The sequence below is a fragment of the Choloepus didactylus genome, chromosome 3 (genome assembly GCF_015220235.1).
Source record: "Choloepus didactylus isolate mChoDid1 chromosome 3, mChoDid1.pri, whole genome shotgun sequence".
Taxonomy (NCBI): Eukaryota; Metazoa; Chordata; class Mammalia; order Pilosa; family Megalonychidae; genus Choloepus; species Choloepus didactylus.
The window spans coordinates 214,193,360-214,337,538 of record NC_051309.1 but is presented as its reverse complement, the minus strand read 5'-3'; the positions used below and the strand labels follow the sequence as shown (position 1 = coordinate 214,337,538).

General features: G+C 39.3%; 3 protein-coding genes and 2 pseudogenes across 3 annotated transcripts; 2 read left to right on the top strand and 3 right to left on the bottom strand.

Moving 5' to 3' along the window:
* Window positions 1-16,728: 16,728 nt before the first annotated feature.
* Window positions 16,729-17,128, bottom strand: LOC119528985 (annotated as a pseudogene).
* Window positions 17,129-26,958: 9,830 nt separating this feature from the next.
* On the bottom strand, window positions 26,959-90,606 carry DCTN6 (dynactin subunit 6). The gene is made up of 7 exons (XM_037831287.1): window positions 90,518-90,606; window positions 67,973-68,037; window positions 49,703-49,808; window positions 47,549-47,637; window positions 42,551-42,598; window positions 41,354-41,496; window positions 26,959-27,155 (listed from the first exon to the last, which is right to left on the bottom strand). Exons 1-7 carry the CDS (start codon window positions 90,538-90,540, stop codon window positions 27,057-27,059), a joined length of 573 nt encoding a protein of 190 aa, XP_037687215.1. The 5' UTR covers window positions 90,541-90,606; the 3' UTR covers window positions 26,959-27,056.
* Window positions 90,607-93,953: 3,347 nt separating this feature from the next.
* On the top strand, window positions 93,954-100,671 carry MBOAT4 (membrane bound O-acyltransferase domain containing 4). Its single transcript, XM_037829132.1, has 3 exons — window positions 93,954-94,167; window positions 97,086-97,310; window positions 99,708-100,671. The coding sequence occupies exons 1-3, from the start codon at window positions 94,046-94,048 to the stop codon at window positions 100,669-100,671; spliced, it is 1,311 nt and encodes a 436-aa protein (XP_037685060.1). The 5' UTR covers window positions 93,954-94,045.
* A 16,087-nt stretch (window positions 100,672-116,758) lies between these two features.
* LOC119528982 lies at window positions 116,759-119,420 on the top strand (annotated as a pseudogene).
* Window positions 119,421-128,221: 8,801 nt separating this feature from the next.
* On the bottom strand, window positions 128,222-139,194 carry LEPROTL1 (leptin receptor overlapping transcript like 1). The gene is made up of 4 exons (XM_037831286.1): window positions 139,060-139,194; window positions 133,343-133,418; window positions 131,445-131,631; window positions 128,222-130,547 (listed from the first exon to the last, which is right to left on the bottom strand). The coding sequence occupies exons 1-4, from the start codon at window positions 139,073-139,075 to the stop codon at window positions 130,431-130,433; spliced, it is 396 nt and encodes a 131-aa protein (XP_037687214.1). The 5' UTR covers window positions 139,076-139,194; the 3' UTR covers window positions 128,222-130,430.
* Window positions 139,195-144,179: the final 4,985 nt, after the last annotated feature.

The window sequence follows — 144,179 nt, the reverse complement described above, 5'->3', positions numbered from 1 at the left end:
TTGCCCACCATCCTTGGCGTTCCTTGGCTTACAGATGCAATCTCCATCCCTGTTTTCATGGGGTGTTCTGTGTCTTCACACAGCCTTCTTATGGGGACAACTGTCATTGGATTTAGGCCCCACCCTAATCCAGGATGACTTCACCTTAACTAATCACACTTGCAAAGACCCTATTTCCAAACAAGGTCGTGTTCTGAGGTTCCAGGTGAATTTATTTGGGGGTGGGGGGCACACTGTTCAACCCAGACAAGGAAAGAGGTGAAGAAAAGAAAGACTGTAAACTTGGGCTCTGCTGAACTACATGTGACTAAACAAGTTCTCTGGGGGCCCCAGATGAGGACTTTGGGAGGAGGATTTTGTAACTGAGAAGTTAGCATTTAAAGGATGGTCATGATTACTGATTTATTATATAGATGTTCCTTTTTTACTTTCTGGTGTATTAAACAGAGGGAAATACCTGAAATCTCTGAACTGTAATCCAGCTGCCTTAATCTCTGATAATGATTGTATAGCCTTTATCTTGTGTAAAAACCTGGTGACTGACTGTGCTGGTTTGGATGTATTATGTCCCCCAAAATACCATTATCTTTGATGCAGTCTTGTGTGGGTAGGAAACCTATTGGTGTTTTTTGGGTTGGAGACTTTTGATTGGATGTTTCCATGGAGATGTGATCACTCAGCTGTGGGCCAGATCTTTCATTGGATAATTTCCATGGAGGTGTGGCCCTGCCCACACAGCATGGGCCTTGATTAGTTTACTGGAGCACTGTATAGGCTCAGACAAAGGGAGCAAGCTTGCTACAGCCAAGAGGGACACTTTGAAGAATGCACAGAAGCTGAGAAAGGAGCTGAAGCTTACAGAGACATTTTGGAGACAGCCTTTGAAAGCAGACTTTTGCTCCGGAGAAGCTAAGAGAGGACAAACACCCCAAGAGCAACTGAGAGTGACATTTTGGAGAGAAGTTGAAGCCTAGAGAGGAATGTCCTGGGAGAAAGCCATTTTGAAACCAGAACTCTGGAGCAGATGCCAGCCACGTGCCTTCCCAGATAACGGGTTTTACAGACGCCATTGGCCATCCTTCAGTGAAGGTACCCCCTTACCTTGGACACTTTATGGGCTTAAGACTATAACTTTGTAACCAAATAAACCCCCTTTATAAAAGCTAATCCATCTCTGGCATTTTGCATTCCAGCAGCATTAGCAAACTAGAACACTGACCCTCACTAATTCCCCTTTATCTGGTTTTTCAACTTTAGGGTCTTATAATCACTAAAGACAGACCCTAAAAAGTCAGTCCCTAATGTTTATTAATGAAGGGTCTTGAGTCAGCCCAAAACTAACCCACTCTACATCCAAAGTTATCTTGATAACTGAAGCTGAATCTAACCAAAATGGGCCCAACTGACATGTGCAGTTGCTTAGACTTTAACCTACAAAAGTCACCTATACCTCACTATAATACTAAAAATCATGCCCGTCATCATATTAAGGCTGCCATTTTCTTACATACATTCTGTGACTAAGCATGCAATCAATCTGTGCATGCTCAATAATTAGATCACCTCTAATTACATCACCTGAGGCCATTGTACTCATTATCACAAAACCTGCCCCTCTTTTTATACTAAACAACTGTCAGAATTGCTGCAGTTCAGGGAGACAGATTTTTAGGCCAATAGACTGTCTGATTTCCTGCTTTGCACCTAGCAATAAACTCTTTTTCTCTTTGAAACCCCAGTGTCTCGGGAATTGTTCATTTTAGTGCATCAGGCAGAGAACCCACTGCTTTTGATTGATATCAATTTTGCTGCCTTCTGGGTTCCTTGGAGAAAGCAGAGGAGCAGTTCTCTGCACGAGGAACCATTGTAAGACATGGTAAATAAAAGCAAACCTTTTGGAAACAGAAGACCTAGATCACAGCTAACTTAGGCAAGAAAGTTGTGCGATGAATATTGCACTACCTATAAAATTGCCTTTAAGAAGAGTTCTTAAGGACTTGGGAAAATGCTCATGCTACCATGTTAAAAAAGCCAGCATTCAAAATTTTATTTGCAGTGTGAGCTCAACTATGCAATAAAGAAAAACATTCCCAGAAAATAAGGCTGGCGCCAACTGTGAGATAAGAAGGTGGAAGGAGAGGGCTATTGCCTTTTATTTTATACACTTCCATATTGTTTGAATTTTTTCCTCCGTGACTGTTTATTGCTATTTTAAAATAAGCTTTTGATTTGAGCATAATTTTAGATTTACAGAAAAGTTGCAAAGAGAGTTCTCATACATCCAGTACTCAGTTGCCCTTCTTGTCAAGATCTTACATTAACATGATACATTTATCACAGCTCATGAACTGATTCAGACACATTTTCACTAGTGTCTGTACTTTTGCCAGATTTTTAAAGGTTTTACCTAATGTCCTTTTTCTGTTTCAGGATCCCACATTACAGTTAGTCATCACGACACCTTAGATTCCTCTGGTCTGTGACAGTTTTCTGAGACTTTCCTTGTTTTTGATGACATTGTCAGTTTTGAGGAGGGCTGGTCAGGTATTTTGTAGACAGTGTCTCAATTTGGGTCTGTCTTGTGTTTTTCTCATGATTAGACTGGGGTTATGGGTTTTTGGGAAAAAGACCACAGAGGCTACGTGCCATTCTCGTGACATATCAAGGAACATATTATTTTTGTCATGAAAAACATAGTGATGTAATTAATTAAATTTGTTTCATGATCAGATTCTTTTTAAATACATATTTTCTATTAGAGAAGTTGTAGGTTTACAGAAAAATCATGCAGAAAATACTGAGTTCTCATATACCCCCCTTATTATCAACACATTGCATTACTGTGGTAACTTTGTTACAGCTGATGAAAGAACATTTTAATTGTACTATTAACTATAGTCCATAGTTTACATTAGGGTTCACTTTTCTTTACAGGCCTGTGGTTTTTTCTTGTAATTTTTTATTCTAGTTATTTATATACGACCTAAAATTTCCCCCTTTCAACCACATTCAAATATATAATTCAGCGCCTTTAAATACATTTGCAGTGTTTCGCAAATCGGTCACCACCATCCATTTCCAAAACTTTACAATCTGCCTAAAGAGAAAATCTGTACCAATTAGGCATTAATTCCCCCTTCTCTATCCCCACCCCGATCCCTGGGAACCTGTATTCTACTTGCTGACTCTATGAATTTGCTTATTTTAAGTAAAGAAATAAATTCTTAAATTAGGATTCTGCCAGAAAACTAACAGTATTTGACTCTGGATGGTGGATTATGGGACTTTTCTTAACATTTTTCGTTGTAGTTTTCTACGAAAAGTACAAATTAGGAGAAGAGTTAAATTTTTAAAATCTTACTGTAAATACCCAGGAAGGGCTGTAGCGTGGCTGTGGGGGAGGAGCGGGGGAGGGGCCTGGGGGGGTCTCTGGCGTGGGAACAGCCAGTGTCAGCGTGATGGGCAACACACCAGGCCCGGCTGCACAGAAACTAACAGCAACAAAGGCAGAGTGCAGGCCGGCCTGGGAAGACAGCTCTAATGAGAACACCGAGATGCATTCCAGTCAAAAGGGTAACCCAAAAATGTAAGCAAGCCTGGAGCTGAGATTACTTCTAGCCAAATAAGTCGTGCGGGATTTGGAGGGTGCACGCAGCTGGACACTTCTTTGCCTTTGGATCTTGCAACATAAAGCTGTGTATAAATAATGACTTTTTTAAGGAAGACAGAGAGGAGCCGCTCTCCTTTTCCCCTGGAGGGATTAGGACACGTTTACTGATTTTTAAACTGATGGTTTCTAATCAGGGCTTATTTTAGATCTAATAAGTCTGTTATTTTTTCCAAGTGGGTACAGAGAAGGGAATTAAACATCAGCGTCTGGGTAAAACCATTTTTAATTGCTTTGGAGGATGTTACATTGAAACCAAGATAGTAAGTCACACGCAAGTCCCAGTGCGCTGTCTCCTGGTAGGATGTTCTACTAGAGAAAGGCCGGCCTTGCCTGTGTATCTCCCGGTTCTTGGTCCAGCATAAGACGGCTGGGTAGGTGGGCTGATGTCTTTATAGCAGGCTGTTCCGGTTTGCTAATGCTGCCATTAAGCAAAACACCAGAAATGGATTGGCTTTTGTAAAGGGGGTTTATTTGGTTACAAAGTTACAGTCTTAAGGCCATAAAGTGTCCAAGGTAAGTCATTAACAATTGGGTACCTTCACTGGAGGATGGCCAGTGGTGTCCGGAAAACCTCTGTTAGCTGGGAAGACACATGGCTGGCATCTGCTCCAGAGTTCTGGTTTCAAAATGGCTTTCTCCCAGGACATTCCTCTCCAGGCTGCAGTTCCTCAAAAATGTCACTCTTAGTTGCTCTTGGGGTGCTTTTCCTCTCTTAGCTTCTCCGGAGCAAAAGTCTGCTTTCAATGGCGGTCTTCAAACTGTCTCTCATCTGCAGCAACTCTCTTCCCAGCTCTTGTGCCTTCTTCAAAGTGTCCCTCTTGGCTGTAGCAAGCTCGCTCCTTCTGTCTGAGCTTATACAGTGCTCTAGTAAACTAATCAAGGCCCATGCTGAATGGGTGGGGCCACACCTCCATGGAAATTATCCAATCAGAGTTATCGCCCACAGTTGAGTGGGTTGCATCTCCATGGAAACAATCAAAGAATTACAACCTAATCAACACTAATACATTTGCCCACACAAGATTACATCAAAGATAATGGTGTTTTGGGGTACATAATACATTCAAACTAGCACACAGGGTAAGTGACTATGACATCCTTTGAGACCCAAATCAGGTGTTCTATGATGTCTTCTCTAAATCTCTCATTGTGGTGGCTCCACCCTCTGCTTCCACTATGGAATTTTGTGGTTATTATAATTATTACATTTATCACATTGCACTACAATTTTTAGTTTATATGTTTCTGCTTCCTCAATAGATTGTGTGTCCGAGAAGGCAGGGACGATAACTTATTCTCATTTTCTATTCCTTTCTTCTCCATAGTAGCCACGTTACTGGACAACAGCGGGCACTCAAATAAAAATAAAAATTCCCTAGATAATAGACTGCCTATTACTTCTGTAGCTCTGGGTTCTCTAGATCATCTTTAAATGTTCATATAGTCAATGCTTGATTTACTGATTTTATCAGGGTTATTTTTTGAGCACTTCCCATGGACTGAATTCTGTGCCAGGCTACATAACATTTATGGAAAACTATATGACAATGCTTCTGTGTAGCTTTAACAGGATTCAAGAGAGGAAAATTTACACAATTGGAGAACAATATGAGAGTACTTCTAACTCCAATTCCCCAGTGCGTGTTAAATGTGACACCTGATATGGGCTGAGGAAGGAGAAGGAGCTCTGGGGCTGCAGTTGCCTGGAAGAGTTTTCTGGAGAAGTAGGACTTCCGCGGAGACATGAAGATGCCCGGGTTGACCAGATGGAAAGAACGAAAGCGCATGCGCATGGTGAAAGGCTCAGCCTTGAACTTTCGAATTAAGAGTTCAGGGTCCGTGGGGAAGTCACGTCCCAGGCTGCTCCTGACTGACAAGAGGCCAAGAGCTGAGTGGGCAGAGCTGACATGAGGAGCTGGAACGCACCCAGTCAAATTAGAGTGAGGATGTGGCATCGGAGGGGCAGGTCGTGGGAGGTCTCTGAGGCCGGAGCTGGATAATCGCAGAGGGTGGGTCCCAGGTACCCCGGGGATCGGGCAGGACCCAGCTGCGCAGGCGCCAGAGCCCCACTGTTGATCGCCGTGTTCCTGCTCCAGCTGGCTCGTATTCGTGCACAGGGACCCGAGCCATGCTTCAAGATTAAGAAGAGGTTACAGGAAAGCAAAGGAAGAGTCGAGGAGAGGCCTAGAAGGGAAAGCTAATCTCGAATGGAGAGAATCAAGGCAGCAGCGTGGCTCCTTGGACACGGCTTGAACGAGTGTTGTGAAGTTGCTAGCTGCTAGCACCGTGCCCTTTGGCAAGTTGCCTAGTCTCGCTGAAACTTTATCTCATCTTTATCACTTCCGTATCACGCAGTTGTTGTTAGGACATAAATCATATGAGGCTTTTGGGGTTGCAAGAAATTCAGATTCACAGGGATTACCTTTGCAAACCTTTCTAAGGCAATAGAAAGACAGGACTCTCGGTATGGCCCTTCCCAGCCCCACGGCGACAAAAAGGCAGACACCCAGCTGGGCTCTCTCAAGAGCAGGATGAAGCGCAGACCCGGAAGTGAGCTGGGGCGCAGGAGCAGGCGCTCACCAGCTGCCTCCGGCATTTATTCACCAAATCCTTCTTAAGTGCCTGCTGTGTGCTGGGTCCTGTATGGGTGCCGGGGTGCAGCATGACGCAGCGCCTGTTCTCCATCGTTGGTCTCTGCATTTCCTTGTGTGCCTCCCAGCACTTGCTGCTCAGCTATTTATGCATTAGCTAGTATTCTTTGTTTGCTGGCGACTGAAACCCAACTCAAAGCAGCTTAAGGAACCTGAGTCATTAATGGCTCCTATTGTAAACAAACCCTGGGAAGGAGGGGTGGGAGGGATGTTGGGGGAGAAGGAGGCTGGCCTCAGGGTTGGCTGGATTAGCTCCCCAAGAAGGTAGGCTGGGGTTTAAAAATAACTGCAGCTATCCTCCAAATAGATACAGTTCACCCTGTAGAAGTGGAAAGAACATTAGGCAGAAACCAGGATTCCTTTGTCAGTTCCCACATCTGCCACTTATTAACTTTGTGAAGCATTTTTAACATTGCTAAGGCTTGATCGGTTCAATCCGCAGAAAAATCATCAGCCTTTCTACCTCCCAGGGTTAGTTAGGAACAAGTGGCCAGTGTTTTGGAGATGTAAAAGGGCCATTTATAATGTCCAGTGATGTTGTTATATAATCTGCAAGTTAACTGTATATGCCTAGCTGTATATGCTGCATGTAGCAGTGCCTGTGGCTACACAAAGACTATTCTGGAAGAAAAGAAGTTGACCAACATCAACACTTGATCGTTCACCATATTTGAATTCAGCAGGATCTGTGGCTTCACTCCATATTCCGGTATCTTTCTCCACCAACCCCTGGTAGCAGAGACGCTGACTTCACTGATCCACCCCACCCCACCACCCCCCAACCTTGGAGTCCTGAGCCAGCACTCAGGCAGGAAGTCAACAGTTGAAGCCCTCCTGCCTATGGGGCTTGGGGATCCTGGGCCCACGGCTGGAATCCTGGGTTCCCACCTTGCACCCAGCTGTGCTTTGACACCAGTTCCAGGAGCGCTGGGAGTGGTGGTGTCCAGAGCTTCACCACAACGGGACTGGGCTTCTGTGTGGTCCTCATTACTCATCTTGTCCTTGCTGAGCTCTCTGCCCAGGAGTTGGAAGTCTGGACGGATCACTGAAGAGCCAGATTCAGGTTGCCTGTTGTCTGGATTTCCTGGTCTGGTTCCCTGTTTCCAGGTGGCAGTTTGCTGCCACGTGGAACTAAAATTAGGCTTGAACTTGCCTTCCTTTGGAGATCAGGCTTCAGCCACCCAGCTGACCCCGTTCGTGGCCACACACGCCTTCCACCTCCTGCTCCAGAAGCATCTTACTTATGCTCTGGTCTCGAGTTTCAGTGAGTTGCTTTAATAATTTGCTTTTTGTCTAGACTTACATTCAGATGTGATTTCTCACTTTATACCTCTCCAAATTCCCAAACTCACCAAGATTTTAACAGTGTTCTGCTCTAATTTAGAACCTCCGCTCTCATTTCAAATTTACTGAGAACCCAGATGACAATAATCACAATAGCAGTAATAAATAGCATTCATTTATAGACCACATCCTCTGTGCCCAGCACCATGGTGAGTGCTTGACAACTCCCCTATAAAGTCAATATTATTTTCCTCTTTTACAGACGAGGATACTGGGACTCAGCTAACCCCAGGGGCACACAATTAGTGCACGCCAAAATTGTGATCTGACCAGAGCGGTCTGGTCCCAAAGCCTGTGCTCATAACGTCCGTGGACTTTCAACTGCTATGGAACAAATAGAAACATGGCCGAGTTCCCACAATTCACGTGGCTGGTTTTGTGTACTCTTGAAGGTTTTATTACATCTACAAGTTACATGTTTCTTTTTCCTTTGGGAAGTCCACGGGACCCAGTCCCATCCTGTCCCAGCTTCTTCTCCAATGTTTTTGCCACTCATACTGAAAGCATTCTGCCAGGAGCTGTGGGAAATCTGAAGAATAATCAGACACCACTCCTATCTACAAAGAGTTTTAATCTAGGAGATAAATGGGGCACAAAATGAGAGCTAAGTGAAGCTCTAAGCAAATTTGTTTGCTGTTTCCTTTTAGCTGCTTACAAGTGGAATAAAGTCAGTTTATTCTGCTGAATATGTCAGATTGGAAAAAGGCCTAAGTTTTAAGCAGTACAATTTGTTTTCATAGACTGTATTTGCGTAAGACTTGAAGGGTCAGATGAAGGAAGCTGTTACTGTCAATTTTATATTCTATATTTATTTATATTTATATATATATATAAATTTATATTATGGTCACAGAAATATGCACTTGTCCAGAGATTTGGTGAAAAGAATAAATTTTAGAATTGTTCACTGTGGTAGTTTGAAGCTCTTTATACCTCAAGAAAACATGTTTTTAAATCTAACCTAACCCATTCCCGTGGTGTAAACCCATTGTAAGTAGGATCTTTTGATGAGGCTACTTCAGTTAAGGTGTGACCCACCTTATTCAAGATGGGACTTAATCCTATTACTGGAATCCTTTATAAATGGAATGAATACAGAGAGAGAAAGAAAACCATGGAAGCAAGAAGCTGAAATCAATGAAATCCAGAAGAGAAGGGAGAGAGCAACAGATGCTGCCATTTTGCCTTGCCATGAGACAAAGGAGTCAAGGGTCACCGGCAGCCAGTCTTTGGCAAGAAAACATCACCTTGATGAAAGCTTGATTTGGAAATTTTCTTGACCTCAAACTGTAAGCTAATGTATTCCCATTGTTTAAGCCAACCCATTTCACGGTATCTGCTTCAAGCAGCCTAGGAAACTGAAACAGTCACCGTGGAAGCCATTCCTTTCCCCAGTCCCTCTCCCTGCCTTGTAATTACTGTGTTGGTTCAGGTCAACAAGTCTTCACTGATGGTCCATCAAGAACTAGACAGTGTGTGAGTCAGGAAGGGATGTTTAAAGTTACAAAGGACAGGGTCACTGAGATGGAAGGATTTATCATCTAGACAAGGGGGACAGATTTATAAATCAACAATGTCAAAAAAAAGTGACCAGTGCTGGTGGTGATGGTAGCACAACATTGTGAATGCAATTAGTAGCACTGAAATACATGTCAGAATGTGGTTTAAAGGGGAAATATTAGATTGTATATTTGGTAACAGAATAAAAATTAAAAAAAAAAATCCATGGAACTACAGTACATGAACAGTGAACCCTAAGTTAAACCATGGACTCTAGTTAATCGTACAATTATAAAAATGTGCTCTCATCAATTGTAACAAATATTCCAATGCAAGGTATTAATAATGGATTGGTATCTGGGAATCCTGTGCTTTATGCATGATTGCTCTGTAAACCCACAACTTCTCTAATAAAATAAAAAAAAGTCACCAGTGAAGTGACAGAGCTTTGGATAAGGTGCTGTGGGAGCCCAGAGAAGGGGCTTCAGGCCAGTCTTGGAGCTGGGTGTGCTGTGTGTGTGTGTGTGTGTGTGTCTGTGTGTGACTGTGTGTGTGTGTCTACATGTGTATGTTTGTATCTGCTGTGTGTCTGAGTCTGTCTGTCTATGTGTCCAGGTGTGTATCTTCCTTGACGATAACATGCCTGATGTAAATCTTGAAAGGAGAGTCCAAGCAAGGAGAAGAGCATGAACAAATAAATGCACCGAGGCAACAAACGACATGCAAAGACCCATGGACTGGGATGTGAGGTTGGGAGGTCAGGAGATAAGACAAAGAAGCAGGCAGCGATTAGGACAGGGAGGCCTGTGAAGGCCTAACTGAAAAACTTGGGTTTATCCTGTAACGGAAGGGGACCTGGGAAAACAGGGGAGAAGCATTGTTAGAGCGGCTTGTTGGAGACCTTGCGCTGGCTGAGGCCTGGGGCCTGACTCACGGTTTGCAGGGATGGTGGTGGTATGTGCTGTCATTCGTCATCAGGGAAAGCAATCAACAAGAGAGGCCAGCAGGGCCTGAATTACAGCAGGAGAGAAAGCGATGGTGAGGAGAAATTTCCACAAGCTCCTGCTATCCCAAATCCCATCTCTGACATTTCCATCTCCAACTCGGCCTTCTCTCCCCTCCACTTTTGTTTTATCCTCCTTTCCAGACTGTCTGCTAGCAGCTTTCCAGCCTTCCAGAAAATTGCAACTTCTGAAAGTTCTCCTTAAACAAGTGGGAATGGAAGTCAAGGAAAGGTGAAGAGGCCACACCAGAGAGCTTGACAGAAGCAGAGCCTGCAGCTCTAGGTCTCCTCAGCATTCCAGGCATCCTTATCTGATCACGAGGTGGTTTCCTTTGCTTTTTGCAGCTTATTATACCCAGTTATTTCTCTATCAGCCTAATTGAATTGTACAGTTAGACATGTATAAGGGAGTGAAGTTACACTGTCAGGAGATGGGGGATTTGTTTTAACCCTGCAAGTTTTACAGTGCTGTTTCTTTTTGCTTTTCTTTTTAAATAGATTCAAATATGACCCTCCTTCCTCCTAACCCCTGACCCTACCACGCTCCAGGTTTTCCAAGTGACGACCCTGGGAAGACTCAAGAGGACATTGCTATCACAGATATAAAATAATTAAAATAAGCAAATCATAAAATCTGAAACTAGAATACAGGTTACCAGGGGCTGGGATGTGTGTAGGGAGTTAATGCTTAAGCAGTACAGAGTTTTGGGGTTATGGAAAAGTTTTTGCAATGAATGGTAGCGATGATGGCACAACATTGCACATGTAATTAACTCCACTGTGTTATATTTTTCAATGTGGTCTAAGGGGGGGAATTTTAGGTTGTATATATGCTACTAGAATAAAATTTTAAAATACATAGGACTGTACATCACAGTGAACTCTCATGTAAACTACAGACTATAGTTAATAGTATAATTATAATATTGTTTATCAATTGTAACAAAGTTTTACGCAACATGTTAATAATAAGGAAAACTGCATGTGTGGGGGGGGTTGGGGAGGTATATGGGAATTCTATTTTCTGCATGATTTTTCTGTAAACTTACAAATTATCCAATAAAATAGTGCACTGAAAAAGAAAAAAAAAAAAAAGAGGACATTGCTGTTACTTCAGGCACAGGATTCCACTGTGAGAATTTCCTCCCAGAAATCACTTCAGTAAATATCTTTCAGATTAGACTCTCAGTTAAATAGTATCAATTGCGGGGAGAGGAGATAATTAAAATTTAATGAAACTGTTAGAAAAGGATCTGCCTTTTCAGTTTTCTTATTCTGGTGAAATTAAAGCCTACAGGCATTTTTGAGCACCTGCTCTGTGCAATGCATTATATAGGGACTGCAGTTGTTATGTAGATGATTAAGATAATAACCCAGACACTGCCTTCCAGGAGGTAGGTCTGCCAGCCAAGTTCTTAAATGGTGAGTGGGTATCTGACAGGCAAAGACAAGGGCATTCCAAGTTGCGGAGACTGCATGACCAGCGGCTTGGTGACCTGGGAGGGGAGCTGTGCTTGGCCAGGGGGAGAAGTTAGGTCTGGCCTGAGGCCTGGGAGCTTGGGGAGGAGACGCTGGAAAAGAAGCTGGTGAAGGAGTCTGGGGGCCCACTGTGAAGGCACTGGTATACCAGGCACTGGAGTTTGGGTTTTACCTGCAAGCAGTTGGAAGTTATGAAATGTGTGTAGGCACGATGCACTTTGCGTTTTAGAAAGATACCTAAAGAAAGAAACGCGAGTGATAGAAATCAGTTTGGAAGCTGTTAAAGGAAACAAGACAATGCCTACCTAAGATGATGGTGGGGATGGAGAAAAAGGGAGAGCTTCATGTGTTTTTTAGGATGTAGCGTTGAGCTGAGGAGGTACAGGGAGGAGTAAAGTATGATAGAAAGTTTGCCAATTGGGGAAAAAGGGTGACTGGTGATGACATTAACTTAGGAAAAAGGACAAAAACTTTTTTTGGAGGAAGCGGAAGATAGTTTCTGTTTTACCCACTTTGAATGATATGCCAAGAGGACATCAGGTTGGAAAGCTCTAGAAGGTAGCTGGAGAGGCAGACTTGGATGTCTGAAGACAGCAGGGTTGGAAATCCCTGCTGTAAATAATTGGCAGACTGGAGACAGCTGAAGCCATGGGTGTTGGTGAAATAACCAAGGGGTACCCAGGGCAGAAACCCAAGAAAGGAGCTACATTTAGGGGGCAGCCAAGGAGGGGTGGGGGTGAGACTGAGATGCGAAGAGAACAGGAGAGAGCAGAGGCTGGGAAACTGCCGGATGATCAGCCGGGCTGGTTAAGATTGGAAGTGAAGCTGGGTGAAGCTTCCACGAATGGAGAGCAGGCACAGTGGGAGCAAAGGGAATTGTGCAGGACACTAGCGGGCAGGAGGCGGTCTCCCAGCTGCAGAGATGTTGGGGCTGCAACCCTGCAAGCGAGTCAGGTTGCCATCTGGGGCTGTTTTGCCCCTCTGTGCTAACTTTCCTCAACCCAGGTCCAGCTTAGTTGGCAGTTGGCCCGCAGTCCACAGCTCTAAGGGAGGCCACAATTGTGACCTCTTGGGGCTCAGGCCTCTGGGATCAGAAAGTAAGGGAAGGAGGCTCTTAAGACCTCCCTTCAGTCACTCTGAGATAAGAGCTTCTGGACCACTGGACCAAGGCCACACTTTCTGTGCTGAGAAAAATACCAGTGTAGCTACCAGGCAGAGAGTTTTCTGAGAAAAACAAGAGAAAAGCTTCTCAGGAATCTGCTGCTCTTTGGCTGAGAGATTGGGTATTGGGCTGATTTAATGAAGGCTATGACTTGAGGCAGTTAGAGAAAAGAGCACTCCCCTCATTTTCTGGAGAACTGCATGGCATGTTCTAACACTGGCAAGTGCCTCTAAAAACTACCACAGTCAGTTGGAAATTTTACGTAACCAAAGAAATAAGCAACAACACATAATAGCTCTAAAAAGGGTTTGTGTACATTCATTTGCATTATTTGTGGCACCATGTCTATTAGATTTCTAGTCTATGGGCAAACAAATTGACTTTTTAATACATGTAAAAAGTTTTGTAATCACCTCTGAAGATTTTTACTGTGGAGATGTGATGGGGCGGTTGGAACAGGAGAATTTGACAATGATATAAGGGCTCTAAAAGTCTAATCATTTTCTCACTTTTTCTACTTTCAATAATGCTTTCTTGGTATTAATGCTATTTCTTGGTTAAATAAAACTCAGTGGACACATGGTAGATTTTAGAGGTTCTTAACCATGAGTGAGGCAACATGGAGTAGTTATTAGCCTCAGATGAATCCAAGAAAATTACAGTCATTTTATGAGTTGGGACCAAATACAGATTTTTCAAGGACTGTAAAGAGACATTTAACCTATACGTTTCTTTAAAAAGTAGTGTTTTCTATTTGATTAATGGTAGAAACTGATCATGTCTGCATTTCCTCCTTTCTCTTTTTATTATTTCACAAAAATAATATAGTGCATTTGCTTTTCGTCCCCTCACCCTAAATCTTCTTATTCTCATTAAGACAGAGTTGCTAATTAATAATAATTGATGGTAATTGCCAATAAAGTGAGGGGAACTGGATAATCACAGAGATAGAGGGTACATCCAACAGGCACAACTGTAGGATGAGGCTGCCCATCTGGTGAAAATCATGGGGACTCACTTTGACAATATGAGCTTGACAACTCAGCATCTTAAAAAAAAACACCTTTTCTGGATTGAACTTTTGCATTAGGGTCGTTTTTGTGCAGAAGGCTTTTCGGTTCTCATTTGTTGATTTATTGAGTACCTGCCATGCACTGTTGTCATGGCCCAAGTGGTCCTTTGCTGCCAAGAGGCCAAAGATGATGCCGGGCATGTTCAGAGGCATGAACTTTTATTCAGGGCTTACTTACAAGGAAATGGAAATCGTTCCCATTGCCTGGATTCAGAGCTGCTCTGAAAGGTGGCAGGTTCAGAGCTCAATGTGAAGACAGTCCGCAAAAGCAGTGAGTGCCAGGGAGTGGTTTATAAGGGTTAGGACAAAGACATTCCAGTGGGTATGAGAGCATAAGAGCAGAGCAGGGGTCTTGTGGACATAGGGAGGGATTGATTGTAGTCAGCAGGGAACAGGGGAGGATTATAGGTTATCTTGTAGATAACAGTATCTCAAGGAGTTTCAGGGAGGAGGTAAACTATAGATTACATTTAGTGCCGGGAGGCCTGATCCTACAAGGAGAGTAGGTCAAACCTTAACTGACCTAGGTCACCCAAGCTGCTGTGTGCACAGTCTTCACGGTCCATAGAGAAGGCCCTGGGCCTGGGGCTTCCACAGCTGGGCAAGGATATCTAAGGAGAGGTAACACTTGTAAACTGCCTTGTAGGATCACCTTAGGTGAATCAAGGAGTGAACCCACCTAAGGACTTGGCAGAAGGCAAAAGAGAAGATCTCACAGGGTGCATGGAGAGACTTGGCCTTTGGGGTCAGATGGAGTCCTGCTAGACTTTTCTAGGGTCTGTACTGTTGATGACAACCACCGTCTGCTGAATTAAGGGAGGTTCTCACTCCTGAACCCCACACATGGTATTTCTGGGACCCTCTAGGCCTGCCCTGGGGCCTTAGGGCTATACAAGTTGGTTCTTGAAATCAGGGATGTTGGATGCAGATGTGGGATGAGGACAATCCTGTTTGGATAGATTCTCTTGTCTTCCTGGCCCACATTAGATATATATTGTAAGAGTCTTCTAGCAGAAACCTTCCATTATATGTGACAAGAACAATGTAACTTACTTTCTTTTCTTATTTGTCAAGACCATCAAGAATCATAGAGACATTTCTCAAAGACTAATATATCCAAGTTTTCCAGTCAGAGATGAAAGAGCTAAGCATGTAGCAAAAGCATATTTGAAGTTTAATCATTCTTTTTTTTTCCTCTTGGAATACTAGGCCCAAAGGATCTTAAAGTACTGGGTTAGAATAAAATGAGCTCACACATAGCTTCTTAGAGCTCTGTACTGATTGTATCAGAGGATTCAGATCCAGTGATGTCTTATTCCAAAATCATTTGAAAGCCTTAAAAATGGATGTACTACAGCTTCATGGGTGTAATAACATGGATATTTAGAATAAAATGTCATATTGGTTATGAATTCTAATATTATAATATTTAGCCACACCTACCATGTTCTGGGTTTTGTACTAAAGACTTTGTATAGCTGCTCTCTCAAAGCCAGATCTGATGATCCATCGCAGTAGTCAGATAATCCTTGGAGTTAGCACATCTGCTGCTTCTCATTTTCCTGGTTGTTATTTTGTATTTTATTCATCTTAATGCATATGCATTCTTTAGTTTAATCCACTTCAAATTACTTGTGGAAAGAGGCAGGATACAGGGTAACGAAATACATTTTTGGATTTGTTTTTGAAGAGTGATCAATTGTGAAAGTTTTCTTTTGTCTTAAATTCCAAAGAATCAAAGGTTCATTCGTACATTTTACCTGGAAGGAAGACAATAACCATTTTAGTTAAATTATTCTGCTAATGTTTACTTTGTAAAACAGTGGTATTTTATCCAAACACAATGGAAAAACCTTGATTTGGGGTCTGTTGTGGGCAACAGCCATTCCTCTATTACTAATTATTGTCTTGTAGTGTTTCGGGAGGAAAGCTATGCCATGGATCATAAGGGATATGCAGGATACGTCATCTTCTAAAATGAAGGTCAACTCACTCTTTTTCAACATAAACAATATGTAGCTATCAACACATAATCTTTACACTGGTATTTATGAACAAGTTATATGTGTGCATATAAAAATAGTAGGTATGTGAACATTTCCTTAAACTGTTTCATCTCTCCCTGAATAGCCTTCCCTAATTAAGCAACAAATTACACACAATATTACACCTAATTGAAATGCTTAAAGAGGACTTAGATTCCCGGAGAGGAGGGCTCCCGCCTGGGCAAGCTACTTATTAGTGGACTGTCAGAAATCTGTGTGAAAGGGACAACTCACACCTTCGCTCCAAAGGCAGGGAAAGCCACCTGCAGCTGGCAGCTCACTCCGATTGCTCAGGTGTTGTTATGTTAGGGACCGATGATCGATCACTGTGACGCTGGGATCCCATCCTTGAATCATCCCAGTAACACCGACTTTGGGAGGGTCTGGAGGAAGGCCTGGGTGGGATGTCAAGTCAGGCTCTTCCTGAAAAATCAGTGTTGTTGACTCAAAGATCCTCTCAAAAATTTCCAGGTGACTTCCAAGCCCTAAGCAAAGGAAGTATACAACAAAGCAGGTGGGTCCTTAGGCTCTGAAGAGGAAGGCCCTATGTTACTAAATGGAAGTTTTATTATTGAAAAGAGCCCTTATCTGGTAAGGAGCTGAGGTAAACATAATTAAACCCTGACTCTGTTTTTCTTTTAATGTGCTTTGGTGAGTCCTTATTTTAACCTGATGGGGTGTGCCGGTTTGGATGTATTGGGTCCCCCAAAACGCCATGTTCTTTTTTTTTCCCCAAGTTTTTATAGTTTTATTAATCCTCTGGTAAAATCTGCACAATCACGATCAAGTCATTGAAGAATCTTTACTCCTTCTTTTTGCCAGCACCAACATTGGCCTTTGCAGTCCCCCTGACTTTTCTTCATTCTGTTCTTGCGTTCCATTCGCTGTTTTCTGGAGGTCTTTTGCTTCTCATACAGACCATGTCTTGCAAGTCTGTGTTTGGGTTCATTTTTCTTTGCATAATCCAAGGAGTCATAAATCATGCCAAAGCCAGTTGTCTTGCCACCACCAAAATGGGTTCTGAATCCAAATACAAAGATGACATCTGGTGTTGTCTTGTACATTTTGGCTAGTTTTTCCCGAATTTCTGTCTTAAGTACTGTTGCCTTTCCAGAGTGAAGAACATCGACGACCATTTGTTTCTGCTGAAGTAGTTGGTTGGTCATGAATTCCCTGGTCTGGATGGTTACCGTGTCATTCATGATGGCGGGTGATCCTCAAGCAGCCAGAGAGGAAATGCCATGTTCTTTTAATGCAATCTTGGACCCCACTCATTCAGGGTGGGTCTTGATTTAATCACTGGAGTCCTATAAAAGAGCTCACAAACAGAAGGACCTGAGAGCAGCTGAAGTGACATTTTGGAGAGCAGCCAAGAGAGACATTTTGGGAACAGCTACTGAAAGCAGACTTTTGCTGAGACTTTGGAGATGATAGTCCAGTGTTTGTTCCAGAGAAGCTAAGAGAGGACAAAATGCCCCAAAAGCCACATTTTGAAGAACGCACAGGAGCTGAGAGAGGAGTTGGAACACAACCTGGGATCAGAAGATGCCAGTTACATGCCTTTCCAGCTAACAGAAGTTTTCTGAATGCCATTGGCCTTCCTTCAGTGAAGGTATACTTGTGTTGATGCCTTAATTAGGACATTTTCATGACCTTCAGACTGTAAATTTGTGACCAAGTAAACCACCTTTATAAAAGCCAATCCATTTCTGGTGTTTTGCATAGCGGCAGCATTAGCAAACGAATATGGGGGTAAAGGTGAGTGGGAGGGAGGGAGGGAGCCAATGTAAGGATTTTTACATATTTTCTTATAATCACACTGCTTGCCTTGCCTGGAAAATGCTTCTGTAAGTGTCAAGTAGTATAAAAAGTTTTTAAATGTGTACTTACACTAAGGCCTTAACTGTGTAAAATAATGGATCAGGAAAACAGTAGAAAATATAATAAAATGGCATCAGGTTGTCTCTTTGTCTGGGGTTGTGAATGCATTTCCTCTTTTCTTCAGATTTTATGTACTGAATGTGACATATTTATAATGAAACTAAAATCTGAAGAAAAAAAAATTCTAACCTGGCTTTGTAATGTATCCCACACATTTTGTCTGGAAATTCCATCCAATGTAATAGTTCTCAGCCTTGGGGTTGTGTATCAACTGGGAAGCTTTAAAAGCTTTCAGAGACTGTGATCCACAACTGAGGCCGAGGACCAGTGAGCCGAATGTTTCCACAGAATTTCTCATTGAATTGGGTGTAGCTGTTCTGCAGGGTCCTGGTGGAACAGGACTTGAGACCAGAATTATTGAAGCCAGAGTGTCCACAGCTCCTCACTGAGGCCCAAGGGACTGTGGATAGCTGAGTCTGGGTGTCCTAGATGCAGCTGTTGCTGGATTTGAGTTCCTAGGTTAGAACTTAAATCCAGCAACATCCATTTGAGCAGAATTACCCACAGAGGATTTTGGTATCACTTCTTAGCTTACTGAGTACTGGGAAATATGCAAATAAGACAATTAATTGAGAATTGATGCAATATTCATTTTAATTCACTTTTAAAAAAGAAGCACAGATCTCACAGGACTCTTAGTAGTGGGACAGGGTTTGTGAAATAAAGTAGGTATGAGATAGTAGAGGTTGGGATTCATCCCTTCAGATGATTGGTAGCTGTTATCAACAGACCAATGATGACAACTTTTAAGCTAAACATTCAAGGAGGGATCTGTTCTTTCAGCTACTGTGTGTGTGTGGGGTTGGGGAGGTTGGTGGTGGTGTCCTCGTTGTGATCTGAAACTATAATATGAGAAATGAAGAAATGACACAAATCCCTCAAGATTTGGTTTGCAATAGAGATAAAAGACCTGGATCAACATAATGACAATTTTGACCTAAAAGTAAGATCCTTGTTTAAGTAGTCTTCTCCCTTAATTACCATCTCCACAGGAAATGAGAGTTTATTACTTATAGAGCCATGAAATCCAGGCATACTTAGGCAAGCAGGTTCACTTTCAAATGAGTGGAGCAGTAGTAACTGATGTTGTGTCTTTCGGTCCCTGCTTCAACCCGGGGCAGCAGTCAGGCTTGCAGGACAGGATCTTGCTTTCCTGGCTACAGTTGACATGACTAATGGTGGATGCCTGACACAGATTCTTGATCCTGAGACTTTTGAATTGGGACTGCAAGATGCTATTTAGTCATTCCTGCAGGTCAATGAACAGAGGCCCTGTAAACCAGAGAGCTGAGGGCAACTGTGTTGGGCCATGTGCATGCATGCGTAGTGGCTGCTGGTTTGCTGAGGGACCAGTGCAGGAGCCTGCAGAGGGAGTGTGCCAGCAAGGGAAGCTGGCCACTGCTGGCCTCCTGGTCCAGTCCCCTGGGGGGCCCAGCTGTCCGTGAGGACTTGGATTCCATTAGCTCCCCCTGGAGCCTTCCAGTAAAGGCCCTTGTGCTTAAGCAAGTCTGAAGTGGGGTCTACTTCATGACCCAAAAAGCTTTTAGAAAAAAATGCTGAAGCAAAAAGCGTAACAGCCAATTACTATTGAGAAGGAAATGTAAATGAAAGCAAACATTAAGAATATATTCATCGTTTTTCCTTGTTGAACATTTTAGAGCAGTGTTTCTTAACCTGTGGTGGGGTGGCAGGGATTAGGAAATCTTTAAGAAGCTGATGGAAGTTCTGGATTCTCTCCTCAGAAAAAAGCATATAAACACATTTTGCATATAATCCCTGGACCACAGGATAAGGACTTAGGTAGTATTTTGATTTGAGCTTTAATAATATATCCTTTGTATATGCCTGTTATTCTCATTATATCTCCCATTTAGAGTATACGTTTCTTTTCAAAGGATAAGAACATTTTTTTGTGTGTGTAAAGCTCCTTTAAAAGTTCCTTTATCTGATGGATCACTTAGTATTATTCAATGGAATTATGATCTGGTAAATTATAGAATATAGTTATATAAAATGTAATTATAGAATTATAGTATTTGTCATCACGATATAGCATCATGTAGTTAATTGAAATTAATAGTTGAATTAATTAATTCACCACAATAAGTGAATTTAACCATATGAACATCATTAAAAATAGTTTTTGAATGTAAATCATATTCGCTGTTCCAAATTTTATAAATGCCCTGTTAAGGTGGATTGAGGATATTTCACATTGAAATTAAATCATTTCTTCTGTAGGCTAACTTTCTTTTGACCTCAACTGAAATCAGAATTTATCAACATAGGGCCCAAGTTAATATAAAAGTCAGATGGTTTGATTCCAGGCTCTACTATTCACCCTATAACTTTGGGCAAGTTATTTAATCCCCTAAAACTAAATTTCCTCACTTTACAAAATGGGGTCAAGAATGGGCACCTGATCATTAGGTTTTCATGAATTTTAAATGATAGAATCCATTTAAAGCACTTAATAAAGTGCCTAGCCCAGTAGGTAGCCAAAAAATGCTAATTTATTATCTATATGAATTGACATAGAAAACTAGTCAAAATACATTAAATTACTTCTGTTGAAAGGGCCTACCTTCTCCCTCACTTGTCCTGGTATACTTACATTCCTAGGGGAAGGGCCAGCATTGAGTCAGGGTCAAAGCTTTCGTCCTCCATGAGTGGCTTCTTCCAACTTCCCTGGGCATTCCTCCACACTGGGTTGGAACAGACTGTTTAATTGGGTTCTTCTTCTAGAATGTAAGGATTCTGAAGACTGGGACTATATCATTCTTCTCTGCCTTGCATAATGGAGTTTATTGAATGAATACATTAATAAAGAAAAGCAAGGCCAGTGCTGAGAGAAGATTCCTGCTGTGCCGGTTTGAATGTATTGTGTCCCCCAAATGCCATTATCTTTGTGGTCTTGTGTGGGGTAGACGTTTTGGTGCTGGTTAGATTTGCTTGGAATGTGCCCCACCCAGCTGTGGGAGATGATTCTGATGAGATGTTCCCATGGAGGCGTGGCCCCGCCCATTCAGGGTGGGCCTTGATCAGTGGAGCTATATAAATGAGCTGACTCAAAGAGAGGGAAGTGAGTGCAGCTGGGAGTGATGTTTTGAAGAGGAGCAAGCTTGCTAGAGAGGAGTGTCCTGGGAGAAAGCCGTTTTGAGGCCGGAGCTTTGGAGCAGACGCCGGCTGCCTTCCCAGCTAACAGAGGTTTTCCGGACGCCATTGGCCATCCTCTGGTGAAGATGCCAGGTTGCTGATGTGCTGCCTTGGACACTTTGTGGCCTTAAGACTGTAACTGTGTAGCAAAATAAACCCCCATTTTATAAAAGCCTATCCATCTCTGGTGTTTAGCATTCTGCAGCATTAGCAAACTAGGACACCTGCCTATTCCTGTTTGCTGAAGCTGCCCTTATGCAAAATACCAGAAATGGATTGGCTTTTATAAAGGGAGTTTATTTGTTTACAAATTTACAGTCCTAAGGCCATAAATGTGTCCATCAACAAGGCATCAATAAGAGGATACTTTCACTGAGGAAAGGCCAATAAAGTCTGGAAAACTGTGTCAGCTGGGAAGGCTGGTGTCTGCTGGTCCTTTGCTCCTGGGTTTTGGTTTCAAAATGGCTTTCTCCAAAATGTCTCTAGTCTTCTGTCTCTCTTAGCTTCTCTCTCTCAGCTCCTGTGTATCTTTGCTTGTTCTCCCAGGGTGTTTCTCTCTAAGCTTCTTGAGGGTCCTCTCTTAGATTCTCTGGGGCAAACTCTGGGCTTCATCTCTTGGCTTAGCATCTCCAAATATGTTTCTCCAAGATGTTGCTCTTAGCTTCTCTCTTAAGTCCTCCAGTGAACTAATCAAGACCCACCCTGAATGGGAGGGGTAACATCTCCATGGAAATGATCTAATCAAAAGGTCTCACCCACAGTTGGGTGGGTCACATCTTCACGGAAACACTCAATCAAAAGGTTCCACATGACATGATAGGATTAAAAGATCATAGCTTTTCTGGGGTCCATAACAGTCTCAAACCGGGACACTGCCCTTCCTCTCTCATTGATCAGACCCTGAGGGAGAGTGCAGAAGAGGTTACAGAAGAAGGTGAAGAAGTTGGTATGGGAATAAAAAGACTCCCACAAACTTGTCTGTGGTAGCAAGCAGCCGTCAGAACCAGTTTTAAACCTGTTCAATCTATCAGTGACAACTTCCCTCAGCAAACATGCTTTGGCAAAGTAACCAGCATCAGCCTCTTCTCTTCTGATAGTTGATCAATCAAGAATGGACTCACTCCAATAAACAAGTTTCTGAGTGCTAAAAAATCAGCAGTCTTATCTGAGTAACCACATTTCTACCAATGAATGATGTCCACCTACTTACACCTTTGAAAGTCCACCAATCCATGAATTCCACACTTCTCAAAACCTTATTTAAAATCAGCAGCCTGCTCTGCTCTGAGAGATTGTGCCTGTCCAATATAGTTCCCCCTTACTACAGGAAGCAATAAATTTGGCTTTGGCCTTTTATTTCAGATATTGATAGCTAGTCTCATTATTTGACAATTCTGATGTAGAAATTTTCTTTAATTTTTACTGAGATAAAATGCACATAAGAATTCATCATTTTAATGATTTGAGAATGCATGATTCAATGGTTTTTAGTACATTCACAGAATTGGGCAACCATCACCAGTATGTAATTCCAGAACATTTCCTTCACTCCCAAAGGAAACTCCATGCCTCCCAATTCCCCCTTCCCCATCCCGTCAACCGCTAATCTTTCTGACTCTGTGGATTCATCTATCTTGGGCATTTCAAATAAATGGAACCATCCAATATGTAATGTGTGTGTCTGGCTTCTTTCATTTAGCATAATGTTTTCAAGGTGATGTTTTCAAGCACATCTTTTCATGTGCCTATTAGCCATTTATATATCTTCATTGGAGAAATGTCTGTAACAAATCCTTTGCTGATTTTTTATTGGGCTATTTGTTCTTAAATTGTTAAGCTGTAAGAACTCTTCATATAATCTGGATACTAGAACCTTATCAGATACATGTTTTGTGAATATTTTCTCTCATTCTGTTGGCTGTATTTTAATATTCTTCATAGAATCCTTTGACATGCAATTTTAAATTTTGATGAAGTCTAATATATCTATCTTCTTTTTTTGCTGTTTGTCCTTTTGGTGTCATATTTAAGAAACTACTATCTAATATAAGGTCATTAAAATGTATATCTACATTTCCTTCTAAGAGCTTTATAGTTTTAGCCTTTACATTTAGGTCTTTGATCCATTTTGAATTAACTTTAGCATACGGGTTGTGGTTGGGGTCCAACTCTTTTCTTTTATATGTGGATATTCAGGTATCCTGCAGTTGAAAAGACTATTCATTCCCTTCTGAATAGAGTCTTGGCACTTTGCCAAAAGTCAACAGACCATAGATGTATGGGTTTATATCTGGATGCACAATTCCATTCTACTGATCTGTTTACACTTATACCAGTATCACATTGTTTTGACTACGGTAGTTAACTAACATTTATTGAATACTGATTTTGTGCAAGATGCTGTTCTAAGCTTTTTGAGTCTCAACTTATAAACAAGCCTAAATATTGTAAATTATAACATAAAGCTGAGTAATAGAAATGAAGCAACTTGCCCAAAGTCACATGCAACCAGTAAGTGGTGGAGCTGGGATTCAGATGCAGGGAGTCTGGAGTGGGCCCTATTCATCACTTGTATTGATGGATATGGGGCTTATCATTTTTTCCCCCTGAAGTTGGCATGTATTCTTTCTATCTATGATTTTTTTGGTATATGTATGTATGTCTCCACAAGCAATAGATTATTGCATTGTACATTTTAAACCTTTAGTTATCATATTGTTAAAAAAATGTCTCTTTTGGGGAGTGGGCATGGGCTGAGGGAGGAGGGTCATCAAAAAGTGTGATGGAGTAACTGTATGAAAATCTCTCGCTTTCAGGGGGTACATTTGTGTTTAGGAGAAAGCAAAGGGGCAGGGAGAACAGTGGCATAAAAAGGGGAAGGGCTAGATCTCTTTAAAGGAATTATGATCATCTTGGTTAGCTTAGAAAAGCCTAGATGTCTTCATTCAAAAAAGCCCTTCTGCCTTTAAGACGCTATGCAATAAATTGTTGGTTTGATTTTTTTAAAATGGAAGGGCAGAAAGCCCTTGATTTTAGATCAACAATGTAGCAACAACAAATTCCTTCTCTTCAGAAAACATTTACAGGTTATCTGTTATAGATGCATAATTTTATGCTTTAGTTTTACATATGTCAAGGGGAATCAAATCATCAGTGACATTTCTGAATAACAGTAGTTAAGGGTCAGTAATATATGGCAGGCTTCTAGTTTAGTTTTTTTTTTTTTTTTTTTTTTGTTTTTTTTAACTTGTTTTGAGGTAAAATTCACGACATAAAATTAAACAATTTAAAATTTACAATTCAATGACGTTTAGTACATGCACAATGTTGTGCAACCATCACCTCTATCTAGTTCCAAAACATTTTCATCAACCCAAAGGTAAACCCATTCTCATTAACTGATCAGTCTCCAGTCCTCCTCTCCCCCCGCCCCTGGCCCCTGGCAGCCATCAATCTGCTTTCTGTCTCTAAGGATTTCCCTGTTTTGGACATTTCAAAATTCTCATACTTCAAGGTTTTTATTAATGACGATTCCTATTAGATCAAGTTAAAGTGATGCTTAATAAAATTTATGTTATATATTAGGGTCTAATAATAAAAATTTCTAAGATGAGGTTTCTAGAAGGTTATAGGATGAAGACCCTCGATAATGTCATGTCCCATGCCAATTAATAAACAGCAGTCCTTCTCAGAGCCTTCCTCCCCAGTGTGGACACCCAACTAAGAGAAGCTGACAAGGCACTGGGGCAAACCCCGTAAGTATATGGTGCTGGTTTTAAAATAGGAATGTGAATTCTCTGATCTTCCTCCTTTCAAAAGCTGGAGCCCAGTTCTCCTTCCCTTGAGCATGAGATGGACTTACTGACTCACTTCTAATAAACAAAATCCAAAAGAAGCGATGGTTTGTGCTTTGTAGACTAGGTCGTAAAAGGCACCATAGCTTCTTTTTTTCTGTCTTCCTTCTGGGGGAAGCCACTGCCATGTCATGAGGACAGGGCAGCCCTGTGGAGAGGCTCAACGTGGTGAGGGACTGAGGCCTCCTGCCCCCAGCCATGCGAGGGAGCCTGGAAGCAGCTCTTCCAGGCCCAGTCAAGGCTCCAGATGCCTGCAGCTCCAGCTGACTCCTGGAAGGCAACCTCCTGGGAGACACTCAGCCAGAACCACAGCTGAGCCAGGACACCAGTTAAGCCCGTCCCAGATTCCCGACCCTCAGAAACTGTGAGAAAATACATCTTCATCGTTTTAAGCTGCTATGTTTTGGGTTTAATTTGCTATTACAGAGCATGTTTATGGGTGAAGAGAGCAGGGTAAAGCACTCTTTCCAGACCTGACACGATTCAATGAAAATTCATCATCTTGACCTAAGAGCTACTGCCAAATTGCATAGCATCCTCTGAGATAAATGGTTTCTTTTTTTTTCCTGCCCAGTTGCTACCTTTTATGTCCCAAGCATGTCAGAGTTTGTCTTACCATTTAGCATATTTGCCTAGAATACCTGTGATGAAGTTTGAGAGCAGTTTTGGTGAGATGGAGAGTGTTCCAGGACAAGGCTAGTAGCTTCGCTATGGAGGAGCGTGAAAGACTGGAATAATCTTCTGGGTTTTGGTGCTTAGTCTCGAAGGTTTAGAAACTGTACTTATTATTATAATATTCAGAAACTTGTAGATGAAACTGACAGACTCTTGAGGTGTCAATTAATTAAACTACACCAACTAAATTCACATGAGACTGATGTATGATTTCTAACATTTTATAACAGGTTTAGCATTTCAAAGGCAGTTTTGTAATTTCTGATCAACAGATCAATTTCAGATCAATGTCCATGATCAACAAAATTCTGAACTGATCACCAGAGGGTGAAAAATGGGTTAGTAGTCACTGCAGAAATTAGTCATTTATGTGATGTTCTCCTTTTTCAAATGCTCTCTGTTCGGTTTAGTACATGTAACAGTACAATTTTCCAACTTGAGTCATGAGTACTTTTACCAAAACTAAGCTATTAAAATTTGGAACAACTATGTTCATTTCCACCAGTCACTTTCAGAAAGTTCAAAAATGTATTTTTCACTATCTATAATTAAAAATTCTCAGTTCAAGAGAAAATGTCTCAGTATTCTAGTATCTTAGAATATTAGTATTTAATAATTCAGTATTTATCAATACCTACTGTTTCAAGGGCTTTAAAGTATGTTCCAGTAATGTATGTACTTGAATTATTCAAAATATTTGGAATTACAATAAAATCCTCAATATTTTCTCCACTATACAATTAAACAAAATTATAGCAAGTTAATTAGCAATTAGTAATATGCCAAAATTAATTTCATATATTTATAAATATATCAAACTCTCTTTTAGTTTCAAGGCCCTCAGAAACCCAGAAGTACCACTTGATTAATAGTCATTTACTTGTCATTTAATTTACTGCATACATCTTTCCCTGATTAATTTTGTTTTACTAAAAAGAAAAAGAAAATTGTTTTGGAAACAAAATGAAGCCTGAATTTATTCAACAGCTGCTGAAATTTCACCTGAAGTTTTAAATAGGTGCAAATCCACAAGAGGAAAAGATAAACACATTAGCTTTAATACAGCTAGAACATAATAAAAATTAAGTCAGCTATTTTGGGAAAATTAATGGAAATAGAAAAACTGATTAAAGTATGCTCACTAAAATCCTGTCATCAGTACTTTAGTTTAGTATATAGTTAGAATATAAATACATAACAATATTCCCTTTCTTCTCACGGGTAGTGTTTTACATTACTAAAGTTTGTAGCCAATATTTTATATAACAGAAGAAAAAAAATTATAAATTATCAGAAAAGGAGCAACAATATAGGAAAATAATATATTTTACATAAATTATAGAGGACAGTGACAATGAAAATCCATTACTCTCTAACTCAATTTTACAAAATAAAGTCAACACGTATTATTCTGCGAGTTGATAAGACTGCATTTTAAACACTGTAGCCCTTTCAAAAGACTGTGGTCAAGGATGAAACGTTATCTTGGTATCACACATTGTTCTTAGTTCTTAACTGGAGTTGAGCTCCCTTTCATTGTCTTCTTTAGGTGGTGGTAGTTGGGTAGGATTTTCATCAGGAAATCCAGCTGTAGTGTCTGGGGCTAAAAACATAAGATAATTAGGAACTGACTAGCAGAAAGCAAAGTCAAGAGTTCTAGGTAGAAATGGTTAATACTAGGTCTTAGAAACAGGTGATTTTCTTTGACTTATTTTTGCTTACCTTTTTTAAAATGCATATTGAAGTTAAGTTGGTATCAAAGCAAATGAGACTATTATAGATTGAGGATGTGAAATTTAAGTCCCCTGGTAACTTTAAAGAAAATATTGGAGAATATACAAGCACATGGAAACAGAAATTAGAGTTCAGGTTGCCGGGGGGAGGTGGCAGGAGGCAGGGGGAATGGGGAGTAAATGCATAATGAGTGTAGAGTTCCTGTTTGGGAATATGGGGAAGCTCTAGTAATAGTGTGACTGTTAATCACATTCACAATAGTGTAAATGTAATTAGTCCTATGAAAGGTATGCTTGGTCGTGATTGAGAAGGGATTGTTTATACTGTATATATGTTCCCACAACAGAAGGAAAGGAAGGAAGGAAGGAAGGAAGGAGGAAGGGAGGAAAGGAGGGAGGGAGGGAGGGAGGAAGGGAGGAAAGGAAGGAAGGAAGGAAGGGAAGAAGGAAGGAAGGAAAGAAAGAAGGGAAGAAATAAGGGAGGAAAGAAGGAAGGGAGGAAATAAGGAAGGAAGGAATGAGAGAGAGAAAGAAAGAAATAGAAAAAGAAAGAAATAAAAAAAAAATAGCGAGCAACGAAAGGGACAATGACAAATGTAATATATGATCCTGGATGGGTGTAGCAATGGAGGAGAAAAGGCTTAAAGGGCCATTATTGGGACATATGAAAAAACTGGAGTATAGACTGTAAACTTTTTATCAATGTTAAATTTCTTGAACTTGATAACTGCATTTCATGTGATTATATAAGTGATATCCTTGTTCTCAGAAAATGTGCACAGCAGTATTAAGTGTTTAAGGAGCATTATGTATGCAACCTACATGCAAGTGTTCAGAAATAGTTTGATAAATAGAAAGGCAGACAGATAGATAGATAGAATGATATAGCAAATATGGCAAAATGTTAAATTTGGTGGAGCTGGGTATCTGTTGGGGGTAGGGGTGTGTTGGAGTTCTCTGTATGGTGTTTGTATTATTTTTGTAATTTGTTCTGTATGTTTGAAAGTATTTCAAAATAGTTAAAACAATTTACAATAATATGCATTATTCTGGTAATAAGAAAAAGCCAAAAGATTAAATGAATAAATACATATATATGTGGTGCAACTGTAATATGTACTGATGTTATACATACATAAGTTTTCAACCTTGCTTTCCTAGATTTCACCCTGTGCTTTAAAAAGTTAACAAGTACCCACTACAGAATACCTCTGGTATTCTATAAAAACCTTGGGATATGTCACTTTCCACACTTCCTAGACAGCCACACAGCTGTGACACTCTCACCCAATCTTCACTCTTCATATATCAGCATTGCCCAAACTTCCCTGATTGCATAACTTAGGGTACTTGTGAAAAATAAGGACTTTCAGACCCCTTCCCTAGACTGTGATTCAGTAAGTCTGGGGAATCTTTATTTTTAATGATCCTTGTGATCAGTGAAATTTGGCAAATGGTGTTGCATACTATTATGTTCTAAAAACTTCAGATCTTCTTGCTCACTTAATTCTAATCTCTATCCTGCAACTGCAGCTTCATATCTCACTTTTCAATCTTTTTTTTTTTACTGTGTGCAAAAAAGATAAAAAAATACTGGATTAAAAAAGGTTATTATCTTATTTCCTTTTTAGTCTATAGAAGTAATAGTTGCTTATAATTAAAAGAAAAAAATCAAGCATTACAGAAATTGGGTCACCCAGAAAGAACAGGAGTCTTAATTTCTGCAAAAGTATGGCTAAAAATCAGAGGCAAAGTGATAAATAAATGTCTTGAAAATATTTTTTCAGGGTGGGAACGGAGGCTGTACAACTAAGAAATACATAGTGAATGTGCCAAGTAATGAGGCTTGAAACTTCAATCAGAATGTTCCATGTCCACCTCTAACATGAAACTCTGAATATGTCTACTTCATTATTCTTTTTTTTTTAATTCAGTTTTATTGAAATATATTCATAAACCATACAGTCATCCATTGTATACAATCAACTGTTCACAGTATGATCATATAGTTATGCGTTCATCACCACAATCTATTTCTGAACATTTTCCTTACATCAGAAAGAATCAGAATAAGAATAAAAAATAAAAGTGAAAAGAGAATACCCAAACCATCCCCCCATCCCACCCTATTTGTCATTTAGTTTTTACTCCCATTTTTCTACTGATTTTTTTTCAATTTTTTAACTTTGTTTATCAAAAAATTAAAAACAAACAGGCAAACAACAACCAAAAAAAACCCCACAACATTTCAAACAAAGCAATGGATTAAGGAAAACAAATAACCTAAAATAACTACTTTGCTTCCAATATGTTCCTACCATACCCCAAGAAAATTAATAAACCATGTCCAAACAGAGGAGTAAGAAAAACAAATAATCTAAAATAACTACATTGCTTCCAACATGTTCCTACCATACCCCAAGAAAATTAACAACCCCTAAGAAAACAATGGAATAAGAGAAAAAAAAAACCTAAAATAACTCTATTGCTTCCAACATGATCTTCCTATATCCAAGAAAGTTTACAAACCATAATCATTCCTGAGCATTCCCATAACCTTGAGATTACCCTCCGTAGTTTATCTGTTCTTATTAGATTATCATTCCCCCTCCACTAATTGGTATCTCTAGGTCCCCTACATTCTACAGTATAAAACATTGTACATTTTTCACAGAATTCACATTAGTGGTAACATACAATATCTCTCTTTTTGTGCCTGGCTTATTTTGCTCAGCATTATGTCTTTTTTTTTTTTTTTAATCTTCATTTTATTGAGATATATTCATATACCACGCAGTCATACAAAACAAATCGTACTTTCGATTGTTCACAGTACCATTACATAGTTGTACATTCATCACCCAAATCAATCCCTGACACCTTCATTAGCACACACACAAGAATAACAAGAATAATAATTAGAGTGAAAAAGAGCAATTGAAGTAAAAAAGAACACTGGGTACCTCTGTCTGTTTGTTTCCTTCCCCTATTTTTCTACTCATCCATCCATAAACTAGACGAAGTGGAGTGTGGTCCTTATGGATTTCCCAATCCCCTTGTCACCCCTCATAAGCTACATTTTTATACAACTGTCTTCGAGATTCATGGGTTCTGGGTTGTAGTTTGATAGTTTCAGGTATCCACCACCAGCTACCCCAATTCTTTAGAACCTAAAAAGGGTTGTCTAAAGTGTGCGTAAGAGTGCCCACCAGAGTGACCTCTCGGCTCCTTTTGGATTCTCTCTGCCACTGAAGCTTATTTCATTTCCTTTCACAACCCCCTTTTGGTCAAGAAGATGTTCTCCGTCCCACGATGCCAGGTCTGCATTCCTCCCCGGGAGTCATATTCCACGTTGCCAGGGAGATTCACACCCTGGGTGTCTGATCCCACGTAGGGGGGAGGGCAGTGATTTCACCTTTCAAGTTGGCTTAGCTAGAGAGACAGGGCCACATCTGAGCAACAAAGAGGCATTCGGGAGGAGGCTCTTAGGCACAACCATAGGGAGGCCTAGCCTCTCCTTTGCAGCAACCGTCTTCCCAAGGGTAAAACCTGTGGTAGAGGGCCCAACCCATCAATCCACCAGTCCCCTATGTCTGTGGTCATGTTAGCAACCATGGAGGTGGGGTAGGCGAATACCCCTGCATTCTCCACAGGCTCCTCAAGGGGGCACTACATCTTTTTTTTTTCCCTTGTTTTTTTTTTTTTTTTTTTTAACTTTCCCTTCTTTTTTAAATCAACTGTATGAAAAAAAAGTTAAAAAGAAAACAAACATACAATAAAAGAACATTTCAAAGAGACCATAACAAGGGAGTAAGAAAAAGACAACTAACCTAAGATAACTGCTTAACTTCCAACATGTTCCTACTTTACCCCAAGAAAGTTACCTAATATAGCAACATTTCTGTGAACTTGCTCCTACTATATCCATCAGAAATTCACAGACCATAGTCATTCCTGGGCATCCCCAGAACGTTAAATAGCTTATTTGTTCTTCTTGGATTATTGTTCCCCCTTCCTTAATTGCTCTCTATTGCTAGTTCCCCTACATTCTACATTATAAGCCATTTGTTTTACATTTTTCAAAGTTCACATTAGTGGTAGCATATAATATTTCTCTTTTTGTGCCTGGCTTATTTCGCTTAGTATTATGTCCTCAAGGTTCATCCATGTTGTCATATGTTTCACGCGATCGTTCCTTCTTACTGCCGCGTAGTATTCCATCGTGTGTATATACCACATTTTATTTATCCACTCATCTGTTGAAGGACATTTGGGTTGTTTCCATCTTTTGGCAATTGTGAATAATGCTGCTATGAACATTGGTGTGCAGATATCTGTTCGTGTCACTGCTTTCCGATCTTCCGGGTATATACCGAGAAGTGCAATCGCCGGATCGAATGGTAACTCTATATCTAGTTTTCTAAGGAACTGCCAGACTGACTTCCAGAGTGGCTGAACCATTATACAGTCCCACCAACAGTGAATAAGAGTTCCAATTTCTCCACATCCCCTCCAGCATTTGTAGTTTCCTGTTTGTTTAATGGCAGCCATTCTAACCGGTGTTAGATGGTATCTCATTGTGGTCTTAATTTGCATCTCTCTAATAGCTAGTGAAGCTGAACATTTTTTCATGTGTTTCTTGGCCATTTGTATTTCCTCTTCAGAGAACTGTCTTTTCATATCTTTTGCCCATTTTATAATTGGGCTGTCTGTACTATTGTCATTGAGTTGTAGGATTTCTTTATATATGCAAGATATCAGTCTTTTGTCAGATACATGGTTTCCAAAAATTTTTTCCCATTGAGTTGGCTGCCTCTTTACCTTTTTGAGAAATTCCTTTGAGGTGCAGAAACTTCTAAGCTTGAGGAGTTCCCATTTATCTATTTTCTCTTTTGTTGCTTGTGCTTTGGGTGTAAAGTCTAGGAAGTGGCCGCCTAATACAAGGTCTTGAAGATGTTTTCCTACATTATCTTCTAGGAGTTTTATGGTACTTTCTTTTATATTGAGATCTTTGGTCCATTTTGAGTTAATTTTTGTGTAGGGGGTGAGGTAGGGGTCCTCTTTCATTCTTTTGGATATGGATATCCAACTCTCCCAGCCCCATTTGTTGAAAAGACCATTATGACTCAGTTCAGTGACTTTGGGGGCCTTATCAGAGATCAGTCGGCCATAGATCTGAGGGTCTGTCTCCGAATTCTCAATTCGATTCCATTGATCTATATGTCTATCTTTGTGCCAGTACCATGCTGTTTTGGCAACTGTGGCTTTATAATAAGCTTCAAAGTCAGGGAGTGTAAGTCCTCCCACTTCGTTTTTCTTTTTTAGAGTGTCTTTAGCAATTCGAGGCATCTTCCCTTTCCAAATAAATTTGATAACTAGCTTTTCCAAGTCTGCAAAGTAGGTTGTTGGAATTTTGATTGGGATTGCATTGAATCTGTAGATGAGTTTGGGTAGAATTGACATCTTAATGACATTTAGCCTTCCTATCCATGAACATGGAATATTTTTCCATCTTTTAAGGTCCCCTTCTATTTCTTTTAGTAGAGTTATGTAGTTTTCTTTGTATAGGTCTTTTACATCTTTGGTTAAGTTTATTCCTAGGTACTTGATTGTTTTAGTTGCTATTGAAAATGGTATCTTTTTCTTGAGTGTCTCTTCAGTTTGTTCATTTCTAGCATATAGAAACATTACTGACTTATGTGCATTAATCTTGTATCCCGCTACTTTGCTAAATTTGTTTATTAGCTCTAGTAGCTGTATCGTCGATTTCTCAGGGTTTTCTAGGTATAAGATCATATCATCTGCAAACAATGACAGTTTTACTTCTTCTTTTCCAACTTGGATGCCTTTTATTTCTTTGTCTTGCCGGATTGCCCTGGCTAGCACTTCCAGCACAATGTTGAATAACAGTGGTGATTGCGGGCATCCTTGTCTTGTTCCTGATCTTAGAGGGAAGGCTTTCAGTCTCTCTCCATTGAGTACTATGCTGGCTGTGGGTTTTTCATATATGCTCTTTATCATGTTGAGGAAGTTTCCTTCAATTCCTACCTTTGAAGTGTTTTTATCAAAAGGGATGTTGGATTTTGTCAAATGCTTTTTCAGCATCTATTGAGATGATCAATTGATTTTTCCCTTTTGACTTGTTAATGTGTTGTAATACATTGATTGATTTTCTTATGTTGAACCATCCTTGCATGCCTGGAATAAACCCCACTTGGTCATGGTGTATGATTTTGTTAATGTGTCTTTGGATTCTATTTGCAAGTATTTTGTTGAGGATTTTTGCATCTATATTCATTAGGGAGATTGGCCGGTAGTTTTCCTTTTTTGTAACATCTTTGCCTGGTTTTGATATTAGATTGATGTTAGCTTCATAAAATGAGTTAGGTAGTGTACCATTTTCTTCAATGTTCTGAAAGAGTTTGAGTAAGATTGGTGTCAGGTCTTTCTGGAAAGTTTGGTAGAATTCCCCTGTGAAGCCATCTGGCCCTGGGCATTTATTTGTGGGAAGATTTTTGATGACTGATTGGATCTCTTTGCTTGTGATGGGTTGGTTGAGGTCTTCTATTTCTTCTCTGGTCAGTCTAGGTTGTTCATATGTTTCCATGAAATTGTCCATTTCCTCTACATTATCCAGTTTGTTGCCATACAGTTGTTCATAGTATCCTCTTATAATTTTTTTAATTTCTTCAGGATCTGCAGTTATGTCACCTTTTTCATTCATTATTTTGTTTATATGGGTCTTCTCTCTTTTTGATTTTGTCAGTCTAGCTAGGGGCTTGTCAATCTTGTTGATCTTCTCAAAGAACCAACTTTTGGTGATATTTATCCTCTCTATTGTTTTTTTGTTTTCTATGTCATTTATTTCTGCTTTAATCCTTGTTATTTCTTTTCTTGTACTTGGTTTAGGATTGGTTTGCTGTTCATTTTCTAGCTTCTTCAGTTGATCCATTAGTTCTTTGATTTTGGCTCTTTCTTCCTTTTTAATATATGCGTTTAGTGCTATAAATTTCCCCCTTAGCACTGCTTTTGCTGCATCCCATAGGTTTTGGTATGTTGTGTTCTCATTTTCATTCGTCTCTATATATTCAGCAATTTCTCTTGCTATTTCTTCTTTAACCCACTGATTGTTTAGGAGTGTGTTGTTTAACCTCCAGGTATTTGTGAATTTTCTAAGTCTCTGATGGTTATTGACTTCTAATTGTATTCCATTGTGGTCAGAGAATGTGCTTTGAATAATTTCAATCTTTTTAAATTTATTGAGGCTTGTTTTATGTCCCAGCATATGATCTATTCTGGAGAAAGTTCCATGAGCACTAGAAAAGTATGTGTATCCTGGTGATTTGGGATGTAATGTCCTGTATATGTCTGTTAAATCTAATTCATTTATCAGATTGTTTAGGTTTTCAATTTCCTTATTGGTCTTCTGTCTGGTTGATCTATCTATAGGAGAGAGTGATGTGTTGAAGTCTCCCACAATTATTGTGGAAACATCAATTGCTTCCTTTAGTTTTGCCAGTGTTTCTCTCATGTATTTTGTGGCACCTTGGTTGGGTGCATAGACATTTACGATTGTTATTTCTTCTTGTTGAATTGCCCCTTTTATTAGTACGTAGTGGCCTTCTTTGTCTCTCAAGACATCCCTGCATTTGAAGTCTATTTTATCTGAGATTAATATTGCTACACCTGCTTTCTTTTGGCTGTAGCTTGCATGAAATATTTTTTTCCATCCTTTCACTTTGAGTTTCTTTGTGTCCCTGTGTCTAAGATGAGTCTCTTGTATGCAACATATTGATGGTTCATTTTTTTTGATCCATTCTGCGAATCTATATCTTTTAATTGGGGAGTTTAATCCATTTACATTCAACGTTATAACCGTGAAGGCATTTCGTGAATCAGCCATCTTATCCTTTGGTTTATGTTTGTCATATTTTTCCCCTCTGTCTATTAATATCCTTTATTGTACCCATACCGAATCTCTTTAGTACTGAACCTTTTTCCAAGTCTCTCTGTCCTTTCTTTGTTTCTCTGTCTGTAGGGCTCCCTTTAGTATCTCCAGTAGGGCAGGTCTCTTGTTAGCAAATTCTCTCAGCATTTCTTTGTCTGTGAAAAATTTAAGCTCACCCTCAAATTTGAAGGAGAGCTTTGCTGGATAAAGTATTCTTGGCTGGAAATTTTTCTCACTCAAAATTTTAAATATATCGTGCCACTGCCTTCTCACCTCCATGGTGGCTGCTGAGTAGTCACTACTTAGTCTTATGCTGTTTCCTTTGTATGTGGTGAATTGCTTTTCTCTTGCTGCTTTCAGAACTTGCTCCTTCTCTTCTGTGTTTGACAGTGTGATCAGTATATGTCTCGGAGTGGGTTTGTTTGGATTTATTCTATTTGGAGTTCGCTGAGCATTTATGATTTGTGTATTTATGTTGTTTAGAAGATTTGGGAAGTTTTCCCCAACAATTTCTTTGAATACTCTTTCTAGACCTTTACCCTTTTCTTCCCCTTCTGGGACACCAATGAGTCTTATATTTGGACGTTTCATATTATCTATCATATCCCTGAGGTCCATTTCGATTTTTTCAATTTTTTTCCCCATTCTTTCTTTTATGCTTTCATTTTCCATTCTGTCATCTTCCAGGTCACTGATTCGTTGTTCAACTTCCTCTAGTCTTGTACTATGAGTGTCCAGAATCTTTTTAATTTGGTCAACAGTTTAATTTCCATAAGATCATCCATTTTTTTATTTAGTCTTGCAATGTCTTCTTTATGCTCTTCTAGAGTCTTCTTGATTTCCTTCATATCCCGTACTATGGTCTCATTGTTCATCTTTAGTTCTTTGAGTAGCTGCTCTAGGTGCTGTGTCTCTTCTGGTCTTTTGATTTGGGTGCTTGGGCTTGGGTTATCCATATCGTCTGGTTTTTTCATATGCTTTATAATTTTCTGTTGTTTTTGGCCTCGTGGCATTTGCTGAACTTGATAGAGTTCTTTTAGGGTTTGTAGACCTATTGAAGTCCTTATCTCTAATTTATCAGATCTACAGCTTCGTGGAGTACACTTTCTCTAACTAACCAGCAGGTGGCGTCCACGAGCCACCTGTTCTCCACAAGCCAGTTCTCCCCTGCTTAGCCTTTTTGGTGAGTGGGGGAGTGAGTCTTGTGGGGTCCAATTGGTGTACCAAGCTTGCGTGTGTAGTTGGTGTTGCCTGCCCTGTATATGGGGCGTGTTTCTGGGCAGTCAGGGAGGGGGGGGGTGGCTCTAACAATCAAATCTCCCTGGTGATCCTAGAGTTTTAAAGCTGCTGCAATAGTCTAATCCTTCAGTTCAGTCCTGCCACAGTTTGTCTCTGCCACTGACCCACAAGTCCTTGGTATTGGCGTATGGCTCCTGAGACTTGCAAGTGGGCCCCTCTTCCAGGCTGTGCACCCTGGGTCCTCTGTTGAGGGATGACTGTGCTATGTCACAGGTGAGTGCCGTCCCCCCAGGGCAGTTCTGGGCTGCTGGGCTGTGTCGGGAGGCTCCCAGTCTGCTGAAATGATGGCTGAATGGGGCTTTGTTAATTCACACTGCTCTACCTTCCCAACTCTGGGACAGTCAGGTGAGGTTGCAGGGAAGGCTAATGTCCACACCCAGTTTTGTGGTGTGTGCCTGTTATTTGAAGCACTTCCGTCACACTGGGTTGTTTGGGGCAGTTCTGGGCTATGGGGCTGGCGATGGGCAGGAGTGTTTCCTGTCCACCAGGATGATGGCTGTGAGCGGACACCCCCCTTTTCTTGGGAAGTTGTGGTGTTTAGTGAATTTTCTCAGCCACTGGATTATTGCGTTTTGTTTCAGAGCTCTCCTAGTTCTGCTCTTGACTTGATCTGCCCAAATAGCAAGTCTTTGAAGCTTTCTGTATTGGGCTTCTTAGAGTAATTGTTTTAGAAAAAGAAAAAAGGATTAAAAAAAAACAAAAAACAACAACAACAACAAAAAAAAACGGGCCCTCCTCAGAGATCTAATGGGTTATTGAAGTGCTAAGAGACAAAGCTACCAGGGCCATTAAGGAAAGGTCCACAGGGCAGAGAGATCAGCTTTTCTTCAGGATTTGCATATGCGCCTCAGGGCCCTTCCCCTTTCTATGTTCACCAGAACTCCAAAAATCCTCCGCTTTTATTTTGGAGTTTTTCGTGTTGTTTTTTTTCTATGACTGTCTCCTCTCTGCTGGGCTGGCTGCTCTCAGATTCTCTGGTGTCTGGTCTCAGTCTATCTATGGTTGGAGTTTGAATCAGCAGAATGAGTTTCTGATAAGGGCTGCCACTGCAGTTCTCCCTTCTCCTTCCTGGAGCTGACAGCCCCTCCTCCCCCGGGACTGAGCCTGGCAGGGAGGGGCGCGGGTCCCCTGGCCGCAAAAACTTACAGATTTCGCTGATCTCAGCAGTTCCACGTTTTCATGAGTGTTGTATGAAGTATGCCCAAAGTCAGATTGCTCTGTGGTGTCCAGTCCACGCAGTTCCTGGCTTTCTACCTACTTTCCTGGAGGAGTAACTAAAACATACAGCTCACCAGTCTGCCATCTTGCCCCGCCCGCCTACTTCATTATTCTTGATCTTGGTTATCAGGAGGGAATAATTCCTTAAAATACAGGAAAATACCCAAACACACTTGCATATTCATATGCTGTTTATAATCAAAGCTGTGTTAGTAAACTAATAAGATGGCCCAAAATGGAAATCCAGTATAAATTTGGTAGTGTCATTCCTTATCTTTGAAGACTGATATTTTTAACACATTTTATTGAGATATATTCACACACCATATAATCTATCCCAGGAAGACAATCAGTGGCTCACGGTATCATCATATAGTTGTGCATTCATCACCACAATTAATTTTATTACATTATCATTACTCAAAAAATAAAAAAATAAAAATAAAAAAGAACACCCAAAACATCTCATATCCCTTATCCCATCCTATTATTTATTTTTGTCTTTATTTTATTACTCATCTGCCCATACGCTGGATAAAGGGAGTATCAATCACAAGGTTTTCACAATCAAACGGTCAGCTCATAAAAGCTATATAGTATACAGTCATCATCCGGAATCAAGGCTACTGGATTACAGTTCAACAGATTCAGGTATTTCCTTCCAGCTATTCTAATACACTAGAAACTAAAAAGGAATATCTATATAATGCATAAGAATCATCTCCATAATGACCTCTTGACTCTATCTGAAATCTCTTAGCCACTGAAACTTTATTTTGTTTCATTTCTTTCCCCCCGTTTTGGTTAAGAAGGCATGCTCAATCCCACGATGGCAGGGCCAGGCTCATCCCCGGGAGTCATGTCCCATGTAGGGGGAGGGTAATGAGTTTATTTGCAGAGCTGGTTTAGAGAGAGAGGCCACATCTGAGCAACAAAAGAGGTTCTCTAGGGGTGACTCTTAGGCATACTTATAAGTAGGCTTAGCTTCTCCTTTGAAGGAATAAGTTTCATAAGGACAAGCCCCAAGATTGAGGGCTTGGCTTATTAAATTGGAGTCCCTAATGCTTGAGAGAATATCCAGAGTTCCCCAAATATTAAACTTCCCCAGTTTAATATTTCCACATTTTTCTCCAGTCCTTCAAGGGGACTTTATAAATACTCTCTAATTTTTGCCCCAAATACTCTGGAATGTATCAGAGTATTACATTAGCCTGTACAAAATAACAAAATCTCGTTCCCTTTTCTAGTTTCCATTTAATTATATTGTTTAAATAAACTGACCATACAGGTTAAATTAGATAGTGTGCTACAGAAAATTTAAATTTTGAACCAAAAAAGCATCTCTTCCTTTGGTCTCAAACAGAAGTTGAAGTTTCAAAATACAGTCAGTATCATCCTTTATCCTATATTCTGATTTACCTTAGTCCTAACCAAATCTGTTTCATTCATATCTCTAATTGAAGTCTGATCTCTTTTTCAGCTTTTTTAGCAGTTGCTGTATGGAGTAATGCTGATTTAGAGAGCTGCAGAATTCTAACTCGGAGTCTTGGGTGTCACACAGATACCCAAATTCCAGGGAACCACCAGGCTACACACTGAGCTACCAGGCTACTAAATTCTGAGAGCTCAGCATCTCAGAATTTAGAAATAATAGTTAAAACTTGGGAATAGATGTGACTAGCTTACAATCTAGGAACCTTTACAATGAGCCTTATTGAACATTCTGTACTCAACCATCGATTGCCCATCTCTGCCCACATTCTATCCCCTAATAATCTATGCTCTCGAATTCAATTCTCAGTGCTCACTCATTAGAATTAGTTTATGTTAGTGAGGCCATACAATATTTGTCTTTTCATTTCTGGCTTATTTCACTCAACATAATGTCCTCAAGGTTCATTCACCTAGTTCCATGTCTCACAATTTCATTCCTTCTTGCAGCCACTCAATATCCCGGTTCTACCTATACACCACAGTTTGCTCTTCTGTTTATCAGTCGATGTACCCATAGGCCACACCCATCCATCGCAAATCATTAATAATGCCACTATAAACACCAGTATGCAAATGTCTATTTGTGTCTCTGCTTTCAGTTCTTCCAATTATATATCTAATAACAGGGTTGCTGGATCATATGACAACCCTCTACCCAGCCTCCTGTGACCCACCACACTGCCCTCCAGAGGGACTATACCATTCTACCTTCCTACCAACAGTGAATAGGTATATCCCTTTTTCCACATCTTCTCTAGCACTTGTACCCCTCTGTTTATTTTTTAAACAATTTTATTCACACCACATATAATCCATCCTAAGTGAACAATCAATGGCTCCTGCTATAATTACATAGTTATGCATCCACCACCACAGTCCATATAAGAACAGTTCCATTTCTTCTGCAAATAAAGAAAAGGAAAAAAAGAATTTAAAAAATCAAGAATTAAAAAAAAATAATAAAAAGGGGAAACAAAAATGACAAGAATCCCATATCCTCCCTTATATCTCCCTCTTATTGACATTTAGTTTTGGTATATTGCCTTTGTTACACTTAATGGAAGAATACTACAATGTTACTGTTAACTATAAACTCTAGTTTGCATTGCTTGTATTTTTTCCATATACTTTCCCATTTTCAACACCTTACAATGGTGACATTCATGTGTTCTCCCTCATGTAAAAACTTTCTTATATATTTTATTTAATCACCATCATTGTTCACTCTGGGTTTTGCTAAGATATATATAGTCCCAGTTTTTATCCTCTATCTATCCTTCTGGTGTCATACTTGCCCCTGGCCTTCCTCTTTCAACCATACTCACACTTAAAGATTGACATTTAAGGAGAGAATCAGTATCGTTTGGTGATGCATCTTCAATGCACATGCCGGAGACCAGGAATAACATCTGTGAATTCTTCCCATTATCAATTTGTCATTGCCATCTTTTTACATTTTTGATATTAACTTAAAGATTGGATAGTTATACTGCAAATAAACCCCAGTTGTAGGAATGTTTCTCTGATGCTTTAAACATTTGCTTTTTAAATAATGAACATGCTGTCCTGTTAAAAAATGATGGGGAAAATTAACAGTCCTAGAAGTAGCTCTTTAAAAAGAGCTTCTACAATTAAATGCCAAGGATCATCCTGGATGGGATCTGAGGATGGAGGAGAGGAGGCTCAAAGAGACACAGTTGGGACATAAGAAACAAAGAAAAAGGAAATATAGAATCTAAGCTTTGTATCAATGTTGAATTTCTTGAACTTCTTAGCTGCGCTTAATGAGACTACATAAAAGAATGTTCTTATTCATGGGAAATGTATATGTGAATTATAGTGTTTGTTCAAGGATGTGGGCAGCTTGCTCTTGTATGTTCAGAAGACAGAGCAACAGATGACAGATAATAGATAGGGAGGGACGGAGGAAGGGAAAGAAAGAAATGGTGGCATGACAGGATGTTAAAGTTGATGGATCGGGGTATCGGGAGGGGGGTCAGGGTATGCTGGAGTTCTGTGTATGGGTTTTGTACTGTTTTTGCAACTTCCTGTAAGTTTGAATTTATTTCAAAATAAAAAAAAAAAAAAAAACAAAGGAGGTCCTAGTACCTGTGGTCGCTCAGTCTGCACCCGACGAAGGCAGTCTGCTCCATAGATCACCATGTTCTCAGGGATGACTTCAAAAGTATTCAGGTTGCAACAGGCCCCGATGATGCAACCACTCGTTAATATTACATTTCTGCCTACATATGCTGCAGTAAAAACATAGAAGGAATTGCAATTTAAGATATCAAATGATTAGAACACTATTTTTTCCTAAGATGATTTAGGTATAAAGACACAAACTGGCCTTAAGAAAAAAATTAAAGAAAATACTTCAGAGTTTGTATAGCATAAATGTAGGCAGCACAGGCAGGAGTTCAAGATGGATTTGAAATAGAGCTCTGCTGCTAATTAGCTGTGTGACCTTGGGCAGGTGGCTGTAAGTTCTTTCAGCTCAAGTTTATCTAAAACATGGGGAGACCACCACTGATAAATGTAAAGTGCTGAGCAAAGGTTTAACACATAATAAGCTTATAACAAATAGGTAACAATGATGATAATAATGATATTGAAAATAATTGGCAATTCAACTTAAAGTAAAAACCATTAAGTAGATTAACAAAGTCTAATTTCATTATTATTAAAAAGCCAACATTTTCTTTCATGTCTATCGAATAAGAAAGATAAGCCACTATGCTAAATGAAAGAAGTGTCATTTTTCAGGTTTTTTCTGGACTCTAGTGGGACAAGTACTTGCTTTGCCATAGTGGTGGTGACTTTAGATGACCCTCTCCCTGGCTCTGTTTATTATAAGTAGCTTATATTTGTTTCTGATTGGCTAGGGTAAAGCAGTTCTGAAAGTAAAGAAAACAAACTGCCAGAGAAACTGTGATCTTTTTTCTTTAATTCTACAATAACACTAATCAACTAAATTGTCATAGGTACTAGTATTTAGATATTTTTTGCAGATCTTTCATCTGAACATTATCGTTTAATTCAATCCTGATTTAAAAGTACACAGCTGAATTTTTAATTTAATATATTAACCACATTACCAGATAATCACATAACAGTTTAGGTTCCTTAAAGGCAAAAAAAAAATTAGTCTCACAGCTATTTCAGTCCATTTCCAATCATACCTTCCTTCCAAGCCTTGCTATAGTTTTTCACCTTTCTACAATTTTTACTCAGGTGGTTGTCCCAGGACACCACAAAGAGAGAGCACGTAATTACTTTTCACAATAAAACTCTGAAATACTTTACCTTTTGATTCAATAACATTATTATCTCCCATTTTCATGGCTTGGGAATCTGTATGCCAGAGTTAAGTAAATAGTATAAATATGTTTCTCTTGTTTACTAACTAATACAATATGTCCTTATACAGTAGTGTGCAGGGGACAGAGGCATGGGAAGGGGTATGTAAGTTTTCCCTCTGCTCAGGGAAATCTGAAAGTAAATTTTAAAATTTCAACATAAACAACTCCAAGGATGAATAAATGACTTTTATATTTTTTAAAGAAATGCACACCTTTACACCCCGGCTTTATAAGTATAACATATTTTCACAATTGTTTTTAAAAAATTAAAGCTATCCATCACACAATCACTTAAAGATAACACTGTTAACAATTTGATATGTTTTTAAATTTAAAAGAAAAAAATACAATTCCCTTTATATAGATGGGAATCAAACTGCAAAAAAAATAAAAGGTTTGCAGCTCACTTGATTCAGTTCAGCTCAATTTGCAAGCATTTTTCCATGTCATTACAATCTTTAAAAACATAAATCTTTTTTTTTAGAGAACAGTTTTACTCCTTTTTTTTTTATCTTCATTTTATTGAGATATATTCACATACCATGCAGTCATACAAAACAAATCGTACATTCGATTGTTCACAGTACCATTACATAGTTGTACATTCATCACCCAAATCAATCCCTGACACCTTCATTAGCACACACACAAAAATAACAAGAATAATAATTAAAGTGAAAAAGAGCAATTGAAGTAAAAAAAAACCCTGGGTAACTTGTCTGTTTGTTTCCTTTCCCTATTTTTCTACTCATCCATCCATAAACTAGACAAAGGGGAGTGTGGTCCTTATGGCTTTCCCAATCCCATTGTCACCCCTCATAAGCTACATTTTTATACAATTGTCTTCGAGATTCATGGGTTCTGGGTTGTAGTTTGATAGTTTCAGGTATCCACCACCAGCTACCCCAATTCTTTAGAACCTAAAAAGGGTTGTCTAAAGTGTGCATAAGAGTGCCCACCAGAGTGACCTCTCGGCTCCTTTTGGAATCTCTCTGCCACTGAAGCTTATTTCATTTCCTTTCACATCCCCCTTTTGGTCAAGAAGATGTTCTCCGTCCCACGATGCCAGGTCTACATTCCTCCCCGGGAGTCATATTCCACATTGCCAGGGAGATTCACTCCCCTGGGTGTCTGATCCCACGTAGGGGGGAGGGCAGTGATTTCACCTTTCAAGTTGGCTTAGCTAGAGAGAGAGGGCCACATCTGAGCAACAAAGAGGCATTCGGGAGGAGGCTCTTAGGCACAATTATAGGGAGGCCTAGCCTCTCCTTTGCAGCAACCGTCTTCCCAAGGGTAACACCTATGGTAGAGGGCTCAACCCATCACACCACCAGTCCCCTATGTCTGTGGTCATGTTAGCAACCATCGAGGTGGGGTAGGCCAATACCCCTGCATTCTCCACAGGCTCCTCAAGGGGGCACTACATCTTTTTTTCCTTGTGTTTCTTTTTTTTTTAACTTTCCCTTCTTTTTTAAATCAACTGTATGAAAAAAAAGTTAAAAAAAAACACAAACATACAATGAAAGAACATTTCAAAGAGACTATAACAAGGGAGTAAGAAAAAGGCAACTAACCTAAGATAACTGCTTAACTTCCAACCTGTTCCTACTTTACCCCAAGAAGTTACCTAATATAGCAACATTTCTGTGAACTTGTTCCTACTATATCCATCAGAAATTAACAGACCATAGTCATTCCTGGGCATCCCCAGAACGTTAAATACCTTATGTGTTCTTCTTGGATTATTGTTCCCCCTTCCTTAATTGCTCTCTATTGCTAGTTCCCCTACATTCTACATTATAAATCATTTGTTTTACATTTTTCAAAGTTCACATTAGTGGTAGCATATAATATTTCTCTTTTTGTGCCTGGCTTATTTCGCTCAGCATTATGTCTTCAAGGTTTATCCATGTTGTCATATGTTTCACGAGATCGTTCCTTCTTACTGCCGTGTAGTATTCCATCGTGTGTATATGCCATTTTCTTTATCCACTCATCTGTTGAAGGACATTTGGGTTGTTTCCATCTCTTGGCAATTGTGAATAATGCTGCTATGAACATTGGCATGCAGATATCTGGAGAACAGTTTTACTTCTGAATAAGCATATCCAGACTGCCATTTTGTGAGTAACTTGCAAAAAGGGGATTGTAAAGACAGCAATTCCACCTTATTTATACAGCTAAGCAGCTACAATCCATTATATACATATGCTCTCAAGATGCAGAGTAAACTGTTGTGCCATAAGAGGTCTTGCCAGTGCTATTTACTGTACACTTTCACAGTTCACCCAACCTGGGCACTGAGGCAGCCATCTGCTTTAGCTAACTGCCTTCATCCTAACAATAAACAGAGTAACAAAGCTCTTATCTCTCTGACAAGCAACAGGTTATAGCTTGGAGAAAGGAGCCTAGGTTAAACTCCCTGGTATTAGAGTGCTATCTTCCTAGATGTTTACATTTCAAAGGAATGGCAACCCAGACCCTAAAAACAAATTTCTGGGTTGCAAAGTTGACAAGCTTACTTAGCTTCTAAACACACACACACACACATGTGCGCGTATATGTATATTTATATATGTATATATATATAAAAACATAACTTTTAATTATCCCTGTAATGATTGCCTGTAGCTTGATTTATCTAAATATTTTGCTATTGTTGAATAGTTAGATTTTTTCCTCCAAATATCTTCTATTATAAAATGATGTTTGATGATATCCTGAAAAGATTTTACTATCTTTTCAGAGTACAAAAGCAAGTGAAAGATTCCTTCATTAGCACACATTTTATAAATATAGTATTGGTCAGTTTAATTGTGTTTTGCTGCTCTTTCTCTTACTAGACTGTAAGAATCCCATTTGTTTCATCCACTAAGCTGTCTCTTTCTAGCTCAGCGCCTACTATGTAGTTTATGCTCAGGAAATATTTATGGGATGAGAGAGTGAATGAATGATAGCAGGTAAAAAAAATAAAAAAAGAAAATAAAAAAAAAAAAAAAAAGCAAGTGAAAGAACTGGTAACACTCTGGGAAAAAAAAGAATGAAATATTTTCAACCCCACTCCCATACCCAATCACCATTTGCTTGTGTCAGACAATGTATTTTTTTTTTTAATCTTCATTTTATTGAGATATATTCACATACCATGCAGTCATACAAAACAAATCGTACATTCGATTGTTCACAGTACCATTACATAGTTGTACATTCATCACCTAAATCAATCCCTGACACCTTCATTACCACACACACAAAAATAATAAGAATAATAATTAAAGTGAAAAAGAGCAATTGAAGTAAAAAAGAACACTGGGTACCTTTATCTGTTTGTTTGTTTGTTTCCTTCCCCTATTTTTCTACTCATCCATCCATAAACTAGACAAAGGGGAGTGTGGTCCTTATGGCTTTCCCAATCCCATTGTCACCCCTCATAAGCTACATTTTTATACAATTGTCTTCGAGATTCATGGGTTCTGGGTTGTAGTTTGATAGTTTCAGGTATCCACCACCAGCTACCCCAATTCTTTAGAACCTAAAAATGGTTGTCTAAATTGTGCGTAAGAGTGCCCACCAGAGTGACCTCTCGGCTCCTTTTGGAATCTCTCTGCTACTGAAGCTTATTTCATTTCCTTTCACATCCCCCTTTTGGTCAAGAAGATGTTCTCCGTCCCAAGATGCCAGGTCTAGATTCCTCCCCGGGAGTCATATTCCACGTTGCCAGGGAGATTCACTCCCCTGGGTGTCTGATCCCACGTAGCGGGGCAGGGCAGTGATTTCACCTTTCAAGTTGGCTTAGCTAGAGAGAGAGGGCCACATCTGAGCAACAAAGAGGCATTCGGGAGGAGGCTCTTAGGCACAATTATAGGGAGGCCTAGCCTCTCCTTTGCAGCAACCGTCTTCCCAAGGGTAAAACCTACGGCAGAGGGCTCAACCCATCAAACCACCAGTTCCCTAAGACAATGTATTTTTGATGCTTGGGTTCATGTGTCAACTTGGCCAGGTGATGCTGCCCAGTCGTCTGGTCAAGCAAACACTGGCTTAACAGTTACTGTGGCAGGTTAATAAACCAGAAGGCTGGTTTATTAAATCATCAGTCAATTGACTGCATCTGTGGCTGATTATATCTACAATCAACTAAGGGAGTGTATTCTGCAATGAGAGAACTCAATCAACAGGATTTAATCCAGTCAGTTGAAGAATTTTAAGGGACAGCAGAGAGAGAACCTTCACTTCTTCAGCCAGCCAGCCTCACTGGGGAATTCACTGAAGTCCCTCATCAGAGTGCCACCTCACAGCCTACCCTATGGAATTTCTCTTCAGCCAGCCAGCCAGCCAGCCTCTCTTGGGGAGGTCATCAAACATCAGTTACCAGCTCGTTGCCTGCCCTAGGGAATTTGGACTCGTGCATCTCCACAATTGCGTGAGACACTTCTATAAATCTCATATTTACACATTATCTTCTGTTGGTTCTGTTTCCCTAGAGAACCCTGACTAATAGAGTATTGTTTACCTAAAACTATATATAAAGACTCAAACTGATAACACTATGGCTCTTAAGTCAGGACAGGAGCCAAGATCACCTGGTTTCTGGGTCTACTACACTTAGTCAAGACTACCTGTCAACAAGCTATACTACCCACAAGAGGAACCAGATGTTACCTTCATATTGTTGGACAAAAGGTGGGTCTGTGTGTGTGTGTGTGTGTGTGTGTGTGAATATGGCATATTTCCTTTACTGGGGTTTTCTTTGGAACAGGAGGGTTCATTTTTTGGATATTCTGCAAGTCTTTTCAAAGGGCTAAAAATGTAATTATGATATATATACACATATACACCCAAATTATAAACATATTTGATAAATTATGACAATTTCTACAGAAGGGAGATTTGGGTTTTAAAAGACATCTGGGAATGATTTATCTTAGCTCATTGTAAAGGATACAACAGCCAACTTCGAACACATTATTGGTGCCAATGATCATAGGTTTGGGTTCCGAATCTCCAGCATCAGGGGTGATATTTTCTGGGTGACTGTAAAAAGAAGACACAAATAATCAAAAAATCAGTAATTAATAAGCAAGTCTCCCATTTTAGAATTTGGGTAATTCTCTCAAGTTTTATCTACACTGAGCTTAAAATAAGTAGTTATGTAAGTTCTTTCTTAATCCAAGTGAATCCTTTATCCTCTATGCAGGAGAACATTTGATTTTGAGTTGAAAAAGAGCTACTAAAATACAAAGAAGTCATAGTTGTGTGTAGGATTGCCTTCCTTTGCTATCATTATTTTTAATAATCAACCTTGATTTGTAGAGCATTTTTACGTTTACAGAAAAATTGCACAAATACAGAGTTCCCCTGTAGGCTTTGCCCTCCCCACAGTTTCCCCTATTATTTAACATCTTGCATTAATGTGATACATTCGTTACAACTGATGAACAATTATCAATACATCTTTAGTAACTAAAGTCTACAGTTTACATTAGGGCACATTCTTTCTGTGTATGCTTCTTTGGGTTCTGACAAATGTGTAATGTCATATATCCATCATTATGTATCCTACAGAATGATTTCACTGCCCTAAAAATGCCCTGTGCTCCACTTACTCATCCCTCCCTTTCCCCTCTTCCTGAGCCCCTGACAACTTCTGATTTTCTACTGTCGCTATAGTTTTGCCTTTTCCACAATGTCATTTAGTTAGAATCCTACAAAATGGAGTCTCTCTAGACTGGCTTCTTTCACTTAGCAATATGTATTTAAGTTTCCTCCATGTTTTTTGTGGCTTAATAGCCCATTTCTTTTTATCACTGAATAATACTCCATGGTACAGATGTGCCACACTTTGTTTAGCCATTCATCTATGGGAAGGCACCTTGGTTGCTTCCAATTTTGGGCAATTATGGATAAAGCTGCTATAAACATTCATGTGAAGGTTTTTGTGTGGACATACAGTTTCAACTCCTTTGGGTAAATACCTAGGAGCGCAATTGCTGGATTATATCTTAAACCTATTTTTAGCTTATTTTTTAAACTCAAAGTCCAGAGCACCTTCTCCAGGATAACATAAAAGAACAATGGCTATGACTTTGCCTGCTAAATTTGAAACAAAATCATGCCTAACTTGAAAAACGTCTATCCTTAATACTCATTCGAGATTGTGGAATGTAAACAGATATTCACATAAAATAACTATTTTATGCTATTATGTAGTTAGCTGAAATATTTAGAACATAAGAAGTTTATAGTCTAAAAGGAGGAAGTCATTTTAAAATGGTGAAATGGTGCTTTATCTCTGACATTTGAGTTACTGCAGACCATAGCTGTTAACTGACTCACACTAAAGATATGAAGTATATATATATTAAAGAAACAGCTTAATATAGTAAGGAACTCCCAAATCCTGAGTTGCATTAAGCCAAATCAGTCTCTTTATCACAGTTAAATATCTTCCCAAGGCCTTTCTTACAAATTCCATTCACTATTGCCATAAATTAGGTGTATACTTGAATCTCTTGCCAAAATTTTATCTATCAAGCCTTACAGATGTTTATGAAAATTTCATAGGTATTACAGATTACAGTCCAGTTTACGTCCAGTTTACTAAGATCATGTATGTGTTTATATATCTATCTATCTCTCTCTCTATATATAGATATATATATATCCTTGAAGTTTAAAAATTGCCCCCAATTTTGGGTGTTACCTCTGCAAAACATGTGAATATATATGCTAGAGTTTAGTTTGTGTTTGGGCAAACCAAGAAACCCACCAAAAAGCTTTTCTGGATGGTCAGTACAGTTCTCAGATGTTGGAGGTATTCAGGAAATGTTTGCTTAAGGAATGGAAGAAGCAGTAATATGTGAAGAAAATATTATCACACCACGAGTCAGAGATTCCAGTACAAGTGACCCTTGGACAAGTCTCTTAGCCTTATCCGGTCTTTGGGTTCCTCGTTTACTGTCTTGAAAATGACCCTTAATATTCCTGTAGAATATTGGGCTTCCAGATGTTAGTTGTAAAACGTTCTTATAGATAGCTAAAATTAATAAAAATATTATCTGTGGTCCTTAGTTTGGAGTACCTTGTAAGTCTTACTCACGCATTTATAATAAGGGCCTGTTCTTCTATTAGGTTCCCTTCACCAATCACTATTGGCCCGGCTTCTGCAATAATTCGTGCTTTAGGGTGGATCACCGTCCTTGGCCCTGTTAAAAATATTGTGAAAAGACATTATTGGTAGAGGCTAGGCTTTGGTGAGATGACTGGGGATGGGTGAGGATGTTGGGAGGAACATTTTCTGGGTATGTACCAGGCGCCATGCTAGGGACCTTACAAATGTTATCTCCGTGGCTTTTATCATTAGTAGATAGCATCACACCTCATGCCAAGATGAGTAGAAACAACATAGATTTTGGAGCCAAACAACCCTGGCTCACCTTCCATTTCAAAGCCTCTGTTATCTCAGCTGTGAAATGGGGGTGACGGTAACAGTCTTACAGGGTTCATGGAAGGATTAGATGAGATCGTGTTTGTACATACCATCCGGCACAAAATTGGCAATAAAAATTAATTGCCTTCCTCCCCTTGTCTTGTATATGTAAAGTTCTTTTTGCTCACAGTGTGGAGCTTTCTTATGCTAGTGTACCTCAGGAGAAGTCTTTTTATGAAGCGATTAAGAGGGAATATGAGCAGGATAGGAGTCAGGAAATATGGAATCTCACCTTAGCTGTGTTGCTTTGTTTACCACCTCTATTACACACCTTGCCTAAGATATGATTTTAACCAGTTAAATATCGGAAAGGTTTAAGGGAGGCAGTGGAAGGAGCCAAATGTGATTAATGGAGTCCTAAGGCACTGACAGAGGGAGACTTGACTCCAGTCTCAAACTGATGGGAGGGGAACGGGGTTCCACCACCTGTACCCCATGATCAGGGTGGTAGAGGTGGCACTGCCTAACCAGACATGGACTCTGGAAAGACAGCACATGTCCTGTCCTGACCTTTACTTACTGACAGGCCTCGTGCTTTGGCAGTTGTAAAACCACTGATGAGAAAACACACCCGCCTGGGAGCCTCTTCCTCCAACCCCTGGGTCCCTCCCCTCAAAATGAAGGCTATTTTTATCAAGTGAACAAGAAGCAACTGACTCTGGAAGTAAGAAGGAATGGCCACATGTGCCCAGGGAAGGTGTGGAGGGAAGGGGGACAGGAAGATGACATTGTACTCAATTGTATAAATTGTTAACTTATTCCATAATCATTAGCTGCTTGTGACAGGCAAGAAGCAGTGCTAGATGGTATAAGGAAACAAAGACGAAAACATGCATTTCTGTCCTTGTGAGCTTTTTATCTTGAAAACTGGGAATATTTAATACATTCACTCACAAATATGCTAAAATAAATAAGGAGTTGTTCCTGGTGCCCAGAGAACTGGAAAGAATCATGGTGCAGCTTATTCTTTTTCCAAACAATCAAGAGATGGGGACTGATAAAGAGAGCAGGGGCCCAAAATGGGGTACACAGTCAAACAGCAGTCAGATAGATGATGTACAGTCTGGCAAGAAACCATGTGAGGAGGGCCTTGGTATTTCTCTGTCGCCTCTGGCTCCCCACATTCTCGGCTGCTAAAGTAAAATTTCCCAGGCAAATGATCCTATTTAGGATAGATTTCAGAAGAGAAAATGGAGTTGAAGGAATCTCTGTTCCCAGATTATTGGGACATTTCTCAAGTTGACCATGAGTGTGAACACGTGTCCTTTTTCTTTGTTTTATATACATATAAAAGGAATACAAATTATTACAAAAATTTAAAAAAATTCAAACAAAGAAAAAAGGATAGACCCTCTCCTTATGCTAATCCCATTGTCTAGAGGTAACTATTTTTAAAACTTTGGGGTATATTATTCCAGACTAAAATAATATGGTATACTTAAGATCTGTAAATATCACTGTATGTAAATTATATCTCATTAAAACTTTAAATTAAAAAATGAATACAACTTGAAGAAGAAAAAATATGTACACACTTTTTTTTTTAAAAACTAAGGAGTAGTACTTATTCTACAATATGTTTTTTTTACCTACTGGGTCATGGGAATTTTTCTAAGTAGGTACATCTAGATATGATAATCTCTTTAATGCCTGAGTAGCATTTTACATGGTATCAATACACCATAATTTATTTAACTGATTCCTTAATAATGGGCACTTAGGTGTTACTGCTTTTGGGGAAGAGGTGCTAAAGTGGTGAAACGAACATTGGATTCCTTTGAAATGAGAAATTTCTTCCAGCTGTGCGAACCAATTTAAATCTGTAGTTTATACAATACTAGATTTACATTTTATTTCAAAATATTCTGTGATAAAGGGACACAGTCTTCCTATTTAAGGTCCTTTATAATTAAACCCTATTAGCTGGCACTCAACCCCTTGTCTAGAAAGCGTAGGCTCTGGGCTCTGTCACTTAAAGGATATGTGCTTAATCACTCAAAAGCCTCAGGTTTGTCATCTATATGTACAAAGATGAGATCTAAAACAATGTACCTCACTACTAGTTGAAATGTGGATTATAGCAAATAATGTTTGAAAAAGTAGATCATGGGGTCTGACCCGTAATTACTAAAAATAGAAGGTGTCATCATCTGCCACTAAGAGCTAACAAAAAAACTTTGCCGAACTATGCAAAAGAAGTCATTCCAGTTTGAGGAACATTAGAAAAGGGACTGCTTTATGCTTCTATTCAAGTATCAGGGTATATCTCCTTTTAACTGGGGGGGAGGAAGAGGGATTCACACATTATTGGAGGACAGTAAAAAGATTAAGGTATTTTCTATATCTAGCTTTAGAAATCTTAGGAGGAAGAGATCATGCCTGAGATAAAAAGCACATCTTTTGCCACTGCAAGCCAAGCAGCCAAAGGCACTGCTGGTCCTCAAACTGCGGCTTTGGACAAGAAGCTATCTGAGGGTGGGTTAGCAAAACAGAGACACCCCGCTAGAACCTGGGCATTTCTTTCAAAGTTCCTCTAAAGTGTGACTTTTAAAACAACCTATATTTTCATTTTTCCCTTTAAAAAATGACATAGAGATGTGACATCATCCCTCGAAAAAGCCTCCCCAGAGATGCAGTGAATAAAAGGGCAAATTCCACTTGCCCAAACTCTGGAGGATGGTAGAGACTAGAGAATGACTCCATAAACACTGAATCAAAGAAAGAGAAATACCTCAGGCAGAAGTCCATCCCAGACTGCCATCGGTTCCCATTTCCATCCCCCTCACTTGATCCCACATGACTTGGAGTTGCCCAAAGCCACACAGAGGCAGCACAGCCCTGGGTCCCTCTCACCGTGGACAAGGTCTGTAGAATGAATCACATCAGCAAGTAACAACTCCATACATATCCAGGCACAGGGACCTAAGTCTGCAGAGACCCAGGGTAGACTGTGAGTCACTGAGGAGTGCTGCATGCCAAAAAGCCCTCAGGGAAGGAGAGGCAGAGAGAAGAGAAATGCACCAGGGAAGCTTTGCAAATATAAAATCTAATATTAAAACACAAAAATATGAAGTTAACTCAAATTATAGAAATCCTTTGTACAACACCTATTTGCCCAAACTTATCCAGCCACTTTGTGATCCAACTGCCTTTAGAACCCAGAACACTCTAACACCAGAGCACATGCTTCTTGCTCTGTACCAAGTGGTTTCTCCAAAAACAAAACAAAACAAAACAAAACAAAAACAAAAAACAAACAAAACAAAACAAAACCCTACAAACAAAGAAAAAAAACCCATATTTGCTTCTGTTCTCCTTCTTCACAGGTCAACCCAATTCTGTGCATATTTATGGAACATCAGCTCACGGGGGTTTGCTTTGCCTGGCGCACGGGCAACTTTGCACATATTCACAGAGGCCACAAGGGCGAAGGCTGGAATGGCAGCTTATCTGAGTCTGGGCAGACCTCTTGCGATTCTCCCATAACACAAGAACATGTGAGGCTTGTGAAGAGCTGCTCAGTGTCCATTTCCCATTCACCTTTTTATCTCCCCTGGAAGGCTATCAGGAAACAGTTTCTCTTCGATTCCTGGGTTCTGATGAGATATGGGGCTTTCTGCCACGCCTCCCTCAAAATAGAACTACAGAAATAAAACCACTTAGCCGCAATCTAGAACTGGTTCCTTGGCAATGGGGTACACCCCAACTAATGTTGTAGCCATCTGGCCCCTGTCATTTCAGTGTCATCCTTTGGTGTGTGGGGCAAGGATCATGGGAAGCTGACACCTTTGGATTATTCTACTTTTCACTGTAGGTAAATAATAAACTGTCTAAATCTACACACACACACACACACACACACACACACACACACACACACACACACAAAGTCCTCAGGGAATTAAAAAGAGAGAGAGAGAAAGAGAGAGAGAGAGAGAGGCCGCCATAGAAAGGCTGGTAAGAGCTGCTGTGCCCTCACTCAACCCAGTTTCAGTAGGCTGGACCACGTATAGGCAAAATGGAATTTTCTGTAGTGATCCACTTGTCTGTATTAACCCCATGTGGCTCCCTGGGGTGGGATACACTAACAGGGAAAAAACCAAAGGCAGGAAAGCACTCCTCAAAAGGGGGGGGGGGGTGTTGTTAAACTGAACTACTGTAAAATAGACAGGTAGTAGAACTGTAAAGTGTAAGGAAAATGGAGCACTGAGTGAGGGAGAGAATTTAAACAAATCATAGGATCTGGGGAGAAAATTCTGCACAAAAACAAACAGAACAGACCATGATTCCCAGAGAAGGAACAGAGGAAAGGAAGCCCTCTCCTTGAGGTGAAACAACTGCACAAAAAGTACAATCTTAAAAATTGCAACACATATCCAGGGCAAGAATCAGATGAAGAAGATCTGAGAAAATCTGATGAGTTAAACATGGGATATTCTAAAGGTCTAGAGTAAGGTTAGACCAAACATCAAAGAAGAGCTTTAACAAAAAGCCAATCAACAATAAAACCCTAGACAAGAGGGAGAAACAGACCTTCAGAATTAATTCAACAAAAAGAATCAGATGCCTAGAAATCAGCAAAAATCACAAGCCATATTAAGAAACAGGAGGATTTATTTTAGGAAACAAGTTAAAACTTCAGAGGAGACTCAGAAATTGAAACAACTAATCAAAGATGTCCAAACAACTATCCTAAATCAATTCAAGGAGATGAAGGAAAATATGCATAAAGAGATGAAGAATATTGAGAAGACAATGTGTGGACAAAAGAATATGAAAGTATAAAAAGAAACATAACAGAAATGATGAGGATAAAAGCATAATAGTAGAGATTAAAAACATACTAGAGGCATACAACAGCAGATTTGAACAGGCAGAAGAAAAACTCAACGAGCTAAAAGACAGGACAATCAAAATCATACAGTCAGAAGAACAGATAGAGAAAAGAGAAAAAATTGAACAGTGTCTCAGGGATTTGAGTGACAACATGAAGCTCACAAACATACAGGACATAGGTGTCTCAGAGGGAGAAGAGGGGGGAAAGGGCCAGAAAGAATATTTGAGGAAATAATGGCTGAAAATGACCCAACTCTTAGGGAAGATATAAATATTCATGTCCAAAGTGCAACATACTCAAAACAGAATAAATCCTAACAGACCTACCCTGAGACACATACTAATCAGAATGTCAAATGCTAACGATAAAGAGAATTCTGAAAGCAGCAAGAGAAAAGCAATTCGTCATGTACAAGGGATCTACAATAAGACTAAGTGCCAATTTCACATCAGAAACCATGGAGGCAAGAAGGTAGTGGTATGATATATTTAAGGTACTGAAAGAGAAAACCTGCCAGCTCAAAATTCTTTATCTGGCAAAACTGTCCTTCAAAAATTCTGTTTACAGATAAACAGAAACTGAGAGAGTCTGTCAATAAGAGATCTGCCCTAAAGGGAGTTCTACAGGCTGAAAGGAAAAGACAGGAGAGAGTAGCTTGGAGTAGTATGAAGACTCGGAGATTATCAGTAATGGTAATTAAAAGGGTTTATGCAAAACCAATAGTACTGTAACCTAAATATAAACTCTACTCTTTAATTAATATAAGAATCAGAATACAATTGACCAAGAAAAAGGCATATTTCCTGATAATGGATGTGCAATATATAAAGTGGTACAATGGGACAAAAACAACATAAAGAGGGGAAACAGAGGGATATGGGAACAGAGCTGTGTATGCTCTTTAAACTAAGCTGTTATCTTTTCAAATTGGTAGATTATAGATGTAGGTTGCGTAATACAAACCCCAGGGTAACCTCAAATACAAAAACAGAAACAAGAAAGGGAACAGTCAGATACATTACAAAAGATCAACTATACAGAAAAAGAGGTTGCAATAAAGGAAAAGAGAGACAAAAAAAAAGATATGACATATAAAAACCAAAGGCAACCTCCCCCACACAAAAACAACCCCTCCCCCCACAAAAAATACCCAAAGGACAAAATGGCTGAGGTACATACAGTCTTTACAGTAACAACATTGGATGTTAATGGATTAAACTCCCCAATCAAAAGATACAGATTGGCAGAATTGATAAAAAGGCATGACCCAACTATATTTTGTTTACAAGAGACTCATCTTACACTCAAAGACACAAACAGGTTAGAAGTGTAAGGATGGAAAAAGATATTCCATGTAATAGTAACTAAAAATTAGCTGGGCTGGCTGTACTACTATCAGACAAAATAGTCTTTAAGTCAAAAGCTGTTTTAAGAGACCAAGAAATAATAAAAGGGGCACTCCCCCAAGAAAAAATAACCATCATAGATATTTATGCACATAACCAGGGTACCCCAAAATACATGAGGCAAACACTGGTAAAACCGAAGGGAGAAATATATATCTCTACAATAATAGTTGAAGATTTCAATACACCAATCTCATCAAAAGATAGAACATTAAGACAGAGGAACAATAAGAAAACAGAGAACTTGAATAATATGATAAATGAACTAGACCTAACAGACATATACAGACTACTGCACCACAAAACAGCAGGATATACATTCTTCTCAGGTGCTCATGGATCATTCTCCAGGATAGACCACATGTTTCGTCACAAAACAAGTCTCAATAAATTTGGAAAGCTGAAATCATACAAAGCATCGTCTCTGACAATAATGGAATGAAGCTGGAAATCAGTAACAGTCAGAGAACTAGAACATCCACAAATATATCAAAGCTAAATAACACTCTCTTAAACAATCAGTGGGTCAAAGAAGAAATTGCAAGGGAAATCAGTAAATATCTTGAGATGAATGAAAACAAGAACACAACATATCAAAATTTATGGGATGCAGTGAAGGCAGTGATGAGAGGGAAATTTCCTCCTAAATGCTTATGTTAAAATAGAAGAAAATGCTAAAATCAAACACTTAAGTGCACACCTAGAGGAAATAGAAAAAAAAAAAAACCCACAAATTAACCCCAAAGCAAGCAGAAGGAAAGAAATAACAAAGATTACAGCAGAAATAAATGAAAAAATGAGAATAAAATAGAGAGAATTAAAACCAAAAGTTGGTTTTTTGAGAAGATCAATAAAATTGACTAATCCTTAGCTAGACTGAAACAAAAAAAGTAGAGAAGACGCAAATAAAATCAGAAATGAGAGGGGGGACATCATTACTGAACCCACAGAAATAAAAAGGATCATAACTGGATACTATGAGCAACTGCATGCCAACATATTAGGTAACCTAGATGAAATGGACAAATTCCTAGAAACACACTGTTCCGGTTTGCTAATGCTGCCATTGTGCAAAATACCAGAAATGGATTAGCTTTTATAAAGGGGATTTATTAGGTTACAAAGTTACAGTTCTAAAGTCATAAAAGTGTCCAGACTAAGGCATCTACAAGAGGATACCTTCACTGAAGAAAGGCCGATGGCATCTGAAATACCTCTGTCAGCGGGGAAAGCATGTGGCTGGCAACTGCTGGTCCTTTGCTCCCACGTTGTGTTTCAAAATGACTTTCTCCAAGATGTCTCTGGGCTTCTCTCTTCGCTCCTCTCTCTCAGCTCCTATGCAATCTTGCTTCTTTCTCCCAGGGCGTTTCTCTCTAAGCATCTTGGAGTCCTCTCTTAGCTTTTCTGGGGTACACTCTGGGCTTCATCTGTTAGCTTAGCATCTCCAAACATCCCTCTGTCTGCATCTCCAAGTGTCTCCAAGCATCAGCATCAGTGCCTGTGTTGGCTCCTGAGCTCTCTTAAGTACTCCAGTGGATCCACTCTGAATGGGCAAGGTCCACACCTCCATGAAAATAACCCAATAAAAGGTTCCACCCTAATCAACAGATGAATAAGTCTGCCCCCACAAGATTGCAATAAAGAACAAGACTTTTGTCAGGGATACATTCCACCCCCTGGACCTCAAAAAGAAATGTTCTTTCCAAATGCAAAAATACATTCATTCCATCATAATATAGATAAGTACAAAGTCTTATCAAAATCAGTTACTGGTATGTTTTTTCCTAAGGCAACAATCTCCTCTGGCTGTGGACCTGTGAAACCTGGAATAAGTTATCTGCTGCAATATACAAAGAAAGGACAGTCATAGGATAAATGTTCCCACTGCCATAGGAAGAAACTGGAAGGAAAATAGCATTCAAAGGTCAAAAAAGATCATAAAACCCGCAGGACAAACTTCATTAGATTTCAAAGTCTGAGAGTCATTTATAGAAGAACATTTTATCCTCAGGGCTTGAGAGAGTGCTAGTCCCACCCTTTCCAAGGGCTTTCACAGCAGCCATTTCTTCTCCAAATGCTGGGGTGAGTGTTCCAACATATCCATGCATTGGGGAGACCACTTTCTTCTCGACTCTACCTTCCTCAAACATCTGGGTGGTACCTGGATTCTCTGCCATTTCCAGGGCATATGCTTAACCCTTCAAACCGTGGAGTGGTGGCCAGGCTCTCCCCAACCCCCGGGGAATGTGCTCCACCCTCTCTGAGGCCTGGGGTGCCAGCATTCTTCCTAAGCATCAAGGCAGAAGGCCCACCCTCTGCCTCTGAGGCAAACACACCTTCCACATGCCTAGGTTCCTCTGCTCTTCTTGCTTCAGACCTTGGTTTCTATGGTTTTGACTTCTCTGAAGAATTTTTTCCTTCAATCCATCCCTTTTAGTCCAGACTGGCAGTGATTCCATTTACACAGATCTCACACACACACACAAAAACTGTTGGCTTGGCATGAAGCATATAGGGGTCAAAACCGCCAGACAATAGGACTTTCCACACATCCTTTCTGGAGAACTCCATCTCCAATCCTGGCTCGTTCTGAAATGGCTGGCTGGTTCCAGGTTTTGTTAAATCCTCACATGGGGCTGTAGCCTCTGGGGTTTCACTTTCTGGAAGCCCAGAGTTTTCCAGACTGTCAATTTCTGGTTTCTTTGACCCCAAGAGTTCAGTTCTCAGTTTATTTCCTTCCCCTCACATTTTACTACAAGCTGCAAGGAGAAGCCAGGCTGCATTTTCCACACTTAGCTTGGAGATCTCTTCAGCTAAGTATCCTAGCTGGTTGCTTTCAAATTCTGCCTTCCATCCAACACTAGGACTCAATTTTGCCCAGTTCTCCTCCACTTTAAAACAAGGATTGCCTTTCTTCCAGTTGGAGATAACACATTCATCATTTCTGTTTAAGGCCTCATTGGAAGTAACTTTAGAGTCCCTATTTTTACCAACAATCTCTTCCAAGCAGTCTAGGCCTTTTCTATCAAGTTTGTCACAGTTCTTCCAGAATCTTCCCCTTATCCATTTAAAAAGCTGTTCCAACATGTTTGGTATTTGCAAACTCAGCAGCGCCCTACTTCTGGTACCAAAATTTGTTTGCTAATGCTGCCATTATGCAAAATACCAGAAATGGATTGGCTTTTATAAAGGACAGATGTATCAATCAATGGAATCAAACTGAGAGTTTAGAAATAGACCTTCACACCTATGGCCAACTGATTTTTAACAAGGCTGCAAAGTCCACATAATTGGTAATCAATAGCCTTTTCAACAAACGGTGTTGGGAGAACTGGATATCTATTTGCAAAAGAATAAAAGAGGACCCCTATCTCACACCATATACAAAAATTAATTCAAAATGTGTCAAAAAATCTTAATATAAAAGCCAGGACCATAAAACTCATAGAAAAAAATGTAGGGAAGCATCTTCAGGATCTTGGTTAGGCGAGGGTTTTCTTACTCTACACCCAAAGTAAAAACAACAAAAGAAAAATAGATAAATGGGACCTCCTCACAATTAAAAAGTTTTCTGCATCAAAGGACTTTGTCATAAAAGTGAAAAGACAACCTACTCAATGGGAGAAAATATTTGGAAACCACATATCTGATAAGGGTTTAATATCCAGAATATATAAAGAAATCCTACAACTTCAACAAGAAAAAGACAAACAACCCAATCTAAAAAATGAGTAAAAGACTTGAACATTTTTCCAAAGAGGATATACAAATGGCTAAAAAAGCACATGAAAAGATGTTCAACATCACTAACTTTTAGGAAAATGCAAATCAAAACCACAATGAGATATCATTTCACATTCACTAGAATGGGGCTATGATTAAAAAAACAAAATATCGGTGAACCATTGATTGTACACTTTGGATGATTATCTGGTATGTGAATATATCTCAATAAAATCACATTAAAAACAGACAAACAAAAATTTACAAGTGTGGAGAGGATGTGGAGAAATAGGAGCACTCAATCATTGCTGGTGGGATTGTAAAATGGCGCAGTCGCCGTGGAAGACAGTTTGGCAGTTCCTCAGGAAGCTAACTATTAGAATTACCATATGACTCAGCAATCTCACTACTAGGTATATACCTAGACTGATTGAAAGCAGGGACACAAACAGATATTTTCACATCGATGTTCATGTGGCTTTATTCACAACTGCCAAAAGATGGAAGCAACCCAAGCGTCCATCAACATATGAATGGATAATCAAAATGTGGTATATATATAAGATGGACTATTATTCAACTATAAAAAGGAATGAAGTCCTGAAACATGCGACAACACGGATGAACCTTGAGGACACTATGCTGAGTGAAATAAGCCAGACACAAAACGACAAATATTTTATCATCTCACTGATATGAACTGATTATAATAAGCAAACTCAGAGTTAGAATCTAGAATATAGGTTACCAGGGGATAGATTGGGGTAGAGAATAGGGAGCTGACGATTAATTTGTACAGAATTTCTATTTAGGTTGATTGTAAAGGTTTAGAAATGGTTGGTGGTGATGGTAGCACATTGTGAGTGCAATTATCAGTACTGAATTATGTATGTGAATGTGGCTGAAAGGGAAAAGTTTGGGGTCATGTATGCTATTAAAATGAAATTTAGAAGATAAAAAAAGTGAAGTAGATGATGGACTGGGATTAATAATATTAATAATATCAAGAATATTTTTTCATGAATTATAGCAAATGTAAAACACTATTATAAGGCATTAATAGGGAAAAAATATACCTAATGTAAACTGTGGACTATAGTTAATGGTACTATTTCAATATTCTTTCATCAATTGTAACAAAGTTACCACACCAATGCAAAGTGTCAATAAGGTATATAAGGGAACACTGTATTTTTTACATGACTTTTCTGTAAACTTACTTCTCTAATTAAAATACTAATTTTAAAGAACCATTATGCTAAGTGAAAGAAACCAGACACCAAGTACTACATGTCATATGATTCCATTTGTATAAAATGTAAATATAAATAAATTTATAGAGACAATTAGATTAGTGGTTATGAAGGGCTGGGAAGAATAGAGGGATTGTGAGGTAACTGCTAAGGGATATGGGGTTTTTTCTTCTTAGAGTAATGAAAATGTTCTAATTGATTGTGGTGATGAATGCCCAAATCTATGATTATATTGAAAGCCACTGATTGTACACTTTAGATGGATTTAAACACAAATTTTAAAAATTAAAATAACCTCAATACCATAAGACGTCTTCTTATACAATATTTTAAAACAATGCCTCAGCTATTTTAACCAGGTGTTTCATTAGTAGTAGTAGTAGTAACATTTAATAAATAACTAGAAAACTGATGGCTATAAATCTGAGACTTGTGATTAAAACACCACCTCCACCTGGTGGCACCACTGCCAAACTACAGCTTCTGGAGCCCGGGACTGAAATAAGTTAAAAGTTTAACTTTTAACTCAAATGATCAACCTTGAGTTGAAAAGTAACAGAAAATGTCACAGGCAGTAATAAACTCAATAGTTTCCCTAAACCAATCATGGGTCTTTCTGGGGAACAGAATAGAGAAAACTTAAAGGAATGCTCAGTCTTAGATGAGTGATAAGTTTAATTAGGCTTTGCCTCTGCGTGGTTTTATGTTGGAGTTAAGGCATCAGAAAGCTCCGTAGGTCAAACACTCCTCCAAAACCCAGGCAGTGGGAGCACAGAAAACCATGGGCACAGTTAGCTACATGCCTTTCTGCATGAAATAAACACTTTTACCTAGAATAGGTCCGAATTCAAACTAAGTTTAAGTTTAAGGGTCTTGAGGTTAAAATGCTTTAAAAATAATCTGTCACCGTGGAAAGTTTTTTTAAAGTCTGTTGTGAACTTTCTTGGAAGCTCTTGCTGGCAGGGCAGTTTGTATATTTTCCTACTAAATGTGCTGAAACTCTGTTTGGCTTATCTCCTTGTTTGGATAAATGTGTCTAGAGTTGGAACTGCCTTACTGGCTGATGAGTTATTTTTCTAAATGGTTGGCAGGGCTTGGAGCAAACATGGACAAAGACATTCCTTGCATCAAATTTCCATTTCCCTCTTTTGGTAAAGGACACTTTTCCTCTCTCTCTCTTTGCCACAGAAAACAACCTTTGTATACCTTTCATGTGTCAATAAATAACTCAAAGAGCCATAAGCTCTCTCTTTTGAAAATTAAAACAATGCCCCTGACCCATGAGCTAAAGTGCCTGTAAGAGCTGCTTTACATGCGATGGTTTTCTCAAGCCAAACCAACTGCTCTGCCTTATTGAAAAAGATTTCCACAATAAAAGAGGGCTTTTGATCTATATTAAAAACTCTGATGGAAAGAATGATGGAGTAAGTGGGACAAAGTGCTTCCATCACAAAGCTTTTTTCTGAGCTGTGCCAAGTGTTGTCCTGCAGTTACGATGTTCCAACAGGGCCCTGTGACAATACCCAGATTCTGCCTTTCCCCTCTTAATGCGACCACAGGACTGTGCTTGGGGGTAACTTTCTGAAATGTTCTTCAGCTTCCAAAATAAAGATTTACAGGAAATAATTCATGCCCCCTTGAATCAAGGCAGCCTAATGAAAAACAGGCTGTGAAACCCTATTTACCCAAATTATAGCTAACGTGAGAACTGTTAATTTTCCCAATGTTTGTTTCTGAACAGTCTTTAATGGGGGGAGTCAGGCTCCAGCATAGTCTCAAGTTATAGGGTTTCTAGTTAAAGACAATACTTCCAGGCTTCTGACTAGTTTCTCTGATAAGCCAAATATCTGATTTGCTAGGAAAATTTTGGTAAAAGTAAAAAACACTAGGGGATGGAAAGTTACACATAACATCCCCCAAATCTATCAAACTATACTTAAGTTTACTGCTACTTACCCAGAAAACAGAACTTAAGTTCTCGAATCTCCATATCCATAGCACAAAAGAAAAGGATTTAAATAAATTATTCTGGTAAATTAAGCAAAACCAAAAACAATAAAAGCCCTAAAATGAAAAATAAAACATACTGGAGAGAGTAAGTTTTAATCAGATAACTTATCTCCATTCTCTTCTTTGATTTAGCTTTATAATTATATCTCTCAGGAGTTTTTTAAACTGACATTATACTTAGGAAAAATTAATTAATAGCAGCCAAAAGAGTACAGGCATTTTATACCAAATATAACAATGATAGAAATTAGTATCTAATTGCCAATTCTGGAAAATTCCCATACACACACACACACACACACACATACACACACACACACACAATTATAGATAATGAAAATGATATAAGAATTGTGGAAGACAGAATCCTGAGTAACTATATCACACTTCCAAATCTTTTCCTTAATTTTTTAAATTGAGAGGCTTCTGTAAAGTATTAGAGCAAATTTCTTGTCTTAAAAAACTGAGTCAAAAATAAATATAACTAATATAACTTAGATCCATTCTGTGATAAGCAACTTCAATTCACTACAGTTTCCCATCTTAACCATTCTCAAGTTGCATTTCAGTAGAATCAGTTATATTCACAAGGCTGTGCTACCATTACCACCATCCATTAAGACTTTTTCCTGACTCCAAATAGAAACTCTGGACCTATTAAGCAATAATTCAGCAATAATTCCCTATCCCCTCTTCATTTAATAACCTCTAATCTACTTTCTATCTCTAGTAATTTGCTTATTTTAAATATTTTATGTAAGTGGAATCATACAATATTTGTCCGTTTGTGTTGGCTTACTTCACTCAATGCTTTCAAGGTTCATTCATGTTGTAGCTTGCACTACAACTTCATTTCTTTTTATCACATAATAATATTCCATTGTAAGTCTATATCACATTTTGTTTACCCATCCCTGTATCGACGGATACTTGGGATGTTCCTACCTTTTGGCTATTGTGAATAATGCTGTTATGAGCACTGGTGTACAAATATCTGTTTGAGTCCCTGTTTTCAATTTTTAGGGGTATACCTGTTAGCGGAATTGCTGAATCCTACAGTAATTCCAGGTTTCACTTTCTGAGGAACTGCCAAACTGTTTTCCACAGTGGCTTTACCACTTCAAAGCTCCACCAACAATGTACAAGTGTTCCAATTTCTCTACATCGTTGTCAACACCTGTTATTTTCAGTTTTGTTTTTTTTTTAAATAGCCACCCTGGTGGCTGTGAAGTGGTATCTTGTAATGGTTTTGGATCTGCATTTCCCTAATGGCTAATGATATTGAACATCTTCTCATGTGCTTTTTGGCCATTTGTATATGTTCTTGGGAGACATGTCTATTCTCCATTTGCCCATTTTTGAATTGGGTTGTTAGTCTTTTTGTTGTTGAGTTTATATTTCTTTTTTAAAAAAGTTATTGCCACTTCTTATGCTCTAATCCATTATTTAAAATCTCTTGTTGAACTATTATTTTATATTTTAACCATCAGAGCTGTGCACCGTAAGCTAGTGGTCAAATACTAGCTGGAAAGTAGATTTAAACACTGTATTTCCTTACATAATTTCAACATTTAGAGAAGGTGGGAGGATAACAGGGATAGGAAAGGGAGGAATAGAAAAGTGAATGCTTACTTCTGATACACCCAGACCCCAGTTCTAGGCAATGGCCTAGCAACCACTGGCAGCTCCTTTCTCTGTTTTCATAGGATAAAGCCTTTACAGTCTTGAAAAGCTTCTGTAAGTAACAGGAATTATTTCTGCCTTTAAGTAGATACAGCATTTGGTAGTTTGAAGCGCTTTTATGCACCCCAGAAACAGCCACATTTTTTTAATCCCTTCTTGTGGGTACAGATTTATTGTAGGTGGGACCTTTTGATTAGGTTATTTCAATTGAGATGTGACCCACTTCATTCAAGGTGGGTCTTAACCCGCTTACTGGACTCTTAAGAGAGGATAAAACACATACAAAAACTAAGAGATGAAATTAAGAGAAGCTCACAGAAAAAGGCTCCAGAAAAGCGGAGAGACAAGGAGACATGCAGAGGCTCAGGGAGGAAGCTCCTGAAGCCAGAAACTGGAAGCAAGAAAATCCAGGAGAGAAGAATCAGCAGATGCCAGACATGTGCCTTCCCATGTGACAGAGATGTTCCAGATGCCACCAACCTGTCTTCAGAGTCCCAGGTATTGTTCTGTTGATGCCTTAACTGGGACATTTTCACGGCCTCAGAACTTTAAATTTGTAAGCTAATAAATCCCCATTGTTAAAAGCCAGTCCATTTCTGGTATATTGCATTTCATCAGCTTTAGCAAACTAGAACAATCCATAATATCTGTGTATCTGTTATATAGTGGATATTGCATACTTATTGTTTAAAATGGAGAATAAGTAGAAATGCAAAGGTAAATTTACATATTCAACTACATTATTTTAGTTTTATTTTCCTTCTAATTACAGAATATCTTGTGAACTACTACTAGGTGTTATTCCTAGAATCATGATGAAACCCATAAATATCAGAGTAAAAATAATGCTGAAGCATTTTGATAAACATGTGGCCATCATAATTTCTCCTTGTAAAAAGTTTGCAAGTGGTTTAAGTAACATCAATGACAAAGAGTTAGAGCGCTGAAAAGAAAAGAGTCATTTTCTAAACTTCGAAATTCTATTTAAAATAATTAAATAAATCCAACCTGGAAAATCCCAAACACACACACAAAGAAACAGTGTAGGGAATAAGGTGTATTTTCTCCCTGAACGTGTATTTAATTCCCTGAACGCTCTATTGTGATAACAGGTGGGTGACATGCAGCTGCTGGTAAGGATGGGCTCACACTAATGAAGCTGCAAGGGCACCACATCTAGTGAAAACATATATAAAAGAACTGAAGAAAATGTGAGCTTGGGGAACTTAATCATATTCATAAAAGTAAGTCATCATATGCTGAATTGTTCATTTGGTCTAAACGTTGGGCTTTATCTACAGAGAGGCTATACTGGTAAGATTTAACAGTGCGAATAGCTAACATTTATTAAGTGCTTACTAGGCAGTAGGTATTGGGTAACGACTTTCATAAACATTCTTATTTAATAATTCAACAAATTCAGGAGGCAGATACTCCTATTTTGTGTGTGAGAAAAATTGCCACCCAATATACACTCTCCCCCTTTTCCTTGTAGCAGGATCCTGATTTTACTAGGGAAAGCAATGTCTCCAGCTAAGACTGCATCTCTAGCCTCCCCTGCAGTTGGATGTGTCCATGAGATTGGGTTCTGGCCCTGAGGCACATAGGGAAGGGTTGGATGGGCCTCTCAGAAAGGCTGTTTAAAGGGAATGGACTAGAGCTGGGAGTTATGTCCTTTTGTTCTCTACTTCTCCCCTTTCTCATTCAAAATGACTCTTTGTGCTCTAGACATGATCTGCCTACAAGGCTGAAGTTCCAGGAGTCATGCTGGACCATTAACTGACCAGCCCTGAATTGCTTATCTCTAGACTTTTCATAAAAGAGAATAAATCTTTGCATTTTTAAGCCACCACTACACATAGCTGATACACAAGGAAGGTTAGAGAAATTAAGTACTATGTCCAAGGTAACATAGCAGTTGAGGAACAAGGATGCTAACCCAGTTCTGTCAGATTCCATGGTCCACACTCTTAAGACTCTGTGCCAGTTTGAATGTATTATGTCCCCCAAAATGCCATTATCTTCGATGTAATCTTGTGTGGGCAGACCTATCAGTGTTAATTAGATTGTAATTCTTTGTGCCCCACCCAACTGTGGGTGATAACTCTGATTGGATAATTTCCATGGAGGTGTTGACCCACCCATTCAGGGTGGGTCTGAATTAAATTACCGGAGCACTATATAAGATCAGACAGAAGGAGCAAGCTACTACTGCCAAGAGGGACACTTTGAAGAAAGCACAGGAGCTGCAGATGAGAGACATTTTGAAGATGGCTGTTGAAAGCAGACTCTTGCTCCAGAGGAGGTGAGAGAGGACAAATATCCCAAGTGCAACTAAGGTGACATTTTTGAGGAACTGCAGCCTAGAGAGGAATGTCCTGGTAGAAAGCCATTTTGAAACCAGAACTTTGGAGCAGACACCAGCCACGTGCCTTCCCAGCTAACAGAGGTTTTCCGGACATCATTGGCCATCCTCCAGTGAAGGTACCCAATTGCTGATGTGTTACCTTGGATGCTTTATGGCCTTAAGACTGTAACTGTGTAACCAAATAAACCCCCTTTTATAAAAGCCAATCCATCTCTGGTGTTTTGCATTCCGACAGCATTAGCAAACTACAACAGACTCTAAGGTACAACATCAGTCCCACAAAGCATGTACCTTTGTCTGCTGTATTCATGGCTGCCTCCCTAGTGAAAGCACAGTGCCTGGCACATAGCAGTACACAAAAGAGATCTCTTGAATGAATGAATGACTGTGTTATACTGCCTCACTAGTATATCAGACAGGAGTTTAAACATTGACTCCATCACACCATATTCCTTTAGAAATATTAAACACTCATGGGAGAAAATACATTGTTTTATCAACAAAATTAGTGAAACAAACATAGAGGATGTTTTTAAAGCACTGGAATAAATAAAACCACATCAATTCTTAAGAAACAACACTAATAAACTATTTTCTTACCTATAGTTACATCTCCCCTGATTTCACTTTCTACACACACAACTGCTCCAGGAGCAATCTTCACACTGTAAGAAGAAAAAGGTAACATTCATCACGGTAAGCTTTAACAATATAGTTATAGAAGCTATCCTGACACTGTAGTGAGAAAAATGTTTAAAAACTTTTTGATGGAAAGTAAACTGTAAGAGGGTGAGGTTTGAATATATTATAAACTTCTCAAATGCCATATTATCCATCAGGCCAACATCATGTGAAGTCCTATTAAAATGCTTGAGGAAAAAAGAGGCTTTGGATTTCTTCCTTTTTTCTTTTAACATCCGCATTATTTCTAATAGCAAAAAGCTGAAAAAAACCTGATATCTATCAGTAGGGGACTGGTTAATAAATTAGGGTACACTATGGATTAATATACAGTCATAAAAAATGATAAATAATCCCTTATGTAAAGATTTTGGAATGATCTTCAAGCTATATTGTTAAGTAAAAAAAGCAAAGCCACAATGGACAGTATACAATATGTTACCATTTTTATAAAAAGGGGGAAAAAGAATATACATTCAAAATATTTAATGACCAGCCAGGTAATAATAACATAGAAATTTAAAACTTACAAATATTCCTGTTTATTCTCTAACTATATATAGAACTGTTAACCAAGTGATATAAACTTTAGTGCAAATTATTCAAAAGACTCCCCAAATTTCCAAATCCTTTATTGATGCTTTTTGATATTCTGCTGTTTTCTTGTAATTGACAGCTATATCTAGTTAAAAGGTGCCCCAGCTGAGCCATGAGCTGACATGAGACTGCATCAAGTGACTTCCCCATTAAATTGATTGTCATTAAATAACAGTCTCATCAAGGAAAGCCTTCTTCTTTAATAGCAATAATATTGTTTGTGGTGTTAAATTGCTCTCAAGCTTCCACAGAATAGCAATAATAGTATTTTATATTTTTTGTCCTTATAATTCTGTCTGCATTTTTAAAAATTTCTATTTCCAGTGTTCATTGCTAGTATACAGAAATACAATAATTTTGTATATTGACCTTGTATCTTGTGACATTGCTCAAACTACATAGTTCAAGCAGCTTTTTTGTTGATTCTTTGTGGAATCTATGCTTCCATATAAACAATCATGTTGTCTGTGACTAGAGATAGTTTCATTTCTTCTTTTCCTTACAATTAATTCAGAGAAGTAAAAGAAGCTACTGCAGCTATAAAAACAAGACAGACTTCTACAAAAAAGGAATAAGTCATAAGAGTCTAAGAAAGAGCTCCTAGAAATTAAAAACACAACCAGAGGATCTAAGATGGTGGCATAGAGAGGAATGGAAACTAAGTAGCCCCCCTGGAACAACTAAAAAAAACCAGAAACAACTAGTAAATAATCCGGAATAACTGCAGGGGAAAAAACGTGACTGTCCACTCATCATACACCAAACTAAATTGGGAAGAATGCCAGAGATCACGGCATAAAATCTGTAAGTAAGAACTGCGGCTCCAAATCGGGAGACCCCTCCCCCACAGCCCGAGCTACAAAGCCTCATGGTGCCAGAGAGAAGCTCTCTCCTAGCAAGCAAATATAGCTCAGCTGAGCTCCAACTGGGGTTTTAATTAGCAAGTGTGAACTGCTCACTACCAGCTACGAATCCCCAACAAGTAGACAGAGGCTTTGGGTGAAGACTGACCTTGGAGAGGCTGAGGGTCGCCTTGGACTAGCTCTGTTCCTTTTCAACTCAGTGGAGAAAGCTTCAGCCATTTTCAGTTCCCAGTTCTGTGACCCAGACAAGAGTGTGGCACAGGCAGAGAGAGACCACTGACATTGAAATGCTAATAACCTCCCCCTAGGGCACCTAACTTCTCTAAGAGGAAAGGGGGTGGGGCCCAGCTCTACTACCTGCCTTTCATTCAGAACTTACACCAGTCAAGAAGTATAGGCTAACAGGTGCCACCTGCTGGGCAGAAAAGCAAACTGACTGGAGGCATCACAGAGTGTATCAATTTTCTAAGACACACCCTCAGGGAAACTGGACACTGAATATTCTTCCTTCTGGAACCTTAGCCCATTCTGGTCGGGAGAGGCCTGATTGGAGTAACCAAGGAAACCATGCCTAGATAACAGAAAACTACAACCTACACCAAGAAAAATGAGGTTATGGCCCGGTCAGGGGAACAAACTTGCCTTCAACTTTGACGCAGGAATTGAAACAACTAATAATACTGAATTCAAAAAGTTTAGGGAAGATATGGCAAAAGAGATGAACTATATAATGAAAACACAGGATGTACATAAGGTAGAAATTGAAAGTTCAAAACACCAACTGGCGGACTCTATGGAAATGAAAGGCACAACACAAGAGATGAAAGACACACTGGAAACATACAAACAGCAGATCTCAAGAGGCAGAAGAAAACACTCAGGAACTGGAGAACAAGGCACCTGAAAGCCTACATACAAAAGAACAGATAGAAAAAAGAATGGAAAAATATGAGCATCGTCTCCGGGAACTTAAAGACAAAATGAAAAGCAAGAATTACGTGTCATTGGTGTCCCAGAAGGAGAAAAGAGGGGAAAATGGGCAGAAACAATAATAGAGGAAATAATCAATGACAATTTCCCATCTGTTATGAAAGACATAAAATTACAGATCCAAGAAGCACAGCGTACCCCAAACAGAATAGATCTGAATAGGCCTATGCCAAGACACTTAATAATCAGATTATCAAACATCAAAGATGAAGAGAGAATCCTGAAAGCAGCAAGAGAGAAACGATCTATCACATACAAAGGAAGCTTGATAAGACTATGTGTGGATTTCTCAATAGAAACCATGGAGGCAAGAAGGAAGTGGGGTGATATATTTAAGATACTGAAAGAGAAAAACCACCAACCAAGAATCCTATATCTGGCAAAACTATCCTTCAGATATGAGGGAAAGCTTTTAAAATATTCTCTGACAAACAATGACAGAGTTTGTGAACAAGAAACCTGTTCTACAGGAAACACTAAACGAAGAATTGCAGACAGAAAGGAAAAGACAGGAGTGAGAGGTTTGGAAAACAATTTTGGGAGATAGTAGCACAGCAATGTAAGTACACTGAATAAAGATGACTGTGAATATGGTTGAAAGAGGAAGGCTGGGATCATGTGGGACACCAGAACAAAAGACGAACGATAAAGACTGGGACTGTGTAACTCAGGGAAACCTAGGATGCTCAACGATTGTAATAAAAGGTACAAATATGTTTTTACATGAGGCAGAACAAATGAATGTCAACATTGCAAGGTGTTAAAAAGAGGGTGGGATTGGGGGGAAAATACAATCAATGCAAACTAGAGGCTAGAATTAACAGAAACATTGTATTATGCTTTCTTTAATGTAACAAAAGCAATATACCAAAGCTAAATGCATATGAGGGGGGTGGGGAATAGGGGAAGGGTATGGGACTCCAGGCATTGATGATTTTGTCTGACTCTTTATTCTACTTTAGGTTAATGCTATCTTTCCTTTTGTTACCTTCCAGCTATCAAGTTTTTTGGTTTGTTTGTTTGCTTGTTTTTCTCTTTCTCTTGCCTTTTTCTTTTGCCTCTCTGCCTTCTTTGACTCTTCCTTCATTTTTGTGGAAGAAATGTCCTTATATAGAGAGTGGTGATAGTGCTCAATACATAAATACGTGTCTATATGGGGAACCAACAATTGTTTACTTAGGACGGAATGTGCAGTGTTTGAACAAAACCATCTTAAAAGAAATGGGTTGATGAAGAAACCTTGAAGGCACTATATTGAGTGAAATAAGACAGACACGTAAAGGCAAATATTGCAGGGTCTCACTGATATGAACTAATCATAATATGTAAACTCATAGACATGAAATATAAGTTACCAGATACAGAATGAGGCTAAAGAATGGGGAGCAGTTGCTTATTATGAGCAGAATGTTCAACTAGGGTGAACTTAAATATTTGGAAATAGAACAGGGGTGATGGTAGCATGTAATGAGAATAACTAACAGTGCTAAAAGGTGTGTGAAGGTGGTGGAAAGGGTAAGCTCAGAGTCACGCATGTCACCAGAAGGAAAGCTGGAGGTTAAAAGATGGGAATGTATAAAACAGTGAATCTTGTGGTGGACAATGTCTGTGACTAACTATACAAATATTAGAAATCTCTCTCATGAACTAGAACAAATGTATGTCACTATAACTAGAGGTTAATAATAGGTATATAGGGAGGCGGGGCAAGATGGCAGACTGGTGAGCTGTATGTTTTAGTTACTCCTCCAGGAAAGTAGGTAGAAAGCCAGAAACTGCGTGGACTGGACACCACAGAGCAATCTGACTTTGGGCATACTTCATACAACACTCATGAAAACGTGGAACTGCTGAGATCAGCGAAATCTGTAAGTTTTTGCAGCCAGGGGACCCGCGCCCCTCCCTGCCAGGCTCAGTCCCGTGGGAGGAGGGGCTGTCAGCTCCGGGAAGGAGAAGGGAGAACTGCAGTGGCAGCCGTTATCAGAAACTCATTCTACTGATCCAAACTCCAACCATAGATAGACTGAGACCAGACACCAGAGAATCTGAGAGCAGCCAGCCCAGCAGAGAGGAGACAGGCATAGAGAAAAAAGAACAACACGAAAAACTCCAAAATAAAAGCGGAGGATTTTTGGAGTTCTGGTGAACATAGAAAGGGGAAGGGCAGAGCCCAGGCCCGAGCTCAGGCCCTGAGGCGCATATGCAAATCCCGAAGAAAAGCTGATCTCTCTGCCCTGTGGACCTTTCCTTAATGGCCCTGGTTGCTTTGTCTCTTAGCATTTCAATAACCCATTAGATCTCTGAGGAGGGCCCTTTTTTTTTCTTTTCTTTCTTTTTTTTTTTTAATCCTTTTTTCTTTTTCTAAAACAATTACTCTAAGAAGCCCAATACAGAAAGCTTCAAAGACTTGCAATTTGGGCAGGTCAAGTCAAGAGCAGAACTAGGAGAGCTCTGAGACAAAACGCAATAATCCAGCGGCTGAGAAAATTCACTAAACACCACAACTTCCCAAGAAAAGGGGGGTGTCCGCTCACAGCCATCATCCTGGTGGACAGGAAACACTCCTGCCCATCGCCAGCCCCACAGCCCAGAACTGCCCCAGACAACCCAGTGTGACGGAAGTGCTGCAAATAACAGGCACACACCACAGAACTGGGCGTGGACATTAGCCTTCCCTGCAACCTCAGCTGATTGTCCCAGAATTGGGAAGGTAGAGCAGTGTGAATTAACAAAGCCCCATTCAGCCATCATTTCAGCAGACTGGGAGCCTCCCTACACAGCCCAGCAGCCCAGAACTGCCCTGGGGGGACGGCACTCACCTGTGACATAGCACAGTCATCCCTCAACAGAGGACCCGGGGTGCACGGCCTGGAAGAGGGGCCCACTTGCAAGTCTCAGGAGCCATACGCCAATACCAAGGACTTGTGGGTCAGTGGCAGAGACAAACTGTGGCAGGACTGAACTGAAGGATTAGACTATTGCAGCAGCTTTAAAACTCTAGGATCACCAGGGAGATTTGATTGTTAGAGCCACCCCCCCTCCCTGACTGCCCAGAAACATGCCCCATATACAGGGCAGGCAACACCAACTACACACGCAAGCTTGGTACACCAATTGGACCCCACAAGACTCACTCCCCCACTCACCAAAAAGGCTAAGCAGGGGAGAACTGGCTTGTGGAGAACAGGTGGCTTGTGGACGCCACCTGCTGGTTAGTTAGAGAAAGTGTACTCCACAAAGCTGTAGATCTGATAAATTAGAGATAAGGACTTCAATTGGTCTACAAATCCTAAAAGAACCCTATCAAATTCAGCAAATGCCACGAGGCCAAAAACAACAGAAAATTATAAAGCATATGAAAAAACCAGACGATATGGATAACCCAAGCCCAAGCACCCAAATCAAAAGACCAGAAGAGACACAGCACCTAGAGCAGCTACTCAAAGAACTAAAGATGAACAATGAGACCATAGTACAGGAGAAAAAGGAAATCAAGAAGACCCTAGAAGAGCATAAAGAAGACATTGCAAGACTAAATAAAAAAATGGATGATCTTATGGAAATTAAAGAAACTGTTGACCAAATTAAAAACATTCTGGACACTCATAGTACAAGACTAGAGGAAGTTGAACAACGAATCAGTGACCTGGAAGATGACAGAATGGAAAATGAAAGCATAAAGGAAAGAATGGGGAAAAAAATTGAAAAAATCGAAATGGACCTCAGGGATATGATAGATAATATGAAACGTCCAAATATAAGACTCATTGGTGTCCCAGAAGGTGAAGAAAAGGGTAAAGGTCTAGGAAGAGTATTCAAAGAAATTGTTGGGGAAAACTTCCCAAATCTTCTAAACAACATAAATACACAAATCATAAATGCTCAGCGAACTCCAAATAGAATAAATCCAAATAAACCCACTCCGAGACATATACTGATCACACTGTCAAACACAGAAGAGAAGGAGCAAGTTCTGAAAGCAGCAAGAGAAAAGCAATTCACCACATACAAAGGAAACAGCATAAGACTAAGTAGTGACTACTCAGCAGCCACCATGGAGGCAAGAAGGCAGTGGCACGATATATTTAAAATTCTGAGTGAGAAAAATTTCCAGCCAAGAATACTTTATCCAGCAAAGCTCTCCTTCAAATCTGAGGGAGAGCTTAAATTTTTCACAGACAAACAAATGCTGAGAGAATTTGCTACCAAGAGACCTGCCCTACTGGAGATACTAAAGGATGCCCTACAGACAGAGAAACAAAGAAAGGACAGAGAGACTTGGAGAAAGGTTCAGTACTAAAGAGATTCGGTATGGGTACAATAAAGGATATTAATAGACAGAGGGGAAAAATATGACAAACATAAACCAAAGGATAAGATGGCTGATTCAAGAAATGCCTTCACGGTTATAACGTTGAATGTAAATGGATTAAACTCCCCAATTAAAAGATATAGATTCGCAGAATGGATCAAAAAAAATGAACCATCAATATATTGCATACAAGAGACTCATCTTAGACACAGGGACACAAAGAAACTGAAAGTGAAAGGATGGAAAAAAATATTTCATGCAAGCTACAGCCAAAAGAAAGCAGGTGTAGCAAAATTAATCTCAGATAAAACAGACTTCAAATGCAGGGATGTTTTGAGAGACAAAGAAGGCCACTACATACTAATAAAAGGGGCAATTCAGCAAGAAGAAATAACAATCGTAAATGTCTATGCACCCAATCAAGGTGCCACAAAATACATGAGAGAAACACTGGCAAAACTAAAGGAAGCAATTGATGTTTCCACAATACTTGTGGGAGACTTCAACACATCATCTCTCCTATAGATAGATCAACCAGACAGAAGACCAATAAGGAAATTGAAAACCTAAACAATCTGATAAATGAATTAGATTTAACAGACATATACAGGACATTACATCCCAAATCACCAGGATACACATACTTTTCTAGTGCTCATGGAACTTTCTCCAGAATAGATCATATGCTGGGACATAAAACAAGCCTCAATAAATTTAAAAAGATTGAAATTATTCAAGGCACATTCTCTGACCACAATGGAATACAATTAGAAGTCAATAACCATCAGAGACTTAGAAAATTCACAAATACCTGGAGGTTAAATAACACACTCCTAAACAATCAGTGGGTTAAAGAAGAAATAGCAAGAGAAATTGCTGAATATATAGAGACGAATGAAAATGAGAACACAACATACCAAAACCTATGGGATGCAGCAAAAGCAGTGCTAAGGGGGAAATTTATAGCACTAAACGCATATATTAAAAAGGAAGAAAGAGCCAAAATCAAAGAACTAATGGATCAACTGAAGAAGCTAGAAAATGAACAGCAAACCAATCCTAAACCAAGTAGAAGAAAAGAAATAACAAGGATTAAAGCAGAAATAAATGACAGAGAGAACAAAAAAACAATAGAGAGGATAAATATCACCAAAAGTTGGTTCTTTGAGAAGATCAACAAGATTGACAAGCCCCTAGCTAGACTGACAAAATCAAAAAGAGAGAAGACCCATATAAACAAAATAATGAATGAAAAAGGTGACATAACTGCAGATCCTGAAGAAATTAAAAAAATTATAAGAGGATATTATGAACAATTGTATGGCAACAAACTGGATAATGTAGAAGAATGGACAATTTCATGGAAACATATGAACAACCTAGACTGACCAGAGAAGAAATAGAAGACCTCAACCAACCCATCACAAGCAAAGAGATCCAATCAGTCATCAAAAATCTTCCCACAAATAAATGCCCAGGGCCAGATGGCTTCACAGGGGAATTCTACCAAACTTTCCAGAAAGAACGGACACCAATCTTACTCAAACTCTTTCAAAACATTGAAGAAAATGGAACACTACCTAACTCATTTTATGAAGCTAACATCAATCTAATACCAAAACCAGGCAAAGATGCTACAAAAAAGGAAAACTACCGGCCAATCTCCCTAATGAATATAGATGCAAAAATCCTCAACAAAATACTTGCAAATCGAATCCAAAGACACATTAAAAAAATCATACACCATGACCAAGTGGGGTTCATTCCAGGCATGCAAGGATGGTTCAACATAAGAAAATCAATCAATGTATTACAACACATTAACAAGTCAAAAGGGAAAAATCAATTGATCATCTCAATAGATGCTGAAAAAGCATTTGACAAAATCCAACATCCGTTTTTGATAAAAACACTTCAAAAGGTAGGAATTGAAGGAAACTTCCTCAACATGATAAAGAGCATATATGAAAAACCCACAGCCAGCATAGTACTCAATGGTGAGAGACTGAAAGCCTTCCCTCTAAGATCAGGAACAAGACAAGGATGCCCGCTATCACCACTGTTATTCAACATTGTGCTGGAAGTGCTAGCCAGGGCAATCCGGCAAGACAAAGAAATAAAAGGCATCCAAATTGGAAAAGAAGAAGTAAAACTGTCATTGTTTGCAGATGATATGATCTTATATCTAGAAAACCCTGAGAAATCGACGATACAGCTACTGGAGGTAATAAACAAATTTAGCAAAGTAGCGGGATACAAGGTTAATGCACATAAGTCAGTAATGTTTCTATATGCTAGAAATGAACAAACTGAAGAGACACTCAAGAAAAAGATACCATTTTCAATAGCAACTAAAAAAATCAAGTACCTAGGAATAAACTTAACCAAAGATGTAAAAGACCTATACAAAGAAAACTACATAACTCTACTAAAAGAAATAAAAGGGGATCTTAAAAGATGGAAAAATATTCCATGTTCATGGATAGGAAGACTAAATGTCATTAAGATGTCAATTCTACCCAAACTCATCTACAGATTCAATGCAATCCCAATCAAAATTCCAACAACCTACTTTGCAGACTTGGAAAAGCTAGTTATCAAATTTATTTGGAAAGGGAAGATGCCTCGAATTGCTAAAGACACTCTAAAAAAGAAAAACGAAGTGGGAGGACTTACACTCCCTGACTTTGAAGCTTATTATAAAGCCACAGTTGCCAAAACAGCATGGTACTGGCACAAAGATAGACATATAGATCAATGGAATCGAATTGAGAATTCAGAGATAGACCCTCAGATCTATGGCCGACTGATCTTTGATAAGTCCCCCAAATTCACTGAACTGAGTCATAATGGTCTTTTCAACAAATGGGGCTGGGAGAGTTGGATATCCATATCCAAGAGAATGAAAGAGGACCCCTACCTCACCCCCTACACAAAAATTAACTCAAAATGGACCAAAGATCTCAATATAAAAGAAAGTACCATAAAACTCCTAGAAGATAATGTAGGAAAACATCTTCAAGACCTTGTATTAGGAGGCCACTTCCTAGACTTTACACCCAAAGCACAAGCAACAAAAGAGAAAATAGATAAATGGGAACTCCTCAAGCTTAGAAGTTTCTGCACCTCAAAGGAATTTCTCAAAAAGGTAAAGAGGCAGCCAACTCAATGGGAAAAAATTTTTGGAAACCATGTATCTGACAAAAGACTGACATCTTGCATATATAAAGAAATCCTACAACTCAATGACAGTAGTACAGTCGGCCCAATTATAAAATGGGCAAAAGATATGAAAAGACAGTTCTCTGAAGAGGAAATACAAATGGCCAAGAAACACATGAAAAAATGTTCAGCTTCACTAGCTATTAGAGAGATGCAAATTAAGACCAGAATGAGATACCATCTAACACCGGTTAGAATGGCTGCCATTAAACAAACAGGAAACTACAAATGCTGGAGGGGATGTGGAGAAATTGGAACTCTTATTCACTGTTGGTGGGACTGTATAATGGTTCAGCCACTCTGGAAGTCAGTCTGGCAGTTCCTTAGAAAACTAGATATAGAGTTACCATTCGATCCAGCGATTGCACTTCTCGGTATATACCCGGAAGATCGGAAAGCAGTGACACGAACAGATATCTGCACGCCAATGTTCATAGAAGCATTATTCACAATTGCCAAGAGATGGAAACAACCCAAATGTCCTTCAACAGATGAGTGGATAAATAAAATGTGGTATATACACACGATGGAATACTACGCGGCAGTAAGAAGGAACGATCTCGTGAAACCTATGACAACATGGATGAACCTTGAAGACATAATGCTGAGCGAAATAAGCCAGGCACAAAAAGAGAAATATTATATGCTACCACTAATGTGAACTTTGAAAAATGTAAAACAAATGGCTTATAATGTAGAATGTAGGGGAACTAGCAATAGAGAGCAATTAAGGAAGGGGGAACAATAATCCAAGAACAGATAAGCTATTTAACGTTCTGGGGATGCCCAGGAATGACTATGGTCTGTGAATTTCTGATGAATATAGTAGGAGCAAGTTCACAGAAATGTTGCTATATTAGGTAACTTTCTTGGGGTAAAGTAGGAACATGTTGGAAGTTAAGCAGTTATCTTAGGTTAGTTGTCTTTTTCTTACTCCCTTGTTATGGTCTCTTTGAAATGTTCTTTTATTGTATGTTTGTTTTCTTTTTAACTTTTTTCTCATACAGTTGATTTAAAAAAGAAGGGAAAGTTAAAAAAAAAAAAAAAGAAAAGAAAAACAAGGAAAAAAAAAAGAAGTAGTGCCCCCTTGAGGAGTCTGTGGAGAATGCAGGGGTATTCGCCTACCCCACCTCCATGGTTGCTAAAATGACCACAGACATAGGGGACTGGAGGTTTGATGGGTTGAGCCCTCTACCACAGGTTTTACCCTTGGGAAGACGGTTGCTGCAAAGGACAGGCTAGGCCTCCCTATGGTTGTGCCTAAGAGCCTCCTCCCGAATGCCTCTTTGTTGGTCAGATGTGGCCCTCTCTCTCTGGCTAAGCCAACTTGAAAGGTGAAATCACTGCCCTCCCCACTACGTGGGATCAGACACCCAGGGGAGTGAATCTCCCTGGCAACGTGGAATATGACTCCCGGGGAGGAATGCAGACCTGGCATCGTGGGACGGAGAACATCTTCTTGACCAAAAGGGGGATGTGAAAGGAAATGAAATAAGCTTCAGTAGCAGAGAGATTCCAAAAGGAGCCGAGAGGTCACTCTGGTGGGCACTCTTACGCACACTTTAGACAACCCTTTTTAGGTTCTAAAGAATTGGGGTAGCTGGTGGTGGATACCTGAAACTATCAAACTACAACCCAGAACCCATGAATCTCGAAGACAGTTGTATAAAAATGTAGCTTATGAGGGGTGACAATGGGATTGGGAAAGCCATAAGGACCACACTCCACTTTGTCCAGTTGATGGATGGATGAGTAGAAAAATAGGGGAAGGAAACAAACAAACAGACAAAGGTACCCAGTGTTCTTTTTTACTTCAATTGCTCTTTTTCACTCTAATTATTATTCTTGTTATTTTTGTGTGTGTGCTAATGAAGGTGTCAGGGATTGATTTTGGTGATGAATGTACAACTATGTAATGGTACTGTGAACAATCGAAAGTACGATTTGTTTTGTATGACTGCGTGGTATATGAATATATCTCAATAAAATGAAGATAAAAAAATAAAATAAAATAATAGGCATATAGGGAAAAAATATATACCTATTGCAAACTATATACTACATTTAGTAGTATTTTAACATTCTTTCATCAACAGTAACAAATGTACTATACCAAAACTATGAATGAATAATGGAGGGGGAGGGGCGTGGTTAGGGGAACAGGAGGATGTAAGTTTCCAATTTTTTGTCTTTGTTTCTTTCCTGGAGTAGTGAAAATGTACTAAAAATTGAAAAAAAAAAACAATTGTGTTGATGGATGCACAGCTGTATGGTGGTACCATGGGCAATTGATTGTACACTTTGGATCTTTGGATAGTTGTATGGTATCTGAACAATCTCAATAAAAAAAATTTTAATTAAAAAAAACAAAATTAAAAATTCATTAGAATGAATGAGGTTAAAGATAAGAGCTCTTCCAGAAGGTAGAAGAAAATATAAAAAGATAGAAAATAGGAGAATAGGAGAGAAAAGGCAAAAATTAGTGATCAATAGATGAGGTCCAAAGTCCAAATAAAAGAAATATCAGAAAGAGAAAAGAGAAAAATTGGGCAGGCACAAAATGGCAGAGTAGGAAGTTTTATAAATTGTTCCCTCCACTAGAAAAATGAAAGAGTCGGAAAAGGAGACTGGAATGAACTAGGTGGTAACCCTGGAACCAAAATGGACGTTTAGAACAACCAGAGGAAGCTGCCAAGATTGAGCTTTTATAAGTGAAAACACATACCAGTGTCCAGTCCCCAAAGTTCAATCCTACAGTAGCAGCTGTGGAAATGGCAAAACGTCCTGGTTTCAGGGAGCAGCGGCTGGGGCCAGGGCTGGCAGGGGAGGTTTCCTCCTCTAAAAGTTGGGGTTGAGGGCCGAGGTCAGTCTGGGCGATCCCTGTAGGACTAGTGCAGAAGCCGGCCTCAGTTTTGGCTCTCTGGGCAGCAGTACTTCCAGCCTCCCACCAGTATCCACCTGGACATAAAGAGTGACTGCACCTTCTTTGGCTGTTCTCCCTCCCACCCCACTTCTGTATGGGGATATTGTCTGGTCTGACAGATCCCTGAGGACCAGCATAGACTCTGGCCTTGGTTTTGGCCCTCTCGGCAGCAGAGGCTTCTGGCCTCACACCAGCATATATCAGGACTTAAAGACTCAGGGCTCTTTTTCATCGGTTGGGTTTCTTCTTTCTCTTCCTTGTGTTGTTTAGTCTGCTGGAACCCGGAGGGCCGAGTGCAGACGCCAGCCTCAGTTTCATCAGAAGCAGTGTCTTCGGGCTGTACACTAGCATTTACAGGGACATAAAAAGCCAGTGCACCTCTTCCTTTGTTTTTTGGTTGGTTGGTTCTTTCCTTTCTCTGTTTTATGTTTTTGAGTCTGGTGGGATCACTGAAAGATGAGCAGGGATGACGGCCTAGGTTTTAGCCTCAAAAACAGCAACTTCTGGTTTCCCAATAGCATATAACAGGAGCCTTAGAGAGGTAGTGCACTTCATTATTTTTTTTCCTTGTTATTTTGTTGGTGTTTTGTCTGTTTGTTAGTATTTTTTTCCCTCTTTCCTTTTTCTTACTTTCTTTTTTCCTACTTGTTCTTAGTCTAGCAGACTGAATAGTGGGAAACTAGATTTCCATAGTGACCACAACATGATACTTAGAATGCTCAGTTCTCAACAAAAAATTGCAGAACATTCAGGGAGACAGGAAAGTATGGCCCAGTCACAGAAAAAAAGAATTCAACAAAAATATTCAGGAGGAAGCACAGTCTCTGGAATTACTAACAAAGATCTTAGAACAACTCTCATAAATAGGATCAATGAACTAAAGGGATGAACATGGATAAAGGACCAAAGGAAATCAAGAAAACAACATATGAACAAAATTAGAATTTCAATAATGAGATAGAAATTATAAAGAAGAACCAAATGGAAATTCTGGAACTCAAAAGTACAATAACCGAAATGAAAATTTGAATACATCTAACAGCAGAATGCCAAAATATATGAAGCAAACATTGACAGAATTGAAGGAAGAAAACAGATAGCTCTACAATTATAGTTGGAGATTTCAATACACCACTTTCGATACTGGATATTACATTTAAAGAGAAGAGCAATAGGAAGAAAGGACCAGAACAACACTATAAACCATTTAGATCAAACTGACATTTATGGAACACTTCACTCAATAACAGCACAATACATGTTCTTTTCAACGGCAAAAGGATCACTCTCTAGAACAGACCATATGTTGGTGCATAAGACAAGATTCAAGATATTTAAAAATATTGAAATCATAAAAAGTAAATTCTCTGACCACAACAGAATGAGGATAAAAATCAGTAACAGAAAGAAAACTGGAAAATTTACAAATATGTGGAAATTAAACAGCTCACTCTTAACCAATCAATGGTAAAAAGAAGAAATTAAAAGGGAAATTAGAAATTACATAGACAAATGAAATCAAAGATACAACATACCAAAACTCACAAGATGCAGTGAAGACAGTGCTCAGAGGGAAATTTATAGCTATGAACGCCTATATTAAAAAAGAAGAAAGATCTCAAATCAATAACCTAACTTTACGACTTGAGGAACTGGGAAAACAAGAGCAAAGTAAACCCAAAGTTTGCAGAAGAAAGGAAATAATAAAGATTAGAGTGGAGATAAATGAAATTAAGAATACAAAAACAACTGAGAGAATAAACAAGATAAAAGTTGGTTCTTTGAAAAAATCAATATTAACTGACAAACCTTTAGCTAGAATGACAAAGAAAAAAAGAGAAAAGATGAAAATAACAAAAATCATAAAGGAAAATGTTGATATTACTATAGATTTCACAGAAATTAAACATATTACATGAGAATATTATGAAAAATTATACACTATCAAATTAGATAATCTAAAAGAAATGGAAAAATTTGTAGAAATACATCAATTACTGAAATCAACTCAAGAAGAAATAGAAAACATCAACAAATCTATAACAAGTACAGACATTGAATCAGTAATCAAAAACCTTCCACCATAGAGACCCAGAAGAAGATGGTGGCATAGAGAGGAGAGGAAGTTCGTTAGTCTCCCTGGAACAACTAATAAACAACCAGGAACAACTAGCAAATAATCCGGAATAACTGCTGGGGGACAACCGTGACTGTCTACACATCTTATATCAACTTGGATTGGGAGGAATGCCTGATATTGCAGCATAAAATCTGTAAGTAAAAACTGCGGATCCAAGCTGGGAGCCCCCTCCCCCCACAGCAGCCCAAACTGCAAAACCGCCCTGTAGTAGAAAGCAGCACTCTATGAACAAGAAAAAATACCAGTCCAGCTCCAATTGGGGTTTTAATTAACAAATGTGGACTACTCAATACAAGCTACAAACCCCCAACAAGCAGACAGAGGCTTTTAGTGATGATTGACCTAAAGAGCTGGAAGACTTCCCTGTCCTGGGAGGGAAAGCCCAGAGGACCAGGTGTTATCTCTGGCCAACAGGTGAAGCTGGGAGAGAGGGGGTGTGGACTGGCCCTGAAAGGGGGCTTTCTGTCCCTTTTTCTCTCTCTCAACCTGAGTAGCTCAGTGGAGAAAGCCTCAGCCATTTTCAGTTTGCAGCGCTTTGACCCAGACAAGGATGGAGATAGCAGAGTCAGAGAGACAAAGAACCTATTTAAATGCAGATGATAACTCCTCCCTAGGGGGTGTATCTTCCCTAAGAGGAATGAGGTGGTGCTCAGTTCTACTACCTGCTTCCCATTCAGAAACAGACCCCAGAGCCCAGGGGAAAACAGTCAAAACAAAAGCTAAGCAGGCCACACCTCCCTACACCAGTCAGGAGTGAAAGGCTGACAGGCGCCACCTGCTGGGCAGGTTAGGAAAAGCACAGAGGCTGGAGGCCTCACAGGGTGTGTCAATCTTCTAAGACAAACCCTCAGGGAAACCTGATACTGAATATTGCCCCCTTCTGAGACCTGAGCCCATTCTGGTCTGGGAAAACCTGATTGTGGTAACCAAGGAAACCAGATGCCTAGATAACAGAAAACTATGACCTACACTAAGAAAAAGAAGTTATGGCCCAGTCAAAGAAACAAACTTACATTTCAACTGAGATACAGGAATTGAAACAACTAATGCTAAATCAATTCACAAAGTTTAGGGAAGACATGGCAGAAGATATGAAGTGTATAATGAAAACACTGGGTGAACATATGGTAGAAATTGAAAGTTCGAAAAAACAACTGGCAGAATCTATGGAAATGAAAGACACAACACAAGAGATGAAAGACACAATGGAGACATACAACAGCAGATCTCAAGAGGCAAAAGAAAACACTCAGGAACTGGAGAACAAGACACCTGAAAGCCTATACACAAAAGAACAGATAGGGAAAAGAATGGAAAAACATGAACAACATCTCAGGGAAATGAATGACAACACGAAACACAGAATGTACGTGTCACGGGTGTCCCAGAAAGAGAAGAGAAGGGAAAAGGGGCAGAAGCAATAATAGAGGAAATAATCAATGAGAATTTTCAATCCCTTATGAAAGACATAAAATTACAGATTCAAGAAGAGCAGCGTACCCCAAACAGAATAGATCTGAATAGGCCTACCCCAAGGCACTCAATAATCAGATTATCAAACATCAAAGACAAGGAAAGAATCCTGAAAGCAGCAAGAGAAAAGTGACCCATCACATACAAAGGATGCTCAATAAGACTATATGCAGATTTCTCAGTAGAAACCATGGAGGCAAGAAGGAAGTGGTGTGATATACTTTAAGATACTGAAAGAGAAAAACCGCCAACCAAGAATCCTATATCCAGCAAGACTGCCCTTCAAATATGAGGGAGTGCTTAAAATATTCTCTGACAAACAGACAATGACAGAGTTTGTGACGAAGATATCTGCTCTATAGGAAATACTAAAGGGAGCACTACAGACAGATAGGACAAGACAGGAGTGAGAGGTCTGGAAAACAATTTTGGGTGATGGTAGCACAGCAATGTAAGTACACTGAACAAAGATGACTGTGAATATGGCTGAAAGAGGAAGGTTAGGAGCATGTGGGACACCAGAAGGAAAGAGGAAAGATAAAGACCGGGACTGTATAACTCAGTGAAACCTAGGGTGCTCAACAATTGTGATAAAATGTACAAATATGTTTTTACATGAGGTAGAACAAATGAATGTCAACCTTGCAAGGTGTTAAAATAGGGTGGTATTGGGGGGAAAATACAATCAATGCAAACTAGAGACTCTAACAGAAACATTGCATTATGCTTCCTTTAATGTAACAAAGGCAATATACCAAAGCTAAATGCATATAAGAGGTGGACATGAGGGAGGGGTATGGGACTCTTGGCATGGTGATGTTATCTGACTCTTTATTCTACCTTAGATTAACGCTATCTTTCATTTGTTATTTCCCAGCTGTCATATGTTGGTTTTTTTTTTCCTCTTTTTTTTCTTTTTCTCTTGTCTCTCTACCTTCTTTGACTCTTCCCCCTTCTTTGTGGAAGAAATGGAGATGTCCTTATATAGATAGTGGTGATGGTGGTGAATACATAAATATGTGACTATACAGGGAACTGTCTGTTGCTTACTTAGGATGGACTGTATGTTGTGTGAATGAAACCGTCTTAAAAAAAATGGGTTGGTGAAGAAACCTTGAGAGCACTATATTGAGTGAAATAAGACAGACAGATAAGGACAAATATTGCAGGGTCTCATTGATATGAACTAATTATAATATGTAAACTCATAGATGTGAAATATAAGTTACCAGAATATAGAACAAGGCTAAACAATGGGAAGCGGCTGCTTATTATGGGCAGAATGTTCAACTAGGTTGAACTTAAATGTTTGGAAATGGACAGAGGTAACGGTAGCACATTGTGACAATAACTGACAGTGTTGAATGGTGCGTGAATGTGGTAGAAAAGGGAAGCTCAGAGCCATGTGTGTCATCAAAGGAAAGTTGGAGGTTAAAAGATGGGAATGTATAAAACAGTGAATCTTGTGGTGGGCAATGTCTGTGATAAACTGTACAAATATTAGAAATCTCTTTCATGAACTAGAACAAATGTATGACACTATAATTAGAAGTTAATAATAGAGGGGCATATAGGGAAAAACATATACCTATTGCAACCATATACTACACAGTTAGTAGTATTTTAACATTCTTTCATCAACAGTAACAAATGTACTATACCAATATTATGAGTCAATAATGGAGGGGGGATAGATAGGGGTATGGGAGGATTTGAGTTTCCTTTTTTTGTCTTTCTTTTCTGGAGCAATGAAAATGTTCTAAAAATTGGAAAAAAAAATTGTGTTGATGGATGCACAGCTGTATTATGGTACCGTGGGCAACTGATTATACACTTTGGATCTCTGGATAATCATATGGTATGTGAACAATCTCAATTAAAAAACAAAAAACAAAAAACGTTCCACCATAGAAAAGTACAGGACCACATGGCTTCACTGGTGAATTCTACTAAACATTTAAGAAGAATTAATACCAATCCTTCTCAAACTCTTCTAAATAATTCAACACCAGGGAACACTTTCTAATACATTCTATGAAGCCAGCATTACTCTAATACTAAAGTCTGGTAAAAACAACACAAGAAAATAAAATGGATTTTTATTTTTCCTTAGGCTGTACAATGTTCAACAAAAGAGTACAGGACAAAGAAAGAGGAAATGATGGCCCACACAAAGGAAGAGGATAAAAATGCAGAAAACACCAATGAAAAATACAAGAATGTGGACATATCGAACAAAGCCTTTAAACAAATTATCTTTAAAAATGCTCAAGGATATGAGAAGTTCAGAGAAAGAACTAAAGGATACCAGGAAAACACCGAATGAACAATATGAGAATCTAAGTAAAGAAACAAAAATTTTAAAAGGAACCAAACTGAACTTCTGTGGTTGAAGACCACAATAAATGAAATGAAAAATGCCCAGGAGGGTCTCGAGCAGTTTGGAGTTGGCAGAAGAAAGAATCAGCAAACTTGGACACAAGACATTTGAAATGAGTCAAGCTGAGAAGCAGAAAGAAAAAAGAAATATTAAAAATGAAAACGGCCTAAGATAGCTATGGGACACACTCAGACACATCAATATACATGTTATGGGAGTCCCAGAAGGAGAAGAAAGCAGAAGGAACAGTCAAAGAAATGACAGAGAATTTCCCAGACTTAGCAAAAGACATGAATATGTACATCCAAGAAGCTTAGAGAATACCAAACAGGAAAAACATGAAGAAAAATACACCCCGTCATATACCGATTACATGATCACATGCAAAGGACAAGAAGAAAGTTCTGAAAACTGCAAGAAAAAAAGCAAAGTGCTATGTATACAGGAGACCTGTACCAGTTTGTATATATTATGTCCCCAAAAAAGCCATGTTCTTTGATACTGTCTTGTGTGTTTGATACATTTGTGTGGACAGATGTATTAGTGTTGATTAGATTGTAATTCTTTGACTGTTTCCATGGAGATGCAACCCACCCAACTGTAGGTAATAACTCTGATTGGATAATTTCCATGGAAGTGTGGTCCCACCCATTCAGCTTGGGCCTTGATTAGTTTACTAGAGCACTATATAAGCTCAGACCGAAGGAGCAAACTTGCTACAGCCAAGAGGGACACTTTGAAGAATGCACAGGAGCTGAGAGAGGAGCTGCAGATGAGAGACAGTTTGAAGATGGTTGCTGAAAGCAGACTTTTGCTCCGGAGAAGCTAAGAGAGGACAAAACGCTCCAAGAGCAACATTTTGGAGAATGCCATTTTGAAACGCAACCTGGGAGCAAGAAGATGCCAGCCACGTGCCTTCCCAGCTAACAGAGGTCTTCCAGATGCGAATGGCCTTTCTCCAGTGAAGGTACCCTTTGTTTATGCCTTACCTTGGACACTTTATGGCCTTAAGACTGTAACTTTGTAACTAAGTAAACCCCCTTTTTAAAAGCCAATCCATTTCTGGTGCTCTGCAAAAGGGAAGCATTAGCAAACCAGAACAAGTCCCAATTAGATTGAGTGCTGATTTCTTATCGGAAACCATGGAGGCAAGAAGGCAGTGGGTAGAAATAACTTTAAAGTGCTGAAGGAAAACTGCCAGTCAAGAATTTTATATCTGGTGAGAATCTTTCAAAAATGAGGGAGATGATTGCACAACTAGGTGATGACACTGTAAGACATTGATTACATACTTTGGATGGATTATATGGCTTGTGAATATATCTCAATAAAAATTGCAGTTAAAAAAATGAATGTGAGATTAAGACATTCTCAGATAAACAAAAGCTGAGGGAGTACATCACCACTAGACCAGCCCTACAAGCAATACTAAAGGCAGTTCTTCAGATTGAAAGGAAAGGACACTAGACAGTGATTCAATGCAGCATGAAGAAATAAAGAACTGCAATAAAGATAACCCTTTGGGTAATTATAAAGCCCTACTATTGTATTGTTTGGTATGTAATTCTACTTGTTACTTCCTACAGGTGCTCAAATGCAAGTGCAAAGGATAAATCTAGGTTTTTAGACATACAGTGTACAAAGATGTAAGTGGTCACAAGTAAAAAAAATACGGTGGGGGACAGAGGGGTATAGGAAAAGTATATGTGCATGCTATTGAAGTTAAGTTGGTATCAAACCAAATATGATTGTTATATGCTTAGGATGTTAAATTTTAAGAAGGAAAATAGATGAAAACATGTCCAAATAGAAGTGAGAAGGCACTCAATATGGTACAACACAAAAAAGCAAATAAAAATAAAAGTAGGCTTTAACAGAAGAGAGGAACAAAACTTACACGACTTACGCTAGATAGCAAAGTTGCAGAAGTCCTGTATTATCATAGTGACTAAATGAAAATGGATTAAACTCTCCAGTGAAAAGGCAGAGATTGGCAGAAGGGATAAAAAAGCATGACCCAACTACATGCTGTCTGTAAGAGATTCACCTTAAAATCAAAGGAACAAGTAGGTTGAGGGTGAAAGGATGGAAAAAAAATATACCATGCAAGTAGTAACCAAAAAAAGAGCTGGGGTAGCTACACTAGTATCAGATAAAATAGACTTTAAGTCAAAAGCAGTTATGAGGGACAAAGATGGTCGTTCTATACTTATAAATGGGGACAATTCAACAGGAAGATTATAAATTATACAATTATTTATGAGATTATAAACTAAACAAGTATAAATATATATCATCTAACAGCAGAGCCCCAAAATATATGAAGCAAATAATGACAGGTTTTAAGGGAGAAACTGACAGTTCTACATTAATAGTAGTAGACTTTAACATATCACTCTCAAGAATGGACAGAATTTCTAGTCAGAAGATCAGTGAGGAAGTGCAGGACTTGAATGATATTCTAAACCAACTAGACCTAATAGACACATCTAGAACACTGCACCCAATGAGAACAGAATACACATTTTTCTCTAGTACCCATGGATCACTCTTCAAGATAGACCGTATGTTGTGTTACAAAACAAGTGTCAAAAGAATTAAAAAAAAAATACTCAAATCATTCAATGTTTATTCTCTGACCACAACAAAATGAAGCTGGAAATCAGTAACAGAGGGAGAAATGGAAAATTCACAAAGGCTTGGCCTTATGCCTATTGAAACACCAAGTCATTAATACCTTCATCTCCATTCACGACTATGTCCTGCACATAATATTTATAGGTCTGTTCCTCTTTAGTTTATGGGAAAAAAAGATTTCAGATTACCTGCTTAAATAGAATAAAACACCATCTTTAATTTATGACACCAGAAACCATGTCGGTTTTCTTTTTCAAAACTAGTCAGCAGAGGGTGGTCAACACAGTTGCTTTCGGAAATGGTTTTACACATGCATTTCTCTCATCCAAGTCATTTCTTTTCACTAACAGCACTCAACAGTGGAGACTGCTGGAGAAGAAGTCCTATTACAACCCACACATTTTTACAGAGGAGCATGTCCAGGAGGGGCAGAATATCTGAGACAATTCTAGACAAGCAACCGTGCATCAGTCGCAGCGTTTACACACACACGCCGGACAGGAAGGGACCAGGCCGTAGCCAGCACTAGCGTGGGTGTCTCGGAACACACAGCAGAGAAAACAACTACCAGACATTAATGTACAGCAGGAACTGGGCGCGGCCACCGGCTCTCGAGCAGCGGGCGAGATTCTCCCCGCGTAGGCCCACCCGGAGACCCTTTCCACGCCTGCGTATTGCAGGGGAGAGTCGGGTAGGTGGGAACGAGTGGGAACCACAAAAGCCTTCCTTCCGGCGCGGATGCCGCGTCCCTTCACAGCACCGTCTACCCTCTTGTCCTCCCTCAGCGCACGTCAGGTCTGGGCAGTAGGGACCATCGGGCCGAACGCCCGGAATAAGACAGCACTCAGTCCCCACCATTAGCGACCAGAAGCAAGTTCCACCCCTGAGGATAGTTGAGAACCGGCTTTTCTAAAGCAGCTGACCCACCTTTTTTGAGTCTTCTCCGCCATGGTACGGCCCCGGTCTCCAATAAGAGCAGAGATCGATTTAACGGCCTGGTTAGAGCGATGATCTCTACAAGCGATTGGAGAGCCTGGTGGGGTTGGGAGAGAAGCGGAGCCGAGGCGCTCTGCGCAGGGGGGCGGGGCTGTCGGGGCGGGGCTGTCGGGGGCGGGCCCTGCAATGGGCGGGGCTGGCTCTTCCTTCCGGTTGCTCTGAGTCTGCCGGTTTGTCCGGCAGTTGTGCGTGGATATAGGTGCTTAGGGTTGTTTTTCATCTCTGCCCAGACCCGTTTCTCATTCTTTATGAGCTCTCTCTGGGTGCGCTCACACTTCTGATGGTTTAAGAACCCTCTGCCTGCTAGCTTTCTCGTTCTGTCCTCTTTCCCGAGCTTCATACCTAATCACTCGATTACTCATTTGACTTCTCCACTTGAATGCCTCAAAGTTTTCTCGCACCTAGAGCGCCCAGAGCAGAACTTTTGGTTTTCGCCTCCGCCCTCCCTCCAACCGGTTCGTCCCGTCCTTTGATCCCCATCCCAGTTGAGGAATCCGCCATTCACCCGGTTGTTCCAGCTAGAAACTCGAGATTCATCCTGAGCACTTCTCACCCCTTCTTATATAATTCCCTGGCAAGTTCTGCTGGTCCCACTTCTGGAATCTCATTCAACCTTGCACCATTTACTCCACCATCTCTCTAATCTCATTCCAGTTGCTTTCCTGTTGTCTACTCCTTGAACCCTGGCCTCTACAGCCATGACCCCGCCCTTCCTCCCCCAGTCCAAGCCATTCTCTTGTAGCCCAAATCTCCTCTAATAATCAAATCCAGTTTCTTTGCTTCCCTAACTGCTACCTTCATTGGCCTCCCATTGCTCTTAAATACAAACTCCAGATCCTGTTTTTGACCTAGCCCCCTCCCCTACCTACTTCCCTCATTTCTTGCCACTCTTCCTCTTCCTCTGTGCTCTAGTCATCCTATGCTTCTCCAAGGGTATCTGCCCCCAACTACTTCCACCTGCCCCCCATCCCCGCCATCAGCCCTTTAGGTCTCAGATGTCACATAGTAAGTGTATCACATGCTGTTGTGGAGAGCTGGCTAGGCAAGTCTAAAATACTTGGGGCAGACTGTCAGAAACGGCAGGGTGGAACTCTCTGGCATGGGGTGAACTGCTGTTCACAAGCAGGATTTCTTCAGGGAAGGCTCAGCTGTGTTTTTAAGGCCTTTGAACTGATTGAATCAGGCCATCCAGATTATCTAGGATAATCTCCCTTCATTAAAGTCAAATAGTTATGGACTTGAATCACATCCACAAAATACCTTTACAGCAGTACCTAGATTAGTGATTGAATAACTGAACTCTTTAGCCCAGCCAAGTTGACACAAAACTGATCCGCACATTCAAAGAAACTCCTGACAACCCTGTCAAAAATAGTTCACCTTGATATTCTGTTGGTTTTATCCATGTGATAAAGATAGCACTTGTCATCAGGTGTGATTTTTTTTACCTTTTTACTACTGTCTCCCCTAAAGACATGTGAGTTTTGTCCCCACTCTTCACTCAGCACTGACCACAGTGTAGTTGATACTCAAAAAAATTTGTTGAATAATTGTGTGGGCAAATTTAGGACATTCTGTTGTCCCCAAGCATGTAAATACCTATCCATTTTCAACCATTGTCTGTCTAAATTAATTTGAAAGACTTCTATGGCATAAAAGCAGGGCTCTTTTATCAGCATTAGACACAGTGTCTAGAGCCTATGTCTGAGACCTGAAAATAAAATGTACTAATTCGAAAATACAAAAAGTACAAATAGAATCAATAACATTAAATTCAATGTCTACAAAACAACTTTTTTCTTAACTAAGCAACTACAACTCAACTCCTAGAAATGAATTCAATGTGGGATGCAGTTGTATTTTAATAGGTTTACTATGATGCCTTGTTTGGTTGCTTGGGGAGCCTTCTCCTCCCATTAATTGCTCTATTGGTTGTCAAGGTCTGTACTTTCTGTGGCCTGGAATAAGCTACCCATCTGTTTGGAAACGTATTTCCAGAACTAACTTACGCATTTCCACTTCTCCAAAAATCCTTCTTATATCCCTGTCTCTGCAGATGGGTGTTCCTTTCTTTATCCACGACAGTATATCCTCAGTATACTGCACCTATTGCTCTTTAATGAAAACTTTTGTTTACGTTTCTGTCTCCATAATAGATTGAGAGCTACTTAAGGGTAGGGCCCATGTTTTATTCATTCTTATATTCCTAGTGCTTAGCCCAGATTCTATCATAAATCAGTAGTTGAATAATGTGTACACATTTTTATTATCCAATTGTTTTACCTTGAACTGTAATCAACCGACCAGCTTTGTACTTGATGCTTTTACATGTTTTATCAAATGTAAGCTTCATAAAGATTCTGATGAGGAGGTGCTTTTATGTCTAATTTCAAAATGAAGGAGCTCAGTCTCAAAAGAGGTAAAGTGACTTCCTCAAATTTCCCCAGTCAATGAGAGTCCCTCAGGTATTTTCTATGCAGTGCTGTCTCTCATTGAGTTGTGGACCCTGCCCTTAAGATGCTCTTGTGTTAGGCTATGTATATACTCCTGCCCTTTATTTAAGGCTGCCTGCTCTTGCTTGTGGCTTTGGAGATGGAAAACAGCTGGTCCAAGACAGCCCTTCGATGGCCTGGGCTCAGTACCTGGCCCTCTGCTAGCCAAGAGATGGCCCATTGTTCTCACCTGGCTTCTAGGCAGTGTCTTCTGTATTTCTTGACCACACTCCAAAGGAAAAGCTTCCCTTTGGGTAATTCTTCTCCACACTCTTGCTTCCTCAAAACATCCTTTCCTTTAACAAATATGCACCTAGTACATAGTATGTGCCCAGCACTGTTCTATGTGCTGGGGATACAGCGATAAGAAAACAAAGTCCCTCCCTTTTAGAGATCACATTACAGTAGGGAGACAGGCAATAAACGAATCAAGAAAAAGATATATAAGGGGTAGTGGTAGATCCTGGGAGGGGGTTGGGGGTAGCATGAGGAGGACAGTGATGGTTGGGAGGCCGTGTCTTATTTTTCCACTTTGAGAGCACCCCCCCTTCCTCGTGCTCATATTCTTGTTTCCACCCCCTAGTCCCATGAGTTTTCTGTCCACAACAGGAAAATGAGGTTTTTCATTAACTTAGTGAAGAAAATATGACAGTCTCATGACTGGAAAGGCAAATAATGTGGTGTATAATCTAAACAAAACCACAAGTTCTGAAAGTGATGTTTTTAGTACATGCCATTGTTAAGTAGTATAACAGCAAAAAGGGTTTTGGTTTCTATAGTGCAGTTAGTTCCCTTTATCAGAAAGCCAGCTTTTATACTGCTTATCTCTAGTGCTTTTATTTGCCTTTTGTTCACCCAGGGCTCCCTAAACCATATAAAAAGATCAAAGAAAGTCTAGTGGGGGTTTTTCATGCTGGAAGGCGGCAGTTAAGGACACGGGGAAGGACGGCATCTTCCGTTCTTGTCCATGATGGATTGGCTGCAGCTGCTCTTCCTCCATCCTGTATCACTTTATCAAGCAGCTGCTTTTCCTTTTGCACTTCTGTTTAATTATTCCTGCCTCCTGGATTCATTTTCCACTCGAGCCAGGTAGGCTGAATGGCTAATTTTGCTTTTACATTTACAGATATCATAATCGGGCAAAAAGCATGCGTGAAGGTTAAATATTAATTACACTTGTTTTTAACTTCCTGCTATTGCCACTGGTTATTGATTGTTTGATAATGAATATGTTTAATACAGTAAAATTGAATGGAAGTTGGCATCATGACTCCATTGACTCACAAAGCTTAATAGATTCACATTTAAGGGTGAAAATAAGCTCTGGGAAGAGATGGATATTTATGCGGTATTAGAAATTCCCTGAATGGATACATCCATGCCAAAAACATGTCCCAGATGTTCTTGAACAGTCCTAATTTCATGTAATTTTATAATTTTCAATAAAATTAAATTTTATTAAACATATAATTAATGTGATTTTTTAAATTGTTTTGTATGTTTTCTCAGAAAAATGAAACCCAAACAAGACCAGTTAGATTAGCTATATCTCAATTTAGGTCAAACATTACTGTCAGCAGAGATTTGATGAGTTGATTGTGATAGTTTTCCTGTCAAATGAGTTCAATACTTTAAAGAAATTCCCTAGTTTAATGAAGTTTCTATGGCATATCCTTTCGTAAAGTAAAGAATCTATTGCCAAAGGGCCGTCTCCTGGTAATTCCCTTATTTTGTAAATTAGGATTTTTACATATTGAGGTTTCTTAAAATCTGGCTCTAACAGGATGGCTGAAGTTGATTGAACTATGATATGTTATCACACATTCCCACCCTCACCTCATTTACAGGAGATGGGGGGTGACAGTTGTAAAGGAATTTCCTACTAAGAACGAACCACAAAACAATAACGCAAGATGAGTTTTAAAAGAGGGGTTAATCCTGTGGTGGAGTGAATGGAGGTTGAGATGGCTGGTTTTGGAATCAGCCTGGTGAGTTCTGGCTCCATCACTTACCAAGTGTCCTTGTGACCGTGAATACACTCTCTGGGAAATGAACTTTCCTCATCTTAAATTGGAAATCATATGCTCGTCTCATGACGCTGTTTTTAGGATTAAATAAATATATTTCTTGTAAAGGGTTATCACGATGCCTAGAATAAAATGAGCACTCAGTAAATCATGGGTGGATGGTGGGTGGGAGGGGTTGCTTCAGGCTTCCACTTTTGCTGTGTGAGGAATAGTTATTCCCTCTTCTCTGTCCCCTTGCAGGGAAGTCAAGACCTGAACCACGGCTTTAATTGGGAGAGGGTTTAGGGGAGTTGTCACCTGGGGTTTGGGCTCCAAGAAGCCTTTCTGCAGTAGAGCTTCTCACACTGAGATGCCTCCCAATCCCCCCAACAAAGAAAGCGATTCTTCTCCCCACCCCCTGCCATGGGGGCCATGTGGATTGTGTCCTGCTTCTGAGGTGCTAGAGAAAATGAAGCCTCTGGCTCACCCTTCCTAACCTTGACCAGCAGTCCCTGGTAGCAAGTTTTTTAAAAAAAGCGAACAAACAATTCCATGTGATGTGGAAAGAGGCACTACCTCCATCCAAGGTGAAATCTCCCAGGCCTCTGCTCCCCAGGGTAGCAGCTGGCTTCTGAGGGAGACACAGAGCACAAACCACTACAATGACCTGGGTATTATACAACATTAAAAAACACCAACTCATAGGTCTGAAGTGCATTGGAGGGGATTATGGGTAGATTCAAATACTTTCTAACTGAGTATTCAAACCCTTTTCTAAGGGAGCTATTCTTTCTCTCACTCTCTGGAATGATTGTAAACCTGGTGAAAAGGAATCTTTTTTTTTTTTTTTAAATACAGTTTTATTGAGATATATTCACATACCCTACGGTCATCCACAGTGTACAATCAGTTATTCACAGTACTATCATGTAATTGTTCATTCATCACCACAATCAATTTTTGAACAATTTCATTACTCCAAAGAAATAAAAGTAAAAAAGAACACCTAAAACATTCCATCTACCCCCCCATTCTTTTAGTTTTTGTCCCCATTTTTCTACTCATCTGTCCATACACTGAATAAAGGGAGTGTGAGCCACAAGGTTTTCACAATCACAGAGTCATACCACGTAAGCTACATAGTTTTGCAATCATCTTCAAGAAGCAAGGCTACTGGGTTGCAGTTCAACAGTTTCAGGTATTTCCTTCTAGCTATCCCAATATACTAAATACTAAAAAAGGATATCTATATAGCACATAAGAATACCCTCCAAAGCGATCTGTCAATTCCATTTGAAATCTCTCAGCCACTGAAACTTTATTTTGTTTCATTTCTTTTCCCTCTTTTGATCCAAGAAGGCTTTCTCAATCCCATGATACCAGGTCCAGGCTCATTCCCAGGAGTCACGTCTGACGTAGCCAGGGAGATTTATATCCCCAGGAGTCATGTCCCATGTAAGGGGGAGGGCACTGAGTTCACCTGCAGCGTGAGTTTAGATAGAAGCCACATCTGAGCAATAAAGAGGTTCTCTGGGGGAGACTCTTAGGCACATTTATAGGTAGGCTTAGACCTCTTCGAAAAGGAATCATCCTGATGAGGTGATGTATAGAGTTCTTCTATGTCCTCACCACTAAATTCACATCACTCTTCAGTCAAACCATATCCTGCTAGAATTCTAAGCAGTCCGTCCTAGCCACAACTTGCAGGATTGTGAGAGGCAGGTGTTATTCCCACTTGAATGGGGGGTATCAAGGACAGAGGTTCCCAAGGTCACTAAGGCAAGAATCACTGTCTACGAAGGAGTGATTTATAAATTAACCCAGGCTCTTTCTCCCACGTTTCCTTCAGAAGAATAAAAGGAGGGTTGCATGGTGATGACAGTCTGGCTTTAGATATTATGTGGAGCCTACCTTGAATGGGTCACCCAGAAGGGCAGCTGAAGTGATTCGTCTGTTGCACCATCCTCAGGAAGTCTCGCCAGGTTCTCCCTTTTCTTTCAGGTACCTCTTTCTCCTGGCTGGAGGAGGCACCCTGGCCGTGGCTGCCATGCATTGGTACGCTGTGCTCGTCTTCGTCCCTGCCCTCGGGGCTGCGGTCTTGATCTCCTCCCTCGGCCCATGGGAAGTCCATAGGTGGGCTTTCTTCTTCCAGATGAGCTGGCAGACCCTGTGCCACCTGGGTCTGCACTACTCTGAGTATTATCTTCAAGAGTCTCCTTCCATGAGGTAAAGCAACCTGCCCATTTGGGAGGGCAGCAGGTTGTACTGCGCCCACCTAGGGTTTGCTTGCACCATGATGGTGTGGAGAGTGCGGGCATTGAGTTTTTTGGTTTTTTTTTTTTTTTTTTTTGGCTTTTAACAATGGGAATTTATTAGTGTATAAGCTTACAGTCCTAAGGCCATGAAAATGTTCAAATCAAGGCATCAGCAAGCAATGTTTTCTCCAGGAAGACCAGCTACTGGTGATGCTGGACTCCTCTGTCACATGGCCAGGCACATGGCAGCATCTGCTGCTCTCTCCTTTCTCTTCCGGGTTTCATTTGCTTTCAGCTCCTGACTGCTCAGTCTTTGGATTTCCTTTTTCTCTGTCTGAATTCCATCCTCTTATAAAGGACTCCAGTAAGAGGATTAAAACCCACCCTGAATGAGTCATCTTTTTTTAAAATACAGTTTTATTGAGATATATTCACATACCCTACAATCATCCGCAGTGTACAATCAGTTATTCACAGTACCATCATATAGCTGTGCATTCATCACTGAATCAATTTTTGAACATTTTCCTTATTCCAAAAAAAAATAATAAAAATAAAAATAAGAAAGAACATCTAAAACATTCCACCCCACCCCACTCCCACCCCCGTTCCACCCTATTTTTCACTTAGTTTTTATCTTGGGCATTGAGTTTGAATCCCAGTTCTTCCACATTTGAGCAGTGTAACCTCAAGCAAGCACTTTAAACTCTCTCAGTCTTGATTCCTTTTTCTGAAGGGAACAAAAATGGGGATAATGATATCTATCTTGCAAGATTGTTGAGTTAGGATAATAAGTATACATGTAATTATCTAAATGATTACCACCATGTGTTGCCTGTGTCGCACAGTCTGGCATTTAGCTGTGATTGCCTCGGTTGAGAGGGGAGGAGGTGAACCAGGCGCCCCAGAGCCCAGAGGAGGCCTATCTGGAAGTGACTAAGCACAGGGTGCTGCCTCAAGTGTGGGTGGTTTAGAAGCACAGCCGGCAGCCTCGCCTCACCTTCAGCAGAACAGGAAAGAGATAAACCCACTGCAAACCCTCACTCCCTTCCTATGGCAGCTGCTGAGAGAGAGGCAGCAGCTTATGCAAGTGGTTTTACATCCATCCCGACTCGGCTGTTCCCATCTTCCCAGAAAGAAAAAATCAGGAGCTAATTACAGTCTAGAATATTGTTTCCACGAGGCTGAGAGAGCACCAGGATGAGGGGAAATGTGTACCCCAGCGATCGTGGAGCCTAGTGCTCCTGGCCTCTTCTGGTTGTCACAATTGGCGTGGGTCTGTGGTCACTCAAGACAGGGGCAGGGGCCTAAATGGGCCACCCAGCTGATATCCAGCCTGACAGGGGTTTGCTCACTTGCCATTCCCCCCACGCCCAGAATCCTTTTCTTTATTACAGCCACTTCCACCAAAGGCTCCAGGGCTGGCTTCTCTAAAGAAAAGGCAGGATGGGCAGGTGGGTAGGCAAGGGGAAGTAGTGACTGGGATATGGTAATGTGGTAAATCAGGATTTCAGGAGGTGCCTGTGATCTGCTGGGGCTGGAAGAGCAAGCTCAACGGGATGGGAGGGAGGCTGAGCTAGAGCCGAAGGGAGTGAACTGGGCTTGGCAGCATTTGGAGGCTGCTTTGCCTTCAGTTAGGACAAATCAAGTGAGGGGTCAGTTGTCCTTAAATCCTCAGATGCACATAGAGAAGCAGTGGCAGTGGGGAAACAGGGCTGTTTTCTCTCTACAGGACAGCATTCCTGATGGGAGAGTGTGTCAGGAATTTTCCGTAATTGTTCTTTTCAATAGTCCTGCTAGCAAGGTCTTCTCGACTCTGTGATGATCAAGCAGTAATAGTTCAGGTGATTGGTTAAGAACATACTGCAGATCTGCTAATGTCTCAGCGCACGTCCCTGGATCTTTGGCTCGACTCCAGCTTCTTCAGCAGAAAACCCAAATCGTGCTGAATCTTCCAGTCAGGGTCTGACTGATATTTAAATCTTCAACTTCCTGTAGTTTCTTCACTGCTAAGTTTTTGACTCTTTGATGGCAAATTTCTATTAGGCTGTTTTCTTTTCCCTGATCCTAATCTTTATAAGCTATTCTTAGAAATATTATAATCAACCCCCCCCCACTCCCAACTTCTTGTCATTCTATTTGCGTCTCTAACTAGTGATTCATTTCCCCTTTCCCCTTTCGATCCTACCTGGAGGAGCCTGCTCTGAATTGGTCCAGGAGTCTTTGTGGAACCCTGCATACCATAAGATTGATCTTAACTCTTCAGAGCCACCCATTGGCGGTGAGGGCATGTGCGAGGACCTGGAATGGGAGGGACAGATTGTATATGGAGTGGCTTTTACATTAAAAAAAAAAAAATCTCTTTCAGGTTCTGCATCACTCTTTCTTCCCTCATGCTCTTGACCCAGAGGGTCACATCCCTCTCTCTGGACATTTGTGAGAGGAAAGTGGAGGCCCCATCAGAAGGCATCAGGAGCAGGAACTCTCTGTCTGGGCATCTGTATAGGGCACTGCCCTATTTCAGCTACTTGCTCTTTTTCCCTGCCCTCCTGGGAGGCTCCCTTTGTTCCTTCAGGAGATTTCAGGCTCGTGTTCAACAGTCCAGCTCTTTGTGTCCTGGGCATTGCTTCTGGGCTCTGACCTGGAGGGGTCTGCAGATTCTGGGTCTGGAGTGCCTAAAAGTGGCCTTGAGGCGGGTGGCCAGCGGAGGAGCAGGGCTGACGGACTGCCGGCAACTCGAGTGCATCTCTGTCATGTGGTGCACAGCCGGGCTCTTCAAACTCACCTACTACTCCCACTGGATCCTGGATGACTGCCTCCTCCAGGCGGCGGGCTTCGGGGCTGAGCTTGGTCAGAACCCTGATGGGGAGGGATTCGTCCCCGATGCAGACATTTGGACCCTGGAAACAACTCACAGAATATCCCTGTTCACGAGAAAGTGGAACAAAAGCACGGCACGGTGGCTCCGACGGCTCGTCTTCCAGCAGCGCGAGACCTGGCCGCTGCTGCAGACGTTCGCCTTCTCCGCCTGGTGGCACGGGCTCCATCCGGGCCAGGTGTTTGGTTTCTTCTGCTGGGCTGTGATGGTGGAAGCTGACTACCTGATTCACAGCTCTGCCAGGCTCCTTATCAGATCTCGGCCGGTGTGGCTGCTCTACAAGGCTCTCACGTGGGTCCACACCCAGCTCATCATTGCCTATATAATGCTGGCTGTGGAGGTAAGGAGCCTCTCCTCTCTCTGGCTGCTGTGTAATTCTTACAACAGTGTCTTTCCCATGGTGTACTGTATTCTGCTTTTGCTCTTAGCAAAGAGAAAGCACAAATTTAACTGACATTTCTCATTGGCTTTAAACGTATTCATCAATGAATGAGTTTAGAAAGTGCCAGATGATGCACTTATAATGCGTAGGTTTGAATTTTCCCATCATAAAAGTATTTTAAAGTGTTGGATTTATATACCTGATGACTTCTATAGAAATCCGAGTGTCTACTTTAACAAACTATTACACTGATACCGAGGATACAAAGAAAAGTAAGACATGGTTCCTTCCCTTGGTTACAGTCTAGTGTGAAAACAAGGCTTATATAAGATGTCCATGATACACAAAGAACTGTGAACCGAGTGCCAAATGAAGGATATATACCTGGACATCCCATAATTTAAGCTTGAATATCAATTGGCCCACTTGCTTCCGGAATGAGAGTTTTAGCAAACCCAAACCCAAACCAAACCTAAATTATATGATCATCATAATGCCTTGTTACGTGAACTAGAGATCCATCCCTATCCATAAGTAATTTGAAAATTTTATCTAAAAATGGAAGGGCTGATATTATTCCCAGGAAAATATTAATAAACTGCAAATCTATCTAAGACTTGATGCCTATTTACATAATTGTTAAATAAAAAACTGACCCATGAATTATATCACATGAAGAAACCAGTAACAGGAAGTAAACACTCTTTTAGTATAACTTTGAAGGTCAGGCCCCTTTTTTTTTGGCTACTCTCAACAACTCCCTCTTTTTTTTCCTCTGTTAGGATTAAAATATACCAAGAAAGTGGTATCAGGACTTCAGTGTCCCCCAATGTTCCCCAAACTTCAGTCATTAAATTACTACTTTCTCAGCACTTCCACAATGGCAGACCACATACTATTTGGCTTTAACTCAACTTATTTTTAAAAACCTACCCCTCTTCTAATGGATGGCAATTGAGTTTGGTGTACTAATTATATTTATTCTAGCACTAACTAAAATAAATACATACTTGTTAAATGAAGAATGTTTATGTGCGTTATCTCTTAAAATCATCTGCTTACCCCAAGGTTCCATCTGTCCTACCAGAGGAAATCTTGTACAAGTATCCAAGCTTCCGAAAACCAGTCATTTTTGTCCTTTTTGAAATATAAAATTGCAAATAAGCTTTTAAGCTCTAAAACCTGACAAAGCTAGAAATTATAGATCAGTCTCACTAGTTAACAGTAAGGCAACAAACCGACCCCAGTCTTGGCACACAGACGTAACACAACTGTCAGTGAAGGCCCTGAGGGGTGTAGATGGCAAGAATTTTAGTGGCCTTAATCGTCATGGTTCTGTAGTTTGATTATACTGACTGCCTGGAGAGACGGTGGACAAATGGTCTTTCCCAGGATTGGGGACTGTCAAGGAGGAAGTGGTATAGAGGGGGGTGTTAGAGAACTCGAATCATGTCACTGAAATGCCCTCAGATTCTAACCTAGAGAGGCAAATGGTGGTGGTGGTGGTGTTTTTAGAATGTGGGAGAAAGCTTAAGGTTATAGAAATAAGCATTATAGTACTAATTATTATTGGAAAAAACATTCAACATCAGGAGAATGGCTAATAAAATTATGGCTGACTATTACAGAGCAATTAAAAATGAGTGCGTTTTAAAGGGAGTCTTTTGGGGAGCAGGCCACACGGGTGTGCTCAGTTTGTGAGACTCCTTCGAGCTGTACACTTAACATATGTGTGTGTTTCTGGGATATCTATCTATATATATATATATATATATATGAGTTCAATGTGTTATGTCCCCCAAAATGCCATTATCTTTGATGTGATCTTGTGTGGGCAGATGTATTGGTATTGATTAGATTTTGGAATCCTTTGGGTATTTCCATGGAGATGTGATTCAGTCAACTGTGGACAAGACCTTTGGTTGGATAATTTCCATGGAGATGTTGCCCCACCCATTCAGGGTGAGTCTGAATTGAGTTACTGGAGCACTATATATGCTCAGACAGAAGGAGCAAGCTTGCTACAGCCAAGAGGGACACTTTGAAGAATGCACAGAAGCTGAGAGAGTAGCTGCAGAGGAGAGACAGTTTGAAGATGGCTGTTGAAAGCAGACTCTTGCTCCAGAGAAGCTAAGAGAGGATAAACATCCCAAGAGCAACTAAGAGTGACATTTTTGAGGAACTGCGGCCTAGAGAGGAACGTTCTGGGAGAAAGCCATTTTGAAACCAGAACTCTGGAGCAAACGCCAGCCAGTGCCTTCCCAGCTAACTGAGGTTTTCTGGACACCATTGGCCATCCTCCAGTGACGTTACCTGTTCTAGTTTGCTAATGCTGCTGGAATGCAAAACACCAGAAATGGATTGGCTTTTATAAAAGGGGGTTTTACAGTTACACAGTTATAGTCTTAAGGCCATAAAGTGTACAAGGTAAGTCATCAACAACTGGGTACCTTCACTGGAGAATGGCCAATGGTGTCCAGAAAACCTCTGTTAGCTGGGAAGGCACGTGGCTGGTGTCTGCTCCAAGTTCTGGTTTCAAAGTTTCTCCCAGGACGTTCCTCTCTAGGCTGCAGTTCCTCAAAAATGTCACTCTCAGTTGCTCTTGGGGCGTTTTTCCTCCTTGGCTTCTCTGGGGCAAAAGTCTGCTTTCAATTGCCGTCTTCAAACTGTCTCTCAGCTGCAGCTGCTCTCTCAGCTCCTGGGCATTCTTCAAAGTGTCCCTCTTGGCTGTAGCTCCTCTTCAAAATGTTGCTCTCAGCTGCACTGAGTTCCTTCTGTTTGTCAGCTTATTTATATGGCTCCACTGATCAAGGCCCATCCTGAATGGGTGGGGCCGCGCCTCCACGGAAATATCTCATCAGTTATCACCTACAGTTGGGTGGGGGCATTTCCATGCAAACGACCTAATCCAAAAGTTCCCAACTTAATCCCCACTAATATGTCTGCCCCACAAGATTGCATCAAATAATATGGGTATTTCTGGGGGACATAATACATTCAAACCAGCACAGTACCTGATTGTTGACTACTTACCTTGGACACTTTATGGCCTTAAGACTGTAACTTTGTAACCAAATAACCCCCCTTTATAAAAGCAATCAATTTCTGGTGTTTTGCATTCTGGCAGCATTAGCAAACTAGAACAATACACACACTCATACATATGTATATGTGTATTTATATAAACATCACTGCTGATTTTAATATATATTTATATATATATTTTATACTTCAGTAAGCTTTTAACAATTAATTTAATGCAGGGAAATCCTTATGAGAGAATGTTAACATTTAAAAAGGAATTGGTTAATGTGCTAGTTTGGATATTATGTCCCCCCAAAAGCCATATTCTTTAATGCAGACTTGTGGGGGCAGACACATTAGCGTTGATTAGGTTGGAATCCTGTGATTGAGTGTTTCCATGGAAATGTGACTCAATCAACTGTGGGCGAGACCTTTGATTGGGTAATTTCCATGGAGATATGGACTCTGCCCATTCAGGGTGCGTCTTGATTTAATCACTGGAGTCCCATAAAAGAGCTTACAAACAGAGGGACCTCAGAGCAGCTGAGAGAGACATTTTGGAGACAGCCGTTGAAAGCAGACTTTTGCTAATGCTTCAGAGATGCTAACCCTGAGTTTGCTCCAGAGAAGCTAAGAGAGGACAGAACGCCCCAAGAGCAACATTTTGAAGAACACACAGGAGCTGAGAGAGGAGCTGGAACACAACCCAGGATCAGCAGACAGCAGCCACGTGCCTTCCCGGCTAGCGGAGGTTTTCTGGATGCCAATGGCCATCCTTCAGTGAACATATACTCGTGTTGATGCCTTAATTTGGACATTTGCATGGCCTTCAGACTGTAAATTTGTAACCAAATAAGCCCTGTTTATAAAAGCCAATCCATTTCTGGTGTTTTGCATAATGGCAGCATTAGCAAACTGCAACAGTTAATAAAGTTTTTAAAGTACAATCTGGCCTCTAAATCTCTCTTTCTTCTGCTACTCAGGACTAATTTCTATTCCTCCTGATTGGTTAAATCGAGGTCTGCTTCCTTCCCCTTCTATTTGCATCCTGTAGGAGGTGCTTAATTTACTTGGGCAGTATAAAGAACAATCTGATTTGAGGGAATTTATCTATGGAAAAAAGTCAGAGGCAGATCTGTAGACCCTAGAGCCATCTGTCTGCACAGAGAAGCTGGGATCCAAGACAGCAGAGACCAGAGAGAACGTGTGCCTTCTCCCAGTCCCCATTTTCTTCGTTAGGGGAACTCTTTTGGTTCCTGACTCCTGCCACAGCTGCTCCCTCAGTTCTCTTGGCTGCTTCACTTATTCACTCTGTCCTTCCCCAAACCCTGCCCATTGCCTCCCCAATTCCCTTTGACACACATCTAAGTAGCACCTGCTTATTAACCTAGCACCATGTTTTAACCTCATGGCTCTGACCTTACTTCAAAAAATGGATTTGATATTTTCCTTCTCTAACTTAATCTAGAAATGGTCCCCAAGGTCACCCCTGGTTTCTGTCTTGCTCTGGACCCCTTACTGGCTCAAGTAGAATAGTGTTCTAACAAATCATGCTTATCCTCTACAAATGCAAGAGAGAGGCCAACAGGCTCTATCCTGCTGGTAGTAGCCCTGGGCAAGTGAATTAGATCCTGTGGGCAGAGAACTAGAGGTCAGTAATCCATGAACCCAGTTCCCAGTGGGCATGCACTTCCTGACCCTTGTCCTCCTACCTCTTCTAATCAAACTACCCTGAGGGACCCTTTCGGAACCCCAAGGACCTCATCCAATTGTTTGAGATTACTATGATACAAGATCCTGGTGATTAAGAAATCCCCAAAAGAGAGGTAAGACATGATTGCCAAAAAGCTCAGAATACTGGCAAGACTTAATTAGAAAATGTTTAGTAGAGAGCCATCAAATTTGCTTTCCTAAAAGGTGCACAAAACTATAGATGTCATTATTTATGAATTGAAATGTCATTGCCTGGTCGTGTTTCATGAAAACTTCAGGTCACGTTTTGACCTGCTATTTTGAATAAGCCTCTACTGTCAAAGCACGGCCCTGTCCTCCTGATGTACAGGAACTCACAAACCACACTGGCCTTTTCGATCTGTCAGCAGCTGCTGTGATCAACAGGCAGCCAGTGGCTCTAATGAGTTAATGGGTGTCCCAGGTTCAGCCATCCTCCCCAGTTTAACAAAGGAGGCAATTCAACCTTGGTTTTTTAACCCAGGTAGTTTTGTGCAAACCACAGGGCGGAGAGACTGACACACATGCAGCCTGTTGACTCATTGCTTTCTTGATTCATCAATGGTATCGGAACATGGAAAAAGATGCACAGATGGAGAGTTTTGAGGAATTTGTACTGGCAAACATTAGGAGACCTTTCAAAGCATGAAAGTGCCAGGAAAGCCACGTTCCATCTCTGCCCCAAGGATGCTCCTCAGCCTGCATGATCCAACTCCTGCAGGCAATGAGCCCTCTCTGGTGGTCTGCAGGTCCTAAGAGCCAGCCTGCCAAGCCTGGGTGAAGAAGGAGAGAGCAAGCAATGAGGAGCACAGAGATGGAGAAGCAGGCTCAGTGGGTGTGAAGGAACAGATTTGACTGCTATATTTATGGGGGCACTGGAAAGAGCAATAGATCATGGACATTGCAACGACCAATTGCTAAAAAGAAAAAAAAATGGCAAGACTTAGTAATTATCCTGATTAAAATTCCGGGTATTGGACTGTTGATTCCAGTCACTTCCAACAGATTCTTCTTTACATGTTTATAACACAGAAGATGCTGCAAAAAACTTAGTTCTTTATAACCACAAGGCTGAATACTGATTGGTGAAGGGGTAGTGATTACATGTTATGTGAACTTTCTCCACTGCACCTATTTCCAAAGCATTTCAGAAGAAATGGTATAGTAAAATGGCCATTACTTCTCTAGCATTTTGTTCCTAACCACTGTTGATTCTGATTTTAGCAAAGCCATCCTATGGGTTAAGTGGCCAGAGCAGCTCTCCAAGAGGAAGTGATGTTGTAGCCCCGTTCTAGTACCAGCTAGAAGTGTGACCTGAGCAATTTCCTCTCTGGACCCAAGTTACCTAGTTTGCCAAAACAGGGTGTTGGAAAAAATATCCTATTATTTAATTTTTTAATTTTTAATTTTTTTTTAAATTCAGTTTTATTGAAATATATTCACATACCATACAATCATCCATGGTATGCAATCAACTGTTCACAGTACAATCATATAGTTATGTGTTCATCACCACAATCTATTTCTGAACATTTTCCTTACATCAGAAAGAATCAGAATAAAAATAAAAAATAAAAGTGAAAAAAGAACACCCAAACCATCCTCCCCATCCCACCCTACTTGTCATTTAGTTTTTATCCCCATTTTTCTACTCATCCATCCATACACTAGATAAAGGGAGTGTGATCCACAAGGTTTTCACGATCACACTGTCACCCCTTGTAGTCTACATTATTATATAATCGTCTTCAGGAGTCCAGACTGCTGGGTTGGAATTTGGTAGTTTCGGGTATTTACTTCTAGCTACTCCAATACATTAAAACCTAAGAGGTGTTATCTATACAGTGCATAAGAATGCCCACCAGAGTGACCTCTCGACTCCTTTTATTTAATTTTAAAACTGAAGGCATTATGATTGATTAAAACTTTGTCAGTTTTCCAATGTGTTAAGCAGGAAAAAGCAAAGTATCCTTCTCTCTCTATTCATCCAGCAAGAATTTTGCAGGAAGAAATAGAAGAAAATCTGCTGAGTGGCCAATGTTCTTTTATAAATAAGTGGAATTTTCCAGTATGTTTTCTTTCACTTGTTTCCCAAGTGATATTTCTGTGGCTCATTAAAAAACTGAGAGAAAACATTTTTCCTGTACTAATAAAACATTATTAGCTTCTCTGATTCTCTCTCTCCTGAATAATACTTTCAATTTCTCAGCCTATATTTGGCAGCAGATAACTGTCATATATTTATAATATTAATTTGATTTGGGCTTCGTTTTCAAAAACAATTCTTAACAGTACTTAGAGATGCCAGATTATTTCTAAGACAGTGTCTCTGTTTGCCCAGCTTGGTTTTTACTACATCTGTTTCTTCAACAACAACTGAGATAATTTTATACACACACACACACACACACACACACACACACATACATATATACATGCACACACATATATATATGTATATATGTATTCCCCCATAGGGAATTCATGAAGTACATATAATCCAGATGTGACCTTGGTTTATTGCATGGCCAATCTATGTATGTTAAATTCAAGAACGTTCACCAATGTGATGACTATGGGGTGGCCTGCCTTTTTGACATCCTCAATTTATTAATGGATGTTTTCCACAACTTTTCTTCTAAATTGTTTGTTTAGAATTCAGATTGCATTTTCCAAAGAAAGAACATTGTGCGACAAAAATCCATGACTCCTGTACTAATTGGTGACACTCGTAATAATCTGAATTCAAAGGAATGTATTATTCAGAATGAAGGAGAAGAGCAAAGATAATTTCCTTCCCATTCCTGGCCCTAAGCACATTTTACTTTTGTAGTTGCTTTTAATTTCTATAGTTCTGTAAATGTGTGGATCTTGTACAAATCTTGATTTTAATAAACCACCTATAAAAGGGTGGTTTTATAGGGGGCATTTTGAACATGGACTTGATACTAAGGCATTGTTGCACATTTTAAAAGGTGTAATAATGATATTAAGTTATGTATAAAAAGTCATATTTTAGAGATTTTCAGACAAAGTGATATAATGTCTAGGATTTCCTTTAAAATAATTTAAGGTAAAGGGAAATGGGAGAGAAGAGGAAACAAGACTGGCCATATTTTGAAAAATGATGAGGCTGGATGATGGGGACATGGGAGTTCATTACATTTTTCTTTCTACTTTTGTGTAGGTTTGAAATTTACATAAATACAAGTAATACAAAAGACTACTGAGTAGGGCATTTTTTAAAAATTCAGTTTTATTGAGATATATTCACATACCATACAGTCATCCATGGTGTACAATCAACTGTTCACAGTACCATAATATAGTTGTGTATTCATCACCCCAATCTATTTTTGAACATTTTCCTTACTCCAAAAATAATAAAAATAATAAAAATAAAAGTAAAAAACACCCAAAGCATTCCACCCACCCCCTCATCCCACCCTATTTTTCATTTAGTTTTTGTCCCCATTTTTTTCTACTCATCTGTTCATATACTGGATAAAAGGAGTGTGACCACAAGGTTTTCACAATCATACATTCACACCATGTGAGCTATATAGTTATACAATCTTCTTCAAGAATCAAGGCTACTGGGTTACAGTTTGACAGTTTCAGGTATTTCCTTCTAGCTATGGCAATACACTAAAAACTAAAAAGGGATATCTTATAGCACATAAGAATGCCCTCCAGAGTGACCTCTCGACTCCATTTGAAATCTCTCAGCCACTGAGATTTTATTTTGTTTCATTTCTCTCCCCCTTTTGGTCAAGAAGATGTTCTCAATCCCATGATACTGGGTCCAGGCTCATCCCTGCGAGTCATGTCCCACGTTGCCAGGGAGATTTACACCCCTGGAAGTCATGTCCCACATAGCGGGGAGAACAGTGAGTTCACCTGCCAAGTGGACTTAAAGAGAGAGAGAGAGGGAGGGAGAGAGAGAGAGAGAGAGCCACTACTGAGCAACAAAGAGGTTCTCTGGGGAAGACTCTTAGGCACAATTATAAGTAGGCTTAAGCCTCTCCTTTGCAGCAACAAGCTTCATAAGGGCAAGCCCCAAAATCGAGGGTTCATCCTACTGAATTGTAGTCCTCAATGTTTGTGAGAATATCAGTAATAACCCAGATGGGGAAGTCTAGCCCGGTAAATATATTTTTATTCTCTGCCAAAATTACTTTTGGACATATCAGGGTTTCACAATAACCTGTACAGACCTACCAGATCTCACTTCCTATTCAAAGTTCCATTTGATTATGGTGTTTGAATAAACTGACTGTACAAGTTAAATTATTTAGTGTGCTGCAGAAAATATAGATACTGTAGCAAACAAACATCTCTCCCCTTGGTCTCACACAGAAGTTAAGTTTTTTTTTGTTTTTTGTTTTTTTTTAATTTAATTTAATTTAATTAATTTATTTTTTAATTAAATTCAGTTTTATTGAAATACATTCACACACCATACAATCATCCATGATATACAATCCACTGTCCACAGTATGATAACATAGTTATGCGTTCATCACCACAATCTATCTCTGAACATTCAGAAGTTAAGTTTTAAAACAAAGTCAATATTGTCCTTTGCCCTTTGGTCTGATTTGCCTTAGTCCTAACCTGATCTGCTTCATTCATATCTTTAATTGAAGTCTGAACTCTTTTTCAGCTTTTTAAACAGTTGCTGTGTGAGGTAATACTTACATTCATAGCTGCCGAGCTCTAGCTCTGAGTTTCAGGTGTCACACAGATACCCAAAATTCCAGATACCAACCAAGTTATACACAAAGAGTTCAGCATCTCAGAATTTGGAGATAACCATTACAGGAGTAGAGCATTTTGAAAAACACAGCTAACATCATACTCAATGGTAAAAGACTGATAGCTTTTCCCCTAAGATGAGGGAAAAAAACAAGGATGCCCACTTTCACCACTGCCATTCAACATTGTACTGGAAGTTCTAGCCAGAGCAATTAGGCAAGAAAAAGAAATAAAGGCCATCCAAATTGGAAAAGAAGTAAAATAATCTATTTGCAGATGATATGATCCTATATATATAAAATTCTGTAGGATCCCCCCAAAATTACTAGACCTAATAAATTCAGCAAAGTTGCAGATTACAAGAGCAACACACAAATGTCAGTTCTGTTTCTATACCCCAGAAGTGAGGAATCTGACAAAGAAATTAAGAAAACAATTTCATTTACGATAGTATCAAAAAGAATCTTTAAAGCACTTAGAAATACATTTAACCAAAGAGGTGCAAGACTTGCACACTGAAAACTACAAAATATTGTTGAAAGAAATTAAAGACATAAAAAAATGGAAAGATAGAACATCTTCATGGATTAGAAGGCTTATTATTGTTAATATAGCAATAGTACCCAAAAGGATCTACAGATTCATTTTAATCCCTATCACAAGTCCAATAGCCTTTTTTTTTTTCAGAAATGGAAAAGCCAACCATTGAATTCATATAGAATTGCAAGGAATAGCCTAAATGATACTGAAAAAGAAGAACAAATTTGGAGGACTAACACTTCCCTATTTCAAAACTTACTACAAAGCTACAGTAATCAAAATGGTGGCATAAGGATAGACATATAGACCAGTGAGTGGCATAGAATTGAGAGTCCAGAAATAAACTCATACATCTATGGTCAACTGATTTTTTTTTTCATTTTTATTGAGATTGTTCAGATACTATACAATTATCCAAAGATCCAAAGTGTACAATCATTTGCCCCTGGGTACCCTCATACAGCTGTGCATCCATCACACTTAATTTTTGTTCAATTTTTAGAAACTTTTCATTACCCCAGACAAGAAATAAAGTGAAAGATGAAAAAAGAAAAAAAGAAAAGGAAACTCTAATCCTCCCCATCCCTAACCAACCCCCCTCAATTGTTGACTCGTAGTATTGTTATAGTACATTTGTTGCTGTTTATGAAAAAATGTTGAAATACTACTTACTGTAGTATATAGTTTGTAATAGGTATATAGTTCTTCCCTATATGCCCCTCTATTATTAACTTCTAATTTTATTGTCATACATTTGTTCTGGTTCATGAAGTGATTTCTAGTATTTGTACAGTTGATCATGGACACTGCCTACCATAGAATTCAGTTTTATACATTCCCATCTTTTGACCTCCAACTTTCCTTCTGGTGACATATATGACTCTGAGCTTCCCGTTTCCACCTCATTCACACACCATTCAGCGCTGTTAGTTATTCTCACATCTTGCTACCAACACCCCTGTTCATTTCCAAACATTTAAGTTCATCCTAATTGAACATTCTGCTCATAGTAAGCAACCACTCCCCATTCTTAAGCCTCGTCCTATATCTTGGTACCTTATATTTCATGTCTGTGAGTTTACATATTATAATTAATTCCTATCAGTGAGACCCTGCGATAATTGTCCTTATGTGTCTGGCTTATTTCACTCAGTATATTGCCCTTGAGGTTTTGTCATCAACCCATTTTTTTTTTAAATATGGTTTTGTTCACTCACCATACATTCCATCCCAAGTAAATAATCGATGGTTCTCTGCATGGTCATACATTTATGTGTTCACCACCTTCACCACTATCTATATAAGGGCATCTACATTTCTTCCACAAGGCAGGAGGGAGAGTGAAAGAAGGTAGAGAGGCAAAAGAAAGAGGAAAAAAAAAATGACAGCTAGGAAGCAGCAAAAGGAAAAATAACCTTAAATCAAAGTAGAATAAAGAATCAGATAATAACACCAATGTCAATTGTCTAACATGCCTCCCCATCCCCCACTCTTATCTGCATTTACCTTGGTATATCACCTTTGTTACATTAAAGGAAGCATAATACAATGATTCTGTTAGTTACAGTCTCTAGTTTATGCTGATTGCATCCCTCCCCCAATGCCTCCCCATTTTTAACACCTTGCAAGGTTGACATTTGCTTGTTCTCCCTCGTAAAAGAACATATTTGTACATTTTATCACAATTGTTGAATACTCTAGATTTCACCAAGTTACACAGTCCCAGTCTTTATCTTTCCTCCTTTCTTGTGGTGTCTCACATGCTCCCCACCTTCCTCTCTCAACCGTATTCATAGTTACCTTTGTTCAGTGTACTTACATTGTTGTGCTACCATCTCCCCAAATTGTGTTCCAAACCATGCACTCCTGTCTTCTATCACCCTGTAGTGCTCCCTTTAGTGTTTCCTGTAGGGCAGGTGTCTTGTTCACAAAGTCTCTCATTGTCTGTTTGTCAGAAAATATTTTGAGCTCTCCCTCATATTTGAAGGACAGCTTTGCTGGATATAGGATTCTTGGTTGTTGGTTTTTCTCTTTCAGTATCTTAAATATGTCACCCCACTTCCTTCTTGCCTCCATGGTTTCTGCTGAGAGATCCGCACATAGTCTTATTAAGCTTCCTTTGTATGTAATGGATTGGTTTTCTCTTGCTGCTTTCAGGATTCTCTCTTTGTCTTTGACATTTGATAATCTGATTATTAAGTGTCTTGGCGTAGGCCTATTCAGATCTCTTCTGTTTGGAGTACGCTGCGCTTCTTGGATCTGTAATTTTATGTCTTTCATAAGAGATGGGAAATTTTCATTAATTATTTCCTCTATTATTGCTTCTGCCCCCTTTCTCTTCTCTTCTCCTTCTGGGACACCAATGATACGTACATTATTGTACTTTGTTTCATCCTTGAGTTCCCGGAGATGTTGCTCATATTTTTTCATTCTTTTCTCCATCTGCTCCTTTGCGTGTAGGCTTTCAGGTGTTTTGTTCTCCAGTTCCTGAGTGTTTTCTTCTGCCTCTTGAGATCTGCTGTTGTATGTTTCCATTGTGTCTTTCATCTCCTGTGTTGTGCCTTTCATTTCCATAGATTCTACTAGTTGTTTTTTTGAACTTTTGATTTCTGCTGTATATATGGCCAGTGTTTCCTTTACAGCCTCTATCTATTTTGCAATAACCTCTCTAAACTTTTTGATTTGATTTAGCATTAGTTGTTTAAATTCCTGTATCTCAGTTGAAGTGTACATTTGTTCCTTTGACTGGGCCATAACTTTGTTTTTCTTAGTGTAGGTTGCAATTTTCTGTTGTCTAGGCATGGTTTCCTTGGTTATCCAAATCAGGTTTTCCCAGACCAGAACAGGCTCAGGTCCCAGAGGGAAGAAATATTCAGTATCTGGTTTCCCTGAGGGTGTGTCTTAGAAAATTGCTTCACCCTTTGATGCCTCAGGTCACTGTGCTTTTCTGCCCAGCAGGTGATGCCTGTTAGCCTGTAATTCTTTTTTTGTGTGTGTGTGTGTGTGTCAATCTTTTGATTTATTCTTCAGTTTGAAAAGATTGATTTTTTTTGCAATTAAAAAATATTTGTAATTTATATACAGTGAAATTCACGCTTTTTGGCAAGAGTTTTGACCAGTACATTGAATACTGTAACCACCATCACAATTATAGCCTATAATTCTTGACTGGTATGAGGAGGTGTGGCCGTGTTCCCCCAGGCTCTGGGGTCTGGTTCTGAATGGAAAGGGCCCCACACTTTTCCTCCTAGAGAAGACAGACCCCCCAGGTGGAGGTCATTATCATTTCAATGGTCTCACTCTCTGCTTGTGCTGTCTCCACCCTTCCCGGAGTCACAGCCCTGGAAACTGAATATGACTGGGGCTTTCTCCACTGAGCCGAAAAAGAAACAGATAGTCCTCTTCAGACCCAGTCCAAGGCAACCCTCCAGCTCTCCAAGGTCAGTTGTCACCCAAAGCCTCTGTCTGTTTTTTGGGGATGCGTACCTGTAGTGAGCAGTTCACACTCGCTACTTAAAACCCCAGTTGGAGCTCAGCTGAGCTGTATTCGCTTGCTGGGAGAGAGCTTCTCTCTGGTACCATGAGGCTTTGCAGCTCGGGCTATGGGGGAGGGGGTCTCACGACTTGGATCTGCAGGTTTTACTTACAGATTTTATGCTGTGTTCTTGGGCATTCCTCCCAATTCAGGTTGGTGTATGATGAGTGGATGGTCTCGTTTGTCCCCAGGCAGTTATTCTGGATTGTTTACTAGTTGTTTCTGTTTTTTTGTAGTTGTTCCAGGGGGACTACTTAGCTTCCACTCCTCTCTATGCCGCCATCTTGCCCCACCTCAGTCAACTGATTTTTGACAAGGGTGACAGGACCATTCAATGGAGAAAGAATAGTTTTTTTTTTTCAACAATAAGTTGACTATGAATATCCACATGAAAAAGAATGGAGTTGCACCCTTATACAAAAATTAACTCAAAATGGATCAACGACCTAAATTTAAGAGCTGAAATTATAAAACTCCTAGAAAAAAAACACATTGTTAGCCATTAAGGAAATGCAAATCAAAATCACAATGAGATATCATTCCCATGCACAAAGATGGCTATTATTTAAAAATCAGAAAATAAGTGTTGGGGAGGATGCAGAGAAATTTGAGCCCTTCTACATTGCTGGTAGAAATGTAAAATGTTTCAGTCAATATATGGAAGAGTTTAGCACTGTTAGTTTTCTCATCTTGCATTGGACAGAATCAATTGATAGTGTCTAAAGTTGAAGCAATTTCAAAAACTGTCTCCAAATTCTTTTTATTTTATTTTTATTTAAATTTTTAAACTGTATCAAAAAATGAAAACAAACAACAACAACAAAAAACCACACACAGCATTTCAAACAAAACAAAGCAAAGGATTAAGAAAAACAAATAAAATAACTACTTTGCTTCCAACATGTTCCTGCCATACCCCAAGAAAATTAACAAATGATAATCAAAGGCATAAGAAAAACCAAATGACCTAAAATAATTACATTGAAGGTAATTTTTTTAATGCAACAGCTTTTTTTTAAACTTCATCAAAAAATTAAAAAAAAAACAAAACAATTCAAACAAAACAAAACAAATAACTGTAAAATAACTGCATTGCTTCCAACTTCAAACTCTTAATGTTTTCCAAAGGCTCTGGGGTACATACAGCTCCAAACCACCACAGTGTGAATATCCAGTTTCCCCAAGCACCGTTTGTTGCAGAGACTATTCTTTCCCCATTGATTGGATGTGGTACCCATGTCAGAAACCAATTGGCCACAGATGTGAGGGTTTATTTCTGAATTCTCAGTTCAATTATGGGGTGGTTTGAAGCTGTATGTACCCCAGAAAAACATGTCTTTAAAGTTAAGCCAGGAGCGGAGGCTTATACAACCGTTTCCAACACCGGTCTGAGTGGACTGCCCTGCAGCGACCATGCCCCACAAAGGCACCCAGCCCTCCACCGCCCTGCGCAGCCGCTGTCCCCCGACCGCGCCAGCAGGGATGCTGAATCGGAGCCGCCCTGGCAGAGACTCCAAGTGAGGAACTTGATAATAGGAGTTTAGGAGAGATTTTGAATAGTATCCCTCCTCCCCCACCTCCACCAATGACCAATGAAGCTGGAGATGCTCGGCTTATGATAACTCATATTGTAAACCAGAATTTCAAATCTTATGCTGGGGAAACATTCTGGGACCTTCTCATAAGCGCTTTTCATGTATTATTGGGCCAAAGGGCAGTGGCAAACCTAATATTATCAAGTCTATGCTTTTGTGTTTGGCTATCTAGCACATACAAAAAAATAAGGTCTAAAACACTTTTGGTACTAATACATAAATAATTCTGATGAACATACGTATATTCAGAGTTGTACTGTAGAGGCTCATTTTCAAAAGATAATTGATAAGGAAGGAGATGATTATGAAGTCACTCCCAACAGTAAGTTCTATGTATCCAGAATGGTTTAGAGATAATACTTCTGTCTACCACCTAAGTGTGGGAAAAAGAACAGTTAAAGATTTTGGAAATCTTCTTTGAAGCCATGGGATTGACTTGGACCATAATAGATTTTATCTTATAGGGTGAAGTTGAACAAATCACTGTGATGAAACCAAAAGGCCAAACTAAACTTGATGGGGGTATGCTTGAATATTTAGAAGATACAATTGGTTGTGGACAGCTAAATGAATCTATTAAAGTCTTATGTCAGAGAGTTGAAATATTAAATGAACACAGAGGAGAGAAGTTAAACAGAGTTAAGAAGGTGGGAAAGTAAAAGGATGCCCTTGAAGGAGAGAAATTTCTTACCTTGGAAAATGAAATATTTAAGAAAAAGAATCATGTTTGTCAATATTACATTGATGATCTGCAGAAATGAATTGCTGAAATGGAAACTCAAAAGGAAAAATCTCATGAAGACACTAAAAAATGAATGAGAAGAGCAATATACTGTCAAATGAACTGAAAGCTAAGACTAAAGCTGTAAAAGATGTAAAGAAGAAACTGAATAAAATTACAAAATTTATTGAGGGGAACAAAGGAAAATTTACACAGCTAGATTTGGAAGTATTCAAGTCAGGGAAAAATTAAAGCATGCGACAAGTAAAGCCAAAAAAACTCGAGAGACAACTTAAAAAAGATAAAGAAAAGGTTGAAGAATTTAAAAGCGTACCTGCCAAGAGTGGGAATATAATAACTGAGACAACAACTAAAAAAAAAAGTCCTGAAAAAGGAAAAGGAGAAAGAAGAAAAAGAAAATTAAAGGGAGTTATGGTTAGCCTTAAACAGGAAGCTCAGGAAACTCAAGGACTTCAGAAAGAAAAAGAAAGTTGAGAGAAAGAACTCATGGGTTTTAGCAAATTGGTAAATGAAGCACATTCAAAAATGGATGTAGCCCAATCGGAATTTGATATCTATCTCAGTCATCACAATACTGCAGTGTCTCAGTTAAGTAAGGCCAAGGAAGCTCTAATTGCAACTTCTGAGGCTCTTAAAGAAAGGAAAGTTGCAATCGAGATATAGAGGAAAAACTCCCTCAAGCTGAACAAGAATTAAAGGAGAAAGAAAAAGAACTTCAAAAACGTACACAAGAAGAAATCAACTTCAAAAGTGTGGTTTGTGATCTTTTCCAAAACGTTGAAGACTCAAAGAGTTCTTTAGCAATGAATCAAAGTAGGGGGAAAGTCCTTGATGCAATAACTCAAAAAAAAAAAAAAAAAAACAACTGACAGGATTCCAGGAATATATGGAAGATTGGGGGACCCAGGAGCCACTGATGAAAAATACGATGTTGCTATTTCATCCTGTTGTCATGCATTAGACTAAGTTGCTGTTGATTCCATTGACACAGCACAAGAATGTGTAGACTTCCTTAAAAGACAAAATATTGGAGTCACAACTTTTATAGGTTTAGATAAGATGACCGTATGGGGAAAAAATGACCAAAATTCCAACTCCCGAAAATACTTCTTAGTTATTTGATTTTGTAAAAGTAAAAGATGAGAAAATTTGCCAAGCTTTTTACTTTGCTTCACGGGATACCTTAGTAGCTAACAATTTGGATCAAGCCACAAGAGTAGCATATAAAAAAGATAGAAGATGGAGGGTTGTAACTTTACAGGGACAAATCATATAACAGTCAGGTACAATAACTGGTGGTGGAAGCAAAGTAATGAAAGGAAAAATGGGTTCATTGGATGTGGTTGAAATCTCTGAAGAAGAGGTAAATAAAATGGAATCACAGTTGCAAAGAGACTCCCCAAAAGCAGCACAAATCCAGGAACAGAAAGCACAACTTGAAGAAGTAGTAGTTAAGTTACGGAATAGTGTACAAGAAGTGAGAAATATGCTAGAAAAGTTTACCACAAGCATCCAGTGCTTATCAGAGCAAGAAGAATATTTGAATGTGCAAGTTAAGGAACTTGAAGCTAATGTACTTGCTACAGCCTCTCACCAAAAAAAGAAAGCAGAAATTACTAGAAGAAAATGTTAGCACTTTCAAAACCGAATATGACAGTGTGGCTGAGAGCTGGTAAAGTAGAAGCTGAGGTTAAAAATTTACACAATATCATCGTGGAAATCAATAACCATAAACTAAAAGCCCAACAAGACAAACTTAATCAAATAAATAAGCAATAAAAAAGCTTTGCTATTACTAAAGCCCAAACAGCAATCAAAACTGCAGGCAGAAATCTTAAAAAAGCACAAGACTCGCTCTTTTGTACAGAGACAGAAATAAAAGATACCAAGAAAGAAGTAGATGACTTAACAGGAGAGTTAAAAAGTCTTGAGGACAAAGCAACAGAGGATGTGAAGAATACAAGTGCTGCAGAGGAGTCCTTACCAGATATCCAGAAAAAACATTGTAATCTACTTCAAGAACTAAAAGTAATTCAAGAAAATGAACATGCTCTTCAAAAAGATGCACTTAGTATTAAGTTGAAGCTTGAACAGATAGATGGTCACACTGCTGAACATAATTCTAAAATAAAATATTGGCAAAAAAGAGATTTCAAAAATATCACTGCATCCCATGGAAGATAATCCTGTTGAAGAGGTTTCTGTTTTAAACCCAGAGGATCTTGAAGCAATCAAAAATCCAGATTCTATAATAAATCAGATTGTACTTTTGGAAGCCCAGGGTCATGAACTGAAACCAAACTTAGGTGCTGTTGCAGAGTTTAAAAAGAAGGAAGAATTATATTTGCAACAGGTGTTAGAATGAACAAAACTACTTATGAAAGATAATTTTAGACAGGCATAAGAAGATCTTTGGAAACAAAGGCTTAATGAATTTATGGCAGGTTTTTATGTAATAAATAAATTAAAGGAAAATTACCACATGCTTCCTTTGGTAGGTGATCCTGAACCGGAGCTTGTAGGTAGCTTGGATCCTTTCTCTGAAGGAATCATGTTCAGTGTTCAACCAACAAAGAAAAGTTGGAAGAAGATCTTCAACCTTTTAGTAGGAGAGAAAACTCATAGTTCCTTGGCTTTAGTATTTGCTCCTCACCACTACAAACCCACTCCCCTTTACTTCATGGATGAGATTGATGCAGCCCTTGATTTAAAAAATGTGTCTATTGTTGCATTTTATATATATGAACAAACAAAAAATGCTCAGTTCATCATAATTCCTCTTTGAAATAGTATGTTTGCGATTTCAGACAGACTTATTGGAATTTACAAGACATGTAATATAACAAAAAGTGTTGCAATAAACCCAAAAGAAATTGCATCTAAAGGACTTTGCTAACCTTGATTGTGCTGAAGATTCCTCAAATTGAATCAGCATAGTTTTGGTGTATTACTGATTTTCTATTTGGAAAGAAATGTATAAAAATACATATTCCTAAACTGGATCACAGAACTGTTTTCTATTTTATACTGTTTAAGGCAAGTGATAAGTCTAATAAAGTATTCTCTATACCTGTTTCTAAAAAAAAAATAAAGTTAAGCCATTCCTGTGGGTGTGAACCCGTCGTAGATAGGACCCTTGGATGAGGGTGCCTCAGTTAAGGTGTGCCTACCTCAATTGGGGCATGCCTTGCCATGTGACAGAGGAGCCAAGGATTGCCAACAGCTTGTCTTCAGGAAGAAAGCATGGCGTTGATTTGGACATTTTCCCAGCCTGAAAGTTGTGAGCAAATAAATTCCCAGTGTTTAACCTGACAGTTATTTCATGATATTTGCTTTGAGCAGCCTAGGAAACTAAAACATATTTCATTTGTCTATATGTCTGTCTTTGTGCCAGTACTAGGCTGTTTTTGATTACTCTAGCTTTGTAGTAAGTTTTGCAATTGGGAAGTGTGAGTCATCCAACTTTGTTCTTTTTCAAGTTGTTTTGGTCTATTCACGGCTCCTTGAACTTCCATATTAATTTGATGGTTGGCTTTTCCATTTTTGTGATGAAGGCTGTTGGAATTTTGATTGGAATTACATTGAATCTATAGATCATTTTGGACAGCTTTAACATCTTAACAATAAACTTCCAATCCATGAATGTGGAATGTTCTCCATTTATTTAGGTCTTATTTCATTTCTTTCAGCAATGCTTTATAGGTTTTCATGTACAAGTCCTTTACATCCTTGGTTGAATTTGTTCCTAGATATTTGATTCTTTAAGTTGCTATTGCAAATGGAATTTTTTCTTGTTTTCCTTTTTGGATTGTTCATTGCTGATATACAGAAACACCACTGATATTTGCATGTTGATCTTGTACCTTGCCACTTTGCTGAATTTGTTTATCATCTTGAGCTTTCTTGAAAATTCTTTGAGGTTTTCTAATATAGGATCATGTCATCCATGAATAGGGAAATTTTTACTTCTTCCTTTCCAATTTGGAAGATTTTTATTTGTTTTGCTTGCCTAATTGCTTGGGTTAGTAATTCTAGTACAGTATTGACTGGCAGTGGTAATAGTGGGCATCTTTGTCTCATTCCAAATCATAGGATGAAAGCTATCAGTCTTTCACCATTGTGTATCATGTTAGCTGTGGGTTTTTCATATATGCCCTTTATCATGTTGAGGAAGTTCCCTTCTATTCCTAGTTTTCTGAAGAAAGCATGCTGGGTTTTGTCAAATGTCTTTTCTGCATAAACTGAAATTATCATGTATTCTTTTTCTCTCATTTATTAATGTGGTGTATTACATTAATTGTTTCTGTTATGTTGAACCACCCTTGCATTCCTGGGATAAATCTCACATGGTTATAATGCATAATCCTTTTAATGTGTGTTTGGATTCAGTTTGCCACTATAGCTGAGGATTTTTGCATCTGTATTGATCAGTCATATTCATTTTTAATTTTCTTTTCTTGTGATATCTTTATTTGACTTTGGCATTAGGTTGATGCTAGCCTCATAGAAGGAATTATGAAGTGCTCTTCAATTTATGGAGGCATATGAGAAGTATTTGTATTAATTCTTCTTTGAAGTTTTGGAAAAAATTCATCAGTGTAGCCATCTGGTCCCAGGCTTTGTTGATTTTTTTTTTTTTTAATTAGAGCAATTGTAGGTTTACAGAAATATGCAGAAAGTACAGAGTTCTCATATATAGCCCTCTCACACAAAGTTTTCGGTGTGGTAACTTTGTTACAATTCATGAAACAATATTATTTTAATTATGCTGTTAACTTTAGTGCACTTTTTATATTAGGGTTCACTCATTATGTTGTACAGTTGTATGGGTTTGTTTGTGTGGTAACTTACATACAACCAAAAATTTCCCGTTTTGAATATACAATTCAGTGCTGTGCTTCCATCTTATCATCCATTGCCCAAACTTTTCCATCACCCCAAACAGAAAGTCCATAGCAGTTAAACATTCACTCCCAATTCCCCTCCTTGCTTGGCCCCTAGTAACTTGTACTCTAGTTGCTAAATTTATGGGAGGGCATATTCTGCTTATTTCATTTAAGTGAGATCATACAGTATTGTCTTTTTGTGTCTGGCTTATTTAACTCAACACGGTGTCTCAAGGTTCATCTGTGTTTTAGCATGCATCAGAATTTCATTTCTTTTTACAGCCAAGTAATATTTCATTATATATATATATACCATATTGGCTTATTCATTTATCTGTTGTTAGACACTTGGGTGGCTCCCACATTTTGGCAATTGTGAGTAATGCTGCTATGAATAGCAATATGCAGATGTCTACTCAAGTTCCTACTTTCAATTCTTTTGGGTATATACGTACAAGTAGGATTGCCAGGTCATATAGTAATTCTATACTTAACTCTCTGAGGAATCGCCATACTGTTTTCCACAGTGGGTGCATCATTTTACATTCTCGCTAACTTGAATGAGTGTTCCTATTTCTCCACATCCTCTCCAACACTTATTTTGTGTCTTTTTTTTTTTAATAGCAGCCATTCTAGTGGGTTTGAGATGGTATCTCATTGTGGTTTTGATGTGCATTTCACTGATGGCTGATGACTTTGCACAGTAGCCAGTTGGCCAATTGTAAATCTTATTTGGAGAAAATGTTTATTCAAGTCTTTTTCCCATTTTAAAAACTGGATTGTGTGCTTTTTGTTGTTGAGTTGTAGAAGTTCTTTATAGATTCTGGGTATTAAATCCTTATCAGATATATGGTTTCCAAATATTTTCTCCCATCCTGAAGGTTGTCTTTCTACTTTCTTGATAAAGTCTTTGATGCAAAAAGGTTTTTACTTTTGGTGAAGTCACATTTATCTATTTTTTTCATTTTTTGCTCATGTTTTGATGTAAAGTCTAAGAAACCACCACCTAACACAAGGTACTGAAGATGTTTCCCTAAGTTTTCTTCTAGGACTCAAATACGTTTAGTACTTACATTTAGGTCTTTGATCAATTTTGAGTTACTATTTTGTATATGGTGTGAGGTAGGTGTCCTCCTCCATAGACCACATTTGGTCCATGGGTAAATACCCATCTTTGCCAGTGGAAATGCATTCAGCTCACTTTCTATGTGACTCTGATTCTCTCTCTGCTCTGCTAGATCAGGACAATGCAGCCAGAACCTCTCATTTGAGCTCTATTTGTGCTGCCCAAGCTCAAGGGACTCCTGTGAAGTTCTCTGGGTGGTCGCCTTAAAGCTGTCTCACTTAGCTGGAGGGGAGAAGGAAGCGACCCCTCTTCCTCAGTTGTGGGGAGGGGATACCAAAGTACTCCAGGAACTCTCTCCAAAGGGATGCACCCTCCACTCTTTGGTTGCCCATTTTTTATAGGTTGGAGATGGGTGACTTACGGTCTTTTAGGTTCTGCGTAAGTGGCTTAACACCACACAGTTAAGGATGAGGAGATATTGATAACTATTGTGTTATTCTTGGTTTTGGGGACCTCAACTAAAACTGAAAAAGGGTCTTGTTTTAACCTATATTACATTTATCATCAGTACAGTAAGATCTCATTTTTATGAAAAATATATTTTTAATATCCTAGAGAGATCTAGTTAACATTTCAGTGTATAGCCTTCAAGCCTTTGTATCTGTATCTATATTTACATATCTACATATCCATTTGCACAGATGTGTATATTTATGTATATATACATGTATATATGTATAAGATGTATTTATATTTTCAAAAATTATGATCATACTATTTGTATTTTGTAACATTTTTTTAACTTAGTATATGTAACCACCTAATACATACATTATTTACTTAATCTGCTGCTGTGTGACTTTAAGATTGTTTTTATTTTTCGCTACTATAATCAATATCATGATGACCATGTTGTATCTCTGGTTAATTCCCTAGGACTACTATTCAGGGAGTTAATGGTTCAAAGAGTATGCATACTTTGAAGGCTTTTAATATTTATTATCAAATTACATTTTAGAAGGTTTGTACAAACTTACCTGAAAGTAAGGTTTACCTGAAATCTAGGAGAATATTCATCATTTTCATATGCCATATCTGAGTATTATAATTTCTTAAAAAACAACTGGGTATTAGAATTTCTTTAGCATCTTCACCAATTTGGTAGGTGTGCCAGTTTGAATGTATTATGTCCCCTAAAATGCCATTATCTTTGATGCAATCTTGTGTGGGCAGACTTACTAGTGTTGATTAGATTGTAATTCTTTGAATGTTTCCATGGAGCTGTGACCCACCCAACTGTAGGTGATAACTGTGATTAGATAATTTCCATGGAGGTGTTGCTCTGCCCATTCGGGGTGGCTCTAAGTTGAGTCACTGGAGCCATATAACTGAGCTGACAGTCAAAGGGAACTCAGTGCAGCTGTGAGTGACATTTTGAAGAGGAGCTACAGCCAAGAGGGACACTTTGAAGAAAGCACAGGAGCTGCAGATGAGAGAGAGTTTGAAGACAGCCGTTGAAAGCAGACTCTTGCTCCAGAGAAGCTAAGAGAGGACAAATACCCCAAGTACTACTAAGAGTGACATTTTTGAGGAACTGCAGCCTAGAGAGGAACGTCCTGGGAGAAAGCCATTTTGAAACCAGAACTTTGGAGCAGACGCCAGCCACGTGTCTTCCCAGCTAACAGAGGTTTTCCGGACATCATTGGCCATCGTCCAGTGAAGGTACTCGACTGTTGATGCATTACCTTGGACACTTTATGGCCTTAAGACTGTAACTGTGTAACCAAATAAACTCCCTTTTATAAAAGCCAATCCATTTCTGGTGTTTTGCATTCTGGCAGCATTAGCAAACTAGAACACCATTCTACTGCCCACTTTGCCCCATCTCCCTTGCCCTTCCATTGTTCTCCTGGTCCTGGCATTGATCTCTCTTGTGAGAGGAAGATGTCAAAAGGGAGGCTCCAGAATGAAGAGAAGCAGCAATCCCTACCTCTTGGTCCTCTTCCACTCCAAATTTCTTTCCGTTTCTCCATTCAAATCTCTCACCCCAGAGCCTCAGGTATAAGTTTGGGACTAGAGTAGTAGTAGTGTGTTGTGGGTTAAATGGGCATTTGTGTACCCACTGTGGAAAAGGGTGTTTCTGTGAGAGAATGCATTCTGAGTTCAGAACAGATATTAAAAGTTTTGAAACCCAATAAACCTTTGTGAGTTTGGGTTTCATAATGTGTTAGATTTTCTTTTCTTCAAGTATAGGCCTATGCAAAAAAAAATGCTTTCAACAAGGTACTTTAAAACTGCTGTGTGTGTGTGTTTTTTTAAATAACTAGGTTATAATAATACAAAATCAAACAGTAGAAAACTTTAATACAAAAGGAAAATATAATTATCAATTATTCTTGAAAACAGACAATTGCCTATTTAGCAGTGTGGTTGGTAATTTACATCAAGCGAATAACAAAGAGGACAGAGTTGACCGCTGTTCCTCAGTGTAACCCTGTAGGGGAGGCTGAGGCAGTCAATCATGGAGTGCAAGCACAAGGGCTGGTGAGTGTCCAGCCCTGGATTCTGACACAGCCACAAGAGTTGGTATTTAAGAACAAAGGGGAAGTAAAACTTTCTTGGAAGTGGAAGTAGGACAAGACAGTTGATGAGAAGCAGGAGAGGACTAAAATTGAGAAGGGAGAAAAATGAAGAGAAAGGGACTAATGGGAAACTCTAGATTCAGATTATTTAAATCAGAAAAAAAAAGTTAAGGTATAGGTTACAAAGTTGGGGATCAGGAGAAAAGGATCAAAGGGAAAAGTGGTAAAAAAAACAAAGAAAGAAAGGTAGGAGGTTGTCTGGTTCACGAATGTTTCTTGTCTCTCCCTGGGGTAGGATTTTACTCCTACCCTTGACCTTGGCGACTTGCCCTGGCCAGTGACATGGGAGTAGAGGGGGTTCCTTTTTTTCCAATGCAAGCAGACAGCAGGTTCTGGGCTCATTATCTCAGGACAGGGAAAAGGTCTCTCCATATTAAGATTATAGTATGTTGTCTTTGAATCAAATCTATTGTGAGATGAGGAAGAGCCTCTGAGGAAAAACAAAATTGTTTTCCATAGGGCTTAGGTTTCAGGGGTGATCCTAACTGGATTTGGGTGCAAAAAATGGAAAACGTTCTGTAACTTTAACTTCGTTGGCCTTATTTTCTATGAAACTTGGTGCGGTCTTCCTGGGCCAGTAGATGGTTCCAATATTTAAGACAGTAATCAAGGAGCTTCTTTTTGCCTTAGTTGTAAATTCCTCCAAGAATTTGGCACTCCTGAACTGTGTGGTGATTCCTGGCTGGGAGCTCATCTTTGCAACTGAGACCTTCTGGCTAGACTATCTGCTACCTCTGCTTGTGCAGCCCGACTACAGGGAGAGGTGCAGTGTTTTTAGTGAGAGATGAAAAAGATTTGCCGCTGCACATGCTACTTCAGGAAAAATGTCCTTCCCAAGCCAAACTGGAGAGTGTGAGGCGGGGACAGGTGTGTGTGGAGATTCATAAGGATATGATGGTTTGGCTGCTCCCAACCATAGGACCCAGTAGTTGCCTGTATAAGCCCCTTCCTGCCCTGGATTCCACAAGTGGCACCACTATGGGCCTCCTAGGCCAGGCTCCTGCCTTTCATGGTCATATTCTCCCATGTGTGTGCCACAAGCATTTCAGGCTGTAGTTTCTTTTCAATTTGATCCCACCTGCTTTCATTTTCTCAGGGATTTCTTAGTTTCAGATCAAGACTTTCTCTTGTTTTATGTTTGGTAATGCATTTTCCTATTCTTACCAAAAAAAAAAAAAAAAAAAAAAAAGCTTACCATTTCTAAAGTTTGCTGCAGGAGAAATGGGGGCAGGGAAGGCTGTGTGTGCATAGTCTATTGTAAAAACAGGTCACAGCAACCTGGCAGTGTTTATTATATAATCAAAGGTCTCTTTGATTATCTGGAAGTACTGCAAAAAATGACTGGGGACAAGGTGTTTACAGCATTTATAAGGGATACCACAAAGCTGAGAAAGTGACCCTGTATCTGCAACATATTCTATAAAGGAGATTGTTAAAGTGTACTTTTTTGAGTTTGTCTACATGCATGAGAAGAGGGAACTGCATAGCAGTATAGGGAACTGGTAAGAAACAGCGAGAGTAATAACAGCCAACATCATTCTCTCTGTAAGCCCCTGCACATCTCATTTAAGCCTTACAATGACCTTACAAAGTAGGTAGTTATTATCCTCACTTTCAGATGTGGAAAATGAGACACAGAGAGGTTAAATAACTCGCCTGAGGTTATACACATGAACGAAGAGCTAGAAATCCTGGCACTCTGACTCTAGAGCACAAACTTGTAACCACTGTGTTACAAGGAGTGCTATAATGCCGTCAAAGAATTTATAAAATTACAAGGTTAGAGTGTCACAAGTCTCAATAGTATTGTTTTGTTTGGTAAAAGTTTTAAGCAAGGCAGATCATGGTATTTTTAGGTAATAAAGGGATATGGTGAACCATGTGGTCCAGAACCTTATTTTTTTTCAAACTCTTCCCTCACTACTTCCTTATCCCCAGCCCCCATCAAAAAATCAAAACTTTAACAGTCATCCTTCACTCCTCTCTCTCGCCCACACTCCAATTTGTCAGCAAATCTGCTTTTTATCTTTTTATACCCTAAATCTCACTTCTCACCATCTCCATTTTACTGGGATTCAGAGATCAGGATCTTTGAATCGAGAGGCTGCCACTACTATCGCTATTACAATTGCCTTCTGGACCTTGGGAAGCGGAAGAACACTTCGAGAGAAGGTGCTTGCACCTGCTAGCAGAAACCTGGCTAAGGAGAAAAGGTAATTAGCCTCCCCCTCACTTCTGACTGCCAGAATCTATTTCACTGTAGAACTGTAATTGTCAAACAATTAGAAGCTCTGTAATAAAATAAGAGCTCCCTAATGTTCACTGACAGAAAGAACACGTAATGGAAGAAATATGAATTTGAACTTTCTACCAACTTTATGCATCATAAAACATGCTGAGATAGAAAACTTACATATCACTTAACAATAGCAAAGCAGGCTGCTTATTAAGTTTAATGCACTAATTTAAAGTTATCTGAGACTTAAGAATCCAGTCACATTCAATATAAATATTCTAGTGTTTACTTTCAAAATTTGGATTATGTGACAATGTCCCCCAAATCATATTAAAACAGGTGTTAAGATCCTATGATATACACTTTTTATAAGTAGATAGTGATAATACAATTTGGACAATTTGGAACAAGATACATATTTGTAAAAGAGAACAGTCCTATCCTCTGTTTACACTGTACCACACAAAACAATTACCTTTAGCTGTTTGAAATGTTGGGGGAAAAACACAAAATGAGTCTCCAATAATGAACAGTAATGAGTATATAATAAAACATGCAATCAAAAAAAGTTCTGAAAATTAAATACAAGTAAGACTTTAGCTTTAGATCATTAGTCTTTTTGTGTCAACAAAACCTAAAATTCTACTTTCCCAGATTACTAGCCCTTTTACTAAAACTCAAAATCAGAGGGCTTCATCGTTAATATTTGTTATTAGGGTTTCAATTTTATTTTGGAAGTGAAACTTCTGTAAGTCTAATATAACTAGTGTCATATTTGCTTTATATTACATTGTAAAGATGACTGATGCACTTCAGAAACTGAAGTGTGCAGTATATTTTCACTTCAAAAACACCCACAAACTAAAATAGATATTTAAAATCTTTATTGTTTCATCATCAAAAGTTTTCTTTCCATAGAAGAATGGCAATGCTGTATCAGTGCATATTCTATGGGAAATTCATACCTTAAGGAATTAGCCCAGAAATCAGAGACAGCACTATGTCAAGCTAGTGTGCAAGATCAAAGACACAATGCTGCCAATGCAATTAGTATAGAGAAAGAATACACAGCTGTTAGAAAAAGAGTCTATGGCCAAGAGAAGAAACAGCAGGAGTGCACTGCACTGACATTCTGGAAGTACAGAAAAGGGAGAAGGACCAGAGAATGCACTTCCTGCAAAAAAAAAAATAACTGAGTATATCACAGCCAGAGTTGTCACCATCTGTCTGATTTATGTGCACCTGTACCTTCCTCTTTCAGTGGGACCATGAGTCCAGATCATTGTAACACTGTAAACCATTCAGCTTAATGTGTAAATGGTACAGCCCCATGCACATATTTCATCCTGCTTCCCAGCTCATGGCTAAAAGTAGCAACTTAGGTTAGGCAATAAAACCTGTGGCTTTAGGCATCTTTAGTGAAAAGCTGAACAGAGACAAAATTTGTTCCCATTTCTTTGAGGAATCAACTTTATAAAACAACAAAAGATAGCTGTCATGATTGATTATTCAGTTTTGCCTAAAGGAAAAATAATTTTTATGTAAGTACACTGAATAAACATACAAACAAATATCCTTAACAAAATGCTGTCAGATCAACTAGAACATTTTCATATACAGCTTCTGAAAAAAGTATTGACAATTGTGAGATGCGAATGACCACTACAATTTGATCATGCCTGGGTACTGGGAATTTTTGGTCAGGTTTTTATCTGAAGCTGCTATATAGCTGGGTTTGGCTACTTTGCATTAATTCACCCAATAAATACCTTTTATAAGGGAAACAGTAGATCTGTCATGATGAAATCAAAATCAAAACAGCTGAGAGGCATACAGGAAACTTGTCTTAAATATTTTAAAATTACATATGATACAACTTTAGAGAATAAGAACTACAATTACCATGGTCTAAATGTTAAATTATTAATGCATAAATCATCTGTAAGACTAACAGGTCACTTTTTAATCATGTCAAGGTCTTACGGGGAAGGGACACTCAATGTAGAGCACAGCAATTACTTTCCAAGTGAGTTTAACACTTCTAATTTTAAGTGTTATGAAACTATACTTGAAAAGTTATTTTACTTCATATATAATGTATAAAATAAGTTAAAAGGAGGAAGCAGGGGAAGGTTTACTTGGATATATGATGCAAACTCACAATTTTCCCTTATCAGTAGTTCCATGTATGTCCATGTCACCTAAGGTAAAACATGAAAGGCTGATAGAAGATAAAACATTTCACTTGTAAATAGAAACAGGAATTTAAAAATGGAATTTCAACATTGTTTCTTCCCATAATGCAACTCTCTCTTTCCACTTTACAATAAACATAAATAAAAACCTTATCTCAAACACCTGCTTTCACACCCTTACCTTAAAGTTTAACAATAAATTCTTCTAACAATTGAGAAGAAAAGCACTCCTTTGCAGTAAGTTCATAAAACAACTTTCAATTCACAAAATACCTGCCTATGGGGAAAATCAGCAATTCTTCTGGAGAACTTGAGCGTTAATACTTGGCCCCTCTGAGGTACAATGCAGCTATATACTTGGTATATACCCTATAAGGTATGCCAACAGTCTGTATGTTTGCATAAAATTAGGAGTGATGTCACCCTGACTGAATGAAACTTATTTTTATCACTTTTTGTATTAATGGAGGTTAAACAATTTTAAGGAAAAAAAAATACTTTAACCCAGTAATAACCAGCAGAATTCTGAATTCCTAATCAATGCAAATGGATACTAAATTTAAAAATGTTTAACACTGCATATTGATTAACAAAAACTTGAACAGGAAAAACACATAAATATTTAAATTCAGCAGGACACCACAAAAAGCATACTGTACATAACTGTGAAATCAGTCAAGCTTTTCCAAAAGAAAACAACCTTTTAATCCCTCAGCAAGTGTCTGTGAAAACGGTATGCTTACAATAAAAGTGAAAGGGGAGCACCTACAACACCCCCAAGTGGCTTGCTATACGGTTCAGCATTATTGCCCAATCTCCTGTTTGCATGGATGGCTAACAAATGACAAGAAGTCCAATTATGATAGTTCAGTAATTTCTTTTCACCACTGCTGCCAGCTAAAGTCGTCATTGCTTCCGAAGACCAAGAAAAACCCTAGTATAGTTGCAAAGATGACTGTGTTTCCTGTGAGAACAAGCGCACAAGCTCCCCACTCAATCTATGGAAACAAGACAAAAACACTGAGTTAACAGACATGGAAAACAAAGAGAAAATGAAAGGCAAATTAAGGCTCTAGCTGTAAACCAATCACGGTCTAAAATAAACAATGATTTGTAATAATAACTTTCACAGGACTGAATACTTAATGGTACTTTTATATTGCTATTTTTATTTATTTTTGGTTCCTTTAAAAAGACAAAAAGCCACAGAGGATGATAACTATTCAAAAGGAAGCTTGACTTCTGGGTTATGAGGAGGTAGCAGAGCAAGCTATAATTCTCTGTTTACAAATTTGCTCAACCTCTTCCCTTAGTGACTCTAAAATCCTATCTATAGTGCAGATTAAATTAAAAATATCAGAGATGAAAACACACTTGTACATTCTTTTAAAGGGGTAGGGGAAGTTATGGTCTTCTCCATATGGAAGGGTGGCCATTCCCTGTCCTCTCGGCCTTCCTCCATACCTCCTCAGTGATGGAGGAATGAATCTGATCAATGAGTTTGGGAGGAAGGACTGAATATATGTAGCCCAGCCCCTTCTCCTCTGTGATACTTTTTCACCTGTACAGAACAGACAAACTTCTTCGGGCCTCCATGTTTTAAGTTTGACAAGGCAAGCCTATGATTGTTCGTAACTGGATGAATCACTGTACCCAAGTCTGAGAGTGAAGTATTGGTAAGCCAACTATTGCTGCAGACCCAGACCATGCTCACTAACATTTAAGTCAATAACAACCAGCAACAAAAGTAAGGTTTTTATCTCTATCCTCTAGGTTCCTATGTTTCTCATCTCTTTTTCATGTCATGTAGTTAAAATTTTTTATTGAGAAAAATGTAACACAGTCTAATATAAAATCGTTAATAGAAGAATATATTTGAGAAGCTTATCACTTACCAGATGTGCTCTGGCAAATACAATAGGGAGTCCAAAAGCTGAGACAACAATGCCTGTTGTAAGAAATATGGCAAGTTCCTTACAAGCATTACTCATAGCATCTGTATCATCCACTAATCTTCTTGCTATGCAGTATGGAACAGGTGAAAGGATGTAAAAAAATAGAACAAAGAGGGGCCAGTATTGGCTGGAAAAAGAAAAATAAGTTAATGTGGTTTTTGATATTTACATAATCTTCCTACACGCAAAATAAACTTTAAAAAAAGACCAAAGGAATATTGCAAGGTACAAAATACGATACAATTTTCAAAAAAAGCTATAACCTGATGGTGAAAAGAGAAATAAAATTTTGTGTCACAGTATCCTCAAAGTCAATTATGACACAATTAAATTTTTCTTATAGTAAAATAAAATGCTTTATACATTATAACAATTGGAATCAAAAGCCAAAATTCAAAATATTTTTCATTTTAGTTTATAAATAAAGAGACATAATAATGTTGAAGACTTTCATTCAGAAAATAGAATTTATCACAAAAATAGATGGCAATTAGTCTGTAGTCTAGATAACTGATGTCACTTCCTGGTTTTGATAATATTCTATAGTTATGTAAGATATTATCACTTGGAAGCTGTATGAAGGGTATAAGGGTATGAGGAACGTCTCTGTACTGTTTTTGCAACTTCTTGAGTGTCTAAATTATTTCAAATTAAAAAATGAAGAAATAGATAACCTTTAAAACTGCCCTTAAAAAAAGTACACGTCTTAGTGGAGATCTGCTTATACTTGGAGGCTTATGATAAGCAAAGATCTATTTGTTTTTCCTAAGATTTAAGACAATAAAAAAATTCCAAATGCAATACATGCTCAAGGAAAAAAAATTCAAATACAAAACCACAACTAGTTCACTACATCTCCCCTGCTTTCTCTTTCCTACTCTCCAATTGATCTTCCATGGATCCTTCCATAGTTCCATATACATAAACTTTAAAAAAATATAAATGTATATCTTGAACATCTTTACATATCAGCACTTACAGCTCTGCTTTATTTTTTTTAAAGACTGCTAGGTACGTACATTGATGGATGTACCATAATCTAACCATTTTTCTTTTGAAGGACATTTGGGATGCTTCCATTTTTTTTTTTGTTTTTATAAACAAGGCTACCATAAACCACCCACACACTTATCTTTGCAATGATCTACAACTATATTGTTCTGAGAAATTCCAAAGACTATACACATTTTGAGAGCTACAAGCAAGCTGGCCACCAGAAAAATTGCACGAATTTATACTTCCACCCACAGTATGTGATAGTGTCTATCTTTTTGTTTTTGCCAAAGGATTTCATCAATTTTGAGTGAAGTTGAGCATATTTTCATGTACTTATTAGCAATCCATAGTTCTTTTTTCATATTTGTTGTTCATTTTTCTATTGAATTGTTTACTCTTTTCCTATTAATTTGTCTTAATTTTTAAAACTTCTTTCTATCCTAAGCAAAGTAACTATTTTCATGATTTTTTTTCTTAGCTAATTGTCTTCTGACTCTGCTTATGGTTATTTTTTGCTGAAAAGATGTTTTAAAATTTTCATGTATTTAATTTTATCAGTAGTTGCTCAAAACTGAGCAGAAAGATGGGCTATGGTGTTGTTATCTTGACATTACAGACTCAGCAGTAGTCAAGGAGCAGTTAATACTGCAAAAGACTTTTGTGTACCTTGGTGTCCTAAAATCTTAAACAAATTTTAAATGATGAACTCTTAAAAAGTTTCTGCTTGGTAAATCAACATTTTTTCTGCATTACTTTTACAGTAGTAAAAAAAAAAAAATTAAGCTTTAAAAGTAGAAAAATTTCACTATTAAACACTCCAAAAAGACGAAAATTTTACTTACTTATATATTGGAAGGGCACATCCAAGCATCAAAAACATTAGCCCAATTGCTCCTCCAAAGGACAAACTAATCAAAGCTGCAAAGCAAAAAAAAAAAAAAAGTCAAATAGAAACATCTGTTAAATTAAGCTGTAGTCAGAATATTATTAACAGCCTGGACATTACCTCGAATCCTAGAAGCAAAAAATCCAAACCTAAAACATAAATTTAGTAACAGTGAGTTGTCTTCAAAAGTGTAACTTATCTTGCCTCATACAGCAAGTCTTTTGTGGCATCTTCAAAGCAAAATAAAGTGCTATTGATTTTCCAAGTCCTGACCTATTTCTAGCACACCACTACATTCCCCATTTACTGATTCCATTTCTAATGCAGTATCACAGCCCACAAGATAAATGCCCCTCCAGGCATTAATATTATATTTATTCCATAGATAATGACAGTTTTGTAAAGCAGAATGTGGAGAAACTCCGCATTCTCAAGTTTACTGGACTTTAGAGGCCTTATCCAAAGAGAAAACTCCAGGATGGGCTCCTGCTTCTTGCACATATATGCTCTCAATGTGAAAGAAAATGACAAGAGTATTCAAGAATATCTGTAGTTAATAAACTTAATCAATTAATTTTGTTAGATTTTTAAATAGTTTGCAAAATCTATAGCTTCCCCCAGTTTTCTACATATTAGGATAATGGGTTCAATCCTTCTGTGGTATCACTATTTTAAGGCATAATCACAAGCAACAGATGCAGACTACAGTTTCTAAAGGTGAAATATGGTTTCTAGAACTAAATATATGTGTGTGTATATATATATATATATATATATATATACACACACACACACACGTGGGTACACACTGACATACATAGTTATACAAAGAATTATATTTTATACAGTGCTTTCACATGTTAGTGCGTCCAACTTTTTCAAGCAGGCATAGTCAGTCAATGGCCTAAAATTAAGCAAAACAAAAACAAAAAACAAAAAAACTGTTCAATTTATTTTGAGTGCTATATAACCAATACTGCTGCAGCTACAGTGGCTAAGAGAATAACTTCAGGTTGTCTTGTTTTGTTCTTTAAATGATGTGGTCTATGAACCTTAAAAGAAAAGTTAAAATTCAAAACATCTGTAGAGGGTTTAAAAGATACCAAGACAAAAGCTAACATATACAAACCAAAATAAATCATAAAAGGGTTAAACACCATCATGTACTTTCCATTACTTCTCAGATTTAAAAAGCTCATGATCAAGGACACCCATTGACCTTTGAGGTAGCTTGGCAGATTTGGGCTTCAGTTAGAGCACGATATTTAAGTCATGTCAATCCTGAACACATTTACTTAGTCTTTAAAGCCATTATCTTGTCAGCTCCAGGAAAAAAAAGAAAAAAGTTGCACTTTTATTTTACAACGAATGAGGCACTTCAAATTTTCAAAGTGTATGCAATGCAAACTGTGAGGAAAATACGGAGCTTACCATTTTCAGTTCAAAACAGGTCCTTATGATCTGGCCCCTGCCTAACTCTCCTGGTACACATTACCCCAGTCTACTAAACCTTGCTGTAGTTATACTGACTTTTTTCTAGAAATCAGCAGGCTTCCCTCACCCACCTGACCTTTGCACATGTTGTTCCTTCTACCTCAGGCACTTTTCCATTCATTTCATTCAAGAAATATTTCCTGGGAGTCAAATATGTAACAGGTGCTAGGGATATGGCACTAAATGAGACATGGCCCTTTCATCCCCATGGACTTGCATTCTTGTCCCACTCCTCTCCTCTTTCCTCCAAGTCAACACCTACAGTTCCTTAAGATCTCAGCTCAATCATCTCTTCCTCAGTGAAGTTTTTCCAAACTTCCTGACTAGAACAATTGCCCCTATTGTGTTTACTTATTCTCTAATTCAACATACACTTACTGCATACCTAATTTGGGTCATGTACTGTTCTTGATACCAGAGAGACAGCAATGAAAAAAAAATCAGGGCTCTTGCTCTCATGGAGCTCACATGCTAAGGTAAGCAAATAAATTTCAAGTGCTATGAAAAAAATAAGGCAGGGTCAGGAGATGGGAGTGTTATTTTAGACACATAGCCCGGGAAGGTGTCTCTGATAAGCTGATCTCTGAGCAGAGAGCTATATGAAATGAGGAAATAAATCATGTGGATGTCTGGGGAGAGCATTCCAAGTAGAGGGACATGCTGGTGCACAGGCCCTGTTTGCACCATATACGTCTCCTTTCTCACTGATCACAGCTGTAATTGTTTATTGGTTCACATTTCTCTTTCCTTCTAAACTGTGCACTCCATGAGATCAGGGAGCTAGTTTTTCTGTTGATTCTCATGGTCCAACTCTTAACATTCTATAATACGTATTTGCAGAATGAGACCACACTTATAACACATATTTGTAAAATGAAACCAAGGGGGACAGGGAAGAGGGAGAATGAAAGCAATGTAGCAGAGTGGAAACCGTACAGAATTGAGAGTCAGGAGGCCTGGGTCCTAGGCTCTTCCAGCCATTAACTAGCAGTTTAAATAATTTATCTGTGTTTCATTTCTTCTATAAAATGAGAGTTGGACTAGATCTAAAATGAAAATAATTCTAAACACTAAAGATACTTGTTAAATCTATGCTGAAGTAAAAAAAAAAAAAAAAAAAAATCCATACTTTTTGAAATGTAGTTGCCAAATAGATAAACTCATCACTACAAATACTACACAGTAATACCTTATTTATTCAGAAGCCATGTGGGGACCCTGGGCCTGGGCTCCCCCTCCCTAATGTGGAACGAAGCCCCACAGCACATAGCAGCCTGTGTGACCGGGACGGAAGTCAAAGGACATCAGACCTCCTCAGGGAAGAAAGTATGTAAAGATGGTATTGTAAACAAAGCATTAAAACTCCCCTCCTCTGATCACTGTTGATAACAAATCTCCAGACCCCTGTGTCATGAGACCCTGCTAAAACTCTGTTCTCATACCCTATGGAATGTCTTGTTCCTAAACCCTTATAAGCTGTCCCTTTGCACCCCCACCTTTGCGGGGTGCTGACTTCCATTTTCCAGCCAGCTGCCACAAGAAAAAATCTTCTCCTGTTCCTAAGTCCTAACAAACCCTTGTCTGACCCTGTGCCTAGTGTCTTCTTTGGTCTTGGGGCCGCGCCAATCCATGTCCTTCAAGAGCTGGGTTCGAACAAGCCATCTACCCAGAATACAGCTTAGAATCACAGAGGAAACAAAGGTCACTAAAGACATAAAACAATGTCATAAAGCCCATACACTGAAACTAATATTCTTTAGGTTCTTATTCAGAGATTATTACTCATTTTTGTGATACAACTGTTGCATGTGAATTCAAGCAGTGTAAAAATTTTTTATTTTAAAGAATCATCTATGCTCATTTATATGTATCTTTTTTTCAGTAGGGAGTTCATGTATCCAGAATAAATTAGATGAAAAGTAAAATTTCCTTCCCAGAAGTGGTCAGTTATCTGTTTTTTGGGACACAAAATTTTATCAGTTTGATTATCTTCTTCCCCAGATCGAAACAAATGAGAAACAAGAGGGAGAGCTGCATATAAACAAGAACTGCCCTCTGACATGAGGGAGGAGACTGAACAATTTTTTTACATCAGGCAGAAAAATCTCAAAAAGCATAGCAGTTTGTGGTAATCTTGGCAAGAGGCAAATAGCCCTAGGACCTTGATGTTCTATGACAGAGAACAATCATTAATATTCTTAATCACTAGAAAAGAAAGTCTAAATTCTTTTGAGTACACTTTTTAAAAGTTAATGAAAGATGATTCCTTAAAAAAAAAAAAAATCAAGGAACTAAAAAGAGATTAAAATGCTCCCCGTCATACTGGGTAAGATATAAGCCAAGAAAGTTAAATAAATTGCTCAAAAGAGTTCTCAAAACTTGTAAAGTTTCTCAAACCATATGAAACCAGCAGCTTGGTTGATTTATACACAATTTTCATCATTTGTATATAAATTGTTGTCCTAAATAATACATCAACAAGGCAAGAATTCATTCTGTAATTGAGTGATGCAACATTTGGAAGACAAAAGCTTAGATGAGTCTGGTTTCTACTCCCAAAGTCTCTAGGCTAGGGATGGAACAGCACAATTATCCAGCTAAACTCCCTCGAGACAAGTTGCTCGTTCTGTGATTACAAAAGGGAACCGCAGCAGACCAGTCGAACAACAGAAAACAGATATTATAATAGAAGGGACCAGATCCCTAGCCTTGGAATTACCAGAAAAACTCAATACATCAGAGTAATGGACAAATGGCTCAAGAAATAAGGAATGGACTCCAAATTATAGCAGCTGCCCTCCTTTTATAAAGATGATAGGCCAACAGGAAGTAAGAAATACTGGATTCCTGATCAACAATCAGGACAACCAGAAAATCCCACTCAAATCAAAAGTGCAAGTACAATTCCATGCGAGATACTTTGACCTGCTTAATATTTACCGAGGGTTGAAGAAGAAAATTTTGAAGCAATTTGCTTCAAAAAGACTCCTGCATTACATGACATTGAAGAAATAAACGGAGAAGAACAAGGACATGGGCAACATCCTAAAAACCTCAGCATTCTACCACATCTGTCTTTTACATACAAATTTTAAAAGGTCTATTATAATTCATAAGGAGATTGTAAAGTATTCCGGTTGCTCAAATGATAATACTTATATGGGAAGTGGAACGTTTTCAGACACTGAAATTAAACAAGAAATGGTTAATGTGACCCTGGGAAAGAAGTTCAACCCAAGTTGTCCGTAAAGGAGATAAAATATACAGAAAAACACTGTTAGGCGAGTCCACTTCCTTCTTGTCGGCCCCTTCTACAAAGCAGCAGGTCAAAAAATCAACGTAATTCGTTAGGAAATCACACCGGCAACAAAAAGTCAAGGCAGAATTGTAAAAAATGCGACATTCTTTATTCTAAAGATGAGATACAGAATACAAGAGCTTGGGAGTGTTTCATTCACTAGCCTAAAGACAAAAACAAAAACAAACAAAAAACCCTAAATAAAAACTTTAAAATCTTAATAGCCTCAACGTGCAAAGAGTGAACAGGGAAGAGAACCAGAAGCACCTTGGGGCCCGCGGTACAAATCAAAAAATGCACCAGTTTTAAGAGCTTATAAAGCTTGGAGCACGGGTATGCTAGGAGTGGATGTGGATGACCGAAGCTTCTGTAAGGTCCCTAAGCTCTTCGAGGGCGTTCTTGAGGGACTCGGTATAACTCAGCACCCGAAGAGCTCATTTGAACCTTTAAGTAGGAAATGACACTGATTTTCCCTAACTGGCATCTCTAGCGGCCTCGACCCTTTCTAAACGACACACTGCTCGTCTCTCCCTCGGATGCAAAGTCCCTGCAAAAAGCGTCTGATGGCCCAAGTCACTACGGGACTCGGAACAGCCCGCGAACCACTTCATTCTCTTTACGGGGGACGAAGGGTGGGAGAGGGGCTGCCGAAATCGGCAGAGAGAAAAGCTGCGGTCCCGGCCGCCCCTTCCCGGGAGGGCGCGGCGCCCACCCCCTCTCTGGGGCTGCGAAGACCCGGGCGGGGGTCGAGGTCCCGGGTCGCCCCTCCTGGCGCAGGAACCCCGCGGCGCGTGCCCAGGCTGAGGAGGCGGCGTGCGGGTGCCTCCCTCTCTCCTCCGGGAGGACACTCAGCCCTCCTCCGCCCTACGCCCGAGGCCCACCTTTGATGCCCGCCATGGCGGTGACGTTGTTCCTGGCTCCAAGACCCTAGGCGGCGGCGGTGGCGGCGGCGGCCGGGGGACCCAAGGCGCGCGGCCGCGAGAGACAACACCCGGAAGTGCGCGGCGCTGCTTCCGTCGGCGGCCGTGCACGCGCGGAGGCGCGGGGACGCGGCGGGGGGCGCGCGGGCCTGGGGCTGTGGGACCGGATTCTTCGCTTTCTCCCTGCTCGGCTCCTTTGGGGATCCCGGCCTTGGAAGGCCCTCCACCCGCTGTTGGTCTCCCCGGGCGTGCAGCCCCCAGCACCTGTTTCCCCTTCACGGTCGGGCCCCTAGCATTTACCTGGCAACGCGCCACTTTCTTGGAGGAGGAGGTTGCGTGGGCATCCGTTGTGCTTCGGAAGGCCTGGCGGGAGGTCCCTTTTAGGATAATTTGACTTTCTGTAAAGCACGCTCGTTTCCCTAGCTGGGTAATAAAGGCCAGATCGGTGGTCTTCGCTTGGCACCTCAATGTGCCACACAGAACTTAGGGTTCCGGTGTAGACTCACCTCTAGAGTTAGAAGCAGCAGGACCTGGTGACGGGCGAGACGAGTGTGGGTTTAATACAAATCCAGTCTCTTGGGAATCTCGAGAATCGTTGGCTTCTTTTTCTCAGGACAAAAGAAAGCAGAATACATTTACTTAGTCCTTTTACAGATACTTACTGAACATTTACTATGTGCTAGGAAGGGGTCTATACACTGAGGTGAGCAAAACCGGGCGCGATCTCTGCTCTCAAGGAACTTGCAGTCTAGTGAGGGAGATAAACGTGTAAAACGGTAGCAATGATCATTGCTAGGAAAAATGGGTAGATACTCGTGAAAGTCTGATTTTTATCCTTCGGGGAAGATTTTCCCTAAGGAGGGAGAACAGAGGGATGAATGGGTGAGTAACTAGGAAAAAAAGGGGGAAACGCATTGGCTGGGGTGCGTGGGGTGTGTGTGTGTTGGATGGGGGCGGGGGGCTGGGAGAGAAGGCCAGAGGGTTGCCCTGAGGGTTGGGATGAGGCGGTAAGTTTGTACCGCAAGTTCCTGTGTAAGGAGATTTGTTTTCTTTCCTTTTGGGCAATGAGAATCTTTTGAAGGCTATTGAAAGGAGGTTGGAGGTGGTGGTTGACTTAACATTTGCAGCTTTAAATCTCTTCAGTCATAACACTAAGAAGAACTGGCATATAAAACCTTGTTGGCTGAATGGTTGGAAGAGATGTTTTAAGTATACTTTGAAATGACAGCTACAGCGAGAATGAAGCCCCATCCCTGCTTCCCTCCACAACTTCCAGGTTTGAATTAAAATTTTTTTAAAACAGGCCTCTTCTTTCTTTCTTTTTCTGTCTTTTTAAAATCAGCAATATGTTTTTAAAAATTTTTTACTTATTGTGTGTATATTAGATAACAGAATTTACCATTTTAACCATTTTTAAATGGTAACCACACTTCAGTGGCATTAATTATATTCACAATGTTATGTTCATTTGACCATCATTCTTTACCAAGACTTTTTCAAGACCCAAAACAGAAACCATACCTATCATGCAAAAACTTCCCATTCCCCCTCACTCAGGCCCCTGGTACCCTCTAAAGTATTTTCTGACTTTATGAATTGCTTATTCTAGATATTTCATAAAAGTAGAATGATACAAACTTGTCCTTTTATGTAGGCTTATTTCACTCAATGTAATGATTTCAGAATTCATCTATGTTGTAGCATGTATCAGAATTTCATTCCTTTTTACGGCTGAATAATACTTCATTGTATCAGACCCCAGAAAAAAGAGTCTAACATACAGAAGGAATGTCTGATCCAGGGGCCCTGCTGCTTATCTCACAGAAAATAGGTGCCCTATAAACTAAAGAATGAAGGCTGTTCAAGGCTGTTTCAGACACAGTGGTGCCCCAACCCCAAAAGGCGGGTAAAAGCAAGGTCAGATATTTCTGTAAGACAAACAACTGAAAAGGCCTGCTCTCCCTAGATAGATAATATAGCCGCTTTTTTAAGAAGAATAATGTGCCAGAATCCTAATAACCTATCAGCCTAGAAATCGATAGGCACTTGCCCAATCTAGGCACGGGATGCACTCAGCAGGCACCCTTCTCCCCCAACACCCTTCCCTCCCCACGTGGGTTTTTCCTTTAAAAAATGCTGCTCTCACGAAATGGTTTCAGTGGCTGAGATTCCAAATGGAGTCGCGAGGTCACTCTGGTGGACATTCTTATGCACTATATAGAGAACATCTCTTAGGCTTTAATGTATTGGAATAGCTAGAAGTAAATAGCTGAAACTACCAAACTCCAACCTAGCAGTCTGGACTCCTGAAGACAATTATACAATAATGTAGATTACAAGGGGTGACAGTGTGATTGTGAAGACCTTGTGGATCACACCCCCTTTATCTAGTGTATGGATGAGTGGAGGAATGGGGATAAAAACTAAAGGACAAACGGGGTGGGATGGGGGGATGATTTGGGTGTTTTTTTTCACTTTTATTTTTTATTCTTGTTCTGGTTCTTTCTGATGTAAGGAAAATGTTCAGAGACAGATTGTGGTGATGAACACATAACTATGTTATCATACTGTGGACAGTGGATTATATATCATGGATGATTGTATGTTGTGTGAATGTATTTCAATAAAACTGAATTTAATAAAAAAAAAAAATGTGACACCTTAAAAAAAAAAAAAAAAAAAGTGCTGCTCTCAGATAGAGGGCCGGAGCCATTTTTTCCTTCTTTCTTTTCTGATGGCTCCCACCTGCTTTATTCTGCTTTCTTCCTCTAATAAACCTTAAACTCTCTACTTAAACCATGACTCGCTGCATTGTGTGGATTCTTGAACGGCTCTGGACCTAACACACTGTATGTGTGTGTGTGTGTGTGTGTGTGTGTGTGTGTATCACCTTTTGTTTCTTCATTTGTCTTTTGGTGGACACTTGGGTTTTTTCTACCTTTTGGTTATATTATGAATAATGCAGCTATGAACACTGATATACAGGATCTGTTCGAGTTCCAAACAGGTCACTTCTTGAGGCTTAATGGCAAATAAATGATCTTGCCTCGAATAAATTGATGGGTGTCTTGTGGAGTAGATTTCTTTTCAATTCAAGTTAGTGCAAAAAGCTCTGCCATCCTTTTCCTTTACCATGAAATAAGAGTTGCCGTTTAGGGATTGTGATAGCACAAACGTGAGGCACACTAGAACGTATGCCATGATATGTGTGCTGCATAGACAAATAGTCTATGAACCATCAGCACCCATCCCTAAACTATTTTTATTTTTTATTTCTTTTTTTGTTGTTGTCTTTTTTTTTTCTTCCCTAAACTATTGAAGCAGGCATATCATCTTCTTCCCCAATCATCTTGAAAGGAGTATGTAGATTTCTCAGAGAAGCAGATGGTTTCATCCCTAATTTTGTTTTGTTTTCTTGTTTTGCTCTGTGGAGTCCTTCTTTGAGAGCATGGGTGGTTGAGGAACATAGCAGAGAAGCTGATTAGTAGTGGTGATGGTATTGGTGGTGGGAAGTGATTTCATAGGTTCATAGCTTCTTAAGATGTGGATAGCTCACATTTTAGTAAGTCTGGTGAAGGGTGGCTTCCACAAGTTCCAGTTCAGTTGTATTCTCCTGATTTCATCTTTTGAATGCAAATGGGTTAAGCATTACAGACATTCATCCTTGATAACATTAAATGGGCAACTGGGATTGTTCATGAAATGGTGTATTTTTCTCTGCTTCCATGGTCACAGAGTCCTAAGAGATTGTGCTCCTTTAACTTTACCATGAGATTCACAGTGTTTTCATCAAGAAAATACAACCCCAAAGACTGTTTTTGGTCTACAGAGGTTGTCTAAGGACCAGTCACGTAAGACCTTAAAATAATGTTTCCAAAAGTTGTATTTCAAAGACCTCCTACAACAGAATCCTTCAGGATGTTTCCTAAAAATGATTCCTGGGCTCCACTCAAGACCTTCTGAATCAGAATTTCTGTGGGTACGGCCCAGGAATCTAAGATTTTAATGAGCACCCTAAATGACTCCTATGCAAACTAAATATTTAAAATCATTGTCTGAAAAAGGTATGTCAGAAGTTTTCTTCACTTGTTTTCCAAGTGAATCCTACGTACTAGTTAATCTTAAATTCTTTAAATGTTCTCTTAGGTTTTTTTACACAATAGTTAATAAGTGTTTTCTTTCATGGTTTTGATACTTTTCATAATTTGATTTCCTATCCTCCAAAGTGAATCCACAAAGATGGGGAATGGGAGGAGAGGAAGGGAAATATTGTTTATCCATTGTTTATCCAGCAACTGCTATGTGCCTGTTGCTTTAAACATTTGTCTGATTTAATCCTCTCCACAGTTTTGTAAACTGGGAATTATTAAGACAGAGACATTTGTCTGATTTAATCCTCTCCACAGTTTTGTAAACTGGGAATTATTAAGACAGAGAAATTATCAAGACAGAGAATTATCAAGACAGAGAAAGCTCAGAGAAGTTTTTAGTTTTATTTTTTTAAACTTTTTATTATGGAAAAAAATTTTTTTAGGGCTTTAGAATATTTTATTTTGTAACAACACAGAAAGGCAAAACAAGAATAACCAAACTAGAAATACTACACATAACACTGAACTGAGAAAGTTCATATTAATTATTTATAAGCAATCCCCTCCAAAAAAACTGCCAGTACTTTGTAACTATGGACGTTTGTGGTTCCCTTATTCCTAGACCATATATAACTGAGTCAAAATAATTAATTCACAGTTTGTGTCCTCTTGTATGATGAAGGTTTCTCAGGAGTAGGGATTTAATCATATGAATCAGAGGATGATGAAAATGTGTTGAAACCATGTGACATTCACAGCTTCATTACCACCTTCTCTGGAAAACTTTCCTGATCATTCAGGTTAAGAATCCCTGTGTTTATGTTCTCATAGCCACATCTGGTCATCCAGCACATCGGAAAATTTTATTAAGTAGTCATGTAATTACTGGTTTAGTATCCATTTCTCTGAAAATAATGCAGTTTTCCTAAACTCACCATTTCACTCCCATCTAAGTATGAGAGTGGTTCACAGTGGATATAAATGGAGCTT

Bases quoted from the DNA above. Each gene is read 5' to 3' on its own strand.
- LEPROTL1 (XM_037831286.1), bottom strand. The intron at 131,632-133,342 runs GTAAGTAAAATT...TTCTTTTTCCAG, and splicing joins TGTGCCCTTCCAATATATAA to CCAATACTGGCCCCTCTTTG. The intron at 130,548-131,444 runs GTAAGTGATAAG...TTGTTTCCATAG, and splicing joins TATTTGCCAGAGCACATCTG to ATTGAGTGGGGAGCTTGTGC.
- DCTN6 (XM_037831287.1), bottom strand. From the start codon at position 90,540: ATGGCGGAGAAGACTCAAAAAAG. The intron at 47,638-49,702 runs GTGAGTAAGACT...TTCTTTTTACAG, and splicing joins CAGGCCCTTATTATAAATGC to TCACCCAGAAAATATCACCC. The intron at 42,599-47,548 runs GTATCCTTTACA...TCTGGCATACAG, and splicing joins TGTGTTCGAAGTTGGCTGTT to ATTCCCAAGCCATGAAAATG.
- MBOAT4 (XM_037829132.1), top strand. From the start codon at position 94,046: ATGATGGATTGGCTGCAGCTGCTCTTCCTCCATCCTGTATCACTTTAT. The intron at 94,168-97,085 runs GTAGGCTGAATG...CTTTTCTTTCAG, and splicing joins TCATTTTCCACTCGAGCCAG to GTACCTCTTTCTCCTGGCTG. The intron at 97,311-99,707 runs GTAAAGCAACCT...AATCTCTTTCAG, and splicing joins CAAGAGTCTCCTTCCATGAG to GTTCTGCATCACTCTTTCTT.